Here is a 144,179-nt window from a genome sequence, read left to right as displayed (position 1 = left end):
GGATTGCACTGGTTTCATTACCAGCGGTGCAGCAACTTATTACGGGAGATGGAGAGCTTCTATTATTGTGAAGGTATATTTATTATTTTTATTTAATGTTGTATTTACGCTACTTTAACAAGTATTAATTATCGGCGAGATACTTATGATTCCTCAGACAGACTCAGTGACTTTCACATCGAACGTGTTTAAATTTCCGAACGGCGTGCGGATTTTCGTCTCCCCATAATAAACTTTTTATTAAGGAAAAATGACTAAGATGGAATATAGAAAGACTCTAAAGATAATATCACTTTGAATGAAAAGAGGCCAATTGGAGCCCAGACGCGGAGCGTCCAAATTTTTTATTAATCGTTTGACCGGCGCGGTCGTCGGATATTAATGTGCTCAACTATTTCGTTTGGAGTTATAAAAATTTAGTCGAGCACAGGCGTGGTGATATAGAAGCTGAGGTATGAGAAGAAATTCTCGCATTTTTCAATACTACGACGGAAATGGCGTACCGCGCGATGCGCATTATTGTTCGGAGCTGAATTGTATATAAAAGAACGAGAGGCATCGACTTATTTTGAACAGTTTTTGCATTAAAATATGAGAATATTTTAATGCAAAAACTGTTCAAAATAAGTAGATTAGACTTACTGGGGATACACTTAAAAAAAATGCGCCATGTTATCTACCGCAAGGTGTGTAGAAATGATAGCACTCTAACATTTTCTTGCACAGAAAGAAAAAATAATTATTCTTTGATTCGCAAATTTATGTCGCGATTACTATTTATGCCAATTATTCAATTTTAGTTCTCTTCTTCTAAGTAACGGTTATCTTTACAAGCAATATTTTCTTGATAATAGGCTTAAGATAAATTCATCACTTTACTTAAAACAAATAATATTTATTTAACATTTTTCTACAATGTATATACACGTACAAATTACATACTATAATTTACTTGAATTAAATAAATATTACTTATTTCAAATATTTCATAAATTTATATCCACAAATCTATCATAAGCTCTTATAATATTCTTTGAAGGAGTATAAATTCTTTTTTCGAATACATCATAATAATTTTTTCTAAAATTTATGATAAATACATTTTAAGATTATTATTAAGAAAATATTTTTGTTAAAGATAACCGTTATTTATTAAGAAAAAAAAGTAAATTAGAATAATCGCCTTTTTAAGCAGTAGAATTTATATTATTTTTCTTTGTACATGCATGTATGCACACGTACACACATACGTACATTATATCATAACTCAGATCGAGGTCCAGCGTTACGCGCTGCTCGTGTTAAGTCATTGCCACTTGTAATAAACAACTCCTCGCGCGCCTAGCAACTTCGATCTCTGGGCGGTCGTATCTCGCCGCGCGCTTGGATTTGGCAATAAACCGAGCTAATAATGACGATTTTTAATAATTAATAATTGCAAAAATTGCAAAATGATAGCGGACTTTTCAGTTTAGTCCGCTCTATGTACATATGAGTTTTGTCCCCATTAATCTAGGACATCCTGTAATATATATATATATATATATATATATATATATATATATATATATATATATACATGGTGTAACTAAATAAACGCATATTATTAATACTATCAGATAAAGAACAACAATCCAAATCGAAAAGTTTTGAATCATTTTTTGATCTGAGCTTTCTTTTGTGTTGTTATATAATGTTAAAGTTAGCTAATCAGCGCCTATTTACAGCAGAAAGCCGTCTCGCTACTCCAATCCCCGTTGCCCCTTCTTTGTTTTCCGTTGTAGACAGGCACTAATTGCTAACTTTAACATCATATAACAACGAAAAGAAAACTCAGATCAAAAAATGGTTCAGGACTTTTCGATTTGGATTGTTGTTCTGCATCTGAAAGTATTATTAATATGCATTTATTTAGTCATATCCTGTATACAGGGTATCTGATAATAATCGCCCTACCTGTAATGTGCAAATAGAGCGGATTAAACCAAGCAGGAAAATCCTTCATCATTTTTTTGTATCGTATAGTATAGTAACGCTTAATAAAAGAATTATTATTGAGTAAAGTCTGGCCAGTTATTGCTGATCTTTAACCAGGCGCACATCGGTGAGCCTTGGTGGTGAGCCCTATGCGTGAACGTTCGCTTCACAGCGCGACTCACTGACGTGCACTGAACTGCAAACCATACTGGAACGCGCATGGTCATGCCCTCATCACCACTACCGCGGTCACTAAAGGATGGCTGCAACTTTTCAGACCTCTTTCTTTTACCCGTGAACTACCATGACTGAAAATGTCGCCCTACATATAATAATACGCGATCTTTGATGCCACGTGCCCATTTATTTCTATCGTTGAAAACATTAAGAAGCAGAGAATTAAAATAAATATGAAAAATGGTAAAATGTATTTTAAAAATTACACATCAAGCTGTGCTGTGATAAAAATAGGACTTAGTTTTTACAAGTACAGTACGGATAGTACATCCAGTCACGTCGTCGTAGTTAGATAGACAAGCACAAGTCTGAAAACAACTCTTGCAGTCCCACATTTATGACCGCCAATTAGCAGAGCCGTGTATGTTCCAGTATGGTATATAGTTCAGTGCTGATGTGCGCCAGGCTAAAGATCAGCAATGATTGGCCAGACTTAATTCAATAATAATTTTTTTCTATATTAATTTTATTTGAATCATTTTTAAGATGCCTTTTGTTCTATTCATTATTCGTAAAAAGAATATATTAATGCAATGTGTAGAGAAGTTGGAAAACATAATTACAATGCTATTGTAAATTTATATAATAATCACATAATATTATAAAAAGACCATTTATAAAGCACTTTTTTCACTTGTTATTTTGTCGTACCTGAGCGCGCGAAATCTCAGTCCTCTCATTAGTAAAATATAATCACTTCCCGTTTAAAAACTATTATAGCCTCGACATTTTTGTATTAGGATTTTCGTCTTGAAATGTTCTAAGGAATCTGCCATTAAGAGGAAGCCCGGTAGTTATGGGATACCCTGTATATACATATATAAAGTTAAAAAATAAGTTAATGACTATTTTTTAATTTTTGAGAAGATTGATACACTTATAGCACCTTGACACAAGGAGTCGCTTTGAAGAAAATTTCCTCAGTAAAAATCCGACCTTTGATCCATAAATTACTCTTAAGCAGCATTCATCGCTACATCATCAAGAAGGCATTTTAAAGACTTTTCTTTAGAAAAGCTTAGATAATTTGAAGGCTTTTCTCTAGAGAACCTCTTTCTGCACATCAAACTCAGAAACTTTTATAATTATTTGATTGGAAGCATATGGAGCATGCTCTCTAAACTCGGATCTACCTTTTCGATTTTCATTTGATTAAGTCGCTGAAGAAACATTTTGGAGGAAGATGATTTCCAGATAATGAAGCGGTACAGAATGCTATTTAAGAATGGTTTAAACATTAAAACCTAGTTTAACGGAAAGAAGATCTTCAAACTTGTGTCAAAAGAGATAAATGCATAAATTTTCTCGAAAAAATTATATTAAAAAGTAGTCATTAGCATACATTATCATACAAGAAGTTTAATTTGTGCATAAGTTGTAAAGAAAGTTTTAATAAAATAGAAAATCTTATTTTTTTATCTACCATAATAATTTAAATTTATCTAAAAATTTCTTTATAATAAAAGATTTACTGTTGCTTGTGGTTAAACGAGGTGGCGAATTGTCCGATAGACTTTGTTCGCAGTCAAGGGTTCGAATGTTGGTTAATCCACGCGGAGTGACGCTCAATATCGCTTCGGCAGTGGCGCGGACATCACCATGAAATGAACCGTCTAGTCGTTGCTGACTGATCAGCCAGGTTAACGCTGCGGATCTGTTCCAATTGTCGGCTGGCTCGTTCTCTACCTCCTCAAGTGCCTGCATCACTAATGCGGTAGTGTGCAAATCGCCGAAGCTGCCGTCGTGCCTTTGCTGCTGCGCCAATACTGTGGACGGCTTGCGAATAATGTGATGGATGTTGCGATGTCGGTGGTCCTGGCTGATGCACCGCAACACCAGGATCAACATTGCGATTGTGTCTACAATGATATATTATACATTCATATTATATATTCCATTAAAAATCAAGTGCATTACAAATTGCAAGTGCAATATAAGAATAAAAATACAAATATAGAGCTTACATTTTTTAAAATACAATTTGATAAAAATGCATAAAAGATCAGATTTCATCAATTTTATCACTTCTTAAGTATCACTTCTCTGTTGTAAAGAAGATTGTTTTAAGTAACGTCTCCATAAAATCATGTAAAAGACAACATTAAAAATATAATAAATTGAAATTTGACAATTTTAATGTTTTTAATTAAATGTTTAAACTGATATTAAAAACAGTAACAAGATTGTATATACCATACTAATTCGTTTTTGCTATATATAACTGAACTAGAAAAAACTTTTTTATATTACTTATAGGATACATCCCTCTTCCCTGCTCGCGTGAAAGTCGTAAGCAGCATTTATCCATTTTTATCCAATATTTTTACAAGTTTTTTATTGTAAAACTTTGATCTCTGATTAGAATATATCTAAAAATTATATACTTCAAATATTGAAGATATTTATTTATATAATGATTATTTCATTTATTCTACAAACCCTTTGAGGACGGCAGACATATATTTTTTTTTTCAAATGACAAAAATATAAGAAAAAAAGTATAAGAAAAACAAGTACATAAAAACATTCGAAGAGCCTTTCTAATAATTTCTTTTAATAAATTCTCTTCAATCTAAGCCTGATAAAAAAATAAAACAAAAAATATGTGTCGTTTATAGCCAGTCAGTGAGAAAAGAAAATAGAAGATCAGAGTCAAGATATAAATGTATAATATGAAGAGTGTAATATTGGTCTCTGTGAAACTAATTACTTCAAGGAATATCATACTTCAACTCAAATCAATGTTAGTTTTTATTAAATAAATTTTTTTATAAATTTTGTAAAAGTTTGATTTTTCAAAAAATGAGCCGTTTTTAAAAAGTTAAGAATAGAAAATTTGTAAATTCAAGATATTTAATAACTTATTCTTCAAACTACTATTATAAAATTGAAACTTTTTTTCTTGAAATCTCTTATCTCTATTTATTCGCTTTATCTCCGTCCTATCCTATTTTGATAATATAATGACTCTTAGAGCAATTCACCAATATTATGATTCTGTGGAGCACTTGCGATGTCCAAGAGACGACGCATTTGTCGTTTGCGAACGTGTGCTTGCGCGCTACATGCCGCAAGAGCGGTCAACGTGAATTCATAATCAGTCGGCGGCTCATGATGCTGCAATGTGCCGATCAGATCGTGGCCGTGAAACTGCCGCGGGTCCATGCACATCGCGTTCAGAGCCAGGGTATAGTATGCCAGTCTAACTGGAGAAAACCCGACTTCTCGGTGTCTGTGAATACAATAAAAAGATGATGCATGCTTGACCATTTTATGCAACAAATTTTGTATATCTGATACTTTTTTAGTTTAGAATATCAGCAATCGATTAAAGAACAAACTTAAAACACGAGGAATAAAGCAGAATCTTTTATTTAAAAATATTTAACTTTATTTTACTTATTATTGTTGTTTTATAGAATTTTTGCTACAAAATTATAAAGATAATTTTCTAATTTTCTAGATTTTTGCTATATAAAACAAATATTTGATCATATTCGAGCGATTAATAAAAGAAATGCTTAAGATAATCTGTTATTAGTATTTTTTATTATCTGGATAAAAATATCTAAATTAATATAGAACTAGCATCGAATAAAAAATTGTTTAATATAGTTTAGTTATGCAAATAAATTTATTATTAAAATAAAATTTTTCGCTTTCATTTTGAGCTCATTTCGGCAAATTCGCCAAATGTTAAAAGAGGATATGCATTTTAGACAATTTGGAGAGTATGCAGCTCGTTGGATTCACCTTTTTTCATTCAGCTTCACTTGCTGAATATGAAAATCATAGTCCAAAATAGTCTTAATACCCAAAATAAATTTTAGAATATATTTTAAAAAAGCAACGTTTGATTTTATCATTTTCTCAAGCTATTTCAGCAAATTTCTCTCATTATGTTTTTATTAAAATCATGGCTTTTATTTGCACTAAAGAATAAATAATATTTTATAGTGGAAGTTATTATTATAGATAGTTATGAAATGGAATACTATGGCTTCGGAATCGGAATAATAAGGCTTACAAATGAATGTTTCTTATACTTATGTAACAAAGATTAAGGATCTGATTTTGGAGTCATATAGTCATAGCTAATTACATATTTTTATATGTTTGTTTTTGTTTTGATGTTACCTAAGCCCTTATCTTTTCTCATCAGGATTTGGGACCTGCAATGGTGGAGTTACCTTAGGCTATGTGTATATTTATACTTATTTATATTTATATTTACACTTATTTAAATATTTATATTTCATACGTTTGGTATTTTCACATATTCACTAACTTAATCTTCAACATAGTCTTCGTATTCATTGTCAACATATGTATATACATGATGGAAAGTGATAATTCAAAAATTGCGTTGGCATTTTTGAGTCTCTTGATATCTTCTTGTAAAATTCTCTAAATATCAAATAAATGCAAGGGCAAATGTGTGTAATAAGCGACAGTTCCATTTCCGAAAGACATAAATTAACGCAGACCTATTTCTGATTTAAAATTAAAATTTGTGACCGCAACTTTTTATATACTAATCACCTCCTTAGAGATCAAGATCAATGTCAAGATCAACTTGAATTTATTTGGAATGAGCTGTGTAAAGGTAAATATTTATCAAAGTCTCAAGAAGGATTATAAGAATATACAATATATATATATATATATATATATATATATATATATATATATACAATATATATATATATATATATATATATATATATATATATATATGTATATTCTTATAATCCTTCTTGAGACTTTGATAAATGCTTACCTTTACACAGTTCATTCCAAATAAATTCAAGTTGATCTTGACATTGATCTTGATCTATATATATATATATATATATATATATATATATATATATATATATATATATATATACAGGGTGTCTTGCAAAGATTGTGCCAATGCTCGTGAGCGGCTAGAGGACAGTAAACTTGAACAAAAAAGTCCTTTACCATATTGCAATAATTTTCGCAATAATTATTGAAATATTAATTAAAAAGTATTGGCAAATGAGCATGCGTTTCGCGCGGCTATCGCGCGGTTAGACCAAGAGACGTACGCTCTAGGCGTGCCAGCAGCGAGCTTCGTAGTGTCACACGGCAACGAAAAAGTTTGGTCTCTTTGGTATCCCTCTCGTCGCGAGGCCAAACTTTTCGTTGCCGTGCGACACTAAGACGCTCGGCGCTGTCACGCTTAAAGCGTCGTCCCATGGTTTAGCCGCGCGATAGCCGCACGAAACGCGTGCTTATTCGCCAATACCTTTTAATAAAAGAATATATATATATATATATATATATATATATATATATATATATATACAGGGTGTCCGATAATTCGCGGATTACCTTTTAAGAGAAGGTAGAGGGTGTTATTCTGAATAGAAAAGTCCTGTACCATTTTGTGATTTTCTTAATGTTTAAGAAAATATTAATTTTAAAAGATCAGCCAACGAAGTGCCGCGAAAAGCTCGCGGCGCAAAGATGCCTCCCACTGTCAATTGATATTCGATCTGCGGCGAAGCAATGGAAGGAGCGGTTTGTGAGCGTGCTTCGCTATGGCAACCGAAAGAATTACACACAATGAAAAGATTACATACATAAAACGGAGCGCGCATTTTAAAAAATAAAATTGATTTTAAAATAATTCCTTGGATTTTGATTCAACTGAAGGTCATCAAATGACCCCCTCAATACCGAACAACTTTTGTTCAAGACATTTTTGTCTTTAAATTTAAGGACTCTGAAATATTTCGGTGGATTGACTAAAATGGCCTATCCTGTATACAGTGTTCTAAATCACCCGTACACCCCTTTTCTTTCAAAAACTAAGCATTTTAAAGAAAAACGTTTTGAACAAAAATTGTATGGTTTTGAGGTGAACATAAGATGGTGTCATTGGTTTGTCATTGGTTTGTCCTTGGATGGCATCGTTAAAGTCAAGGACCTTTAATTTCTTAAATGAAAACCCCTATTTTTTATTGAATATTCTTATAGCTTATGTCGAGAGCTTTCCAAAACACTATAATAAAGTTTTTTTCATTAAGAATTTTTTGAGTTATTTTGTATCTTAATCTGACATATTTTAGTATGAAATATAAAATATCTCGAAAAATTATTTAGTGTTCGATAATTCGATAAGTATCGTAATACTTTCATGTAAAGAATAATAAGATGAATCAAATGGTGTACAGAAAATAATTGTTTTTAAAACAAAATATGCAAATATTTGCAATTTTTTTTATAACAATTATTTATTTTTTCATTAGAAAGCGGTTGTCCAGTATCGGCAAGCATGTACGATGAATTACTTGTGTACGTCTCTTAGTAACGAAAGCATTATCTAAGCGAGCGGTGGAGTCACGCAGTCACCTCTTGCTTAGATGATACTTTCGTTACTAAGTTGCATGAAATGCTGATTTTGTACGCTTTGGATTTTTTTAGCTCGTAATTATGTTATTGAATTTCGAGTTATGACATCTCTCCCTCGGAGAAAAGAATAGATAGTGAATAGATAGTTTTCTAATTGTGAGATTCCGTTTACAATTGTTTCTTATTCTATTTGTGATGTATTTTGTTTACAATTTTTTTTGACGCGCCATAATATTATTATTATGATATTTATTATAAGTATTGGAAAGCTGCCTAATATCGGGTATATTACTTGCCTTTATTAGAACGGATTAATATTAGTTTTGTCTAATTCTTTCTCGTTATCTCTTGAAGTTTCGATAAATCTTAAATTTATTTAGAATAAATCTATTAAATTGGTCGGATTTTGGATTATTTTCTTTAATTTTATTACATTAGGTTTTATAGATATGTTACTTAAGTCAAATTTTAAATTCGACATGTTAGATTCCGGCAAATATGTTTACAGATAAGTAATATTTATTATTCCTGAGATTTTTATTATCATATCGGCTGTTACTAATTTACAATTATTTGTTAATTTAATTTGCTCTATTCTATATTCTATTTTCTTCTTGATTTTTTCCACCTCACAATTTGACAATAAATATCACTGGAAACATTACTGCAGTATTTTATTGTACTCGCAAATATTAATTTCCGCACAAGGCATAAAACCTTACAATAAATACGATGATATACTATTATTATTTATGAAAGATACACGTAACATTCAGAAGTCCTCCTTTCTCTCTCTCCTTCTCTCATTACTGCACATTTAAAAATGTTCAACGAGAAAAGATTTGGTCGCTTTATTGAGGGCGGATTTGTCTTTGCGTCATTTTTGTAAAAAAAATGCTTAAAGTGACCTTTATCTGATAGGTAATTAAATTACAAATTAAATTACATTATTTTCATTTGTAATTTTGATAAGACGTTCAAAAGTTTGTTTTTAAAGTTTCTGTTTTTTTCGTTGTTTTGAGCTTATTTTCTTTTGAACGCTTTATCAGAATTAAATAAATAAAAATAATGTAATTTAGCTTGTTATTTAATAATTACCTATCTAACCTATCAGATTTATTTCATTACTTTTTCAAATAAATAAAAGATTATTTTTAAAAATCATCAAATAAACATGATTTTTTGGCGTTTATTATTTATTTTTTGATGTTTATTAGTTATTAATTTTTTATTAGTTTACTAATTATTAGTTATTAGTTTATTAATTATCTTTTTAACAAAATGCTTCCGGACCTATGTTTAGGAACATTTTTGTCCCAAATTCAATTTTCTATAAGATTCTGATGTTTCTCTAACCTGACCTGAAATATCCCGTAAATAATGCGACAGAATCAATATCTACGATAATCATTCTCCGTTTAGTAAGAATGCAAGAAAGAAATGGCATTGTGCACAAAACAAGAGTATTATGATTTGCTGACACTTGATGAGCGCCAAAGACAGTACTATGTGGCTGTAAGTAGATAATCCAAATTGTATCCTAATCAAGCGCGACATCTACCGCCAAACTTGATACCCACCGTAGCTTAGAAATTGTATGAAACCGGCAGCGTCTTAACAAATAAGATTAATACAGGAAGAATACGTGCTGCAAAAAATTTAATGTGGAAACAGTTCGTGCTATCGAACAAGAACTTGAAACTAGAGTAAATATTCAGCTTAGGTTACCCATAACCGATGACCTTGACCTTGACATATGTTGTCAAAGACATGATCCTGAGTAACTTTTCCTTATAAATTTATCGGAGGTCTCTTATAGTTTTTTAAATATTTAATGTTAAATTTTGACAGTTTTAATGTATTTTCAATAATTATTTACTTTTAGAGGAGCACCTTGATGGTCAGAAGGACCTTGAGATTGACATATGTTGACAAAATCATGATTCTGAGTAACATAAAAAAAATTTTAGCCGTTGGTCATTCATCGTTAAAAAGTTATTAACAAAAAAAGTTTGAAATATATCAAAGTACACGCATGAACAGGAAGCACGCGCATGCGACTACACACACACACACACGGGTGGAGGAGGTGCAAGGGGGTCTTCGGCTCCCCTCCCGCATCCGCCCCGCTGGCAGGATGGACCTCGCTTTACAATTTACAAAGTACATGCTACATTGTAAAGCAAGGTCCATCCTACCGTTGGGAGGGGTGCGGGAGGGGGGCCAAAGACACTCCTTGCTCCCTTTTGTGTGTGTGTGTCAGACAATTTAAATGGCGCAAATTATGTAAAATTACAGAATACAATGCCAGAATTTTTGGAAGAAATTTCTCTATTCGAGGGAATAATATAATTTTTCAACAAGATGGTGACAGAACGTCAGAGTTGTGACCAATTATTTAAATCGACAGTTTCCTGAGCACTGGATGAGCCGATATGATCCAATACATTAGTCTGCAAGATCTCCGAACCTCAACACATTAAATTTCTTTTTACTGTAAGGAAATTATTTACAAGAAATATCCTGAAATGATTGATGATTTGGATGCCAAACTCCACAAAGCAATTTGGGCCATCAAAGAAAATATGCTGGAGAATGTCCAAATGAATATGTTAAGAAATTTGCGTTATGATAGTCACTTTGAGCATCTTTTGTAAAAACGATGCAAAGACATATCTGCCCTCATTAAGGCGATCAAATCCTTTCTCGTTAAACATTTTTAGGTGCATAATAATAAGAGAAAAAAGAGAGAGAGAGAGAGAGAGAGAGAGAGAGAGAGAGAGAGAGAGAGAGAGAGTTTCAGTCGTAACGCGTATCTTTTAAAAAAAATAATAATAATAAATCACCATATTGATTGTGAGATTTTATTTCTATAATTTGTATAGAAATTGATATTTGAAAGCGATAATAAAATATTGCACTAAAAACAGTATTGTTTCCCGTGATATTTATCATGAAATGTGAAATGAATCTCGTGATGCGTTGCACCGTTCCTGCCTGTCCGTTGTACCGGACTTGTAAGTAGCCAACTATATTCAATTTATAACTCAAAAATTAAGCTTCGGACAAAATTTTATAAAAGAAAAAATTGTTTCAGAATTCGGTTAAAAATATGACATTTCAAGGACATCAGATTGTTTTGAATCACTCTATATATATAGTGAAGCAATAACTCTGTCCTAGAATATATCTCTGCTATTTTTAGAGATATAAAATTATTGTAATATGAACATTGTATAGTATTAAAAGGGTCATAGTATGCTAGTAATAATTTTTTTGTGAAGTCATTTCGAAGATTTCAAGGTCATTTTCATTTTTTTTTAATGAAACTGCTTTAATTTTTTCATATAAATAATTCCTCGGAATATTTACCGAAAAAATTATAATGATAAAATGGCCAAAATTTATACTTTAATTTGGCATAATTTTTTATAAATAATATACATACAGGTTGTCTTATAACTTTCGTATAATACTTTAGCGTGTTCTAGAAGTAAAATAAAGCCAAAAAAATTCTAATACAAAAATTTGAAAGCCTCAATAGTTTTTGAATTATAAACAATCCAAGTTTGCCAATGTTACCACGTAAAACTCGCTCACCCAAACCCGTAAACTACATTTGCACGCGCATGGATCTGTCATCTGCTATTTTTTCAAGTCAGATGATATTGATTTTATGTTAATTTTATTTTGTTGTTTCCGATGTGTGTATTAGGCCTTTGTATGATTTTAATAAATTATTTTGTCTTTTCCAAAGCGCGAAAAATAATAATAATAATAATAGTAATAATAATAATAATAATAATAATAATAATAATAATAATAATAATAATAATAATAATAATAATAATACTAATAATAATGATAATAATAATGATAATAATAGTGATAATAATAATAAACAAGTGTTTATACGACCAAACTGGCAATTTATTGTTTGATTATTATATCACGACGTTTCGACCATATGGTTTTGGTCCTTATCAAGTGAAACTAAAATTACAATACAATAAATAATGATAGTCATGTTACAAAGAAAAAAATAGGATTAAGCAACTTACATTATAATTAAAAAGTAGAAAGAGAAAAATCGAAATGTCAAACTGACATTGTGTCAACCACTATGTTTGGAATACTGAGATCAACTAAATGACCTTTATTAATTTATCGTATATGTTGTTTAAATTCTCTGTATCTTTTGGGAATTAATAGTGTTGTCAAATTTTTAATAAAAACATTTCAGCTATTTCTCTCTTTCTTACATGTTTTTCGTTATGTAGAATATCAGGCGCTGACCAATCGAAGTCATGATCAAATTTTAATTTGTGTTTGCTAATTACGGATAAATTACTTTCGTGCATTTTTATATTATTACAATGTTCCTTGACTCGGGTGCTTAAGTGTCTTTTGTCTGGCCAATATACGAAGCGCTACAATTCTTACAATTTATTTTGTAAACAACCTCCGTTCTATTGCTAATAGGCAAACTATCCTTGCCGCGTATAATCAGTGAATTTAATTTTTTAGGTATATTGTAAACCACTGTCAGTCCCATATTTTTAAGCAACCGACCAACATCGTCACTCAAGCCTTCGACAAACGGTAGTGCGATGTAGGAGGGTTTGTCTGTATCAATTTCCCCATCACCTAGAATGCTACTGCTCCGGTGTTTCAAAAAATTCAGTCTCTTACAAATATAACGATTTACAATGTGTGTCGGAAAACAATTATTAAGTAAGATCTGCTTCACGACATCAATGTTTTTTCCATGAAACTGGTCGTCAGATAGTAAAATAGCATGGTCAACAAGATTAAAAATGGTGTTCAACTTATATTTAAAAGGATGGCTCGAATAAAAATTTATGTATCTATCGGAACACGTAGCTTTTCTATACCAGTTTGTTAAAATTTTTCCGTTGGAACGGATAACACTGGTGTTTAAAAAATTGATACATGAATCCGACTCTATTTCATGTGTGAATTTTAAACGTGGATGATAACTATTGAAAATCAAATTAATCTCGTCAACATTTGCACGTGGAACAATAGCAAAAATATCATCTACGTATCTATAATATACAGGAACCGCAAACCCAAGTAGACTCAAACAATGTGTCTCCAAATCATCCATCACAATATCTGCTAAATAGGTGATAACGGAGAACCCATAGGGCTGCCAAAGATCTGTTCATAAAACTTTCCATTAAAAGAAAAACTAGTCGAATCTAGAATAACTTCCACTGCATATAAAAATTGAGGCAAATTAAATTTTGTGTTTGGAGCGATGTCATTCCAACGTTTTTCGATAGCGCGCAAAACTAACTCTTTAGGAATGTTTGTAAATAATGCAGTAACGTCTAGTGATATCATTATTTCATCGATATCATTAACCTCTAAACACAACATAGTTTTTAATCCGTTTGACAACATAGACAAATCACGATGGCTGGTAAATATTAGCAATAAAAATATTCCGGAAAGGGTGCTTGAGCTTTTAAGTCTGGGTGATAATTTCGGCTTACCATTACAACAATCCCATAAAAAAGATCGTATTGACATTGTACTTGGGACTGTAAAAAATTTAGAAGCGAACCACCGCCTTATTTCGAATGAATTAATCGAAACAACTAGAATCTCAATTGCAAATTCCCTCGAGAGATTTTTATGTAAAAATAAACATATTAACCATATAGACAGATATATTCTCAAAGGATTCTCGCTTTGTAAGGAATTTTTGCGTAATAACGACGATATTTTTGTCACTAGAGCGGATAAAGGTCACGTTACAGTAGTCATATATATAAAAAAGATTACTTGGAAAAAATGGAATATATGTTGAATGACCGATCTACATACAAAAAATTGAACAAAGATCCAAGTAGACAGTTAACTTGCAGAATTAATTTACTTATCAAATCTTGGCGGGACAATGGCTTAATAGATGAGACCACATACAAACATTTAAACATCACGAACGGGAATTTGCCACGATGTTACGGATTGCCAAAGATCCATAAAACTGGTTTTCCACTACGTATCATAGTATCGTCACTAGGCAGTCCGTTGTATAATATATCGAAGTACATACACGATATTTTACATAATTCAAAATTGCAACCGAAATCTCACATAAAAGACGGTTGGTCTTTTGCTGCTGACATGAAAGAGAAACTTATTAATGATGACGAAATAATGATATCACTAGACGTTACTGCATTATTTACAAACATTCCTAAAGAGTTAGTTTTGCGCGCTATCGAAAAACGTTGGAATGACATCGCTCCAAACACAAAATTTAATTTGCCTCAATTTTTATATGCAGTGGAAGTTATTCTAGATTCGACTAGTTTTTCTTTTAATGGAAAGTTTTATGAACAGATCTTTGGCAGCCCTATGGGTTCTCCGTTATCACCTATTTTAGCAGATATTGTGATGGATGATTTGGAGACACATTATTTGAGTCTACTTGGGTTTGCGGTTCCTGTATATTATAGATACGTAGATGATATTTTTGCTATTGTTCCACGTGCAAATGTTGACGAGATTAATTTGATTTTCAATAGTTATCATCCACGTTTAAAATTCACACATGAAATAGAGTCGGATTCATGTATCAATTTTTAAACACCAGTGTTATCCGTTCCAACGGAAAAATTTTAACAAACTGGTATAGAAAAGCTACGTGTTCCGATAGATACATAAATTTTTATTCGAGCCATCCTTTTAAATATAAGTTGAACACCATTTTTAATCTTGTTGACCATGCTATTTTACTATCTGACGACCAGTTTCATGGAAAAACATTGATGTCGTGAAGCAGATCTTACTTAATAATTGTTTTCCGACACACATTGTAAATCGTTATATTTGTAAGAGACTGAATTTTTGAAACACCGGAGCAGTAGCATTCTAGGTGATGGGGAAATTGATACAGACAAACCCTCCTACATCGCACTACCGTTTGTCGAAGGCTTGAGTGACGATGTTGGTCGGTTGCTTAAAAATATGGGACTGACAGTGGTTTACAATATACCTAAAAAATTAAATTCACTGATTATACGCGGCAAGGATAGTTTGCCTATTAGCAATAGAACGGAGGTTGTTTACAAAATAAATTGTAAGAATTGTAGCGCTTCGTATATTGGCCAGACAAAAAGACACTTAAGCACCCGAGTCAAGGAACATTGTAATAATATAAAAATGCACGAAAGTAATTTATCCGTAATTAGCAAACACAAATTAAAATTTGATCATGACATCGATTGGTCAGCGCCTGATATTCTACATAACGAAAAACATGTAAGAAAGAGAGAAATAGCTGAAATGTTTTTTATTAAAAAATTTGACAACACTATTAATTCCCAAAAAGATACAGAGAATTTAAACAACATATACGATAAATTAATAAAGGTCGTTTAGTTGATCTCAGTATTCCAAACATAGTGGTTGACACAATGTCAGTTTGACATTTCGATTTTTCTCTTTCTACTTTTTAATTATAATGTAAGTTGCTTAATCCTATTTTTTTCTTTGTAACATGACTATCATTATTTATTGTATTGTAATTTTAGTTTCACTTGATAAGGACCAAAACCATATGGTCGAAACGTCGTGATATAATAATCAAACAATAAATTGCCAGTTTGGTCGTATAAACACTTGTTTATTAATTTATTTACTGGCGACATTTTAAAAATTAAACATAATAGATAATAATAATGATAATAATAATGATAATAAAAATGATAATAATAATGATAATAATAATGATGATAATAATAATGATAATAATAATGATAATAACAATAATGATAATAATAATGATAATAATAATGATAATAATAATGATAATAATAATGATAATAATAATAATAATAATGATAATAATGATAATGATAATAATAATGATAATAATAATGATAATATTAATGATAATAATAATAATAATAATAATAGTAATAATAATAATGTTAATAATAATAATAATAATAATAGTAATAATAATAATGTTAATAATAATAATGATAATAATAATGATAATAATATTGATAATAATAATGATTTATTAATATATTTCTCTATGAATCAAGTCAGATACATTGTATTAACATGATAGCGTTAAAATTATTATTTTATCACGTAACTTCTAAAATAATAGGTTTATGTGAAAAATGTATAAAATTTTTTTTAGAAGAGCTTCATTTTTTGCCTATAATTTTTTTCTCTAAAATCAATATTTTAGGAGATATACAGTAAAAATTTTTAGAACTTTGAGAGGCACAGAGAGCAAACGCGGCCTCGTCCGCAGAAAATCTTCAAGGTTGTAAGGCTATAAGGTATAAAGCGTCAGTCAAGGTGTTTTATACTCAAGTAAAGGAAAAGCTTTAGTTACAATTTCAGCTCAATCGGAGGTTTAATCGTTTTCGAAACTTTATTCTTATTTTATTATTATTATTATTATTATTATTATTATTATTATTATTATTATTATTATTATTATTATTATTATTATTATTATTATTATTATTATTATTATCATTATTATTATGATTATTATTATCATCATTATTATCATCGAGACAGACGATTTATCGCTGTTCATCCACCGCGTGCGAATTACGATTACAGTCGTGTGACACGCGTAATCTGTCTTGTGACAAGTGTACATATTATAATCGTTCTAGGATTAATCGCGTTTTGATACTCGCGGATGTGTCTGTCCGTCGTTCGTCTCACTTCGCGCTCAACTTTCCGCAGCACGCTCTCTCGCGCATCCACATCACATTCGCGCACAGCGTGGGACACGAAAGAGCATGGTTGGAGGGATTAGGGCTATACATATATATATGTATATATATATACATATATACATATATATGTATAAATATATGTATATATACAGGGTGTCCGATAATTCGCGGATCACCCTTTAAGGGAAGGTAGAGGGTGTTATTCTGAATAGAAAAGTCCTGTACCATTTTGTGATTTTCTCAATATTTAAGAAAATATTAATTTTAAAAGATCAGCCAACGAAGTGCCGCGAAAAGCTCGTGGCGCGAAAATGCCTCCCACTGTCAATTGATACTCGGTCCGCGGCGAAGCAATGGGAGGAGTAGTTTGCGAGCATACTTCGCTATGGTAACCGAAAAAAATACACACATAATGAAAAAATCACATACATAAAACGGAGCGCGCATTATGTGTGTATTTCTTTTGGTTTCCATAGCGAAGCATGCTCGCAAACTGCTCCTCCCATTGCTTCGCCGCGGACCGAGTATCAATTGACAGTGGGAGGCATTTTCGCGCCACGAGCTTTTCGCGGCACTTCGTTGGCTGATCTTTTAAAATTAATATTTTCTTAAATATTGAGAAAATCACAAAATGGTACAGGACTTTTCTATTCAGAATAACACCTCTACCTTCCCTTAAAGGGTGATCCGCGAATTATCGGACACCCTGTATATACTAGGTGTTCCGGAACAACTTTCCGTCCGTAAAATGACGTATTCCTGATACAATTCTAAGACGATTTTTCCTTTATCAAAATTTGAATTGGAGCGTAATTTTTGAGTTACAAGCAAAAATAGTTAGCAAATCACGCATCGAGTACAGAAGGCAGGCAGTCGCGGCGCGGAGCGCCGCGAGCGCCCGACGCATCTGACCGAATTTTACGGACGGAAGGTTGTTCTGGAATATCCTGTATATGTGTGTTTGTGTGTGTATGCGCGTGTGTGCATGCGTGCGTGTGCGTGCGTGCGTGCGTGCGCGTATGTGTGTGTATGTGTTCTGGAGAAGGGTTCATTTGCAGACCCATGTTCATAGAAAAAGTCTTATTTTGACCTCTAGAATATTCTCCTAAAGTTTAGTGCATCATTTCAGATACACCCTGTATATATATATATATATATATATATACATATATATACATGGTGTCCGATAATTCGCGGATCACCCTTTAAGGAAGGTAGAGGTGTTATTCTGAATAGAAAATCCTGTACCATTTTGTGATTTTCTCAATATTTAAAAAATATTAATTTTAAAGATCAGCCAACGAAGTGCCGCGAAAGCTCGTGGCGCGAAGATGCCTCCACTGTCAATTGATACTCGGTCGCGGCGAAGCAATGGGAGGAGCGGTTTGCGAGCGTGCTTAGCTATGGCAACCGAAAGAATTACACACATAATGAAAAGATCACATACATAAAACGGAGCGCGCATTATGTGTGTATTTCTTTGGTTGCCATAGCGAAGCATGCTCGCAAACTGCTCCTCCCATTGCTTCGCCGCGACCGAGTATCAATTGACAGTGGAAGGCATTTTGCGCCGCGAGCTTTCGCGGCACTTCGTTGGCTGATCTTTAAAATTAATATTTTCTTCAATATTGAGAAAATCACAAAATGGTACAGGACTTTTCTATTCAGAATAACACCCTCTACCTTCCCTTAAAGGGTAATCCGCGAATTATCGGACACCCTGTATATATATATATATATATATATATATATATATATATATATATATTATATCTCTTGATTATGCTCGTCTTCGAGAGATCTCTTAGCGCGTTGCCGGGGAATTTATTGCTAAACAAACAACAAAAACAATAGCGGACATCTTGTGTTTTGAGCCGCCATCTTAGTTTTGTGACGGATGACAATCCACGCGGACGTGTTCGCTATTATTTAAAACTATGTTCTCTGTTCTGAATTCTATGTATTCTTGTAGCTTACCTCAAGGACTTTCCAAAATATTATAACTAAGTTACTTTTCATTAATTATTTTTCAACTTACAAACGCTTAAATTTTATAATACCGCCAGCATTAGCATTACATAAAGTAGTGCTGGAAATTACTTGCATATTTCGGCCGGATTCCGTGGCTCACGCCTATTGCCCCCCACTCCTCGCTCGCGTGTTAGCTATGATCTCTAAATATGCGTAACTAAGAAGCGTTGTCTCAGGAGTGTCCGCATGTAAGAAAGCCTAAATATAATGATAAGATAATATTTTTTTGAAAGCACCATGAAAATTGTCAAAATTAAAATTTTTTCTTTAATGTTTTATGTTTCATTGATATAAAATATTATTACATTTTTATTCTTTTACATTAAATCAATATATTATATTGTATATTCCGTTTATATAATTTAAATATTTTTGTGATACTTTATTTAAAATTTTCTCTTAACCCGCTTTACAATTATAATTATAATATAGAACGATTGCAATACAATTATAATATAATTATAATTGCGTGACAATAGATTTCCATCACCCATGAAGTACTATTGTTAAGAGGTCTGATCACTCTGACTGCCCAAAAAATGGGCTGGTACGTTACATTGTAGCCACATTATTCACGAATAAGCAAAAAACTTTTTTTTTAAGTTTATTATAATTGAGATAAACTTACCGCCAGTTTCGCGCGTGGATCTCCACGACAACAGTTGCAGCGCCGCAATTTTGGAATATTTTTTGTTAAAACTTATAAGAGACTTTCTTAAAACCCTAATTTACTATGTGGCCAAAAATAAATAAATTTTGTCTTACACTTTCGAATTCACAAATTTTTAAAAATAAGCCTACTTGTTGAGGTGGTCAAACCCATTAATGCGTTTTTTTTTAATGGTTTTTCTAGCAGGTCGATTAATAAGTTTATTAATTTAATAATTTAATGTAAAAAAATATAATAACATTTCATATCAATAAAATATAAAACATTAAAAAAATATTTTAATTTTGAGAATTTTCACAATGTTTTCAAAAAAATATTGTCTTATTATATTTAGGCATTTTTACATGCACACGCTCCTGAGACGTAGCGTCGCGCTTTTTAGTTACGCGTATCTGGCAATTCATTGCTAACGCGCATACGAGGAGTGGGGGGCAATAAGCGTAAGCCACGGAATTCGGCCGAAATGTACAAGTAAATCCCAGCACTAATAAAATGTACCGCGTAGAAATTGCACTCGGATTTATACCTCTTGTGTGTGTGTGTGTGTGTGTGTGTGTGTTGCGTGTGCGTGCGGCGTGTGTGTGTGTGCGCGCGCGCGTGTGTGTGTGCGTTTGCGTATGTGTGCGTTTGCGTGTGCGTGCGTGCGTGTGTGTGTGTGTGCGTGCGCGCGCGCGATGTGTGTGCATCAAAGAGGTAAATCCAACCGTGCAACTTCTACGCGATACATGTAATGCTAGTGCCGGCGGTATCATAACATTTAGAAGAGCTTTCACTTGCGCACAGTACAATTGGACACGTTGCAATTGCACACTGTGTTTTTAGACACATAAAGTTGCGCACCGTTCGATTAGACACATTTCATTTGCGCACAGTTCGTTTGGACACATTTCATTTGCGCACTGTTCAATTGCATACCGTTGCTTTTGGACACAATACATATTTTTGTATAATTTAAAATACATACACACGCATGTATATATGTATAATTTTGAAATTTATTGACATTTATTATTAATTTCATTTGGTTAATAAACGTTTCTTACAGTTCGTTTACACACAGTTCTTTTGCGCACATTTCTTTTGCTCACATTTCTTTTACTGCTGATGCGGTCGCTCTGAATAGATAAGGTGTTTCATAATCTCGCGGATTACTTCTTGTGTGTATATAAAGCATGTTAAACTGGATAGGAAAGTCCTTTATCGTTTTACGATTTTCACGATAATTAATAAGAAATTAATTAAATAAATAGACAAGTGTTTATACGACCAAACTGGCATTTTATTATTTGATTGTTCTATCACAATGTTTCGATCATATGGTTTTGGTCCTTGTCAGTGAAACTAAAATAACAATACTATAAATAATGATAGTCACGTTACAAATGAAATAAATAGAATTATGTACCTAGGTTATAATTAACAAGTAGAAAGAGAAAAATCGAAATGTCAAACTGACATTGTGTCAATCACTATGTTTGGAATACTGAGAACGACTAAACAATTAATTTATTAATTTATCGTATATGTTATTTAAATTCTCTGTATCTTTTTGGGAATTAATAGTGTTGTCAAATTTTTTAATAAAAAACATTTCAGCTATTTCTCTCTTTCTTACATGTTTCTCGTTATGCTGAATATCAGACGCTGACCAATCGAAGTCATGATCAAATTCTAATTTATGTTTGCTAATTACGGATAGATTGTTTACGTGCATTTTTATATTATTAAAATGTTCGTTGACCCGGGTGCTTAAGTGTCTTTTTGTCTGGCCAATATACAAAGCGCTACAGTTCTTACAATTATTTTATAAACAACCTCCGTTCTGTTGCTAATAGGCAATCCATCTTTGCCACGTTTAATCAGTGTCTATAACGTGTGTTGGAAAACAATTATTAAGTAAGATCTGCTTGACGACATCAATGTTTTTACCATGAAACTGATCGTCAGATAGTAAAATAACATGGTCAACGAGATTAAAAATGGTGTTCAACTTATATTTAAAAGGATGGTTCGAATAAAAATTTATATATCTAGTGGAACAAGTAGGTTTTCTATACCAGTTTGTTAAAATTTTTCCGTTGTAACAAACACTGGTGTTCAAAAAGTTGATACATGAATCTCTATTTCATGTGTGAATTTTAAACGTTGATGATAACTATTGAAAATCAAATTAATCTCGTCAACCTTTGCACGTGGAACAATAGCAAAAATATCATCTACGTATCTATAATACACAGGAACCGCAAAACTAAGTAAACTCAAACAATGTGTCTCCAAATCATCCATCACAATATCTGCTAAAATAAGTGATAACGGAAACCCTATAGGACTGCCAAAGATCTGTTCATAAAACTTTCCGTTAAAAGAAAAACTAGTCGAATCGAGAATAACTTCCACTACATATAAAAATTGGGGCTAATTAAATTTTGTGTTTGGAGCAATGTCGACTGTCGTTCTCAGTATTCCAAACATAGTGGTTGAACAATGTCAGTTTGACATTTCAATTTTTCTCTTTCTACTTGTTAATTATAACCTAGGTACATAATTCTATTTATTTCATTTGTAACATGACTATCATTATTTATAGTATTGTTATTTTAGTTTCACTTGATAAGGACTAAAACCATATGGTCGAAACGTTGTGATAGAACAATCAAACAATAAATTGCCAATTTGGTCGTATAAACATTTGTCTATTAATTTATTTACTGGCGACATTTTAAAATTAAACATATTAATTAAATAAGATAGGCCAATCCGCGCCTTGCACAAGCACGCGACGAGAAGAGACGTCCTACTGTAATGTGATATAAGGTGCGCGGCAAAGCGGTGAGAGGGACGCTCTATGAAGGCTACGTACGAGCGTGTAAAACACTCCTCTCACCACGTCGCTGCGCGCCAAATATCGCATTGCAGTAGGACGTCTCTTCTCATCGCGCGTTTGTATAAAGCGCGGATTGGCAGATCTTTAACCTTTAACGTACACTATGGGATCAGATTAACCCCAGACAAATTCAATTTACTCTGATTCCTCATTTCGATTCTCAAAGTAAATCCTTTTTTTGGAACGCGCCCTATTGCATTAATCTTTTTCTTAAAGTGTCACATCTTGAGAGTAACAAATTAAATTTTTAGCTTAAAATATCAAAAATAGTATGAGTTCTGATTTTTTGAGTAAAAAAGTCATTTTTCACGTTGTTTTTTGGTGGGACTTTGAGGAATTTTTGTTCATATTTAAAATCAAATTTTATGTAAAAACACAATTCCATCGTGTAGAAGGATGAAAGTTATTATGTAATTTTTTCAAGTCAAAAATTTAAATAGCTTCATTGCAGCAAGTATTTAATAGTGGGGGCTGAAAGGATTCCAATGTGACCGTTATGTAATTCTGTTGAAGTGTGCACGTTAAAGGTTACTGAATATCTCAATAATTATTTGGAAAATCGTAAAATGGTAAAGGACTTTCCCACTCACTTTGACATCCTTATATGCACACGACGGGTAATCAGCAAATTATAGGACATTCTGTGTATATATAATATATATATATGTGTGTGTGTGTGTGTGTGTGTGTGTGTGTGTGTGTGTGTGTGTGTGTGTGCGTGCGGGCGCGGGCGTGGGCGTGGGCGTGGGTGTGGGTGTGGGTGTGGGGGTGTGGGTGTGGGTGTGGGTGCGTGCGTGCGTGCGTGCGTGTATGTATTGTATATAGGGCTGGGCAAAATGCTTTTCGAATTGCATTTAAAATTTCAAATATAAAATACTTTAAAAAATATATTTAAAAAATGTAAAATGAGTTTTTAGAATCTATTTTAAATGGGTAAATAGATATTTTAAATGGTTTTCAAATGCAAAATGATTTTTCTTTTTATATGTAATTTATTGAAATATTCATACATTTTATAGTTTTATTTGATAATTTTGTTCTTGGAAGTTAAAGAACAAGTGATATTCATGAAAGTTAAATTCAATGTAGCTATAAAAGAAATTGTGTTTTGGCCAATCACGGGACTTGGTTCCTCTTATACGCTTAGAAAATCACATTTATCTATTTTAAATAGTTAAATATATAGATATTTTTATTTTAAATGTAAAATGGAAATAGTTTTCCAAAAAGCATTTAAAATACAAAATGGCATTTTCATTTTAAATATATATTTAAAATGGAACTATTTCAAATATTACCCAGCCCTGACTGCATATATATATATATAAGAACTTCTATTTTCGGCAAGAGAGAACGTGAAGAAAAATATGCTCGAAAAAAGTAAAGACGAAAGGAGATGAGATAAATAAGAAAGAGAGAGAGAGAGAGAAAGTGAAAGAGATGAGTGAGAAAAGCAGAATGAGGTGCACAATGTGGAATAAAGAAAGAGATGATGCGCAAAATATCGCAAAAAGGAAGAGTGCAAAGATGAAGTTAAAGATTAAAACAGGGGAGAGAGAGAAAAAGTGAGAAAAAGAGAGTCTCACATGGAAAGCGACGGAAAGGAAATTGGGAATGTAAGAAAAGTCGATCGAATCGGAAGATCTCAGAACTATCGAGTCAGATCATGGCAGGTCAAGTCGGATCAGAATCCGCCAGGATCAGATCCACTCCGTCGAATCGGTCGATAAATCCGCGTCTAATCACGTCGTCCGCGCTCCATCAAAATCTTTGCGTCCGGAAAATGGACGTCCGGCGAATAATCTAGGATCGGATCGAGGAGTCAGATCGAGATCCGGCATCGAATCCGCCGCTTCGAGTCGCGTATCCATCCGACTCAAGATCCGGAACATCATCAAGTCGTCCGCTTGCGTCGCGATAATCGGATCGGCGCATCGTCGATCAGATCGTTCGCAGGCACATCAGCTTCCGCGATCAGACGCGATCAGGCGATCATTGCGCGATCAGCGAGATCGCTTGCGCGGCAGGATCAATGCGAGAAACGCTATCGACGCGGCATTCGGATCAGGATCGATCGTTACTCGCTCCGCAGGATCGGATCAATCGCGTCGATCGACACATCGACGATCATCAGAACAAAGAAATAGTCGAAGTCAGCGCAATGTTAATGGAGAAGGTCCAGCGATCAAGTCGAGGTTGATCCTGGATATGAGAGACGAGTGGAAAGATCAAAACAAGGTCGTTCACTGAATAAGATCGGAAACCTCGCCAGTTTACGTTAATGCCAGTATCGTCAGAGATCACTCGTCGTTCAATGTATATCGCAAAGTTTATTTATAAATCTTATGCGCTGCAACATGAACAAATGGAACATGAGATCAGGATCAAAGAACTATCGTCGAAATAAAGTTAGTCGGCATCATCGGCATAATCGCTCATCATCAAAATAAATGATCAGGAAGGATCGTGCATCGATCGGACAATCGGCGAATCGAAGCATCATCAAGACAAGGAATCTGTTGGACCGAGAATAAAGGCGAGATCAGCGCTCGATCAGATCGGTAAAATATCAGATGAAATGTCGAGATAAATATCGTCAGATCAGGACGTCCAACCGTAACGCGATACTAGGCGCGGCGAAATAATGGAACAGACGCTCTACGACGGCTGTGTACGAACGTATAGAGCCTTTTATCATTTCACTGCGCATATAGTATCGCATTACAGTAGGACATCTGTTCCGCAAATTATGGGATACCCTGTATATATGTATCCATGGTTTTTATTCATTTTTGTATAGGGTTGCAAAGGCGCTTTTTAGGAGTATTCCCGAACTTTTACATACACGTGCCAATCACGTTACAATAAGATGTCTTTTCTTGCGCTTGTGCAAGACGCGGATTGGCCACTTTTTTAAAATTTATTTCTTAATAATTATCGTAATAATCGCAAAACGGCACAGACCTTTCAATTCTGTTTAATATGCTTTATGGACAGAGAGGTTATCCGCAAATTAAGGGACACTCTGCCAATATATATATATATATATATATATATATATATATATATATATATATATATAAATGTGTATACACAGGGTGTCCTAAACTACCCGTACACTACCCGTACACTTTTCTTTCAAAAACTAAGCATTTTAGAGAAAAACTTTTGCACAAAAATTGTATTGTTTTGAGGGGAACATAAGATGGTGTCATTGGTTTGACCTTGGATGGCATCGTTAAGGTTAAGTCAAGGACACCTTTAATTTCTTAAATGGAAATCCCTATTTTTTATTGCACATTCTTATAGCTTATGTCTAGAGCTTTCCAAAATGCTATAATAAAGTAAATTTTTTCATTAAGAATTTTTTTATTTATTTTGTATCTTAATCTGACATATTTTAGTATAAAATATCTCGAAAATTATTTAGTGTTCGATAATTGTAAAAATAGGGAATTCCATTTAAAAAATTAAAGTTGTCCTTGACTTGATTTTAACGATGCCATCCAAGGTCAAACCAATGACATTATCTTATGTTCCCCTCAAAACCATACAATTTTTGTTCAAAACATTTTTCTCTAAAATGCTTAGTTTTTAAAAGAAAAGGAGTGTACTGGTGGTCTAGGACATCCTGTATATATCTTTCTCATAAAATATTTTTCGATTATCTTACCTCAATACTTTGATGCACAAAATAATAAGATAAATCATTTGATGTAAAAACACATTTTTTACAATTGATTTCTCTTATTATTTTGTGACAAAGTTATTAATTTATTCTGTATATATACACATATATTTATCTTCTAAAAAATGTGAGAAAAAATTGACAGCTTAATTTATATTTATTTTTATATGAAAAACCAAAAAAATATGATAAAATAAATTATAATAATTTTAGATTATAAAATGCAAGATATAAAATGCAATTCTTTTTCTTGTTCTTGTTCTTCTTCTCGAGAAAAAGAGAGAGAAGAAAATAAAATAAAAAGATTTTTCTAAGTATAAAAAAATCCTATATCGCGGATTTACCTCCAGAGCAGAAGCACGATTTCCAGTTCCATCTGTTTGGCGGTGAGTTGCAGCTCGAGTGGTGGTGCAGATGGCGTGAGGTTGTCATCATGGGAGAGATTCGCCAGGCGAAGAACCAGAAGCACTCGATGCGTATCGTTACCCCAGCCAGCATCCTTATCCCGTTGGCTCCACAGCCATGTGGCCGCTCGCTCGAGAATAATTTCCGCCTCGGTGTCGGCGAACGTTACCTCGGCGTTGCCGGCTGAGATAATCGATAACATATTCTCCTGTTATTGGCGAGCAGTTACATTTTACATTTTAATATTTAGAATATTAAAGAAAAAGAAACCTACTCTGATCTCTTCATATTATTCTCTTATTTTATTTAAAGTTAAACATATGTATATTTGTATATATGTATCTATGTAATACACACACACCCACACACATACACGCACATGCACACGCGCGCGCGCGCACATGCGCACACACACGCACACACACACACACACACACACACGCACCACACACACACACACTAGCTTAGAGGTCCACGCTTTGCACGGGCTTGTATGCGTGTGTGCGCGCGTGCGTGTGCGTGTGCGTGCGTGTGCGTGCGTGTGCATGCGTATGCGTCACGTGATGCGTGTACGCGCGCGTGCGCGCGCGTGTTGTATGTGTGTGTGTGAGTGTGTTCGGTTGTGTTGAGTGTTTTCGGATATGTCGGGTAGGTTTGGATGTATTCGAATGTATTCGGATGTGTCGGGTGCATATGTGTGTAGTTGCGTGTGTGAATGCGTAAATAGGTGGGAAGTGTAAAACTAAAAGAAACTACATAATAGCCATTGCTGAAAAATTATCAAAATTTTGGTACTAATTTTGAGAAAATAAGTCCGTAAGTATGAAAGTTCGTGTGGGGTAAATGGGTGGAGATGTAATATTAAAAAAACCTTATAGTAGCCATCCCCCAAAAATTAGCAAAATTTTCATACTAATTTTGAGAAAATAGGTTCATAAATATTAAAGTTCGTATGTGGGTACGTTTGGTGTAAAAATGAAAAAACTCACACATTAGCCATCTCTGAAAAATTAGCAAAATTTTGATATCAATTTTGAAAAAATCGGTCCATAAATGTGGAAGTGCGTCGGTGGGTGCGTGGGTGGATGGGTGAGGGTGTAAAACTGAAAATAAACCACATATTACTTCCTTATAAATGAGAAAGTAGTTGCGTGTATGGAGGTCAAAAACTAAAAAAAATTATATATTAATCGTCCCCGATAAATTAGCAAAATTTTGATATCAATTTCAAGAAAATCAGTCCATAAATGTTGAAGCGCATGTGTGGCTGCTTGGATGGTATGTCGTTGCGTAGGTGGACGGGTGGGAATGTAAAACTAAAAAAAAATCACATAGTAACCATCCTCGTAAAATTAACACAATTTTGATACCAATTTCGAGAAAATCGATCCATAACTGTGGGAGTAGTTCGTGTTCCGACAAACAGACAGATGGTACTTATACAGGGTGTCCCGAATCCGATCACTTTGACAGCTAAAATTGAAACATGTCGCAAAATTTTACGTGAAACTTGAAACATTTTTTTACTTTTGTTTCCGGTAGGACATAGAAAGCGTGGAGAAAAGTGTGCTAGTAGAAGGTGAGACAGAAAAGAATATAAGGTGTGTGAGAGAAAGAAAGTGGAATTGAGAGTGAGAAGAGTGGAGTGAGGAGTATATGTATACGAGGGAGTGGAAGCGCAGGCAGCAAGTGAAGGATAAGGAGAGAAGAGAGGCAAAAGCATAAGGAAGTTAGAGATTAAGCAGACAGAAAGAGAAGGAGTCGCGCGGTAAGAGATAGAAAGAGGCCGGGAATATAGGATAGGTAGAGGTGACTAGAGATAAGCACAGAGAGCGAGAAGAGTTAGAATTAGACAGAGGCGAGCGAACAGATAAAAATGGAGAGCGGATAAGGAGTAATGGAAAGACTAACGTATAGAGAGGCGATAAAACAAGAGAAGGAGATGATGGAGGGGAATGATAAAAGGAAAGAGAAGGAGTATGAAAGGAAAGGAAGGAATAAGAGGGGCGGAGAGGAGAGGAAGTACGGGAAATATAAAAGAAATATGGAAACAAAGAATTAATGGAGGGATGGATAGAAAGAGCAGAAAAAGAAAGGGAGTGGGACTAAGAAAGGAAAAGGATCACAATGAAGAGAGAGGAAGGAAGAGATGGAAGAAGATGAAAGATGAATGGAAGAAATGGAGAATAAGGAAATGGAAGGAGATGGAGGAATGGAGTGGACGAGAAGGAAAAGATATGGGAGAAAGAAAGAGAAGAGTTAAAGAAAAAGAAGTTTTTAGAAAGAGACACGTGGACTAGAGACAAGTGGAAATTAAAGGAAGAAAGAAAAAAAGTAGGAAAAGGGAGAGAAATGGAAAGAAAGATAAGAAAGATGGAGAAATGGGGAGAAATCAAAGAAAGGGAGAAGAGAAGAAAGAACGTAATGATTAGAAGAGTCAGAGGGAGGATTAAAGAAGTAGCGAAGAAAAATGAAGGAACTAACACAGGAGTTAACGATAGAGATGGAGATAGAGGCAGAATGAAGGTGGAAATAAGGAGAGAAAGGGATAAGGATAATCAAATGAAGTGGAAGAAAAGAGGATAATGAGAAGAGAGGAATTAAAGAAAGGAAATGAATGAATGGATTGGACTGGAGAGCGAAAGATGAAATGGAAGGATGGGAGACAAAAGGAAAGGGAAAGAAGAGAATGAGTGGAAGAGAAATGAAAGAAGGAAGAATGATAGAGATGGAGAGGAAGAGGGAAAGAAATAGAAGAAGGTGGAAGAAAGGAGATGGAGATGGAAAGAAATAAAGAGGTGGAGAGAAGGAGTGGAAGAAAGGTAGGAATGGATAATGGAAATGGTAAGGGAATGTAATAATCATGTCAGAGACATGGATAAAGGAGAAAGGATGAGGGAAGTTAAAAAATTTCCAAAGGAATTCATGTAGAAAATACAGACAGCGAAGAAAAGAAATAAAAAGGAAAAAGCCAGGAGGGAGAGTGTTAATGGGAATTAAGAAGAACATAAAAAGAGAGACAAAAGGAGAAGAAGAGGAAGAGGGAAGAATGATATGCAATGTAATGAAGGAGGGAATGGAGAACATGGAGGGAATAGGAAGATCATGCAAGGATAGGAGAGGAGAGATGGAAAATGAGAGAGAATGGAATAGTGGATGAAAGAGGGAAGAAGAAGGAAAAAAAAGAAGATCAAAATACAAGAAAATAAATGGAAAGGGAAAAAAGCTGATAGATTACATAAAAAGTAGGGGGTGATCAATATTAAATGGAAGTGTAAAAGAGGTTGAAGGAAGAAGGGGAATTCACATATATCGGGAGAAGGGAAGAAACAGTTATTGATTACATTATAGGAGATGGAAAGGTTAGAGAAAGGATTGAGAGACTAGAAAGAGAAGAAGAGATAGAGTCAGATCACCACCCGGCATGACTAAAGGGAAAAGTAATGGAAGAAACAGGGAGGCACGGGGGAAAACGAAAAGAGAGATATGGGAAAAAGAAAGGAAAGAGTTTAGGGAAAAACTAGAGAATAGAGGGTAGAGAGAAAGAGATTCAGGAAGAAATAGAAGAAATAGGGAAAAGGATAAGGGAAACAATGAAAGGGTGCGAAGAAAAGAAAGGAAGAAGAAGGTGAGGAAGAAGGATAGAAGGAAGAAGGAAGGAGATAAGGAAAGAAAGGAAGAGAACATGAAGGAGAATAGATAGAGAAAGGAGGGGATATAAGGAAATGTACGAAGCAAAGAAAAGAGGAGAGAAATGGAGGAAGAAGAAGAAGAAAGAGGAAAGTCTGGAATGAAGAGGAGAAAGAAAAGGGAAAAAGAGGATAAATGAGAAAATAAAGCTGGAAGAATGGAAAAAATACTTTGTGGAATTACTAGGAGAAATGGAAGGGAGGGTAATGAGAGGAGGAAAGTAGAGGAAAGACTGCGCAGAAGAAACGGAGTTTGAGTGAGGAAAGGTAGAGAAGATGATTACAAGGTTGAGGGACGAACGATGGGACGGGTGAGTATAATGAAGTGAAAGTACAAAGGAAGAGACAAGATGGACAAAGACTATAGGAGAGTAACATTAATGTCATCACTGTACAAAATATACACGGCGGTACTAGGAAAAAAAGTTAAGAGTAGAGATGGAGGAGAAAAGGGTGTTATCAAAAAGTCAGGCGGGATTTAAGAAGGGAATGGGGACAGTGGATCAAGTATATGCACTGAACTATATGATAAATAGACAGTTAGGGAAAAAAGGAGGAAAAATAATATTCGTAGATAATCGTCTAAGGACGATGTGATTCAGTAGATAGAGAAACCTTAGTAGGAACAATGAGACAAAAAGGGGTGAGGGAAACTAGGATTGGTAATCAGAGTAGAGGAAATACTAAGGCAAACTAGGAACAGAGTTAAGGTAGGAGAACGACAAGAAGGAGAGTTCTGGACAGCGAGAGGGGTAAGATAGGGTCCACTACAGGGAAACCCAATGTTGTTTAACATACTATTAGCGGACTTGGACAAAGAGGTGGCGAAAGGTGAATGGGGAAAAATGTATCTGGGGAAGGAGAAAGTATACATCTTGGCATATGGAGACGATATAGCTATGCTAGCAGAGGAGAAACAGGATATGAGAGCAATGCTGAGTAGACTAGAAGGATACCTAGAGGAAAGGCTTAGAATCAAATCCAAAAAAAAACAAAGGTAATGAGGTTCAGAAGGGGAGCAGGTAGAAAAAAAATAGACTGGATATGGAAGGGAAAAAAGCTAGAGGAGGTAAAGGAATTTAAAGATTTGGGATACACGTTACAGAGGAATGGAGAAGTCACACGTGAGAGAAAGAGGAAGAAGAGCGGCAGTAGTGATGAGTGATGTGGAGTAAGAGTACATAGGAAAGAGGTTATGGGAAAGGGACTGGGAAAGAAGGATATGGCTATGGATGCAAGGAAATATGGGGATGGGAAGAAAGAAAAGGGATAGAGAGAATACATGAAAGATATGTGAGATGGAATGGAAACACAGGGATATAAAGATGGAAGATAGAGAAGGGGGAGAGGGAAGAAGGAATGGAATGGAAAGATAGAAGAAGGAAGGGGAATAGTGAGATGCTGGAGGAGATAAAGAAGAGATGAAGAAGGGGGAAGATAATGGAGAACTGAGATCAAGAAATAAAGGAATTTTTAAGAGAAAGAGGAGTACAGGAAGGAGAGGAAAATAGGAAGATGGACATAGGTATAGAAAAAAGGGGGAGGAAAATAAGGGATTCAAGATATGATAGATGGTATAGTAAAGGAGGATGATGGAAGACTGAGTAATTAAAGATGGGGATGTGAAGAAAGGTGGAGAAGGGTAATTAGATTCAAGTTGGGAAATAAAAGAAGATGAAAGAATGAAAGGATGGAAGGATATAGGAAGGAAGACGAAGGAAGGAAGGAATGGATGAAAGAAGAAGAAAGGAGAAGATAGGAGGGAAGGAAAGAAAGAGGGAGTGGAGGAGGGAATGAAGGAAGAATGGAGGAAGAAGTGAGAATGAGAATAGAATGGATGGAAAGGGAATAAAGAGATATACGCCGGAAGCGGAAATTCAATTTAGAAAATAAGAAGTAGAGATAAGTATATGTAAAATAGTTATTAGGGCGAACAGAGAGAAAGACAGATTATAAAAAAGGAATATGTATCTAGGTTAATAAATTAGGTTAAGGAATTTGTAGTAGTATGTAAGGAAACTTGTAACCCCATAGGGGATTAATAAAATTATTATCTATCTATCTATTTTGAAACATTTTTGAGATATCTTTAGTTCTTGCATTCATTATTCGTAAAAAGAATATATTAATGCAATGCGTAGAGAAGGGAAAACATATAATTACAATGCTATTGTAAATTTATACTTTAATCACAATATTGTAAAAAGTTCATCCAATTTATAGAGCACTTTTTTCACTTGTTATTTCACCGTGCCTGAGCGCGTAAAATCTCAGCTCTCTCATGCATAAAATAATTGTTTCCCGTTTAGAAACTATTATAGCCTCAACATTTCTATATTAGAATTTTCTTGAAATGTTCTAAGGAATCTGCCATTAAAAGGAAAGCTTATAATTTTGGGATACCCTGTATATAAGGACTCTATATAAGTTATATATAGATATGTATATAGGGTATTCGTAAAGAATGGGACCCCCAGTAATCTCCAGAAGTACCACTTTCACGGAAAATGACCCAAACAAAAGTTGTAGAGATCATGAAGGACTATCTTTTGGTGACCTTGAAATTGACCTTGAGGGTCAATTGAAAATTAGAACTGATTTTTTAAATGAAAACCTCCTTTTTTGACTCCGGATTTAAAAAGGGCGGAAAATTTTACGTTTAGATATGTTCTTATATCAATGATCAAAGTGACCTAGGTGTCATTTGAAGAGCAAATATTGACAGTTAATCATAATATGCAATGGAGGATGGTATTGAGTGAAATGATCCGAACAAATCGTATCCATTCGACCTCAAGGTCAAGTTCAAGATCATCAAAAGAGAGTCGTTCATGATTACAATTTTTATTTGGGTCATTTTTCATGAAAGTACGTACTTCTGGAGATCAAAAGGAAGTCCCATTCTTTTCGATAGATATATATATTGTGACGTTGCCGTCTCGCGCACGTCCGCCGGATCTCTCTCCGATCGCTGAGCGCGGAAAACGCATCCGCGCCAGTCACAAAACATTAGGGCCGTACCGAAATCTCCAGAGGGGCGTTATTTGTCGGATTTATTTCATCTTTTTAATTGTATTATTATTTCCTTATTTCGATACAACACGGGAGCCTTACCGGAGAAGCGGGAAAACGGCTGCATCAAAAACAACGATCACAACAACTCGGAAGACGACCTTCGGGAGGACGAAAGGAAAAAGCAAAGGAATTAACAACCACCGAATTCGGTAGCGTGGCAAGAAGCGCGAAAGGACGAGGAGGATCCTCGCGCCTCGACGCAAGACCGTGCGGAGACGTGCCCCGAAGGATCCCGAAGGAGCTCCATCGCCGCGAGACACGGCGGGAAAAAGAGGAGGTCGGCGAGGGACACCGTTGCGTTCCTCGCTTCCGAGATCCCGGCGGAACCGCCAAGGCCCTCTCAGAAGGGCCCCGTGGAAAATATATTGATCGCGATCTCGGGGGTGCGCGCGCCCCCGGTACGATCATGAGCATGCCGCCAGGCGGCTGCCTCGCGTGTTATCGCGTGATTGGTCGTGATAACACGCAACCCGGTTGCGCATCCTCGGCTGGCCCGGCGTTACCGATTCTAGATCGCGGTGCTCCCGGGTCAGACTGGCGCGAGCGTGTGAGAGCGATAGACGCGTTTTGGGCGAGAGTAAAGGCCGAGAGCAGATGCGAATAAGCGTGAGTGAGAACGAGGAGGGATCCCGGCAGAGGGCGAAGAGAGTGCGAAGGAGTGCGGCAGGACCTCGAGGGGCCGAACGGAGGGAAGCTGCCGAGCCCCGGATTCCCGAGGAAAGAGCATCGTTGCCGGTGAGGTTATCCCGCTATATAGTAGCCACGCGCGATCGCGATCGGAATCCTTCGTTCTGCCGTCGTGGCCGCGATTTCGTGTTATTTTTGCGTTCGAGCTCGGCTCGAAATTATTGGTGTTTATCGCGTTGGCATTAGCGTAATTGCGATTGTGACACGGCCACGTCGGCAAGCAAATCGAGCCCCGAAGCGTCCGGATCATTGGTTTCGCGGATTCGATTAGTATCGTGCGTTAGATTCAGCGTAAGTCGTCTCTCTGGAGATCGCGGCTCGATAATACGGCGTAATATGATAGTCGCGAAATCTGTCGCCCGTCTAGTGTTTAAGTACGGTATGTGTGAGTAGTCTGCCGTGCAGTGTGAGTGTGTTTCGCGATCCTGTATGTCGTTAGTTCGTCGTCGAGTGTGAGTGTGTTTCGCGTGGAAATAATTCTGCTTATGTGTATCGAATCCCACGCTTGAAGTGGATTAGCGATCAAGTGATTTCGCGGTTGATGCGTAACAGTGTATGGAGCGTTTTGAGCGACGTCTGCGCGGTGCATGTTAGGGGTGTACTGGATGCATGTGGTACTCGTACGGCATGTCAGAACAGCGAGCGAAATATTATCGATCCACGAGGGGTCCGATAATCGACCTGGTATAATTGCGCTCGGGCCCAGGCCCGATCGACTATGATTTAACGGCGTCTTATTTTCGGTGGCGCTAAGCCGTTTCGAACACCCAGACTCGCTTCCGCGAATTTATCGACACCGGGCCTAACACCGTTTATCTTTGTTCATCGTTCGGACGCACCGTTTCTAAATTAATAAAGCTGTTATTTCTTTGTTACGCTTGACGAATTTAATTTCTTTTTCGCGTGTTTGTCGCTCTATCTGTGTCGCCTCTTGCTTCCATATCGCGTAAGTTCAACATCCGCCCTGCCCCTCTACCGTTAGGTGAGCTAGTCCGCCCGTGACGAAATCGGATTCTTTCTTCGCGTCTTTTTCGCACTTATCGCGCGTATTTGATGAAAATTGATACGTGCAAGACCGTATCTGGCGCCCAATTGCAATTCTCGCGAGTTTTATGGTTTCGTCACGGCACGCGCGGAACACCTTCCACCTCGTTCCCTCCCGGCGTGTAACCATTTCTCGATTCTCTGTGTTTTTGTCGATGATCCCCTTTTCCCGTATCTCCCGACCGGCGAATCGTACTCCCGTTCGCCGGCGCAACGGAACATCCGCGCGACGGAGAGATCGCGACGGCGGACGCGCTCCGAGCTCGCGAAAGGAAAAGTCATCGCAATATATATATATATATATATATATATATATATATATATGTATATATATATATAATGTATCTTATTTATTTTATATTTTTTTTGTATGTTGTATTTAATAGAAAAATAATTTTTCCGATATTATTTCAAATTATTCTCTGTGCTAATCTTGTGCGTAAATAAACACGTACCTTCTACGCAAACGAAGACATATAGCCATCCTAGAAGAAGGATTACAGCCGCCATGTATGCTCTCCCCCACATTATCCTTGGAGTAGTCTCAAATTTCGCTTATATTATTCCTATGTTTAAAAAATTGCAATCATCATTATCAACTTTCTAGTCAGCCTCTGTTGTGCGAACGAATGTATGAGTGAGTGCACTCACACATTCGTTCATATTTTCTCTCTCACGCATTCCCTAGCCTATTCTCTTGAACCCTGACCGGCCCAATCAGAAACTGGCATTCGATGGTCGATTGATATTGGTCAATTATGCGTAGGTTTATTCGATCACCCAATTTTTTCCACTTTCTCGGTTGTTCTGCTGATTCGAAAACATTCGGTCTCACACAATAAGTATAACAATACGCACGAGCTTTATCGGACACAGACTACTAGTTTCCTGATATTCGGGATTGTCTCATTTTATGATTATACTTGCGGACATTCTCACAATTAAAGATAAGTACGGTACGGTTGATTGTGACCTTATATGTACATTATTATACATATATATATATATATATATATATATATTAAAACCTATAAATACACTAAAAACAAGTAATCTATGATTGTAATTTCTTTTTTTTACGGATACAACTGATCTTGTATAGAATTCTCTTTTTTTTTCTTAGAATTTTTTTGCGATTCTCAATTTATGTTCTTACTGTAAGAATTAGCTATATGGTTAATAAAGTAAATATGGTAATAAAGTAAAATATTCATGCTTTTTTTGTCTCTAAGATATATTTAAAATTTTTTTGTGTAATCTCGTCGGTTGTGTATTTTGAAATTCTACTCATACTGACAATAAAAATTTCCTCGGTCTCTCTACAAAACATTTTATGGTCTTTCGAACCAAATTGGTGAGTGTAGTGAGATTTCATGCTTTTTTCTTTATCTGTAAAAGACATTTTTTTGTATATGTGGTTACCGCTATTCTAAAACAATACGTTAATTTTCTCTTTCTCTCACTCCGCTTTGGATTGACTCGCGCTGGCGGCTACTCATTCCTTGCACTTTTTAATAGCTTCCCCGCCTGCAATTAAAGTCTCACCAAGTAATACCTCGGCAATTTTCTTCAAGTTCGGATGCTCATTAATTCATTTTGATCGGAACTTACCTTCGTCTCAAAACAACTAGTCAAACATGATCTGCAGATCTCTATACACATGTCTCTATTTCCATTCTTGACATCGGCGTCTCACTCTGGACGAGTCAATCTGATATGAATTGATATTACACACATAGCAATAATCATCTCTCCCTGGAAGGACTTTGTTCTCGAACAGGTAGTGGCAATTCAAGAGCTTGTACCACAATAATGAATTGTTCCCGGCAAGGAAAATCTAGCAGATTGTGCAGCTCTCTATGATCCTTCTTCAATTTAACTCTCTTGGCATCATCTTTGGTGAGACAATCCTTCATAGTTGGTACAATCTTCTCAATATTAATCAAATATGGCTTCTCAATTAAATTCTATGGTGAATCTCAATGCACGGTCAAAACTCTTTTATGGCATCAATAGTGAAACAACAATGCTTCTGGGATCTTCTCTATCGTAATTCTTCATTCATTGCTTTGGATTACAACTTTTTGCCAACAGAGTTGGCACCTGTATTCTCAAAAGGAAAATATATTATTTCTATATCATTTCTGGCTACCCTACTCTCTTCTAGAAATCTGGAATCAGCACGATTATATTAAGTCGGATACTTCTCAGTATCCGCAGCATACTTCTCATCGATAAATTCAAAGAAATGCAAGTTAGCCGTCTTGCCTCGGAAATCTCACTTGTCTTAACTTATCATCTTGGATGCTCATCTGCGGAATTTCGACGGCGGAACTTAACGAAAATTAATCTTGACATATGTCTTCGCAAGACTTACTGGATCAAGTAGATCACTTAGTGATCAAGCATCAATAAGATCTTTCATTCTCCGCTGTGCACAACTCATGAGTCAGCTGCCACTGTCTCGCATTCGCTTTCTCGTCCGTTTTTCAATTTAGGGTTCATTATATAAGGACGAGAGACTAAATGTCACAAGGGCAGATTTGCAATATTTTTTTGTTTCTCAACATCGGCGATTTATCTTGAGGCAGTAACAGACTCAATGGAAGAGTTCATCACAGTATATCAGCGGCTAACGAATCTGTCAAAATCTCTTCAGTAATTGCGATATCAATTTCACTGTGGCAGATGCTACTGTTTGGCGGCTAGTCACTTACAAATTAAAGGAATTTGGAGATCTTTCTCAGCTACTGATCCATGACGGCATGAACTAACTGTTTAATCTTCCAATAGTTTCTCATTTTGGCGATAAAATGACAGATGGTCGTTAAGTCAGTCATCATCTAGGATGGATCATCGGCAAAACCAACATCATCTTTATGCCTATGAAAAACTTTTAATTTTTCTGACAATTACTTATAACTCTTCTGTCTGACAATTACTTATAACTCTTCTGTCTCTCTTTCAGACGATCCGAAAGATCTGATGGCGCTCACATAGGGACACTTTCTCATCGGCGAGGCATCATTTTAGAGTCATTTCTTTCATTTGTGCCCATCTCATAGCTATCTAATTGGCGCAGTTTATCCAGCAACAACTTCAATGCTTCTAGTCACGGTAGTCATCATCATGTCTGCAACGCTAACTTGCAAAATGAAAGTCGCATCACCCATCAATTCAAATCAAAATTCATTAAATATTTATTACAGATGAACGATTTCCATCATCAAAGTGGCTATTCGCGCGAATTTTGGCATTTCACCTCGAGGCAGATGGACATTGCAGAATTTTTACTTTCAAGATAGCTACAACAGAACTCAAGCGGCCAACCATTAAACAGATGGTCCTCTCGATATCGTCAGATCAACTTTTAATTATATCGGATCAACCATCAACTTCCCCGGATTCATCATAAGCATCATCGGATCATCAGTCGGCAATATTGTTGCTGAGGCGGGCGGAATGTTAGAAAAATTTCAATCATCATTATCAACTTCTTAGTTATTCCACTTACCCATTCGTTCGCGCTTTCTCTCTCATGCATCCGTTTCCCTAGCAAGTTCCTATTATGAGAAAATTCTCATTACCTCATTTTTCCCATTTTTTCAGGGATTCTTCTGTGGATTCAAGAACATTCGAGTTCACGTAACAAGTATAACAACACGCATGAGCTTTCTCAGACGGTGATTGCGGGTTTCTTGATTTTGTTTTGTGACTCATTTTGTGACTCATTCCGGATATTATCACAATTAAAAACAAGTAACGATGTGATTTTCTGTGACTGTGAACGTTATTGTCTCATTTTATAAAAGTGAATGCGGACATTATCGATACCTTAAAGACAAATAATCTGTGATTGATTGTTGTTCCTTTTTTTCTTTATGGACATGTAACTGATTTTATAGTCAAGTTTTTCCTTTTTTCTTAATTCTTTTTTTGCATTATTCAATTTGTGCTCTTACTGTAAGGATTCTAACTTACTGTTAGGCTAATCAATTGGTTAATATTAGTCAGTATTATATGGTTAATAGGAAAAAAGTACAATATTCACCCTTTTTTGTCTTTAAAGAAGAAGCGTTTAAAATTTCTTGCCAGTTCTTGTTCTTGCCAGTTGCATATTCTGAAATTCTATATACTCATACTGATAACTAGAATTTTTTCGGACTCTGTACAAAATATTCTACAAATCAAATAACGATTAACATTATTATATGAGAATTATAAGATGTAACAAAATTCTGTTAACTTTGTAATTTTTTATTTTCTGCAGAAATATTTCTACGACATTTTTTCACTTATACGAAGAGAAAAGTGTGTAGTATTTATGACTATAATTAGCACAATAAAATAATTATGTAGAAATTCCTATTTTTATAGTTGTTATTATTATATAGAGTGTCCGGATATTCAACCCATAAACTTTTAAAGATTTTTGGAGACATCTTAAAAATCATTATTTGCAAATGGATTTAGAATTGATAACGTAATGTTACATCATTACGACATGTCAAGAAAATCGGCGGTAAAAACTCTGAGCAAGGCAGCTTACCATGCACCTGATGTCACGAACACATGGCGTGTTGCTTGTTCAACAATTTCTTCAAACTTTTTGGATACTGAACAAAACGAGGAAAAATATATCGAGAGATTAGACATTGCAGAAAGCCCATAAGGATCATATTTCTATCTTCCGACATTGACTTACAGGGTATAATTGATCATTGTCATTTAGTTGCAGTATTTTTCGGACAAGCAACGTGCCATGCGCTGTCTTAAGCGGTTGTGATATCATGGCAGGCTGTCTTGCTCAGAGTTTTGCTAATTTTCTAATGTTGTGGCGATGTAACAATGCATTTTCGATCCTAGCTCCATTTGCAAAAAATGATTCTTAGGCTGCCCCCGACAATCTCTGAAAGTCGGTTGAATACCCGGACAACCTGTAATATAATATTGGTAATAATAAATTTATATGCACATAGTTCTCTGTATATAATATTAATAATAATAACTTTATACGCACATAATTCTTTGCTTCTATGTTAACTGCTATATAAAAATTCTGCTAAAAATTATAATCACAATAAAAAATCTCAAAGGTAAAAAAAGTACGCCAAGTACATAAAAAATATTCCGTGTACACAACAGAAAGTTGAAAAGATACTTATCTCTGAAAAATAACTAATAAAAAAATTTTTCTCTAAAAAATAAAAAAATTAAATTAAATCAATAATTAACTGGCCAAGTATTTATAAGTAATTCAGTTTGTAAAGATTTGTAATTTAAAATAGTAAATATCATAAAATTTTTATAGAAATGTTTTAGACAGATTTTCTCCTTAAAATTAAATTTTTTATTAAATTTAATTTTTATTAACAGAATGATTTCCGAAATAAGTTCAATTTTGAATAGTATTTCACAAATTACATTACTTTAGAGTTTATTAAAGATGTTACGTACTACAATATCAAATAATTTGTTAATGTTAAGTGCAATTAAAATTCTTTTAATTTACAAAATATATCTTACAGGATGTATAATTTGAAAAAAAAAATTTTCATAAACTCTAAGTCGGGGCGCGCGTATAAAACAAACTTACAAAGCAAAATATAAAAACTTGGTGTGCCCGTCGTAAACATGGAACTAGATTTGTGTTGTCTATACAATATTGCATGTGATATGAAAATTATTTGCATATTATATCATATATTTATTTATATAATTATATATATTTTATAAAATATATTTTGCAAATCAAAAGAATTTTAATATAATTATATATTTTTTATAAGATATATTTTGCAAATCAAAGAAATTCTAATATAATTATATATATTTTATTAGATATATTTTGCAAATCAAAGGAATCCTAATTGCACTAATAATGATAAATGATGCAAGTAATTTTTACATAATATGAAATATTGTACAACACGAATTAATTGTATATGTTTTTGACCCGGGCACGCCAAGTGCGTTAAAGTTAAAACTTCAAGCTTTAAAATGCTTTTTTAATTTTGTGTACGATGATTTTTCGTCGAGTTTCAACGATTTGAAAATAGCTCCATTTTTAGGATATAAAAAGTGTTCCTTATGTTTTTAGTAGTATATTCTAATGCAATCTGGGCACGTCAAATTTTTATACTTTGCTTCGGTATAAGTGTTTTATGCGACTTAGAGTTTACGAAAAATTGTTTTTCAAATTATACATCTTATAAGATATACTTTGCAAATTAAAGAAATTCTAAACGCAAAACAATAGCGCTGTATACATCGCATAGTGACATATGATTTTGTTTATATATTTTGCAGTATGTTAGTACGTAGTAGTGAAGTATACATGTACACTCTCCTTCCCCCCCCTCTCTCTCTCCCCCCCTCCTTTCTCCCACTTTTTGTTACAAAATATATCAAAATAAATAAAAAAAAAATTAAAGAATATAAAAATATAATATTAAATATATTGCATATATAAAATATATCAAATCTATTCGGTTGTACATTTAACATTTTTCATATAGAACAGAACTACGGCGTTCAAAAGCCGCGCATCTGATTCATCGATGATTTCTTTTTGATAATAATGGGGAGCATGGCGTGAATTACGCGTACACTTAGCCTGTGCAGCAATCAATAATATCGAACCAAGTGACATCGCGTCATCGTGGCTATTGACGAATCTATCATTTCACTTGATGAAATGGTTTAACAAAGGGACTAGCATGGGCATAGCGCGCACACATGCACGGACACGATACCTCTACTCACGACATAAATCGTGCGTCTGTAGGCGGTTATATTATACCGGAACAAGTGGAATACACGACACACAAGGAACGCCGAGCGTCGGTGCGCTCATATCGGAACACAGTCTCGTAGCACGCGATATTACGTACGATCGATATCACAGCGCCTGCCATCTTCACACACACACAATATATCTCTCCTTCCCCTTTTCCTTTCTTTCCCTCTTACTCCTATTTTTGTCATCCCTTTCCTTCTTTTTCTCTCTATTACTGCTACTCTTTTCTGTTCTGACACTTCTACTTTTTTATCCGCGATGTATTTTCGAAATCGGTATCATCTCGTCTCTATCGAATCACTACGTGCAAAACTTAAGGAATATACAAGATGTCCCATAATTCGCGGATCATCTCTCGTGTGCATATAAAGCATGTTAAACTGGATAGAAATATCATCTACCGTTTTGCGATTTTCACAACAATTAATAAGAAATTAATTAAAAAGGATAGAGCAATGCGCACCTGAAAGATTAATGAGCTTTTTTTTCAAATTACATTTTTTAGGTAATATCTCAGGTAGAGACATTTTTTAATAAAATTTTAATTTGAGGTTTAGTTACAAAGATATATACAGGGTGTCCGGAGTAAATCGCATCACCCGTTATGTGCAGATAGAGTAGGTAAAACTGAGAAGAGAAGTCCTATACCATTTTTTTTATAACGCTTAATAAAAGAATTATTGACTGAAATTTGGTCTATCATCACCGATCTTTAGCCGGGCGCACGTCAGTGAGCCGCGCGCCTGATAGTGTACGTGAGCGCTTAGTTATGCAGTGGCGCACGATTAACAGGCGCGCGACTCACTGACGTGCATTCAGCTAAAAATCGATGATAATAGGCCAGACTTCACTCAATAATAACTCTTTTATTAAGCTTTCATATATATACATATATATATATATATATATATATATATATATATATATATATATATATATATATACAGGATCCGGCGTCAATCGCATCACCTGTCGTGTGCAGGTAGAGCACGCAAAACTGAAGAGAAAAGTTCTGTATCATTTTTTTTCTATAACGCTTAGTAAAAGAGTTGAGTGAATTCTGGCCTATCATCGTCGATCTTCAGGCAGGCGCACGATGAGTCGTCGTAACAACTGAGCGCTCGCACACACTACCAGGCGCGCGGCTCACCGACCGTGCGTCCAGCTAAAGATCGGCGATGATAGGCCAGACTTCATTCAATAATAACTCTTTTATTAAGCGTTATAGAAAAAAATGGTACAGGACTTTTCTCCTCAGTTTTGTTTACTCTACCTGCATACGATGAGTGATGCGATTGACACTGGACATTGTATATACAGATACATATATGTGTATATATATACACACACACACACACACACACACACACACACACACACACACGCATGCACGGCGCACGCACGCACGCTCGCACGCACGCTCGCACGGCGCACGCACGCACGCTCGCACGCACGCTCGCACGCACACACGCACACACACATGCGCACATCCCACACACACACATACGTGTGTGCGTGTATGTAGTGATGCATGTATATATATATATATATATATATATATATATATATATATATATGATAAACAAAAAATGGAAACTTGCAAAAAATACTGATTTTTTTCGATATTAATTTTAACTCGATTTTAACAATTGGTCAAAGAATCTGCTCAAAACAAAAATGACATCTAATAATTTTGGAACACTTTATATATTGTTATTATCGACTATATTCTCTGAAATGCAGTCATTCTAATACAAGGCAGTTAAAATAAAATTACGCGTCAATCCTTTATAACTTTTTCGCACTATGATTACAACATATTATTTTCAAAGTATTGATCGATTTTTATGTAAAAACTATTTTTATGTTGTTTTTGATCAATTTCTCGATATAATTATCCATAATTAATTATGTAGAAAAATTTCACCTGCAAAAAAATTGACGTTTCTCAAAATAAAGTAATGATATTTTGGAATAGTTTTGTTCTTAGAATAGAAAATAGAGAATAATATAGGTAATATGCATAATTCCACAATACACAATAATTAGAAAAAATACCAATGAATAACTGCCAGATTGATGGAGATAATAGTTAATTCGGCAGTTATATTAAAAGCTACAATTATTCTACTATTATTATCTATATTATTATATTTTACTGTTTTTATTTTTACTATTGTTATTATTATTATTATTATTATTATTGTTATTATTGTTGTTGTTATTATTATTGTTGTTATTATTATTGTTGATATTACTATTGTTCTTATTATTATTATTGTTATTGTTGTTGTTGTTATTATTGTTGTTGTTATTCTTATTATTGTTATTATTATTGTTATTATTAGTATTGTTAAAATTAAAATTAAGCTTGTGTTATAAATAATAATAAATAAACCAACAAGGCCTGTAACGAGCGTTGTACAATTAATTTAATAATCGTTCTTTATTTAAATTATAATATTATATTGACTTTCTGTCGGGACGTTTCGGCACTTACTGGTGCTTCCTCAGCCGCTGATGATTTTAAATAAATCGATTTTAAATAATCAGATTTATTTCTATTGCTTGTACAATGGTGTTAATTTAATGCTATTTTGTTTTTTTATCGCATGTTGTTTGAATATGCTGTGATTGTGTGCATCATTATGTCACTCACTTGATAAATGTTGTTGTAGTAGTGGTTTAATGTGTCTTTCGTTTATTCTTAGTATCGCCGAACTATAATAAGTTAATGTTATTGACTAACATCAATAATACAGACGCAATAAAATCCTTTATTATATAATAACCATATTTCACTTACATATTATTCGTTAGCCGCGTTAAAACAACAAATATTTGTTTGTTAACTAAAAATTTGTCACCGTTAAAACGCTTGTATTAATAAATGCTAATAAATAATAACTTGTTAACTGATTTTTGTCACAATTATGTAACGTTCACATCACAATGCTAAGTCAGGAACGAAAATTTATTATCTAGTAAAACGGTTCTTAACAATTAATGACGGTACAATGTGCTTCATCCTTTAAATATAGATAACAGAAAGATCAAAAGAATAACAATAATATTTTGATTATTATTTTATTTTTTACCAAGGGATCCGAGTAACGGAAAGTATGCTTTGTCAAGAAGTTTGATGCCTTCTATCGTAATACATGTTTTTATTGTTTGATACAAATTGTTTCTGCAACTAATTTTTTTGATAATTGGTTTCCCGATCCAAAATTGATACTTTGTTCCAATTTATATTATGATTTTTATCTAATATATGTTGGGTGATTACCGAATGTTTAGATGAGTAATTAGTAAATGAGTAATATATGTTGGGTGATACCGAATGTTTAGATGAGTAATTTAAGAATGTTTAGATGAGTAATTTAAGAATGTTTCTATGTTCTTGTATTCTAGTTTTTAATTGTCTCTTGGTTTATGGCCGATACATAATGCTGTATAATCATTACATTCAATTTTAGATATAACACTATTGTTTTGTTCTGACGGTGTATTGTCTTTTTCTGCTTTGATGAATCTATCTAATCTATTGAAACATTTGTACCCTGTTACAAACTTAGAACCTCGGACATGCACACTTGTTCGGATAAATTTTTATAAGGAACTGCTATAAATTTTCAGTCTTTGTTTTGTGTACTATTTGAAGTTATGTTATTTTTTCGGAATTTCCTATTAATTAGTTTTTTATTCTTTTTTGTACATGTTTGAAAATAAAGGGGAAAATTAATAGGAAATAATTTCCTATTAATTAGTTTTTTATTCTTTTTTGTACATATTTGAAAATAAAGGAGAATGGGTGATCATTTTCTATAAGTGTGTTAATAACTATTGTGACTTGTTTTTGTGTGGAACATGGGGTGAGATAAGAGCATGGCCCTATCAATAAGTACATATAATAATAATGCCAATTTTGTGGCATATGGGGTGATTAGAATAAAACTAAAATAAATACTTGTTCGATTGGATTTGTTTTTAGCGCCAATCAGTTATTATGGTATTGTTTATTATTTTTATTTTTATACTCAGAAAGCTTATTGACCGGTCCATCTCTCACTCATGCGTGAACTGAATTCTTTCGTGATACGAATTAAAAATTGTTGTGATGTTCTGAACGAAATTCTTAGGCATTGCTAATAGTATATCGTCTACGTATCTGTAATAGAATGGGAGTGTAATTTCAAGTTTGTGTAATGCTTTATTCTCGATATCTTGCAACACTATGTTGGGCACGATTGGGGACAATGTTGAACCCATAAGGGTACCAAATGTTTGTTTATAAATAATATTGTCAAATGTAAAATATGTCGATGTCAGTACGAATTTAATAAGATTTAAAAACAAATCTTTCGGTATATTTGTGGATTTTTTTATGTAAGACCATCTGTTATGTATGCTCTAGTGCATATCTATGGGAATATTAATAAACAGTGATACCACGTCTAGAGACATCAATACGATCGATTTAATTTTTGATTTGAAATGATGGTGGAAAATTGAAAGCTATTTTCAATGTGACTGCGTGCACGTGGTAAACTGCTTATTAATATGTCATGTAAGAAATTAGCGAGTGAATATAGAACTGTTCAGAGACGAGACTATGGCACGTAAAAGGAATCCTTGTTTGTAGATTTTAGATACACTATATGCTTTAGGCAATAATTTGTTGCTGGATCTTAATAAGTAGTATTGTTTTTTAGTTATATGGTTGTTGTCTAACAGATGTTTCAGTACATTGTTAAGGTCTGTTTCAATTTTTTTGGAACAATTATTTTTATGACGGAATATATATTAATATCGTTCAATATTGATTGCATATTTGTTACATAATTGTTTTTGTCTAGCGTTACGATTTTTTTTTATCTGCACGTATAAAAATTATTTCTGGATGTTTTTTTTTAAAATTTATTATTGATTTTTGTCTTTCTAATAGGATGTTGTCTATGGGAAATAATTGAAGGGGTTTTTTGTTAAATTTGTAGAGCTGTGGTGTTATTAGATTTCTGATTGTCAATTTTGTGGAGATCAACTTTTAGTAAATTACATTCAATATCTTTGATAAATTCATAGATCCAATTGTTCTTGTTTTTTGTGAACAGGAAGGAAAACCGGCTAATTGTAATAATGTGGAAATCTCATGAGATATATTTTGTTGTGATATATTAATAAATCATTTTTGGTTTGTTTTAGATAATGGATTGGTACTGGTCGAAGAAAACATGGATGGATAGGTGGATATATGTGATATTGTCAGAGTTCCTTATTGTCGGTTTTTTTAAAGAATGTCTTTCGGTTGTATTGTTGAGTTGTGTGTGATAATATTCTATGAGATGTATTTTATTTATTGTACCATTTTCAAATTTTTGTTTTATCAGGAGATTTTTTAGCGTGTGATAAAATTGAATCGGTGAAAGCAATTATTAAAGGAAATGCAATGATAATTTTTTATTGTTTGCCATGTCTACGATGGTAAGATAAAATATAAGTAATTGGAAAATTTTATTAATTCACAATTCATTTTATTAATTCATTTTAAAGTATTGTATTCGTTATTTGAGTTTTCTATTTTTATGATTTTTTGATGATAACTTTCCTCTCTTCTCAACTTTTTGGGAAGAACGTGAGTTAAAAAGATTAATATTTTTAATTCTTTTATTAAATAAATGTTTTGGAATGACATTGTTCTGTAAAATATATACGTGAGTGCAATTTCACGACTTTGTAATTTCTATCTATCCATATTTTTATCTATCTATATTGTTATAATATTGATGCTGTATCTTATTATTATCACAAAAGAAGGTAATAATATATCTCATCCCTAATTTGTTTTTAGACTATAAATCAATAAAATATGATTATTTAAATAATTTATAAAAATATATTATTACAAACTTTATTTTGTCCGTGACAAGATTTTGTATTTAAAAAGGAATAAAATTCCAATTATGATAAAAAAAAATTTATTTGAAACACTTTAAAAATATTAATCATAAGAAATATGTGGATAATATGGCACCCAAGATCGTATTAAATATATGTATAAAAAGAAAAAATGGAAACAAAAATAACATTTAGCTACAAAAATCACATATAATGCTCGTTTTCTATATCAGCACATTCATTTTGTGCCCATATATCACAATTTAGACATCGTATCCAAATCTCACCTCTTCAGTCATTAGAGAAATGTACTTCACAATAATTAATAAGCCATTTGTCTAGCATTCATATGTTTTAGTTATAGTAACTGTGTTTTATAAACAACAAATATTCAAATAATTTTCTAAAAATGGTGATAACACAGGCTTTCTAATAAAGCTTTCCAGTTGTACAAAATGATTTTTGTACAACTAAATTTGATGGAATTTCAGAAAGACAAGCTTTCTTAATGTCGTTCGTGAAACAGAAAATGTTTTACAACTACCTTTTTGAACCCTATAGTTTTACTGCGTAATGCTTCCGCAGTCTTTCATTTGCTTTGTATTCTATGATTTTCGCTTTTTTTTGGCTTTGATGAAATGTTCATTTGAGGCATCTTTAAAATGAAGAAAGTTATTAACACAAAATTGAAATCTGAAAACATTTTTTAAAAATAAAAAGTATAATTTCTACATTTAATATGACCTCCAGGGACCATAATACCTGCAATCAAAGAAGGTCATTTTAAATACATTAGCATATTTTTAACAATATATCAAGAAAAAAAGACAAAAATAAAAAAAATGTATTTACTTTTCGAATGTCGAAGTACACTTGCTACTACTTTCACTTATCATAAGAGATTCATTTTCAACTCACTTAAAAAAAAAATAAAAGAAACTACAGGTCAACGAAAAAATTTAATTTTTCATGTGCACTTAAAGATGTTATATCAAGTTAACAGTGTGCAGTAGCGTCTATCTATTACATAAAATGTTCCATGACTAGTAACCTTTTCAATATATAGCCGGAATATTAGATGACGAATTTTAGACGCTTACAATACATGAAATACACTGAGCTACGGGGGTCAATTTATCTGCAGAGGCCATATCATCTTTTCCTCTATTGTTATTATTGTTATTCTTTATTATTATTAATATTGTTGTTGTTGTTGTTGTTATTATAATCATGTTAAATCAAGTAAAGAATATAATAATAAAATAAATAAAAATAAAAAAGAAAAACAATTTTCTCTCAGATGGCATACTTTGAATTTTATTCTAGCTCTAAATTTTAATCCGACTTTCTTTAACATAAAAAAATACTGCATTAGAAATTAGAATTTTTACATCATCCTTCAATTTCCAAACTAAAGAACATGAGATGTTATGATTCATATAGATCTGTCAATAATGCATACTTGAAAGGATTAAATCCGCGTTATTGAGTTAAAATGACATTAGAGGAGCAACGAAACCTTGGAGCCTAGACGAAGTATATACTTTCGTTGCGCAACTACAACTGCATGTAATAGCATTATACTGAGAAGAAATCGATGCGAAGCGATAACAGCGATAGCAGTACAATATCGCAATGTAATGATTACCTATTCTATATTATTTTTTTATGTTAAAGAAAGTCGGATTAAAATTTAGAGTTAGAATAAAATTCAAAGTATGCCATCTGAGAGAAAATTGTTTTTCTTTTTTATTTTTATTTATTTTATTATTATATTCTTTACTTGATTTAACATGATTATAATAACAACAACAACAACAACAATATTAATAATAATAAAGAATAACAATAATAACAATAGAGGAAAAGATGATATGGCCTCTGCAGATAAATTGACCCCCGTAGCTTTAAGATAGGGGGAGAAAGAGAATGGTCCGATTCGATTTCCTACTATCCGCGGGTTTTTCTACGACTTCTACGTACACACATAGCGTATATTACACACCATTGTTCCCTGAAGAGTCTCGAAATTCGCTTAAAACCGCGGTTAAACTTACAGTCGCTGCTGCCCGTGGACTGTGAAATTGTAAAATGCGATAGCTCTTATTACGGTCGCCACCATGATGATTTAGGATTACACAATTTGGACTTGGCGAAATTCAAGTTTTCTCACTGACCGGAAAAATCTCTTTCTTTTTTAATTTGCGATAAATAGTGGCTACATCGCGCGTGCTGCCTAACAACTGAAAATGTTTCGCGAACACAAAAATGCGTTTCGCGTTTAACGAACTTACGAATGACTAAATGAACGAGAAAGAAATTTCCAATGGCAATAGAAACAATGCCATTATCGTTGGAATAATTGTAAAGTTTTCAAAAAGAAAAAAAAAAAGGAAACAGCCGGAGTTGCGCGAGGTACTTTCGATACAATTGTGAAAAAGTATGTCGATAATTTGCGGCAAACTATGATTTAGAATAATGGTTGTGATAAATACGAGGCCGCAACGATAAATTACCTTCAACATTCAAATACCTTTAAATATACTTTGAATACAAAGAGCTTTTTTATATCTTTTTTTGTAATACTTTTTTTTGTAACTCTCATTATTAAAACAATGTCGGTTACAAATTATGATCTATTAACATGTGCACTTATATATGTGGATATGTTTTGTTATAAAAATAAATGTGATAAATCAACACCAATAATATTCAAATTATGATTTATTACATTCAGCTTTTATGTTTGTAATGCAGATATATTATCCATCAATCAAAAGCATCTTAATTGTATAATAATTACGATCTGTAAAAAATCTACATGTATCAACAAAATTGAATCAGACACACGTAGACGAAAGCCAATAACGACAGCAGATGATCAAAGTTTGGTAGCAACACCGAACGGATTATTGACCGAGTGGTTTTTCAAGTGGTTAAGCTCAACAAAGTGTGCGCCGACGTAATGTATGCGATGTATAATATACATATATCTGTATAAAGAAAGCTTAATGTATCTGAGGAGACGAGAAATTTTTCTCAAAATCAAAATGAGAATAGAATTTTTTTTAGAGATACATTATACTTTAACTTTCTTTGCATGTAACATAATTATAAAAACTAACTATAGCACATAACTATAAAAAATGATACTATAGAAAAAAAAGTGGTGGATATATATTTCGCAATGCACAACATAATATTAGTTATATGCAAAGGAAACCAAAGTATACATACGTAGTATTTATTTTATTATTCTCAAAATTTTTTATTGCAACAAAATATTAATCGCTTTAATTTATTAATCCATTTGTCAGTATATGTAGTATGTATACTCTGGCTTTTTTTGTATATGTATAATTGAAAATACGTTATTTTATCAAAAAAATTAAAAACGAAAAACTTAACTGAATATATATCTCAATATAAATTGTTTGTCAATATACATACTATGTAGTATATATACTTTGGCTTTCTTTCTTCTTGAAAATTATTTTTCAAAGGAAAATTATTTTAAAAATTATTTTTGAAAGAACAATATTAAAATTTTTGTCAGTAATTTTTTGCATACAAGTTAGAATTTTTTTTATGTACTTGGCGTATTTTTTTCAACTTTGGGCCAAGGTTTTTTTTTAGAGGGATAATATTTATTTTTGTATACAAGATATGCTCCAACAGATAAGCTAAATTTTATATAATAAATACAAAAATTAAAAAATATAAAAAAAATGTACATGCCTATACATTAAGATAAGCTCTAACGAGGAAATTTGGAAATTTTGATTTTATTGAAACTGCATACATGCAGAAGGAAGGGAGAGATAAATGGATGAATTCAAAAATTTCGGTTTTCAGAATCTCAGCTTAGAATCGATTGTTTTTAATATATCTTAAAAATTGCTCGAAATTCCAAAAAATATTTTATACAAAAATTTTATTGCGTAGGAACATTTTTCTTTAATCACCGCAATAAAATAAAAAATTAATAAAAATTTTGAAACAACTTTTTTCAATAAATATTTTTTGAAAATTGTATTGATGTGATTAAATAGAGATGTTTTTGAGAAAACTTTTGTATAAAATATTTTTGAATATTTGAAATAATTTTTAACATTTTTGAGACATATCGAGAAAAGCCAACAGCTATTTTACATATAAGAATTGATTTTTTTCTTTAAATTTTTTTGTTTTTAGTATCAACTAAAATTTTTTCAATTTATTTCTATTTTATTTCAATTTATTTATTTATATTTTATATTACTCTCCTTACATGTACATATACAAAGTTTTTTATAAAAATCAGAATTTCTAATTCGCGAAATTATCTTATAAGACGCTCTTTTAAATTAGAATTTTGTCCGCAAATTTGCCAAATACATATATAAAGCGAGTACTAATCAAGACGATAGCTGTTTTTATTATCATCGCATATAATGCTATAATAATATTTACTTTCCCAGAATTTACTCGGAATATTGTAATCAGGCAGTCTGGCATAGTCTTTGTAACTGAACAGTAAAATCCAATCGTTTACAACCTCTCACTCAGTTTTACATTTACACAGTCACAATTGCAGATGACACTTTATAATTGTCCGAATAAATATTCATTTTCTTAGTCACATATATATATATATATATATATATATATATATATATATATATATGTATGTATATATATATATATATATATATATATATGTATATATATATATATATATATATATATATATATGTATATATATGTGCGTGTGCGTGTGCGTGTGCGTGTGCGTGTGCGTGTGCGTCTGTGTATGTGCGTGTGTATATAATTAATTATCAAACATATGTTACATATAATTTTTGTTGATATTATTATTATAATTTCACGCTATTTAAGATTTTAATATTTATGCAATATATTTTCAAAATATATGATGTCAAATTCTTATGATGTTGCCAAAATTGACTGAATATACATATAAAAAATCTAATGTGCTATAAATATTTCAATTTATTTTTAACATAATATACTATACTTTAATATATGAGATAATAAAAAAATATTTGTTTTTACAATTTTTTTGGAATTTATCAAATTGAAAGAAACTGAACAAATCAGCTACACAAAAAGTTAATAAATCTAATACATTTTCAAATTCATGAATTTAACATACATTAATTTAACATACACACAAAGCTTTTTTAGGCTTTTAAAATATAAAATTAATAATTAATTTGTGAGTTAAAGTAAATATTGTTCTGTGAGATTAAAATTTTTATTTTCATGAATTGTATACAATCAATATTTTTATATATAGTCATTATAATTTTTGTGTCACTATAAGCCAATCACCATAAATAAGTTAATTTGATAATATATTTGAAAATAATATTTATGATTCTGAGATTAAATTATATTATACAGAACAAATTTTTACCTTAACTGATAAATTAATTATTAATTTAATATTTTAAAAGATTAAAAATATGGTTTGTGTGTGGACACGCAATGTCAAATTATGAATCGTATTAAATTTATTAACTTTTGAATTGTCTAGGTTCTTCTTAATATTAAAGCGTATTTCTATGATATTGTGTAAAAATTCATGTTAGAAAGCTTTTATCACCTTATCCAAAATACAATCAAGAGACACGGTAGTGTCTCGCGCCAAGTATAGCGAAGCACACTGTGTATCTGTACGCGAGTCGGTCAGTTGCAAATACCTCATAATTACGGTTCTCAGTAACGGCTGGGCCGATCGAGTTTTTAATAGGTTTAATGGATAGCTTGGGTCTTAATTATATAAGAAAAATGTCTTTATTTTTGTTCTACATGATATACGATCAGAGATATTACAATGCAAAGTTCAAAATGTGAAAATTTTGTTTAAGAAACGTCGACGTTATCATCAACCACGGATTTGAAGGACGGAGAATAAATATATATTATAGGCGAGGGGGCTGAAGCCTAAATGAGGAGGGAGATTTTGACTTTCAGCCATTTTGGTCAGCGACATTAGCGCTGCTATCTGTTAGTACTTAACAGAATTAATTGTTTAACTTCTTTGGTAATAAAAACTTTTGAAAATAAAATTGAAAATAATGTTTTATAAATTATTTTTTGCCCCTTAAATAATATTAATTTATTATAAAAATGCCTATAACTATAAATATTTGTATGTTTTTTTCGCAATATAAAAATAACGCGTTTTAAAATTATATTAAAATTATACAAATAATATTTTATAAATTATTTATTGTCCCTTAAATAATATTAATTCATTATAAAAATGTCTATAATTAATATTTGTATCAGTTTTTTTCGCAACATAAAAATAACGCTTTAATAAATTTTAAAATAATACTTTTTACTAAATATATTTTATGACAAGTTAAAAATGTTTGGTCATTCGAATGATTTAATAATTCTATAAATATATTATTCATATTTAAATGGGATAAAACAACGTGCACAACATGATATATATTATATTTATTTGATACAATTTCATTTTTTCCCTTCATATAAAACCTAATAACTTTTTCGGTTTCTTTACATATTTTAATGACGCTTTTAGATGGATATATTAAAGAGCCACGATCTTTTAAATGTATCAATTTTCCTGTTTTATTATTATCAGTTAATGATTGTATGCATATTTCGCAAATTGTAGATTTCATCAAATGTCTGATAATAAAACCTGCTATATAAATTATTATCTCTTGACAATATTCGAACAAATGCATTGTATCATGGATAAATATATAAGAATGATCATGTTCGACTTAATCTTGACTTGTATAAATGTGATAATTAATTTCATAATCAATCATACGACTAGTAGATAATGTGGCGTTTATTACATCTGGCAATTTGAAAGAAATAATACTATTATTATTGACTAGATAGCAGCACTAATGTCGCCGAGCAAGATGGCTGATCTCCCTCTTGCCTTCGCTCTTCGAGTATTATGCTCCGTCCTTCAAGTCTGTGTCATCAACGATGTATATAATATAATTTAAATTAGAACTTTAAGTCAAGTTTTACTACTTTTGACGAAAGATTGTGCTAGTTTTGTTTTGAGTTATATTAGCAACGCTCTGCAGTTAGCGATTGATTGATTGAAAAATTACCATAGTAACCGCATCTAAATTAAAAGCCTACATTTGTGCAAGTCTGAATTGAGTCTGACCATAGTGCGTGTTCCTTTTTATTGGTCGAAAGTTTAGAAAAACATGACAGAACCAATAGAAATTATTAGGGAAAACATAATAATTTAAAAAGAAATAAAATAAAAAAATTACAAACAATTTATATTTATTTAAATAAAAAAATTACGAACAGCTTGTACTTTTTTATAAATTTATATATTTATTTAAATAAGAAAATTACAAACAACTTACGTTTTTTATAAATTCTTAAATTAAAGAATAAAGAAAAATTAACTTAAGTAATAATAATATAACTATATTTAATATAATATTCTAAGATAATAATATACGATATTATAAAAAATATAAACTATATAATAAAAATTAAAACTTTTTAATTTTTTATATTATTTTTTAATATTATTTAATTATAGAATGCATTGCCATTGTATATTGGTTTGGTTATTTGGCTTTTGGTATAGGCAATTTTTATTTTATAATGAAATAAATAGTCTCTAAATAATTTTCAAATCTGATTGATGACAATTGTTAATAACTTGTATAAAAAAATTTTTTTATACAACACAATTGTAATTGCTTTGCACACTCATATATACACTGTTATTATGTTTTTCGAAAACTAATTAAGTGGCCACATTCAATTTTTAAAGATTCTAGTATACAGGAATGAGTGTAATGCAAAGCAATTATAATTGCGTTGTATAAAAAAATATTTCTTATGCAAGTCTCATTAACAATTATCACCAATCAGGTTTGAAAATTATGAGACGATTTATTCGGCGCTGCAAAACTTATGATAATACAAAAATTACTATTATTAATAATATTATTATTTTGATTCCTATTAATAATTTGAAAAACAAAAGTTATAATCTTAATAATTTATTAAATGTTATATTTTCACATTGGTATCAATCACACAATAAATCATGTAAATATTGTACTGGAAATAATTTTATATTGAAAAATGAAATAACGTTAACAAGAAAGATAGTTGTTCTTCATTTACTACTATTTTCATCACAGATAAATTAATGAAAGCACAAAAGTTTAACTTACGATCTGTTTCAACAACTAAAGTATATTACTAGTTGGACAATTTTATAAGACGCTGAATGCTACATTTTATCATGATTCATGTATGATGAAGGTCATTATATAAGTATATGTAGAAAAGGAACATCTAATATTTGGATCAATGTTGATGATGCGCAAATTAAAAAAAGATAGTGATCTAGAGGTGCTAAAGATATATTTATATAATATTTTTACAAAAAATAATTAATAAACAATATATATTGGATATTATTAAATAAAAAATAGTTATATAAAAAATTTTTATTAGAAATAGATTTTTGTAATATCAAACTTGTGATTAATACTTAATAATTGCATTTAATAATTGTATTTCTATAAGTCCCACATAAAAGAATGTCTTGAATGTATCAGCAATTTCGTGAACGCTTCACGATCTGCATTATACATGAACTGTAAAAAATGTACCCTTACGATTCAAAATAGAATTATAGAACTCACATCTTTCTGTCTTATTTATATAATTAATAAAACTACATGAATAACAATTATTCATCAAAAAATTTATAAATATAGATTGTAAATAATAATGTATATTTCTGATACACTATTTGTAATTATTCGTTATTCTTAGATTAAGAATAGATAAGAAATTTGAAAAATCTGGATATTTTTAATAAGCAAAAAGAACTGTCATATTTTGATGAAAAAAAGGAATATCCCGGCATGCCCGGCTCGTAACGCTAAGTTTTTATACCTTACTTTGGTGTAAGTTTGATTAAATTGTTTTTATTTGAATAATAAAAGAAATAAATTTTATAGCATAAATTTTTATTTTTTGGCGCTTTTCTGATATCATTATTTTTGTAGTAAATTTAAATAATTATTTTATATAAAAATATTTTTATTTAAGATGTTTTTATTTAAATATAATATTTTTTCACATAGCGCGTGTATTTGGTGCCTTTTTTATCTTTTTATAAAAAAGTAATTTTTTTAGTGATTATTTTAAACATGAGACATCCATGTTTTATCTCTATTTATTGTCACCCATATGATAATTTATCTAATCCGATTGCCCCGAAGGCAAAACCCGATAATTGAATCGAACACGCAAGGACAAATTACATCGAACGAAGAATTTTCTAGGAGGCTCTCTCCTTTCGAACTCTCTCCTTTTGTGTAAATCCGAGTCTACAGTTTTGATTCTCAAGATTATTTGGAAGTGTCTCACTTACCAAATGTCAATGCCTTGTTTGTAAATCGTCTTTTAGATGAATTTCTTGCTGGATTTCGTGTTACTTGTTCTCTTATCTTCACTATCCCAATAGTGCTGAGCTCCTTATCAAGGCCACTGTCGAAACTGACTCGATGGCGGCGACGACAACAGCGACCACGACGACGACGACAACGATGACAACGGACAACCACCGCCACGATGCGCCTGTCTCGTGAATGCGCAATGCAGACCGAATCCAGGAAACAGCCGCGCCGCGACGTGCGGAGAGAGAGATGTTAGAGAACCGCCCTCTTCTTTATTTTCCACAATGAAAGAGAAACAGCGTTCGGTTACCTCTTGTCAGTCTAACAAACAAAGATATACCCATCAAAAATCCATTTATGCTCACGTAAAGGAATAATATGGTGCAGAGAGAACTCATATTAAATATGTATTAAATTATCATAAAGATATATACAGCGTGTTCGGAATCAATCACATCACTCAAATAGAGCATGTGCAAATAGAGCGAGTTAAAGTGAGTAGGAAAATCTTTTATCATTTTATGATTTTCATAATAATTATTAAAAAATTATAAAAGATCAACCAATTCGCGTGAACATAAGCGCGCAATAAAAAGGGACAACATTGATGTATGGTTGCTAGGAAGCGAAATCTATCGTAACATAATCGTTGCCATTTGTAGAACGGTCCTCTCTAAATTTCGTGGCGCACCAACCGCAAATTTTTAGGTTGTCTTTGGGCCGTTCTTTTTCGCTACACGCTTATACTTACACAAGAATCAATCTTTTTTAATTGATTTCTCAATAATTATTATAAAAATTGCAAAAAGATAAAGGACTTTTTTACTCAGTTTAATTGCTCTATCTGCATACGACAGATAATGCGATTGACTTCAGACACCCTGTATATACAGATATGTATCTCATAATTCGCGGATCAGCTCTCATATAAAGCACGTTAAACTGGATAAGAAAATCCTCTATAGTTTTGTAATTTTTGCGACAATTAATAAGAAATTAATTAAAAAAGATAGACCAATCCCCGTCTTGCACAAGCACGTCTCAAGAAAAGTCGTTCTACGTAACATGATACTAGGCGCGCGGTAAAGTAGTGAGAAAGGTGCTCTACATGTTCGTACATAGCCTTGGTACAGCGTCCCACCCCCCGCTTCGCCGCGTGTCTAGTATCACGTTAAGCCAATCCCACTCACATCGCGAATATTCGCGAGTGCGATTAGGCGTGAGTTTGGCCGATGCCAAATGTAGACTTTCCAGACTACTCGTACTCAGTTACTCTTATACATACTCGTCTTTGTTCGCACTCTGTATTAAGCCGATCCTACGCACATCGTGGTTACTTGTGACAATCGCGAAAAATTCAAAAATTGTCTTAGTTATGAATTCCATTTTAATTTAAATCAGCATTTAAATTCGCGTAGCGGGTTGGTCGGTCATTGCGTCGACGGCTGATCACTCGCAAACATGTATGAATAATCCCGATGATTCCCGAGTAGTCTGGGAGTAACCCCTAGCAGTCCTAAGCAGTCTCAAATTTTCCTTTGACTCGCGACAGTTTACCGACAACCAAGCAGAAAATAGCGAGCACGAGCACGAGTAGCAAAACAGTCCGAGTGCCCAATCCCACACTACTTGCGAATGCCTTCACTCGCGAATATTCGCGATGTGTGTGGGATTGGCTTTACTTAAGACGTCTTTTCTCGTCGCGCGCTTGTGCAAGACGCAGATTGATCTATTTTTTAAAATTATTTTTAAATTTTTTATTAATTGTCGTAAAAATCGCAAAACGATAGAGGCCTTTCCTATCCAATTTAACATGCTTTATATGCACACAAGAGATGATCTGCGAATTATGGGACATGTATATATGTATATGTACACATACAGTGTACATGAATATATACAAGATATCCGGAGTCAATCGCATCACCCGTTGTGTGTAGATAGAGCGAGTTAAACTGATGTGAGTAGAAAAGTCCTTTACGATTGTCGTAATAATTATTGAAAAATTAATTTTAAAAAATTGATAATTTGCGTGGTAAAAATGCGCAATAAAAAGAGACAACCCATTGATGTAGTTGCTAAGACGCAAAAGTTCATCGTTATTTAACTCGTATGTAACCGTTGTCATTTGTAGAGCGCTCCTCTCAAAATTTCGTCACACTTGTAGCGACCGCAAACTTTTGGATTGTCTCTGGGCCATCCTTTCTCACCGCACACTTATATTTACGCGAATTGGTCGATCATTTTTAATTATTTTCTCAATAATTATTACAAAAATCATAAAATGGTAAAGAACTTTCCTATTCAGTTCAGTCAGCTCTATCTGCACACGACGAGTGATACGACCTTGGACATCCTGTATCTGCTGCAATAAATTATAAGAATGCACACGAGCGTTTAATTGTCATCGATATTCACTATCTCTATCCAATATCCCTTAGTTAGTCAGCACTCGGCGTACTTACGCATCCTCTTCGGCGGATATAGTCAATTCTCTCGAGCCATTCTATTTTATCCATTTCCATCCATTTTTCTGATTCATCCTTTCCTTTTTCTTTTTTTTGAAATTGTAATACTAAAAATATACTCTAACCGCTCTTAATCATTTCCCCATTTCTGTGGATTTTCTCTTTACTTACTTGCACCCGTTAAAGTTACAGAATACGCCATTTTTTCTTTTCTATGTTTTGCATTTTTTTTATCTCCCTTTTCTCATCTATTCGCTTTCTGAATCAACTCGGGCATTCCCGATGAATCAACGTTCCTCTCCATTGTCTTGTCAGGATCGTAACTAGCAAGAATCTTTTTTGCGAATGGGAAAGAATTTAAGAATTGATTTCTTTGAAAAATCACGCTTTAAAGTGGCTTACCGGTCGGCATCTTACCTTAATTAAAGGAAATAATGTGGTTTATAGAAAACAATTATTTGATTTACGTTGAATAAAGTTAAAGAGGTCTCGTTACGGGAAAATAGTATTAGTCTTTTCTCCTGCATTTTTAAATAAAAATCTGCTGCCTTTCTTGGATCATTATTCCAACCTAAATTATACAAAACAGGAAAAATCGAAAAAATAATTTTTTAAATATAAACTCGTAAAAATAATTTATTAAATAATTGCAATTGCAGCAACAATTATACAAAGCATTATTTTTAGAGTTTATTGCAGCAATTATATAAAGCATTATTTTTAGAGTTTATACTTAAAAAATTATTTGTGATAATTATATCATAAAATTGTTTTATCACATAATTATACTAAGTCTTTAATAAAAATATTTTGCTACTGCTATTATATTTTTCGTTATTATTTTGTCATCTCTAAAAATGAAATTAACTGCACAGCACTATATAGAATGAATACAAATGAACAACGTTCGTTTTGCGGTGTAAAAATCATTCTACATTAGTCGCAAGCAGTTAATCGCATGAACGCAAGCAGCGCAACTTCCAGTCATATTAAACGTAGCGCTGCTTGCGTTCATTGCGATTAGCTGCTTGCGACTAATGTAGAACGACCTTATAGCGCTGAATTATTAAAATTGAAATTGTATCTACATGCGGCGAAACGCGTTATCGACGATGGATTGCATATTTAACGAGTGAGTGATAATAAATAGTCCATAATAAATCATTTATTTTTCTAAATAATACCTCAATATTTATCAAAATATTTTTTCGAGTTTATATGTTACAAATATAATTATATATATAACAATAATCTAAATATATCTAATAGTAAGCAATATTAAGAAATAAAATTTATCTAACATTACATTATCAGATAACGTTATGATTTTGTGCAGAATTAAATAATTTTTTAATAAGCTTAATTTTTAATAGATACACAAAATTTTTTTAAAGTAATGAAAAATTGATATCTATATACTAAAATAAAAATCAAAAAATTCTAATTTTAATAAAAACTTTGCACACATATAGAAAGAAGGAGTGAATAAATGGATGATTTTTAGTTAGAAATTTTCAGTTAGTGTTTAAAAATGAAGAGATAACTAACCATTATACATATAGAGAATTGGCTCTTTTCTCAAAAATTATATCTTGAAAATTATTCGAGAATTCAAAAAATATTTTATACAAAAGTTTTATCATAGCAATACCTTTATTTTATCGCAGAAATAAAATTTTTTTTCAACCAAAACAACTTTTTTTAACAAATATTTTTTAAAAATTATATTAGTGTGATTAAATAGAGATTTTTACGACAAAATTTTTCTATAAAATATTTTTAATATCTCAAATAGTTTTTGAAATATATCGAGAAAAGCCGAAGGAGTTAAATTATGTATAAGAAGTGATTTTATTCTTTAGAATTGGTTTTAGCATCAATTAAAAATTACAAGTGATATTATATCCATAAATAATATATCTTAATATCATAATTTCAAAATATTTTATATATTGCAAATAAAATTGTCTAATAATATGATATAACTAATAGTAAATAATATAATAATAACAATATATAGACTTAAAATAATAGACTTAACAATAGAGATTTAGAATACTAGAACAATTAAGTGGGAAAACTGACAAATAAAAGCTAACGCGCGGGTATTGATGCGTAAACTTATTATTAAATTTTTGTAATAAATGTATTTTTATAAAATATACGTTTCAAACCATTTTTTTCGTCCATTTTCTGTATAGATATAAATATACAAAGATTACATTTGTGTTTTATAATTTGATATATACAGTATACTTGTTGTTAAATTAAAATTGATAATCAAAAAGGAAGACTCCCAAAAAGCCGCGTAAAATCTGTACAAAATAGTAGGCAACATCTAGACGTCATCTCCATATGTATATCCGTCAATATAGAGTATAATGTGAGTTTTAAAATACCAATGTAATCTTTATATATTTATATTTATGCTAAAGATGAACCAAAAAATAGCCCACAACATTTTTAATACACATTTAATACAAAAATTTAACAAAAATAAGTTTGTGCACCTTATTGGTTATTTGCAAGTTTTCTCATTTAATAGTTAAATAATATCAAGAAAAAAAAATTTGCCAAACTTTATATTGTCGAATAATGTTATAATTTTGTGTATGTAAAAAATTAAATAACTTTTTAAAAAACAAAATATAATACTTTTAGAGTAACCACATGACAAAATGTATATACATCATAGACATAAAAAATATAGAGACCGAGCATAAACTTCTGGGATAGACGAGAGGAGTGAAGTCACTGCGGGAGATAAATTGTGCCTAAATTTGATTGGCGCGTTATATCGCATAAGTTCACGTCAATGATACTCGTGTTGGCGGCTGTCATAATTTCACAGGTATTTGGACATTATTTGTCTATATGTTAAAGAAATTTGTCAAAAATAAAGTATCTAAATAGAAAATATATATTTATATATTTGTAAATATATTTGTAAATATAATTTAACAACTTTAAAATGCATATATAAAATATACATAATAAAATATACTAAAATTAAATATTATATTTGCTATGAATTAAAGATAAAATATAATAATTATATTATAATTACATTATATTATATTATTATTTAATATTTAATAACATTCAATATTTATAATAAATATTAATAATTTTATCGATTTATTTGATACATTATATTAATAAATATTTAACAATACAAAATATAAAACAATAATAGAACATATAATAAAATAAGATACAACACATATAATACAATATATATTCTTCATTCAAACATATGAGTTTATTGAAAAATTGGAGCTGACATTTTTTATCTGTATTATTTAAAGCTATATAATGTAATTTAATTTTTATAATAAGTAATAATAATAATAATAATAACAATAATAATAATAATAAATTTTCTTTAAATAATATAAAATCTAAAAGTCAGCGTCATTTTTAACAAAATTATATTGTTTATATAAGATTAATGAAAAATGTTATATTATATGTATATATTGTATTATATGTGTTGTATTTTATTTTATTATATGTTGTATTAATGAATATTGTATTTATTAATATATTGTGTTATATATGTTGCATTATTAAATTGTATTACATGTATGTGTTGTATTGTTAAATATTATATTTATTAATTTATTAAGTAATATAGTGTATTAAATAAATCAATAAAATTAACGATATTTATTATAAATGTTGAATGTTATTATTAAAATATTAAATAATATACATTAAATATTAAATAATAATATCAAATATTATAATTATATAATTATAATATAATTATTATTATATAATTATAATATAAATATTATTCTATATTTTTAATTCTACATGTTCGGAATGACGCGAGACGTAGAGCGCGTCAATACACGGAACACGCACAAGAAAGACAGAACACGGAAAAAAAATCACGCACGTATAATTACAAAAAATACCTTTAATTATAATAAATAATTATCACAATTAATTTACACAGTTTAATTAGTTAAGCAAAGCATAGTCCGAAAAGAAAAAGCGGTTGTCGTAAGCGGTTTTAGAATAGAGAAAAGCGGTCGTATAATGCGGTGTATGAATTTGCGGTGTAACTATGCGGTGTAACTGCGCGTAAGAAGCGAGTGCGCCCGCTCTTCGAGAGCGGTCCCTTTTATAATATATCTTTTGTCGCCCGCTGCTAATAATTTCAATCGGTTTAAAATCGGTTGAAAAGGAGCCGAATTTTATTGGCTGCCACACGAAGTGCTGGCAAAAATTAGCGCGCACGATAAGCCGGTGGCCTTTACGTCAGTGTATATGTCATGGCATCGCGCGTGCCGTTTGTCTTATTGTGCGACTGTCGAAGTTGTTTGCGCGGTTTGTTATTAAACTTGTTTGCAACATGGAGTTTGTTAGCGGTAGAAGAAGTTAAGAGATAATAATATTTGTCACAATTTGACTATTTTTCGACTTTGAAAAGATATAAGAAATAAATAATACGAGATGTTAATCGAATAAAATATAATTATTTTAAGCTCATGTCGCAAATCTTTCTTATAAATTAAAATGAATTGTTTAATGAATTTGTTTGAGCGTGATCTCAAACACTACACAAATATATTTAATATATTATTTTGTTGTGTACATTTCATATATACATTTTAAAATTGTTTAAAAAAAAATATATTATATATATTTTTTTTTAAATAAATAAATATATATTTTATATTTTGTATACATATTTTTAAAATAAATAAATATATATTTTATATTTTGTATATTATATTATAAATATATAATATATTAATATATTTATATATTTATATATCTTATTTCTAACAAATTTCTTTAATATACAGACAAATACGCGTGATAGTTTGACAGCCACCAACACGAGTATCATTGTCGTGAATTTATGAGATATAACAGCCAATCGAATTTAGGCACAATTTATCTCGTCGCATCGTCCCGCAGTGGCTTCCCCTCCTGCAATGATATGCTCGGTCCCTATATTTCTATGTCTATGATATACATGGATGAAATTAACATAAAAATCAGCAGGCCGATTCTCTTCTGTAACGTACGAAATGCATTAACCTAAATCTAAAGTCTTTACAACAGAATAACGTTGACTTATGGCTGGGAAGGATGTAAGAAAGTCCGAAACCGAAAATGAAGCTGAAGTTGAGTCCGAGACGCGGCAAAGGTTATATTTTCCGTATATAATTTTCGTGCATAAAATTTCTGAAATCTATTACAAATTTCCCTGAAAATAGTTACTGGTTTAACCTATCTCCTTTTTTTTCAGAGATATTTTAATACTTTTATAATAAGATTTTTACAAAATGGTAATTGAATAATAAAAGAGAAAGAGAAAGACATTTTATACAAATAGAAACTTTTTTCCTTTATTTATATACATATCTTGGTTTTTTTTCTAAAGTGAAATGTAAAAAACAATTTTTATATATTTTATTTTAAATTTAATATTTCCGTCAGTATAAGAAAAAGAAGATTAATACATTTAATCAGGAAGAAAATAAAATTTAGATGAAAAAAGCTTTTTAAAACTGTAAGATAGCGTAACTTATTGTTAGTTATGTTCGCAGAATATAATTTTGCACACATTATGAAAAATAATTTAGAAAAATGCTTAAGAACTTATATAATTTTAAATCTACAGAAGAAAGTAACTTTGAGAAATAAAACTTCTGCAGACTTGAAACTCCCTTACTGCAATTAACCTATATGGAACGAACCTGTTTCTTCCTTATGTTATACTGGCGTGTGATTTTCGCTATCTGTTGGGCACTGTTTTGGTTACCTTTCATCGTAATATATAATTATCCGGTAAATATTCTTTTACTTTTTACGTTTTATATATTAAAATCTTTTTTTAACCTTGCTTGCGTTTATAAAAAAAATGTTTTTGAATGCAATTTTAATTAAATATTGCTTTTTTTGAACAGTTTTACAGTTAAATAAGTATATTATTATATTATATTATTATAATTTGAAATAATTAATAATAATAATATTATATAAAGAATATGAGACAGGTGATTAAGAGCTGGGCGCAAAAATAAATGCATAAAAAAAATGTTATTAATTAAACAATTTAATGATTTAAATCGAACGTTTTGGTTTCAATTTAGATCATCTTTAGTAACTAAATATAGAGAGAAAAAAAGATGTCTTATGACATCTTATGATTACATCTTGTTATATTTACATCTTATTAATTTTTTTATAAATTTTTGTTCTTTTCTCTATATATAGTTACTGAAGATGGTCTAAATTCAGATCGAAACGTTCAATTTAAATCATTAAATTGTTTAATTAATAATATTTTTTTTGTCTTTATTTCTGCGCCCGGCTATTAATCGCCTGTCTCATATTCTTTATCATATTTTATATTAGAGCTTTTTTGTTTTATTTAATAATATTATATATAATAATATAGTATTATATTATGTAATATACAGGGTGTAACTGAAAAAAACATATTACATTATATACAATTCAAATCGAAAAATTCTGAACTATTTTTTTATTTAAGCTTTCTTTTTGTTGTTATACTATGTTAAAGTTAATTAATAAGCGCCTGTCTACAGAGGAAAACAGAGAAGATATGGCGGGGATTGCAATAGCGAGATAGCTTTTCGCTATATACATAGATAAGCGCTGATTAGTAACTTTATCATCATATAACAATGAAAAAAAAGCTAGATAAAAAAATGATTTAGGACTTTTCTATTTGGATTGTTATCCTGTATTTAATGGTGTGTTTTATATATATTTTTTTTTCAATTACACTTTGTATATAAATTTTTCATATTAATATCTATTATATGCATATACATATATGATGTATTTTATATTATTATAGTCCAATCTTTTTCAGAAAAAAGTTATATTTAATAATTCAATTCACTTTGATATTAAAATAGTAATTTTATTTTTTATTATTTTAAAATATTTGCGAAAATATTATTATTCTTATTATATTATATTATTATAAATTAAAATAATTAATAATTATATTATTATTATTATATTATATACAATATTGTACTATTATGTTATGGTGTACATATAATTTTTTATATTAATAATAGCTATTATTATTATTATTATTATTATTATATGTATATTAACGTATAAATTGTATTGTTATAATCGAGTTTTTTGCAGTAAAAAGTTATGTTTAATAATTAATTTTATTTTAACATTAAAATAATAATTTTATTTTGTGTTATTCTGAAATATTCAATTATAGATATTATTTTTATCAGAAAAATTATTATATTCTTATCCATGTTTTCATGATATTATTAATAATTAAATAGTATTCTATTTTTCTCTTATATCTTTCATCTACCTGGCAAACACAGGAAGTTAGATGCGCGTACATCATGTTACTAGTGGCCGGCTACTGGGTGACGGAATGCCTACCGATAGGGATTACGTCGCTAATCCCAGTGGTGCTATTTCCGTTGTTCGGCATACTTAGCACCGAGGAAACATGCACCTGCTACATGAACGACACTATTATGGTTTTCATCGGCGGTTTGGTGCTCGCCATCGCCACCGAGCACTGTAATTTACATCTGCGAATCGCCCTGATTGTGATGAGGATGCTCGGTTGCAGCCACGCGAGATTACTCGGCGGTCTTTGCACCGTAACCACTTTCATATCTATGTGGATCGCGAACGCGGCGGCCACTGCCATGATGGTGCCTATCGTCTTTGCCGTTCTTCGTGAATTGGAGAGGGTCAGTTGAATTGAAAAAGCGTCACAATAAATTCCCGTGTTCCATTCCATTATGCCAATTATTGTCAGATGAAAGAGACATTTCAAAGTTAGAACTATTTAGTTTTTATACAAGGTGAGGCATCTAAAACAGGTCATCCGAATAACTCCCACTGTTTTGGAGATAGGAGAAAATGTTTGAAATAAAAGTTGTATGATATCGAGGGGGAAATCTTATAGAGGTGAACATTTTTTTTAGGTAGAGGTGCTTAGGAGATTGAAGGTTATCTTCATTTTTTTTAATGAAACCACACTAATTTTTTTATATAAATCAATTTCTAGCAATTATAATATTTGACACAAAAAATTATAACGGTAAGATGACCAAAAAGTGAATAGTTTACGAAATATTTTGAACTTTATTTTGATATAATTTTACATAAACTATAAAATATTTCTTAGAATATTCACTTTTGGCCATCTTACCCTTATAACTTTTTGTGCCAAATATGAAGAGAAATTCTAATTATTTTGTCCATAAAAGTAATGATAAGTTCATTTTGAAACATGAATATTTTATGAAATATTTTATAGTTTATGTAAAATTATATCAAAATAAAATACAAAATATTTCATAAACTATTCACTTTTTGGCCACCTTACCCTTATAACTTTTTGTGCTAAATATTGCAAGGATTCGATTTGTATAAAAAAAAATTAGGGTGATTCCATTAAAAAAATGAAGATTACCTTTAAATCTCCTCGCACCTCCATTTAAAAAAAAACGTTTACCTTCAAGATTTTCCACTCGATACCATACAACTTTTATTTCAAACATTTTCTCCTATCTCCAAAACTGGGAGTTATTCGAGTGGCCTCACCCTTCTATTCTTACATCTTTCATATCTTTTTTTAGTCATTACAATTCTAAAAATTATATATTTTTCTCGTTCTTCAGTTGTTGATAAAATTATTTTGTATTCCATTTAAATAATGCCAAAAAAGTTACCGCAGATTGTTATTTAATTACATTATACTTTTTTATTTGGTTAAAATCTGGAATTATAATATGTATATATATAGCAAGGGCTTGGAAAAGTGTTTGATATAAAGGAGGATCCGCAAGATCCGGAAGCTGAACCGTGAGTATTAAATATTATAAATTTTATACATTTTTATATATTTTTTATTAGTCATCATATTAGTCATCATACCGTAGGATGGTCCATAATTCATGGTACAACTACACTGAGAAAAAAAGTTGTTGATTTGAGTAAATGTGTTCAACTGATTATTATTTTTTTAATTGAAATATTTAAGTATTCAAGTCAAATACGTCATGTTAAATTTAATATGTTGAACACATTTAGTCCAATTCAACAATTTTTTTTCTCAGTGTGAGAAAAAGTTGATTCACGAAAAAAAGCGAAATCGCAAAATAAAATTTTTTTATATGGGGGAGCTTCAATTTTAATAAAATTGACTTCTAATCGACTTATTGAGTATACTTGATTAAGATGTCGTTGAAACTGATATAGGTCATTATTTACTTATAACTGAAACTCAATATAGGTCATTATTTATTCTTCTACTATTATTTATATCTTTAAACTTTTACCTTATGATGTTATGTCAAAACAATTGTGTATTCCGAAGAAGAAATCAATTTTGTACAATTAAAGAAAAAGCGCTTGAAACTTTAAAAGCCCGAAACACACTGCACTGAAAAAAGTTTTGTTGATATAACCAAAATTTGGTAAATAAAACAAAAAAAATTAATATACCATATTCTATTCATGGTTAGTATACTAAATTTTGGTTATATTAGCAAAACTGTTTTTTCAGTGTGAAAAAACTTTAAATTAATCTAGAGAAGAGCCCAATTTGTATGCTACATTTCTAATCAATTCTTAAACTAATAAAAAGAAATTTTCAAAATAAAATATTGTGTCTTATTTTAATTTATTCTAAGTTAAAATACATATTGGACACTAAAAACAAGAAAAAATAGTGGTCTGTATTGAGATCAGCTTAACGACGTCTTAGTTTAGTCATCAATGCGTGTATGCGTACTCAACTAATATTTAAAGTTGATTTTATCAAAAAACGAAACATCATATGAAAAAATTTTGTTCAACAATTTCGATTTATTTTTTCATGAAAAATGAATCTCTTACCGTACAATTATGAATTACCCTAAATATATAATGTTTTACATAAACTGCTACAAAGTATTGTCTCTGAAACTTAACATCATATAAAAAAAATGTTTTAGAAAAAATTTATAGAGCTTTAAAAAATAAAAAGTTGATAAACTTGAATTTTAATAAATAATTAACAATTTTTTAAATGGTTCTAGAAAACAAATAAAATAGGTAAATAAAATGGCAGTGAGTCTAACGCAGTAGTACGTAAGTACGTAGTAGGGCGCAAAACAATTTCTTTATTGTATCAGAAATTAATTAATTAACATATTGATGTGCAAAGCGGATGTTTTGGTACTTTTTTGAGCCTTAAATTATTATTAATAAATAATAATAAAAGCATTCCAATTTTACATATAGAAATCAATTTTTTGCATCATTTACCGTAAAAATTTATAAGGTAGGATGGTCATAAATTGAATAGTTTATTAGATATTTTATACTATATGTCACATTAAAATATCTTAAACTATTCAATTTTTGATCATACTTAACTTTATAAATTTTTATCCCGAATATTGCAAGGAACTAATTTATAAAAAAAAAATTAGTTTTATATAAAAAAAGTTAATAGTTTTTTACATAATTTTAAAAAATGACCTTGATTAAAATTCAAAATTATCAATTTTCTCTCGCTCAAAATCGTTATAAATTTTGTCTAAAACATTTTTTTTTTTTGTGCAATATTAAGTTTCAAAGAAAAAAACTTTATATGTGAGTAAAATATTAGTATAACTATTTATATATTGAGTGTTCCATTTTTAATAATGCATTTTGATATTTTTTATAATTTGTCATAGACAAAAATTTTTCAAACAAAAGTTGCATGGTTTGGAAGGGAATATATTAAGGAAATGAAAATATGAATTTAATCTTGAGTCAAGTAGCGATGCTCAAAATGTTTCCAACAATTTGTAACTATAGTACTTTTCTTTGAAATTTACAAATTGTTTTGAATAAATGTCTCATTTTAAATGGTGCACTTTGACATCTTTGCATCTAGTTCCTTTTGCTTCATCAAGTAATACTAGAAGTATGTCGATAATCTCATTTGCGTTGTAATCAGGCATGCTGATCAGATATTAGATGACCAGAGTAACGATGAAAACAATCTGAATAAACTTCATAATAAACGAATTGACAAACGATAGATGAACAGATACGCAAATAATACGCAACAGTAAATAAAAAACAAATTTATAAAACAAATTTAAAAAATTCAAAACTTAGCAAAAGTTTGAAACAAAATAGCATTAATACAGGTCACTGGACAAATTTTAAAATTGTCTACAAGTTAGTACAAATGAAGTTGTTTTGAACTTGTTTTCTCTAAAAAAAAAGAAAATCATGATGATTTTTACCTGATATTTAGAAAATATTTAATCTCCACTACTTTTCCCCCTTAATTGCAAACAACTTTTGTCTAAAATGCTTTTCTGAAAAGATGCCAAAATGCATCATTTAAAATGAGACATTCATTCAAAAGAATTTAAAGAAAATAATTTTTAAAGAAAAAGTATTGTTATAGATCGTTAGAAAGGTTTTAAGCACTACAATAATCTATATTCAAAATAAAGAATCTCATTTAAGAAATCGTCGACGATCTTGATCTGATCTTGAAAAAGTTATTCAAGTCCATATTTTCATCATGTATCCCCTTCCAAATCATGCAACTTCTTTAAAAATTTTTTATTTATGACAAATTAGGGGAAAGATATCAACATGTATTATTTAAAATAGGATATCTTGTATACATATACATACATATATTTATATATTTATAATAATTTAATTTATGATTAAATTAAATTTCTAATATATTTTCGATATTATTGTAAAAGAATTTACTTTTTCAGAGATATAAAACCGACAAAAGTGACGAAAGCTTATCTGTTCGCGGCGGCGTACGCTTCATCATTCGGAGGTACTGGAGCGATCGTCGGTACTCCGACGAATCTCGCTTTCAAGGGTATTTACGAATACAGCTTTCCTGATGCTGACCCAATTACTTTCGGCGCTTGGATGGCTGGCTCGATTCCGCAAATGGCCACAAATTCGTTTCTATTGTGGTTGTATTTACGAATAGCTTTTCTGGGGTATCTGAGACCGCGCAGCAAAGATGCCGAAATGGCGAGGATCGGTGCTGAAGGCGAGGCAATTGCAAATCAGGTATGGCAAAAAAAGTTTTAATCTTCTTATTCGATTAATAAAATAAGTAACAAAATAATTACAAATATTGTCTATTTGCGAAAAACTTCTCTCTTTCAAAAAATTTAATATTTTACATAACGTGAGAGAGATAGAATATATAATTAATCTTATTTTAGACTAATTTTCTCTTATTTAGACATTTAAATTATCTGCAAATCGATAAAAAAATATATCATTGTTATAGGTAATAACCCAATCTCTTAAGAATTTAGGACCTTTAACGTTTCATGAGTTCTCTGTCGCAACACTCTTCACGGGATGTATATTCTTGTGGGTGTTCAGAGCTCCTGGATTCGTTCGCGGATGGTCGGAAGTTCTGACAGATGTGTGAGTTCCAACTTTCTTAATGTTATAAAACGAGAATTTTCAATGAAAAAAGACAAATTATTTCACCTATGATAATTCATTATTGCAAACAAATTGAAGATAAAAGATTAAAACATATTTGAATTATATTATATATGTATATACGTATATACATACATACAGAACATTCCAGAATTCATGGAATATATAGTGTGATTGTATCAAAAGAAGCAAAGTTGCGTCTAAACACTACTTTTCAAACAAAAGCAATTTTAAGCTAATAAATGTGCGCTTTAGATTACTTTTGAATCAAGAGCGTACGGCATGCGTGTGCACGTGTACATTATTTTATTATTTCACTACAGATTTTACTTAAGAACACATTATACATGACATTTAAATATCGTTATTTTGTGGCAAACGACTTATTTAATAAAAGATCATTTTCTAATATCACTGAAAAAAATAATTGAAAGTAAAATAAGTAGATTAGATAACACGCAAATAATTTTGATCCAAGTTTATTGTTACAACGTTCTAAAAATGTTGTGGCCCTGAAAAGGGCCATAAAGATAATCTACTTATTTTATTTTTAGTCGTTGCTTCGGTGATCAATGAAAATGTTTTTTTTATTAAGTAAGTTATATTCAAAATAGCGATGTTTAGATATCATGCATAGTTTTTGTAAAATATTTAGTAAAAGTAAAATGTACACGTTCACGCGCCATATGCCATATGTGCACTGTCTCTAATTCATGCGTAATCTAAAGCGCTCATTCGTTAGCTTAAAGTTTTTCTCATTTAAAAAGTAGTATTTGCAATTTTGTCAGAGAAAAAATTTTTTTTGACACGGACAATCACATTGTGCATTCCATGTCTGCGATTCTGGAATCTGTATTTTAATAATTTATGCAAAATTATGTCTCACAACTTCCGTATAAGATTTTAATAACATATCTACAGATGAAATGGAGTAAAAAATCCTAATACAAAAATATCTAGGCTACAGTAGTTTCTCAATTATAAGTGATCAAAGTTTGCCAATAATATTGCGTAGATTCCCACATTCAGGCTCGTAACTGTATTATACATACATATATCGATATATATACATATATCGATCTGTTATTGACTTTTACAAGACATAACAAATCAATTGATTTTCACAAATAATTCTCTTCGCGCAATCAAAACAAAAATAAATTTTTTTCTTAAATATGTGAAATTATTAGGTATATACTTCGATTTAAATATGATAATTAATCAACCATTTAATATATTAATTAAGAAAGGATTAAATATTTTACGTTCAATAGCTCATTAAGCTGACTGCCGTACATAGTACCTACACACATAAAAAATAATAAAATCAATTATGCAGTAAGAATCAAAAACAGATGACAGATAATTAATGATAATTTATGATAGTAGATGCTCGTATATATATAATTATGAATTTAAGCGCACGAGTTCTATGCGATATCATTGGGAAAGTAATAGCTTATAACTCGAAAATTATTGCAGCCTCAACATTTTTATATTAAAATTTTTGACTTTAGTTTATCTCTAGAGTTTATTAAAGTATTGTTGTGGTTGTGAGACACCCTGTAACTTTATAATAATTTATATAAAAAATCTTATATAAAAAAAGAATTATATAAATATCTTATATAAAAAATTATATAAATTATATACAGGATAATAAAAAATTTATCACATTTTTCTCAAAAATGATTAGAATTACAGGAAAATACGTATTATTAAAATTGTAGGACAAGTAGGGAAACATACTGATGTGATTTTGAGTAATCTTGAATGTCCTTAGTTTTTACATTATACACTTTACCTAAAATTTCCTTTTTTTAATAAGAAGAAATACTTTTGAGTCATTCCATTGATAATACTTAATAAGTGTAAAAAATTTTGCATCAAAGCATGTCTTTTTTTTTTAAAATCAACTGCTGTCGGGTATTTGCAAAATTAAAATACAGAATAAAACTTTGAAATAGATTTTGATAAATATACGAAAAAGGAACTCGTCTTGACGTGGACATATATTATGTTTGTAAGGTCATGTTCTTGAGTAACATTATAGACATAGTGTCTAGACTAAGTGTTAAAGAGTAGGGATCATCAAATGTTAGACAGAGATAGCATGCTTTTTATCACCATTCTATCTTCAGTCTCTCTATTTTTCTGTTTCCTAGTAAAACAAAAGCTTCTTTACCCTATCACGCATTATTAGATAAAGAGAGATTAGTGATCGTATTTCTTTCTATTTTTTGACGCGTTCTGACTACGGAAGATGTAGGAAACGCGCGATCTACATATTATACGTTTATGAACAAGAAAAAATTTTAACTATTATTCATAAAACGTTATTAACAAAAAAAAGGACGTACTAATATCAGTTAAATTAATACCAGTTAAAAAATGTAATTTGATATGATACTGATACGTCTGAAGGAATACTGATATGTCTGATACTGATACTGATATGCCTGAAGGAAACAATATAGGATGTTCGATTTTATCTGTCGATATCTCGGAAATTATCAAAGCTAAATAAAAAATTCGAAAAACCCCTTTAATAGGATTACTTTAAGATGATTTCTAGTATGATTAAACTGTACTCTTACGCATTGGATTTTTTTTGGGGGGGGGAGGGGGAAGGGAGGAGATTGTTCCGAGGCAATTTTCAAAAATTCATTACGGGAGTAATATTGAAGATAAACTCTTTATATCGTAGGTCATTGGATTTGTCTTTTGAGCACTATTAATTGATTGTAATTCTTGTAGGGATTTCCCATTTGAAAATTTTGGCTACTCTTTCCTTTTCCAAATTCAGGGGAGAAGGGATTCTGTTCAATTATACTAAAAATCAACTAAAAGTATTCCTAACCCTTGAAGGGGCTTTTTGAATTTTCGTCTAACTTTAATAGTTTCCGAGATATCGGGGTGGACAGATTAAATCGAATATTCTGTATATGGGCGAGGTATGAGTAAGCATCTCGAGTGGTTTGGTAGATCCCGCTTCACGTGAAAGATTGAAAACCTATGTGAAACCTTATAACTCATTTCGCATCTGGAGATAGTAGGGGTGGATTTTGTGTGGAAAATTAGAAACTTATGTGGAACTATATAATAATCCTACATGAAACGCGTGGATAGAGAGTTCCGCTCTTTCCTCTACGTTCTCACCTTGAAAAAATTAACTTAATACAAGGAAATTTAATATGGCTCTATAAAAACACTAAATTTAGAAGACTAAGAAATTTAGCAGTCTATTTAATTGCAGATAATAGTGCGTTAATTTTATAAAAAATATTTTTCTGGAACTGATGACTGCAAAGGGCACGAATCATATTGCCTTTCTTCTTAATTGTCCGTAATTTTTAAAGCTGTGATTCTTACTTGAAAGCCTTAATTTTAACTTAACTTATTAGTTCACGTTGGCTGGAAAAATGGCGTTAACTTTAATATAGATATTTATTTAAACGAATAAGAAATATCGTGGGTGTGAAATCTGAATAGTTCAGTAAGAGGAGGTTCAAACCTCTTTCGCCCGGTAAGCGAAAGACTAGGTTTGATTCTCGATTCAGCGACTTTAATCTTGATATTTTTCTCATCTTTATTTCTTTAGAGGAATAAAGAGAGATTATTATAAATCTTTATTATAAATCTCAAAATTAAGATTTTGAATATTCTTGATATAGGATCAAGGAAAATTTTCCCTGTGCAGTAATTAGGTTAGTAGAAAAATGTTTTGTGTGAAATTGACGCACTAGAATTCGCGTTGGCTTTTAATCTGCAAATTTTTAAATTTGATTTTTATTTGAGAAATTTATTTCTTATTAATTTTAACTTAACTTAATAATTCATTTTATTATGTAAACATAATTATATAATTGCACGAGGATCTACCGTAGAAACTTGGCAGACTCAACGCCCGCGATCTTCGCATGCTTGCTGATGTTCTTCATCCCGAAAGAACCCATTTTCGTACATTTTTGGAGCAAGGACCGTAAGACCCTCTAAAAGCAGCAATTACCGAAGCTAGTATGGACTCGCGACTCGAGTAGCAAGTTTATTAAAATATTTATTAAGATCTTTTCTCTCAAAAAATAAAAATAGTTTGTTACTCGATTCACCTTTCTGCTTAGTTTCGGACATTTCTCGCGACAATGATTGTGAAATCTCGTATGACTGTGTAGTTTCCAGACGGCCGACAAGACCGTCCGAAGGCTTGATTACATGGCAGGTGATTCAAACAAAAATGCCGTGGAAATTGGTGTTTCTGTTGGGCAGTGGCTTTGCTCTCTCGAAGGGCAGCAGCGTCTCTGGACTTGCCATGAAGATAGGATTGGCTCTAGTGCCCCTGAAGGAACTACCTCCCGTGCTGATGTTGAGCATTGTTCTTTTTTTCGTCGGTACCATGACTGAGTTCACTTCGAACGTTGGCACGGCTAACATACTTCTGCCTGTCGTCGCTCACATGGTAAGAGTTCATGCAAATACTAAAGTGAATAAAAATGTACAGTTTTCTGTTTTATTATAATTTTTATTTACAATTTATGAACAATATGAACTTATCGTTTTAAAATAAAAGTTAATGACCACTTTCCAATATAGTTTTCAAAAAGATTGATGTGCCCTTGTTCCATTTTGGCACGAGTTCGAAAATTCCCTCTTGGTAAAAATCCGGCTTGATGTTTAAGCTATTTTTAAACAAGAGCCTATAATATTGCATCACCAAGAAGTCAATTTGAAGAAAAAGGCTTGTATTTTTTCTCTTTAAAGAAGCCAAAGCTTTTTTTGTGAAGTTTATGATAATGCCAGATCTTACTCTGCACATTCAAATACAATCTTCTCGAAGAATATATTGGAAAATAGTCATTAATTCCTATTTTAACATAATTTATAATTATAAATTTAATTTACGCATAAGTGGTAAATAAAAATCGTAATAAAACAAGGAGGTTTGCTTTTTTATTTTCTCTAATATTTATTAACGCAAATAATTTTTTATACGTAAATAATGTTTTATATTTACAATCCAAGTGCGTGGCGATGAGGATACATCCATTATACTTGATGATGCCGGTGACTTTGATGTGTTCGTATGCATTCAGAATGCCGGCCGGCACACCACCAAATGCAATCGTAACCGTCGCAGGCCACATACAAACTCGGATGCTAATAGTGGCCGGATGCATTCCCGCAATGTACAGTCTGATAGTGCAAGTTATTCTGTTCCCCACTTGGGGAGCATTTATCTACGGCATCGGGGAATTTCCGGATTGGGCAAAACAGCATGATATCAATCAAAAGCTATAAATTTTTGCCGCTTGTTTAATGATTTTGCTTATACATAACTGACTGTAAAGAATATACTTTGTCATTTTATCAAGTTATGTTTGTTACCAGAATAGGATTGATTATTCGCAAATAAAATAAAATTTGACTTTTTATTCATCGATAAATGACAATTCTAACAACTAAATTATTAATTAATTATCAATAAATGACAATTCTGCCAACTAAATTATTAATTAATTAATTCATTAATTAACTTCACATGGAATTAATGGAAATATATATATTATATATTACAACTTTTATTAAAGAAAATTTTTTCAAAATTTTTGAAATAACTTTGCCACATACTTGACTTTTTTCTTGAAAGAAAAGATAATTTAGATATGTACACAAAATATTAAATACAAAAAATTTTCTACGATTTTCAACCTCAAATTGATCTCCAAATTTTTAAAGAACAAAAATGTTGTGGTATAAGTTTACAAAAACTTACGCAATACAGATAGATCATTTTCTTTTTAATATATATATTATAGGTGGCACATTCTGAAATAATAAATGCTTTGAATTTTTGTGGCAATCTATTTGGGTTACTAAGATATGTAACATTGCATATCTGATTATGATTTTAAAATATCATAATTCTTGTATTTGTATCATGATTTCATTATATCTTACATGTATGTTTATATTTCTTTGTTTATAATTGCATTATTGTGTCACTGTTACGTTTCAGCGTTACTATTTAGTTTAGCTGCAAAGGACCTACACACTTCATATGGAAAATGGCTTCCAGTGGATTTTGTTTAAACTTTAGGATTTTGTAGTTTAGGATTATGTTATGCTGAGCAAAAATCGCAATGGACTAGGAGTTATAATCTGCAAAGAGCATGTAAAGTTGATAATTTTTAGGATTTTTTCGCAAAAATGATTGTGCAGTTTTCTGCGAGTTTCGACCATAGACGTATAAGTTAGCGCATTTCTATATTTTCCGTGATCAGAATGCGTCAAAAAATAGAAAGAGATAGCTGAGGTGCTGCATGATCATCAATCTGCCTTTTTCTAACGATGCGTGATACGGTAAAGATGCCTTTGTTGACTGGGAAACAAAAAAGGAGAGGGGATAAAAAAGCGAAGATAAAATAGTGATAGAAAGCATGCTATCTTTGTTTAATATTTGAGGATCCTCACTCCTTAACACTCGGTCTAAATATACTATGTCTATGGTTTCGACAAGTGAAATATCCCAAGACTTGCTATGTGAAGGTATCTACAATATAAATCTCATCCAAAATATTACAATTACCCGCGTTCATAGAGTTCAAGTGATTGCCTAATTATTATTAATAATTATAATTCTATTAGCTATTATTTTTCAGTGATAGGCCAAAGCTGCAACACTGCTGCTCTCGGCGTTCAACCGCTAGCGTGTATCATATAATGACATATACATGTACAGGATGTCCTGCAAAGATTGGTGCCAACGCTCGTGAACGGATAGAGCACAATAAAGTAAACAGAAAAATCCTTTACCATTTTGTCTTGTAACGCTTAATAAAAAAGTTATTAAATAAAGTCTGGTCAATCATCGTCGATCTTTAGCCAGGTGGAGAAAAAATTTACGCTGTCAAAATGTCATTTTTACGTCTCACAGTTCAATTTGCTACGTGAGGCGCTATATAAGAATATCTGGCATGTGAGTAACTTGTGGGTAACATGTAACATCACAATATTTACTAACATAGACGTGACTACGTCATCGCATGTCGCACTTACGTATAGCCTAAGTTTGTGCGGGGAAACTACGAACAGTACTGAGCACCGAACTATCAAGAGACGTGGTAGAGTCTCGCGCCAAGTCCGGAGAGAAGCAGAGACGCACCGTGTATCTATACGCGAGTCAGTCAGTTGAAAATATCTCAGATTATCAATTCTCAATAACCGCTGAACGGATCGAATTCTTACTAAGCTTAATCGATAGCTTGAGTTTGAATTATATGAATAAAGTGTCTTTATTTTTGTTCTACATGTTTTACAAACGGAAATATTACGATGCAAAGTTTCAATATGAAAATTTTTATGTAAGAAACGTTCCGTCCAGAAAATGTACTTTTCCAATGTTTGATTAAAATTACGCTAGCGTCGCTCGCAGCCGATGGTAACTCTGTAAAATCCATATACCGATTACATACATCGTTTGACATGTCAAATATTATTATGTACATAGATATGGTTATGTATACATGTTATGCATACTATAATGTATAAATTTTAATGTACAGAGTGTCCGGCGTCAATCGCATCACCCGTCGTGTGCAGGTGAGAGCAGGCAAAACTGAGAAAAAAAGTCCTACCATTTTTTTTGATAACGTTTAATAAAAGAGTTATTATCGAGGGAAGTCTGATAATTCAGCGACAACCTTTAGCTCGACGCATATCAATGAGCCGCGCGCCTAGCATGTGTGTGTGAGCGCTCAGCTGTACAGCGTCTCACTGACGTGCGTCTGGCTAAAGATCGGCGACGATTGGCCAGACTTTACTCAATAATATCTCTCTTATTAAGCGTTATAAAAAAAAATGGTACAGGACTTTTCTCCTCAATTTTATCTGCTTTATCTGCATACGACGGGTGATGCGATTGACGCCGGAAACCCTATATATAGTATTCCTAGAACATGTAGAGTAAAAGATGAGAGAGGACACTTTTCGTGTAAATTTATAACAAAACTATCGACAACAAAATTAACGAATAAATGTATTAAAAACTGTATTAGATTGTTATTGTATTATTTATATAATTTCAACTTTGATCGCGTGTGTACAAATTTATTAATTGATTTTCATTTTTAATTTTTTTTTGTTTCTAGTAAAATCATGCTTTTAGTGTTATATATCTGATTTAAGAATAAGAAAAATTTTAAAAACATTGTACAATGTATACGAACTATTCTTAAACCTAAAAAAATTACTTTTCTAAAAAAAAGGTACAAAAAAAGCGCCAAGTAAAGAAGTTTCGCCATGTAAAAAAGTGTACACAAAAAACTATCATTTTTTTTATTAAAAAAATAGCTTTACAAAATAATGTTATTTAATTCTATACAAAACAGAGTTATTTTAATTGAACGAAATAAATGTTTCAATTTCTTAAAAAAATAAATATGAAAAATTCCAACTGATGATCCAAATTATACTACAAAATTAATCTTTTTATGATTATTTAAATAGAAACATTTTAACCAATAATATTGTTGTACAAATTAATTGTTTAAATTTCCTACAAAAATATTGATATCAAAAAATTGCGCTAAATGAATAAAAAAATTTATGCTATATAAAATTTATTTTTTTTATTATTTTTTAAATAAAAACATTTCACTAAAAAGACTTATCTAAAATAGTTGTTTAATTAGTATTATTAATTTTCAAAAAAACTAATATTACAAAATTTTACCAACTAAATACAAATTTATTATAAATTTTTTTATTTTCGATATTAAGAAAAACTATATTTAATAAATTGCAATATAATTAAAGTAGTAGAGCGTATAGATCTATTATTAAAATAAAGTTATAATTAAGGGTACAATTGTCAATATACACACATTTAACACACGCTTTGGGATATATTTAAATTATAAAAAATTATGTAACAAGAGATTTAAAATAAACAATTATGTATATATACATTTCAATAACCATATATTCTGAAATGTTTAATAAAAAAAAACATAATATAAAACAAAAAACAAAACTGCAACAAATTAATATAAAAATCAAAAATTATAAATTTATAAAAAGATTAAAAATTAAAAACTTATCCAAAAATTAAAAATTAATACAAAATAAAAAAAAATATTTTAATTAACAATTTCATGAGCAAAGCTTCATATTCTGTATTATACTTAAACTTCAAAAAATATTTATATATAAATTTACAATAATTTTTATTTTTACCTTATTATTAAAAATAAAATTATATAACTTACTTTTTTCGCTTTATTTATGTTTTTAATGATGAATTAGATAAGCAGCAATGATTATTTATCAATGAATTTTAAAAAATAGATTGCAAATATATTAATATATATTTTTAATGACACACTGATTTGTAAGCATCCATTATTCTTACAATAATAGTAATAAAGAAGTTTGAAAGATCTATAATAAACAAAGAAGACCGTCATATTTTGATAATATATCGGGAGTGGTGATGGGTTTTTTTGCTTATTTATTTTAAGATATTTTACATATACTACAAAAAAGAATAATATCCTTAAAAAAATTACCTTTCTAAAAAAAGGTACAAAAAGGTACAAAAAAAGCGTCAAGTGAAGAAGTCTCGCCATGTAAAAAAGTGTTACACAAAAACTATCATTTTTTAATTAAAAAATAGCTCTATAAAATAATGTTATTTAATTTTATACAAAACGGTGTTTTTAATTGTACAAAATAAATGTTTTAATTTCTTAAAAAATAAATATAAAAAATTCTGCCAATAGACAATCCAAATTATATTACAAAATTAATTTTTTATGATTATTTATATAGAAACATTTTAACCAATAATATTATTGTACAAATTAATTGTTTAAATTTCTTACAAAATATTGATATCAAAAAATTGCGCCAAATAAATAAAAAATTTATGCTATATAAAATTTATTTTTTTATTATTTTTAAATAAACATTTAAATAAACATTTCACTAAAAAAACTCATATAAAATAGTTGTTTAATTAGTATTATTAATTTTTCAAAAAACTAATATCACAAAATTTTACCAACTAAATACAAATTTGTTATAAAATATTTTTATTTTATTATTTTCAATATTAAGAAAAACTAGATAGAGACCTGGAGAGGGAGCGACGGAGGAGATTGATCATAAGGATGCTCGAGGAAAAAAGGCTTGGAGGGCAGGTGCAAGGGGAAAAACAAGGACTAGAGTAGAGGAGAAGGAAGTGCAGAGTGCAGAGATCTGAGGAGAATGGAGGGAAGTAAGACGGACAGGAGATGAGGAAGTGGAGAGCGAACGATCAAGTGGCGGTTGAGATCGGGATGGAAAAGAAGTTAACAGAGGAAGTTCAGTTCTCGCTATCAGTCAGGACATGCATCCGAGATCGATCGTCAAAAATCGCAATCGTCGAAATCCGACGTCAATCGCTCGACTCTGCGCGTCGATACAATCAAAAGAATATAGTCGACAAGATCAGACTCTCGAATCACTAATCAAAATCAGGCGTCATACAATCAGATCGGATCAAATCAAAAATCGATCAGATCCGATCAAATCCAGATCAAATCATCCGTCATCACGAAATCAAATCGTCAAATCCGTCTCGATCAAAAGTCAAGTCAGAGATCGCGTCGGCATCGTTCGTCGGCTCGTCGAAAAATCGCTCGAAATCCAGAATCACGTCGATAAATCTCCGAAATCTCAAATCAGGCGCTTGCGTCAATCAATCATCCGGCATCATCAGGATCAAGGATCGCGCATCAAGTCAATCGGTCCAATCCGGCATCAAGATCATCACGATCATCCGTCAGAATCAGCATCAGATCGACGATCAAAGATCGCGCATCAAAGATCAGGATCAGCGTCGAAGATCGTCGCAGGATCGCGTCGAGACTCGCTTGCTCAATCAGGCATCAGAATCAATCAACCTGCTTTGCCGTCAAAATCAAATCAGGCGGCAAATCAGAAACCCGCGAATCCGGCGCAGATCAAAATCGGCATTGCGAGATCAAAACGCGGATCTCAGACTCGCGCATCGAAAGTCGGATCATCCGTCGGATGGATCAGATCAAAATCCAATCAGGCAAATCATCAGATCCAGCGCTCATCGACTTTATCGACAGCATCGAGATCGGCACGCATCGCGCACTCGTCGACATCGAATAATCGCGCTTCGATCATTCGAGATCAAAGCATCGATCGAAAAATCTCGGCATCGCGTCAATCGCGATCGTTCAGCATCACAGATCGTCTCCGAGCTATCGCGCGATCCTAATCAAAATCGTCGCGATTCGCTTCGGCGTCAGATCAGAGATCAATCGTTATCAGATCAATCGGCGCAGATCCGTCGGCAGCACGCTTGCGCATCATCGTCGTCAAAATCGATCAGATCGTCACGTCGAAAATCGAGATCAAAGGCTTTGGACGAAGGGAAAGACAAATGCAGCGTAGAAAGGTCGAAAAGTCGCGCGACAAGGAAGGGATTCAGATTGTGAGGCCAAAAGCCAGGTCGGGGTGAGGAAGGAATATAATACAGATGTGTAATTGAAACCCTGAGGGGGTTTAATAAAGATACATACATATTAAGAAAAACTATATTTAATAAATTGCAATATAATTAAAGTAGTAGAGCGTATAAATCTATTATTAAAATAAAGTTATTTTATAATTAAGGTACAATTGTCATATACACACATCTAACGCTTTGGGATATATTTAAATTATAAAAAATTATAATAAATTGTAAAAAATATGTAACAAAAGGTTTAAAATAAATAATTATATATATACATTTCAATAACCATATATTCTGAAATGTTTAATAAAAAAACATAATATAAAACAAAAAACAAAATTGTACAAATTAATATAAAAATCAAAAATTAAAAATTTATACAAAAAATTAAAAATTAAAAACTTATGCAAAAATTAAAAATTCAAAAATCAAAAATACAAAATTAAAAAATAATAAAAATTTTATTTAAAAATCTTGGCGCTGCTAAGTTTCAAAATTAATAACTACAATGTATCTTAAAGTAACAAATAATTAAATTAAATGAAATATTATATCAATAATTACAACGTAAATATACGGAGTAATGGATTTTATATCATTAATATATTGCTCAATTTAGCAGCGCCAAGATTTTTAAATAAAATTTTTTTAATTTTTTAATTTTGTATTTTTTGATTTTTGAATTTTTAATTTTTAATTTTTTGTAAATTTATAATTTTTGATTTTTATATTAATTTGTACAATTTTGGTTTTTGTTTTATATTATGTTTTTTTATTAAACATTTCAGAATATATGGTTATTGAAATGTATATATATAATTGTTTATTTTAAACCTCTTGTTACATAATTTTTTTATAATTTAAATATATCCCAAAGCGTTAGATGTGTGTTTAGGACAATTGTATCTTAATTATAAAATAACTTTATTTTAATAATAGATCTATACGCTCTACTACTTTAATTATATTGCAATTTATTAAATATAGTTTTTCTTAATATCGAAAATAAAAAAAATTTATAATAAATTTGTATTTAGTTGGTAAAATTTTGTAATATTAGTTTTTTTGAAAATTAATAATACTAATTAAACAACTATTTTAGATAAGTTTTTTTAGTGAAATGTTTTTATTTAAAAAATAATAAAAAAAATAAATTTTATATAGCATAAATTTTTTTTATTCATTTAGCGCAATTTTTTGATATCAATATTTTTGTAGGAAATTTAAACAATTAATTTGTACAACAATATTATTGGTTAAAATGTTTCTATATAAATAATCATAAAAAAATTAATTTTGTAATATAATTTGGATTATCTATTGGCAGAATTTTTTTATATTTATTTTTTTAAGAAATTAAAACATTTATTTTGTACAATTAAAAAAACACTATTTTGTGTAGAATCAAATAACGTTATTTTATAGAGCTATTTTTTTATTATAATTAAAAAAATGATAGTTTTTTATGTAATACTTTTTTACATAGCGAGACTTCTTCACTTGGCGCTTTTTTTGTACCTTTTTTTTAGAAAGGCCATTTTTTTAAGGATATATCATATTGGAATGTGCATGGCTCTGCTGATTGGCGGCCAGAAATGTGCGACTGCGAGAGTTGTCGCTTTTCAGACCTATTCTTGTTTATCTAACTACGTCGAACACGTAACTGGATGTACTATTCGTTCTTTACCTGAAAACTAAGTCTTATGTTTTTATCATAGCTTGATGTGTAATTTTTTAAAATACATTTTACCATTTTTCTTATTTATTTTAATTCTCTGCTTCTTAATGTTTTCAATTATAGAAATAAATGATCACGTGGCATCAAAGATCGCGTGTAATTATAGGACGATGTTTTCAGGTAATTCACGGTAAAAAGAGACAGCTCTGAAAAGCGTCAGTTAAAGCCATTGCACGTTAAAAAATTTTAGTCGTAATCATAAAATCGTAAGTAAATCAACCAATCACAGTTCAAACATTCTTATTATGCTATAGAATGTTTGATTGTGATTGGTCAATTTTCTTACAGCCTTATAATTACGACTAAAATTTTTTAACGTGCAATGGCCTTTATCCTTTAGTGGTCGCGGTAGTAGTGGTGGGAGCATGGCCGTGCACATTCCAGTATAATATATAGTTCAGTGGTGCTAAGCGAAAACACTCGCCGCTCGCACATGTTCGGCCGTTGAATTTTCCTATTCGCTTGCAATATATGCATTTTTACGCAATATAACAGAATAAATGTAAATAAGAAAACCAAAAAAGTAGAATAAATATAATTAAAATAAAAATATTTATATTATATACAAGAGAATAAATAAAACTTATCTTTCATTTTTTATATTAGAGAAATAACTTAATAATAAAATAAGAAAAATATATAATTTAACAATAATTATATTTTTATATAATTATATAATAATTATGTTTTAAAAAACGGGGATCATACTTCTATTTAGATATATTACGCATTATTATATATATAGATATATAGATATATTACTAACATGTTAGATTCAATAATTACTCAGCTTTTAATAAGGAATATAAATATATATATATATATATATATATATATATATATATATATATATACTGAGTGTCCAAAATTTGCTGCAACACCCTTTAATGAAAGATAGAAGGTGTTATTCTGAACAGAAAAAGGCCTGTGTCATTTTTTTCTAACGCTTAATAAAAAAGTTATTATTGAGTGAAGTCTGGTCTATCTATCATCGCCGATCTTTAGCCGGACGCACATCGGTGAGCTGTCGTAAACATCTGTGCTCACGCACGTTACCAGGCGCGTGGCTCACCGACCGTGCGTCCAACTAAAGATCGGCGATGATAGGCCAGACTTCATTCAATAATAACTCTTTTATTAAGCATTATAGAAAAAAATGGTACAGGATTTTTCTGTACAGAATAACCCTCGACCTTTCCTTAAAGGGTGTTGCGCGAATTTTCGGACACTTTGTATATATATATATATATAGTTTTATTAATTTATATATATATATATATATATATATATATATATATATATATAATTAATAAAACAATAAATTTAGATAGACACAGTTTATAGCTGAATAAAAAAATCATATTAAAAATATTCAAAAAGACTTAAAAAGCAAATTTTACGGATGTAAGTGCATATATTTAAATTATAGTACAAATCTCGAAAGTTCTTAAGACTAGAATAAAAAATAATAAAAATATTTCGAGAAATTCTTAATATTAAATGCTTTAGTCTGAACTCTCTTTAATAAGAACAAATTGAAAGAAAGAGAAAAGATTTTTCTTTATTGTTGAAACACATTTTAACAGCCAGCGTAAATTAAAAATAAAGAAAAATTCTACAATTATCATTGATTGATGTAATATTATATGTTAATATTATTTTCTTCATCTCTCTTTTATCGTCATGCAATGTTAAGTTGCTTTTTCGCTCAGGTAGTGATTTTTTATACAAATTTTTTGTCACTATAAGAATTAGAAGTTTACATGTCACTGTCATAGTACGAGCATATTTTATATTATTAATTCTCAAAGCGTATTTTATAACTTAATTGAATTTAATGTTTCATGGATATATTACTTTTCTTTTTTCGTTTTTATATTTAAAATTATTGAAAATGTTATGTCAGATGTAAATTTTTACAAATGATTCATGAATGGAAATATATGAAGTCGATCATAGAAGTTTTGACTGGTTAAAATTGTTCTTTAATAATATATAGATGTAAATCGGTTTATATTCTAGACAGCAAAAAAATTTGTTTTCCAAATTTGCAATTATTTTTAAGTTTGTTACAATTTTTCAAATGCTGAAACTAAACGTGCATTTTCAATAATTCTAATGCAAACACGAGAAAAAGAAATAATATATGTCCACAGACAAATTCAATTTATGTTAAAATACACTTTAGGAGCTAATGATAAAATTGCTTGCACTATAGTATTGACATGTGAACTTCTAACTCTCATAATGATAGAATATAAAAAAATCATTATTTGAGCATTATTGATTATTTAAAAAAGCAGCTTAACATTGCATTCACACGACGATGAAGAAGAAATGCAACAATAATATTATCACAATAATATATCACAATAATATATATCACATCAATTGATGATTAATATAGTTTTTTTTCTTTATTTTTAATTTACGCTGGCTGTTAAAATGCATTTCAACAATAATTTTAACAAAAGAACTTTCTTTTCTTCTTTCAATTTCTTCTTATTAAAGACAGTCCAAACCAAAACATTTAATGTCGAGAATTTTTCGAAATTTTCTAACATAGTTTCGATGGTCATGGATATTCAAGGTCGTAAACATAAAAAAAGTTGATAAATGAAAATTTATTTAAAATGTTTCCGAAATAGAATATTCGCGGTTTCATTAATTCAATCAAATCAAAATGTGTTTTTATGTTTCTTGTGTGACTTTGATTTGTGTTACTTTTTTTAACCTACAAAAGTTAATCAATAACCAGATCATTAAATGTAAACAAACTGTAGTGAAACATTTAGGATTCAATAGTCTCAGATAAGAAATGTTTCTTACACCGTTTGTTTACATTTAATGATTTGGTTATTGATTAACTTTTGTAGTTTAAATAAAGTAATACAAATCAAGATCACACGACTTTTTGACTTAGTTTGGCCCAATCTATCTTCACACTTCGGGTGTGTCAAAAATTTCCGGACATCCTGTATATATATATATATATATATATATATATATATATATATATATTTATATACAGAGTGTCCCAGAGCATCTGTGACAACGCTCGTGAGCGGATAGAGCACAGTAATTTGAAAAATCCTTTACCATTTTTTGATCTGATCTTTCTTTTCATTGTTATACGACGTTCAAGTTAGTTAATCAGCTCCTGTCTATACAGCAAAAAGCCGTCTCGTTACACCGACCCCCAACGTCTTTTGTTTTCCGTTGTAGACAGTACATAATTACTTTTATATATACAGGGTGTCCGGCGTCAATCGCATCATCCGTCGTATGCAGATAAAGCAAATAAAACTGAGGAAAAAAGTCCTATACCATTTTTTTACAACGCTTAATAAGAGAGTTATTATTGAGTAAAGTATGGCCAATCATCGCCGAAATTTAGCCGAATGCACGTCAGTGAGACGCTGCAAAGAGCTGAGGGCCTACGCACACATACTAGGCGCGCGGCTCATTAAAGTCCAGCTAAAGGCTGAATTGCCAGACTTCACTCAATAATAACTCTTTTATTAAGCGTTATCGAAAAAAATGGTACAAGACTTTTCTTCTCAGTTTTGCCTGCTCTACTTGCACACAACCGGTGATGCGATTGACGTCGGACACCCTGTATACAGGGTGCCCTGTAAAGATTGTGCCAACGCTCGTGAGCGGGTGGAGGACAGTAAACTGAATAAAAAAGTCGTTTACCATTTTGCAATTCTCGCAATAATTATTAAAATATTAATTAAAAAGTATTGGCAAATGAGCACGCGTTTTGCACGGCTATCGCGTGGCTAGACCATGAGACGTACGCTCTAGGCGTGCCAGCAACGAGCTTCGTAGTGTCGCACGACAACGAAAAAGTTTGGTCTCTCGCGTATTCCTCTTGTCGCGAAGCGACAATATACAAAATACTTTATTATAGTGTTTTGGAAAGCTTTTGACATAAGCTATAAGAATATGCAATAAAAAGTAGAATTACATTTAAGTAATTAAAGGTGCCTTTGACATGACCTTAACGATGCCATCCAAAATCAAACCAATGACACCATCTTATGTTCCCCTCAAAATCATATAATTTTTGTTCAAAACATTTTTCTCTAAAATGCTTAGTTTTTGAAAGAAAAGGGGTATACGGGTGGTCTAGGACACCCTGTATATATATATATATATATATATATATATATATATATATATAATAATTAAAATACATAATTACTTATATATATATATATATATATATATATATATATATATATATATAAGTAATTATGTATTTTAATTTGCAATTTTGGAGATATTAATTGAATATGTATGTAATTAATTAAAAATGACAGATTAACCTGACCTTAACCTGATATTAACCTAATATAACTTATATTTATATATAAATGAATGTCAGAATTTTCTTATAAATGAATGTAATTTCATTTCATTTATTGACGGATTTTGTTTTGATTACGATTGACTAATATCTAGAGGATTTTTAGAATCTTGGAAAATTTTGCTGAAATCTCTAGTAACTTATAACTAAAATATTAATCCATCACGTAAGACAATCTGCACCTGCTGTGAAATCAAAACTAGTAACATTCTTATGATTGGAACACATAGAGCACTTCGCTAAAGAACGCAACAAATCAATTAACAAAACCAATGTAAAAAATCATACCGCGTGCCGCAGGCTTAATAGCATTTTTATGATTGGAATACGTAGAGTATTTCGCTAAACAACACGTAATGAATCAATTGACAAAACTAGTACAAAAAATCGTATAGTATGCTACAGACTTTAGTAACAAAGATGCTAATTGCAGTTGTTTATTTTATCGTTTTATCGTTATACAATTATATATTTTATTTTGCAAAAATATATATTTTATTAACCTTTTTTAATCATTATTATTATCTCTAAAATTATCTTCATCAGCTAGATTAATATTTTAATGCAAATTATTTTAATCTTTTATTTTAAATATCTCTGCAATTATATCTTTCACCATTATTGCAAAATAATCATTACAAGAAAATTGTCTTTTTCTATTAAACAGAGAATTTCGCATTTGCCAGAAAACAATATTTTACAAGTAAATCATTGTAAAAATTATTACCATTGCCAATTTTTATAGCTTGAGGAATGAATAGATTTATTCATAAATAATGCCTCGGCGCGCAATTAATTTGAAGTGCGTATTTAATCACTGCCAAAGTGACCAAGAATGTAAATGAGAGAAGATATGATCTCTTGAACTGTAAAAGCACTTGGACTGTAAAGCCGATTCTGGTGGTAGAGAAAGCAGCGCACGCTGAAATTGCTCGCGTGACAAAAAATCCATTGTATATGGATAAAACGATGGACTAGAAATGCTGAAGGATTAGAATAACATCGTTTCGATGTTCCTTCAGCATTTCTAGTCCATCGTTTTATTTATATACAATGGGTTTTATATACAATGTTTTTTGTCACGCGAGCAATTTCAGCGTGCGCTGCTTTCTCTACCACCAGAATCGGCTTTACAGCCCAAATATTTTTACAGCTCAAGAGATCATATCTTTTTTACGAAATTTTAAAAATTATCTGCAAATTATTTTTTTTAATATTATAAAGTTTTATACTATATGTATATATGTATATTTAAGAGCATAACAAGTATAGTATATATTCGAAAATCTTAAGAAATATAGCCTGATTAAAATCAATAATAAATAATGATCAATTAAATACTAGATTGTCGATTATTATTATCTTGCCAGATGTAAAATATTTTCCAAGCTAAAATTTATGTGACATATAATGTTATTGTACATAATTAAACAATAATTTTATTTTAATTAGCTGTTATATGTATCGATTTGAAATTTTACTGTGATATTAATTATCGATTAGAAACAAATTAACGAAGACTCGAACGAGAAATATTTCGAGATCAAGATACGTCTGTGGATTATAATCAATATTCAGATTGATGTTGTTACATTTTGACGGGATGTTAGATTTAAAACACATCTAATTCTTAAATAACATGGCCGAAAGAAGAGAAGATGAAGACGAAAGGACAATAGAAAGGTTAGCGAAGAATTTAATATCAAATTTTTCAGAATATTTCATTGAGCAGCATTACATTACGAGAGAATTGTAAAATGATTAAACTTCTGCGAGAAGATTTATTAAAGAGTTGCAAGGAATTCAAGCTTAGTAAAAACTAAACTTACGATATAAATTTATGTAATGAAAAATAATTTTGTGATTAGGATCGAGGGAAGAGACCTTGCTGACTATAGAAGAAAATTATTCAGCTGCCTGAGAGATACAGGACGCTTCCTCAAGATCTATTGGAAGATCATCTTTGCACTTTTTTGGGCGGCCCTTCTCTTACCTTTTCTCTTGATTTATGATTGCTCGGTATTCTATTTCTTATTAATCTCTTTAATTTTTAGTTCTATTTTTTTCCAAAATTAATAAAGAAATAATCGAATTCCGTAAATTTAATTTTTTTCTGCGAATTTAATATCAGATTCTATTCTTTTTTTATTGGGCATAAAGTCAAATGATCACATAATTTATGCAGGAAGTCAGATGTGCATATGTGGTGTTGCTGATGGGTGGCTACTGGGTGAGCGATTGTTTCCCGATGGCAGTAACATCGCTGATCCCAGTGGTGATGTTCCCAGCTCTAGGTATACTCAGTACGGCGGATACGTGCACCTGTTACATGAACGACACCATAATGGTATTCATCGGCGGTCTAATCCTTGCCATTGCTATCGAGCACAGCAATTTACATCTCAGGATTGCCCTCGGGGTCATGAAGACAGTTGGATGTAGCCACACAAAACTGCTCGGTGGCCTCACCGCGGTAACGACTTTCATATCCATGTGGGTGTCGAATACCGCGGCCACTGCCATGATGGTGCCCATCATATTCGCTGTTTTACGTGAATTAGAACAGGTTGATATTAAATATATAATAAATATATATGCAAATATAATTAATGACAAAAATAAAATAAATAAGAATATAACAAAACAAATATAATAAAATAAACAATAAAATAAACAAATATAATAAAATAAATAAGATAAAAAATAATGACAAAATTAATTAAAGATAATAATAATAACATAATAAATGATAAAAATTAATAATTATATCATTAATACATATATAGAATGTCCTGCAAAGATTGTGCCAACGCTCGCAGGTAGAGAACAGTAAACTGAACAAAAAAGTCTTTTACTATTTTGCAATTTTTGCAATAATTATTAAAATATTAATTAAAAAATATTGACGAATGAGCCTAGAGCATATGACTCATGGTCTAGCCGCGCGATAGCCGCGCGAAACGCGTGCTCATTCGCCAATACTTTTTAATTAATATTTCAATAATTATTGCAAAAATTGTAAAATGGTATAGAACTTTTCGGTTCAGTTTACTGTCCTCTACCTGCTCACGAGCGATGGCACAATCTTTGCAAGACACTCTGTATATTAATTATATTAATTATACATATACAGGATGTCCGACGTCAATCGCATCATCGGACGCGTGCAGGTAGAGCAAATAAAACTGAAGAGAAAAATCCTGTACTTTGCTATTTTTGCAATAATTTTAGAAAAATTAATTAAAAAAGATTGACCAACTCGCGTGAGTATAAGAGCGCGGCGAGAAAGGACAGCCCAAAGACAACCCAAAAGTTTGTGGTTGCTAGACGCACAACAAAATTTTGGGAGGAGCTCTCTACAAATGATAATAGTTACATACGAACGATATATAATAATGGCTTCTCGCGTCCTAGCAACTACACATCAATGAGTTATACCTTTTTACTGCACGCTTATACTCACGCGAATCGCTCGATCTTTTTTAATTAATTTCTCGAAAATTATTACAAAAATAGCAAAGTGATACAGGACTTTTCTCTTCAGTTTTACCTGCTCTACCTGCACACAACTGGTGATGCGATTGACGCCGGACACCCTGCATATGTATATACTTGTGCACTATGTAATATATAAATAATGTATCTCTCTTTTCTCTCTCTTTTCTCTCTCTCTCTCTCTCTCTCTCTCTCTCGCTCTTTTCCTTTTTTAATATCTCTTATTGATATTGTTATATTTTAAACATATATAATAATATATTCTTACAATTTAGAAAATTTCTATTACACAATAGCAACAATAGTTACTGTTAAAACATTATACGCAAAATAAGTGTAATGAAATTTTTATTTTTTATTTTTATCACATTTAATTATTTTTCTCTTTACAGGCTGGAGTGGGTATGGTGTTCAAGAAAATACCTGATCCAGAAAGACCAGACCTTCCACCGTAAGTAAAGCGATAATTAATTTATATAAATAATATAACATAAATTATAAAAAACATAAATTATTGAAGCTATAAATTCAAATTATTGACATTATTAAAATCGCTAAAAATGAATATAAATTATTAATATTATTAAAATCGATAAAAGTAAATATGGATTATTTTATTATTAAAATATTTATTCTAATTATTTAAATTATTGGAATATCAGTTTTATAATCCTGAAGCCAAATTAGTACTTTTCAATGGAATATAGAACATCCTTTTAATAGACGAACAAATTATTTATCATAAAGAAACAAAATTTTAAGATTTCTTACTTTTTAGGAAATCAGAATTACAAACTTAAATAAGTATTTAAATGATTAAAATTCAGAAAGTATCAGTAATTTGAAATAGTGTATTTCAAATTATAATTATGTATTTTTATTTGAAATGATCACATAAGTGTCGCTGTTGAAGCCAGCACATTCATTGTGCATTCAATATGGCATATCTATGGCTATATCCATAATTCAACTTATCATTACTATTGTAAGAAAACAATGCATCTTGATTATTCGGTTGAAAAATTCCATATGATAATGAATACTCAGAACATATATTACATATATTATATACATTACATTAATATTACAGGTAGTACATAACATTAGGTAGTCTAAATCATTAGATATTAGAAACATACACCATTTTGCGTTAAAAATTCAAATAGAAAAAAAATACATTAATAAATCATAAAAATTAAAGACAATTCTCAAAATTAATCTATACACTAATTAACGTATTAACGTTATAAAAATTACTTAAAACAATAAAGAATTCAAAACTTATTAAAAAAATTTTGATTTTCGGACTTGCACAAACTTGCTCGCCATAAAATAAAGTAGAAAATTAGCACATCTGATGACATTTTTAGACATTTTATTATATGAATTTCTGTCTAATGCCAATATCTGCTGATGAATGGCACTATGAAATTATCAATTTGTTGTGATATTTCAAATTATCTCAACAGTATTTCAAATATACTACACTTTCTTTACATAACTAAAAATTATTAAAATTGAATATAAGTTATGAAATAATTATTATAGACATTAGATTTTTTATTCAGAAATTTATTAAAAAAACAATAATTTAATAAGATTTAGATTATTTACAATATCCAACATATTCAATATTATAACATATGTAATATGCACTTTCTATGCAAAATATATATAAAATAATATGCATTATTATATGCAAAATTATATGCATTTTATATCAAAATATGTTTTTATAAAAAAACTTTTTTATATTAATAATGTATATCTTATTATATAAATATTATTCATTTCTAAAACTAAATAAATACATTTTTAAGTTTTTTTTATTATTTTATTTATATTAATACAATTAATATTTTTTTAAGTTTTTTCATTATTTTATTTGTATTAATACATAATTAATATAATTAATGTTGCTTTGAAAAACTATCTATTAAAAAAAAATTTGCTTTTACAGATTATACAAAATAAAGTGATTTAAGTTATAATATAAATTATAATTTAAATTATAATATAATTAATATTTTTCCAAGACTGTAAATTTGTGACGCTTATCTGAGAAAAAGTCATCTTGTATGCAAAATTTTAATTATAATAATATATATAAATAATTTTAATTATTTTTTATGAATTGTAAAGTTTGATTTCATGGATAGAATTTTTAGTAAGAAAATAACAAATTTTTAAAGTTATACTCTTTTATATTAACGTATATTTTTATGAAATTTTATATGCTGATTCTTTTTGTAGAGAATTAAAACCGACGAAAATAACGAAGGCGTATTTGTTAACCGCATCTTATGCCTCAACATTCGGTGGAACAGGAACGTTAGTGGGAACCGGCACAAATCTAACCTTTAAGGGAATCTACGAGACCATATTTCCCGAGGCCGAGGGAATCAGCTTTACCGAATGGATGGTCGCGTCTTTTCCCCAGATGGTCGTCAATTCCTTCCTCTGTTGGATATACATGCGAATCACATTTCTAGGTTTCTTGAGACCGCGCAGTAAAGATGCTCAAAGGGCTACAATCGGAGTTGAAGGCATGGCTGTCACGAATCAAGTAAAATCATATATAAATATAATGTATAAAATTATTTCGATTCTGCATTAAAAAAAAATTTCATAGAGACTGTTCTCTAATTACAATTTTTTTCCGAAAAACCATATAATTTATATAAGAAAACTATATATGAGCAAATTTTTTTCACTTTTTAAAATTTCACTTTTTTCAAAAAAATTATTTTTTTATTATTTTTCTGCTTTCTTATACATACGGACAGAGATTTTAGAGAAAAAAATGTATAGACATATTTTATATGTATATTTATATTTGATTATACACTCATCTGCAAAAACATAGGCCACCCAATTTTAGCATAATTTTGTAACATCTTTTAATAGTGATAACTCAGCAAAAAACTATCGTACTGGGATGAAAACGGCGCAAATTAAAGCTTAAACATTTCTCTTAACAATAAAAAAAATAAAGTTACACAAAATGTTTTATAAAATGGCGGCTATTGAAGATAGACCTAGAAAAATGGAATCAATTTTTTTTTTTTAAACTATTGCATTGCTAAAAGCAGTCGACTGCCTAGTACAAAAACGTATGCATTTTAAAATTCTTTTATTTCCTAACAAATATTTTTAAAATTTTTCTACAATCTTTTTTAAAAAAGTTAGAATGTTTTGAGAAAAATGTTACGCATGCGTGTCCTGCTCTTGGCGTTAACCAGGATTAACGGCGTGGACGTGGCAGGAATCTGATGACGTGTGTGTAAGTGTGTGTGTATTTAGTAACATGTATTGCCTCCTCTCACATTTAGCAATTCTTATATTTGTTGGGACACACTGTTATTTCAATTTAATTAAATACATCTCCCTGCCTCTAATTATTCCACTCCTCTTGTAAAGCGTTATGGAGTGCTGCTAACGTTTGAGCATTATGCTTTTAGACTCTACGTTTTAATATGTCTTATAAATGTTCTATGGAATATCCAAACTCATAGCGAATCACACCATTCGTTCAATGTTGACTTCGTTAAAAAAATTAATCACTACTCGTGCAACATGTAGTCTCCTCTTAGCTTACATTACTGAAAAGTTGTCTCCAATAAATTCTTTGTATGACGTATGGAATAACAATATTTTCAATATAAATGGGAATCCATATTACGTTAAAAAAAATGGAGATCTGTGTGAGTGCTGCTGATATTTCAGCCCAAATTATAATGGATCCACCATTAAAATTCTTTCTTATTTTCATACAACATATATACAAACCGTTGTCCAGAACGACGATATATTTGTTGATATCCATCGGGCACTTTTAGACATTTTGATTCATGAATAACACTTCAATCGTGCATATCCTAGTTTTGACTATTTTATAACGAAATTAAGTCGAGCTTCACGATGCCAATGTTTTAAACCTGGCACTAAAAGTAATCTTTGACATTAAACACTTTTCTCGCAAGTCTTCGTCAAATTGTGTCGCTACTCATTTCCACTCTAATTTGTTGCAAATTGTTTTTTATTTCTATTGATATTATACGCCGGTTTCTTAGTGCTGACAAACAATATATTGGTCATCTTGTGCTGTGATACATCATGAACGACCAGATCCAGGTTTCCGAGTATAACTATCAGTTTTCAAGTACCTATGTACTGTTGTACACTTACTGTACAGTTATACGAGGAATGTTTAAAAAATTTGCAACATAACGTAGATTCCTTCCATCATTTATCAGCGCTCCAACCTGTGTCACTGTTGCAGCATCTAATGACATTGTCGCAAAAATGATCTGGAATAAATGAAAATCATATATTATTAAACTAACATGAACCATAATGTTGCAAATTTTTTCTCGATGTTCACTCTATAGAAAAGTTCAGGAAATCCGTATTGTTTCGATTTCTCATGACTACTTCTTTAAAATGCATACATTTTTGTATTAGGCAGTCGACTGCTTTCAGCAATGCAATAGTTTATAAAAAAATTTTGTTCCATTTTTCTAGGTCTATCTTCAATGTCCGCCATTTTGTAAAACATTTTATGTAATTTCAATTTCAATCTCATATTTGGTTTTTTTGGCTATTAAGAGGAATATTCAAGCTTTGATTTGCGCTTTTTTTTTTATCCCAATATGATGATTTTTTGCTGAGTTATCGCTATTAAAAGATTAAAAAATTACGCTAAAGTTGGGTGGCCCGTTTTTTTTAGAATGAGTGTACATATATGGATTTTTTCTAGGGTACGTACATTTAAACTTTAGTATTTAAACAATATTGTTTTCTTAATATAATTTTTATAAAATAATTTTAAGGTAAAATTTTACAAATGGGGACTCAGACCCAATGACCGTGACCTTAATATGTTGTCAAGGTCACTGTCCTGAGATACATCCAAGAAGTTTTAGCCGTCGCTCATTGTTTATTAAAAAGGTATTAACATACAAAGATTTGTAAAAATCAAAATTTGTACATAATCTGACAACGAAAAACAATGCAGCTTTACTTTTAAAACTGAAAGGTTTGGGTTAAATTATATTTTCTGAAAGTGGTGGCCTCCGTGGGGACGGGGAGAGAAGAGGCAAACCCTCTGTGTATTTACGCATATACTTTACAAAGCAAAGCGAAGTCCATCCCACAATTGTTCTATGGATAGGAAAATGTATGCGTGGACACGGGGATTCCATCCCCTACGGGAGAGTCCATTTCTAAATGATCCAAACCTATTTCTGATTTAAAATTAAAATTTAGTTATATCAAATCACGTTTTATTTGATGTACATGGTATCCAAAAATTGCAAATAATTAGTAAAAATTCTTTTGTTAATAAGTTTTTAATAAACAATGAGCGACGGCTAAAATCTTTTGAATGTAACTCAGAACAATGACCTTGATATATCAGAATCAAGGTCATTGGAATTCGGTCTCCTTTTGTGAAATTTTACTTTTATGCTGAAAACTAATTTTAACAAATGATAATATACTTCCAGGTTATACAGCAAAGATATCATAATTTGGGGCCCACAACTTTTCACGAATATGCAGTAGCTACATTGTTCTTTATGTGCGTATTTCTTTGGATATTCCGCAAACCCGGTTTCGTCGTTGGATGGTCTGAAGTAATCACTGATGTGTTGGTATTCTGGTTATTTCGTGAGACAATAGTGATATGTTTATAAACAATATAATGAAAAATATAATGCGCAGAGAGCTCAGAGACTCAGTGCCAGTGATATTCGCCGCTATCCTAATGTTCTTCATCCCGAAAGACCCCAGCTTCATCTACAGCTATAGTCGAGATCGTAAGGAGTCATAGAAATCTCATTATCAATATCTAATATATACTCTATAATATAATATATACTCTATAATATAATATATACTCTATAATATAATATATACTCTATATAATAATAATTCTAAAGAAATAAAGAGAAAAACTCCCATAATTAATAGATCTTAACATATGTTTTTTTTTTCTTTCTTTATTCAAATCTATTTAAAGTTTATTTTAAAGCTTATAACTTAAGGCTCCTGAGTAATCGCCGCGAAACTCTGAGTTGACGATGGTGATATAGGAATAAGAATGCTGCGGTAGGAATAAGAACTCTGTCCAACGACTTATCATATAAGTAAAGTGTGTAGAAGCTTAGTAACACAAACATAACGCTACGTCATTACATGTACGTGTAATCAAAATTCGTGCGTGGGGATAGAGAATAGAGATAGACACTGAGCGATCACAAAAACGCTCGCCGCTCGCAAATGTTCGGTCGTCGAATTTTCCTATTCGCTTGCAATATATGAATTTTGCGCAATAAATCCAAATAATAAAACAAATGAGAATAAAAATATTTATATTATACACAATAAAATAAATAAAATTCATCTTCCATTTTTTATATTAGAGAAATAAATTGTTAAGAATAAAATAAGAAAAATTTAAATTTTAACTATAATTATAATTTTAAATAAAAAAAAATTTGGGATCATAATTTTTATTATTTAGATATATTTAATACATTATACAGGGTATAATTGAACATGCATGGAGCACATTAGGTACAAGACAACAATTCAGATCGAAAAGTTCTAAACTATTTTTTTATCTGAGTTTTCTTTTTAATTGTTATATTGGTATTGATACTAAAGTTAATAACTAACCAGTCTCTACAGCAGAAAACAAGAAAAGTATGTCAAAGTATCAAAACGGCTTTCTATATATATGTATATAGGCGCTGATTAGTTAACTTTAACATCGTATGACAACGAAAAGAAAACTGATTGTGAGATTAAAAAATAATTCAGGATTTTTCGATTTGGATTATTGTCTTGCATTTGATGGTGTGCTCCATATTTGTTCAGTTACTCCCAGTATATGACTGACATGTTAAATAATAATTATTCAGCTTCTAAAGAATATATAAATTAATAAAACAATAAATTTAGACAAACATAATTTATGGCTAAATAAAAAAATTATTAAAAATTGATACAAAAAGGTTTAAGGAGCGAATCAGATTTACGTACATATATTTAAATTATAATACAAATCTCTTAAAAATTCTTAAGATTAGACTAAAAAAAAATAAACAAATTTCGAGAAATTCTTAACATTAAATGTTTTGGTCTGGACTGACTTCAATAAGAAATTAAAAGAAAAAAAAAGATTCTTGTTAATATTATTGTTGAAACGTATTTTAAATGTCAGCGTAAATAAAAAATAAAGATAAAAAACTATATTAATCATCGATTGATGTGATAATTTTATATAATATATTATTATGATTAAATTATTGTTGCATTTCTTCTTCATCGTTGTGTGAATTCAATGTTAAGTTGCTTTTTCGCTCAAGTAATGACTTTTTATATTCTATCGTCATGAAAGTTAGAAGTTGGCATATCATTGCTATAGTGCGAGCAATTATAAAATTTATCATTAGCTCCCAAAGAGTATTTTATAACATAAATTAAATTTAATATCTTAATGAACATATATTATTTCTCTTTCTTGTTTTCGCATTTATTGAAAATGCACGTTCAATTTCAGCATTTGAAAAATTTTTACAACTCTTAAAAATGATCGCAAATTTGGAAGAATTTTTTCGCTATTTGTAGAATATAAACTGATTTACTATTGTCTATTATCTATTACTTATGTACTATTATCTATATGTTCGTACATATCGAAGGACAATTTTGAACAATCAAAATTTCGATCTGTAGATAGATCGACTTCATATAAAAATTTCCATTCATGAATCATTTGTAAAAATTCACATCTGACATAACATTTTCAATAATTTTAAATGCGAAAAAGATAAAAGAGAAGTAATATATATCCATTGAGACATTAAATTCAATTTATAAAATACGCTTTGAGAATTAATATTATAATAACTGCTCATACTATGACAGTGACATGTAAGTTTCTAACTTTTATGATGACAAAAATCACTATCTGAGCAAAAAAGCAGCTATCCATTACTTATACACGATGATGAAAAAGAAATGCAAAAATAATATTAACATATAATATTACACATCAATCGATGGATAATATATAAGAGTTTTTATATTTATTTTTAATTTACGCTGGCTGTTAAAATGCGTTTCAACAATAATCTTAAGAAGAATCTTTTCTTTCAATTTGTTCTTATTAAAGAGAGTCCAGACCGAAGCATTTAATATTTAGAATTTAAGAATTTCTCGAAATATTTTTATTATTTTTTATTCTAATTTAAAGAACTTTCAAGATTTGTATTATAATTTAAATATATGAACGCACATCCGCAATTTGCTCCTTTAATTTTTTTTTGTAGAATGCGTGAACGCTCAGCTGACACGCGGCTCACCGACGTACGCCCGGCTAAAGATCGCCGATGATTGACCAGATTTTACTCAATAATAATTCTTTTATTAAGCGTTGTACAAAAAAAATGATAAAGGACTTTTTGACTCGGTTTGGTCCGCTCTATCTGCACACGAGTTTTGTCCCCATTAATCAGACACTCTGCATATTCCTTAAAAGCTGATTAATTATTGAATCTAACATGTCAATAATAATGCGTAATAAATAATAAAAGTTATGATCTCCGTTTTTTTATTTAAAACATAATTATTATATACTTATATAAAAATATAATTATTGTTAAATTTTATTTTCTTATTTTATTATTAAGTTATTTCTCTAATATAAAAAAATAAAAGTTAAATTTTATTTATTTTCTTATATAATATAAATATTTTTATTCTAATTATATATATTCTACTATTTGCATTTATTCTATTATATTGCGTAGAAATATTGCATATATTGCAAGCGAATAGAAAAATTTGACAGCCGAACATGTGTGAGCGACGAGCGTTTTCGTGATCGCTCAGTACTGTTCGTTGCTTCTATATACAAACTTAGACACATACATGCGATGACGTAGCTACGTTTGTGTTAGTAAGTATTGTGATGTTACATATTCCCACAAGTTACCCACATATCAGACATATTCTTATGCAGCGCCTCACGTAGCAAATCGATGAACTATGAAATATGAGGCGTGAAAAATGATATTTTGATAGTCTAAATTATTCTTGCGTGCCCTTTTGTAATTAGTCGCTCTATGCTAGTGCTGTAATGTGTAATGTACTTGTAAAACCTATAAAATTATTCGAAAACTAAGCTTAGCGAGAAAAGTATTATATAGAACATTTTCCCACTTCTTTGGACAGTTGTCAAACCATACGTTTTCCCGTATGACTAGGCTTATTTTGACACTCATTTTACGGCTATTTATTAACTGTCAAAAAAAAGCTTAGTTTTCGGACAATTTTACAAGTGTACTAAAACGATGTGTAGTCTTTGTTAAAATATGCTTTTATTTAGAAATGGCACGCAAGAATTTTCAACGTCATTTCTCGCTTCTGACGTCATCATTTCAACATGGCCGCCGCCACTACTTAGAAGCCTTGAAATATTATAGAGAGATTATAGAATTATGATCTCTTTATAAAATATTGTATTTTAAGTTATATGTTTAAGTTTAAGTTTAAAATAAAAGATTTGAATAAAGAAAAAAAGATATATGTTAAGATCTATTAATTTTGAAACCTTTTTCCAGCAAGAAAAAAAACTGCTAAACACAATATCGCGCAATTGATTGTCGGATATAGAAAATTTTTGAAAAATTTTTTTTATTTGATAGCCAAGCATGTGACATTGTGTGTACGTGTGTTTTTTGCTAGAAAGCACCCTTTATTTGTTTCTGAAATTTATGAAATTAAAAATCTATAGAATTTACATAAAATTTCTCAGGGCGGTGTATGGCTTTTTGCACTTTACATTTGTGATTATATGTATATCGCAGCCGCTAAAAGACCGAAAAAATCATCGGAAGGTTTGATAACATGGAAGGTAATCGAAGCCAAGATGCCATGGAGTTTGATGTTCTTATTGGGCGGTGGTTTCGCAATTTCACGTGGAAGCGTCGCATCCTGTATGGCGAAACGAGTTGGCGAAGCTCTGCTACCGCTTCGACACTTGCCACCTGTAGTAATACTTGCTTTGGTGTGTTTCTTTGAAGGTACCTTAACAGAATTCACCTCGAATGTAGGCATCGCAAATATTACTCTACCGGTGATAGCTCAAATGGTAAGATAACGTTTTTTTTTGTATTTATATGCTTGTGTATTTATGTGTGTATAACATATAAAACACATTATTTATATAAAATATAATTATATTTATTTTATTTTATTTTCTCAAGAAAACATAATTAATCCCAATTAAATTTTTTAATTTGAATTGCTCACATTAATATTAAACAATTACTTATTATTTTGTTCTTTATATAACTTTATGTAGTAAATAAAAAATAGATGACTTTTTTTATAAATTATATTTTTTAATATTCTAAAATTCACTTAAAAAGTTTTTGATTTTTTATCTCTATATAGCTTTCTTCTTTTTTTTAAATATTTTTATTATATCGAATATTTCAGATCATTTATGTGTTTTTCTCAATCCGATTTCATTTTTTGAAATAAACCTGAAGTAAATATAACTATGAAAATTATTTGCACTGCATAACCTTCATCTCAATGATTATTTTGGATGTCCATTAGTAATAAAAAATTTGTTCCTAATTTCTTATGATGTTATATTTTTTAGAAAAACGGGTGGCACAAAGGATCTGAAACACCTCATACATTTAAATATTTTTTTCTTTTGCTTATAACACATTCCATTTAATTTTTTATCATTATTTATAAAAATAATATATATTTTATTATATTTATATTTATATTTTTTTGCGCACGTACAGGATGTTTCCTAAGTAAATACACAAACTTGAAAGGAATATTTCTTGGCTTATTTTGAAAAGAAAAAGTCCTATAAATATATTCCTAAACACATTAATCTTTTTAACATCCTAAACTTCTTCGTTTTCAAAATATAGGGTGTCAAAGTTGTGCAAAGAAAATGAAAATTTCGAAAATCTGGAAAACGTTTAAAGATATTTTATTCTAATTTGACCTGCAAATCAAACGCCTTCTTTGAAATAAATATTATTTTAGTAAACTTGCATAAAAAGGAATTTCCCCTCGTATGATCTTGATCTTGACATATGTTATCAAGGTTATAGTCCTGAGACCTTGAAATAAGTAGCATTGCGATTCGTTAAAAAGTTATAAAGCATTAATATAAGCATAAACAAGGGCATAAATTTTAGTTTTAAATCAAAATAACTTTTGAAAGATATAACGTAATCAAACTAAATTTTAATTTTGAACAAGAAATAGATTAGATTATACCTTTCCACTTCTTCCGGAAGTGAAACATCCCACTTCAGGGGGAGGGGGGGCGGAATCCACTGTATCTACGCATATACTTTACAACACGAAGCGAGGTTCATCTCACAATTGTTGTATGGAAGGAAACATGCAAAAGAAGATTGAACTCAAATCTATGTATCTAGTTTTCTGATAGTCGAGCCATCCTGCAAGGGCGAAACACACTGCCTCCACGCAAACATTTTTTAATGCGAAGTGAGATTTCACATGGGTTTACAACTTTCCACGCAAAGCGAGGTTTCACATGGGTTTACAAATTTCTACACAAAGCGAGGCTCAGTTCAAATCTTTGTATTGATAAATGTTGTCTTATATAATTTTTTGGCATAAATATGCATAAAGTGAAAAGTTGTAAACTGATGTGCAACTTCACTTTGCATTAAAAGGTATATGTATAGAGGCAGTATGCCACATCACCCCCTGCAGGGTGATTCTACTATTAAAAAACTAGATACATAGATTTGCGTTGAACCTCGCTTTGCGTGGAAAGTTATAAACCACCTTGTGGAACCTCCCCAGAGAGAAACATAAAGTCAAGTAGATGTATAGTAAGCGTCTATTCGATAGGTCTAAGATAAATTGATTTTTGCATTTAGATAAACATCGTTATGAAAACTTTTAAACATGTCTACTAGATGTTTTATAAATGTCTAAGACTTCTTGTATCATTACAGACCATTAAAGATTGAAATTAAAAATTGAATTTTGATCAATTAGGACAAAAAAATTTTAGCTTTTTTGTCCTAATTAATCAAATTCCAATCTTTAATCTTTAATACATAATTTGAGATAAATTAATCCATCAGATAATTACATATAATGACAAATCTACAATATGGATATAAGCTTTCAACATTTAGCTCTGTGTTGTAAATATTTGTCATTCTTGAATTTTTCGCACTATAGAAAGAGCATATAATTTGTTATGAAATGTAATATCTATTTTATATCTTAAGTAGACAGTAATGGCCCTATTCCACTTTTTTGGACACTTTATATTCGATCGGACATTTATTTGTCCGATTTTCCAAAAATCAGTTCAATATTTGAGTTTTCCTGAGAAAAAGTCAAAAATTAAACTGACAGAAATAGTTGTTATAATGCTGTTAATCACCTTTTGCAGGCTTTATATACACTCCATGACAAAAACTTGAACTCGAGTATATAAAGTGAATAGTGCATCTCATAGCGGTAAGCAAACGAACTTTAAACCTGAGGCAGTCAATCACTAGCGACTTTTCTGTAAAATAATAATATTCATTGACAAATAATTATTAATCGGTTATTGATATAATTGTACATTTAGCAGGTGCCAAAAGAAAACAGACATATACTATCTCTTTCTCTTCCGTTATAGCCAGAAACGTTGTCAATCTCCAGACTCCTATATGGTATATTAACAGAAATATGTTCTTGACAATACGAAGTCAGTGGTTATACAATCTAGTGTATGGCTACAAATATTTTGAGATTAATTTTCCAACAACAGAATTTCTATTTTTATTTAATGTTTTATTTAACTTAAAGGTTAGGTTAGATGTCTATTAAATATCTATTAGATGTCTATTAGATGTCTATTAGATATCAAGAGATGACTTGTAGCCCGAAAAGTGTTTTATAAATAATATATCTTCTTGTGTGAATATTAAGTTTTAATTGTATCTAAAAAATAATTGCACAAAATTACATAGCATCTAGCTGAGATATTTCTAAATGTTATTCTAGACTAGATGGCTCCGAACATCTAATAGACATATATCCGATCTTGCGTTTCTCTCTGGGTCTCTTCGCATTAAAAAGTATATGCATGGGGGCAGTTCCGCCATCCTGCGAGGGCACTATCAAAAAACTGGATAAGTTTGCGTTGAACCTTGCTTTGCATGAGTAAAGATAAATAGAAATTGTTTTTTTTATTTTTTTCTAAGGTTTTTAGTTTAAAAAAAAATTATTAAAATTAATTAAAGTTAACTTTAATAATCTTTTTTTATTAATAATTTTTTAATGCATTGCGACCATTTTATTTCAACATTAAGGTCACAAGGAGGGTCCTCTTTTATGCAGATACTTTTATTTAATTACATTTATTTATTAACATTTTTTATTAAGAAATTTAATATGATTACCCATACGCATGACTCTAAGGAATCTAAAAATATTTCATCGGTACTATAAAAAAAAAAAAAATTGTATGGATGTTTCATCAGTTCTTAATATCATATTTGTATCATATTATATATGTCATAATAAATGTATGTAATAATAAAAAAAACCACATAATGTATGTAATAATAAAAAAAATATAATTATGTATAATAAAAAGTATATAATATCACATTAATAACAAATTTGAATAAAATATCTTTAAATATTTTCCAGATTTTAGAAATTTTCATTTTCTTTGCATATAACTTTGACTGTATTTTGAAAACAAAGCCTCAATTTTCACATGTTTATAAGATCTTTTCTTCTTAAAATAAGTCAAGGAATATCCCCTCTTCAAGTTTGTGCATTTATTTAGGAAACACTCTATATATTGATATTTTTTAATCTGTATAAAAAATATATTTTAAAAACAATTTAACAAGATATCTTAAATCATAAAACAAGATTACCCAATCAGCCAAGCCTGTTTGAATTATAGATATTATGTGTTTGCTACTAATATAAATATTTGCTACCAATTTTTGTCAGCAAAAAGGGCTATAAATTTAGTTAAACAAGTAACAATTAACAAAATCTGTTAATTTTGATTATGTCAAACAGACTCAACAGAACTATAACAAAGACTGCTGCCAAGTTCTGTGAAAGCGCTTTGCTAGCAGATATTATACAAGCTTACTACGGACATAGTTGATTTGCCAGCAACTTTTAAATAAATCTATTGCTAATTTGTTGGTATATTGCGCTCATTTTGCTTATTGGATATTTCCTTCTGTCTAGTGTGTAGCGATGGAAATCCATCCTATGTATTTGATGATACCAGCCACATTGTGTTGTTCGTTTTCATTCCGTCTTCCTGTCGGAACACCACCAAACGCGATCGTAACTGTTGCTGGAAATATCCCGACCAATGCGTTGATCGCCGCAGGTTGTATACCTTCACTCTACAGTTTGATAGTAGAAGTTATCTTCTTCCCAACATGGGGCGTTTTCGTTTACGGAATTAAGGAATTTCCTGACTGGGCCAGATATGTTGATCCATCGATAAACGATACGGATGCAGTATGTTAATCGATTAAAAACATGCATAATTTGTAAATGTTGCGGAATGTACTTTAATTTTCACCATTTTATTCGTTTCTGTAAAATTCATTGTATGCAGCTTAATATAAAAAATTGGTACATTAAATATTTAAGCAGCCTGTATTATATTTTGTTTTTCTCTTTCTCTCATATATTATGTCACAGTATATACAGGTATGCTATTAACCTTTTAGCATATATACTTTACATACACATATTCCTAAATACATAAAACAAAATAAAAAGATATTATGGATATTTCACACATTATTTTTCAAAAACTAAATAACGTCGAATATTTTACTTAACATTGCAGTTCACGGATAAGAATATATATATATATATATATATATATATATATATATATATATATATATATATAATAACAATGTTATGTTACAGTGAGCAGCAAAATCCAAAATATAAAAGTTGAGTTCATGTAACAGTTATTGATGTAAAAGTAATAATCATACTAAATCTTTTAAAAATATATCTTTTAAAGAAACATTATATGAATACATACAAGATAAAATAAATACATTTGACTTTTTATATTCTACACAATAGAAAATGGTTATATTTTATATTCCATTTCAATATTTGCTTACAATTTTGTAATAAAGCATTTTTATAATAAAACTTCATATAATGTTATTTTCTTATTTCCTTTGGTAGAATATGCTCTTGCAATTTATTGGATAACCTTGGGACACCCTATGCGTATATATATATATATATACATATATATATATATATATATATATATATATATATATACAGGGTATCCGATAATAATCGCCCTACCGCAAAAATGCAGGTAGAGTGAATTAAACTGAGTAGAAAAGTCTTGTACCATTTTGCGATTTTCGCAATAATTATTGAGAAATTAATTAAAAAAGATCGGCCAATGCACGCAAATATTTAGCTACAAGAAAGGACGGCCCTTACAGCATTGCGGTTACTATTTTGCGACGCTCGTATGTAAACGTTGCTATCCGCTCCTCGCCCTTCCTTCACGGCGCGGCTAGTAACCGCGATGCCGAGGGCCGTCCTTTCTCGCAACATGTTAAATATTCGCGTGCATTGGCCGATCTTTATTAATTAATTTCTCAATAATTATTGCGAAAATCGCAAAATGGTACAGGACTTTTCTACTCAGTTTAATTCACTCTACCTGTACATTTCCAGTGGGACGATTATTATCGGACACCCTGTATATACAGGGTGTCCTGCAAAGATTGTGTCAACGCTCGTGAGCAGGTAGAGGATAGTAAACTGAACAGAAAAGTCCTTTACCATTTTTTGATCTGAGCTTTCTTTTCGCTGTTATACGTTGTTATACGAAGTTAACTAATCAGCTCCTGTCTATACAGCAGAAAGCCGTCTCCTTACTCCGACCCCCAACGTCCCTCCTTTGTTTTCCGTTGTAGACAGGCGCTGATTAGCTAACTTTAACATCGTATATCAACGAAAAGCTCAGATCAAAAAATGAACTTTTGTAAACTTTAATAAACTTTTCTATTCAGTTTACTGTACTCTACCCACTCACGAGCGTTGGCACAATCTTTGCAAGACACCCTGTATATATATAATATATATATGTATATATATATATATATATATATATATATATATATATTGTGTGTGTGTGTGTGTGTGTTTGCGTGTGCGTGGCGCGTGTGTATACATGTATGTATGTATGATGTATGTACACACACATATACAGGGTGTCCGAAAATTCGCATAATACCCTTTAAGGAAAAGTAGAGAGTGTTATTCTGAACAGAAAAGTCCTGTACCATTTTTTTCTATAACGCTTAATAAAACAGTTATTATTGAGTGAAGTCAATTTGGCCAATCATCGCCGATATTTAGCCGGACGCACGTCAGTGAGACGCTGTAACAGCTGAGCGCTCACGCGCACATGCCAGGCGCGTGGCTTACGTGGCTTTACCTGCGTCCAGCTAAAGGTCGATGCTGAATTACCAGACTTCACTCAATAATAACTCTTTTATTAATATCTCTCTTTTATAAGTCTCTTATATAAGTGTTACTCTTTTATAAGTGTTGTCGAAAAAAAATGGCACAGAACTTTTCTTCTCAGTTTTATTTGCTCTATCTGCACTCGACGGGTGATGCGATTGATGCCGGACACCCAGTATACACACACACACATACACACGCACGCACGCACGCACACATATATATATATATATATATAAATATATATGTACACATATATATAAATACTAAAAAGAACAATTTTCATAAAACTAAAAGTAATCAGTGAATATTTTATTATAAATTGTATAAATTTATATATAATTATATTATATATTGTAAAATATATTTTTTATTTTTGTCCACACATCAAATTTTGCTTATACACAATGTGTATGTAAAATTTGTTTACATGTTTGTACATTACGTTTATATATATTATATATACGTTTATATCACGAAAAAATATTGTAAATACATCAATGAATATCTATTTACAAATCTTACTATTATAGAGAAAATTTGTAAAAATATATCAATTTTTAGCTAGTAGAAACTTAACATAAATATCCTTATGAAGGGTGAAGACTAACGATATCCATAAGTTAATGTAATATCTCATTCTTTAACACATTATATTACATTTTATTTTCTAATAAAAACTATCTAATAAAAACTATTTCTGATAGTACACAGACTAATAACTGTCTTTATAGCAATCTTATTTCAATATTATAATCTTGTATGTTATGCAGCTTTTGATTTATCACACATGAATCACTTCATAAAATTAAAGACAAACTTTGTGTTTTTAAGTGGAAGAATGTGGCTTTCATGCAGGAGATTCATTTTTTTTTGGACTGGAATTGATTTCTTGTTGCTCCAATCTACGGTGTCTCAACATTGTCGATAATACTCCATTGAAACTGGCAGTTTTTTTCTTGGCGCTACCTTTTGGAGTACTCTCACCAACTCTACGGACGGGTAGTCTTGGCGATGACATTTCATCCATAAAGTCAAAGTCGGACTTTTCTTCGGTTCTACAAAAATAAAAAAATATTGTCAATATAAAGAACTCAATTAAGATAATCAAAAATTTTTACTACAAAGTTACTTGTACTCCTGAGATCCATGCTCCTGCTGTCGATTGTTTGAGGGTATAGGGGATGGTCCTCGTCTACCAGGACACTTCCATTCAAGTTCTAAAACGCGATTGTTAGCTTCTAAACCTTCAATTAATGAGATTATGTTTTCAGCTTTTATATTCCATTCGTGCTATACAAATAAAAAAGAACAATGATGTTTATATAAATGAAAAAAATGAATGGCATAATGTAAAAAGAAAACTTACACATTTACAATATGACACATATGATTGAATATAGTAGAATGAAGCAAAGTAAGGTTCTCTATTTTATTATGATTCTTATTTATAACTTATGCACAAATTGGATTTATTAAAATTCAATATAGTCTCTTTTGAAAAAATTGATGCATTCATTCCATCATATTGTAGATACCAATAAAAGCTTTTAAATTTTTTAATTACTCTTGAATAGCATTTTATATTGTTACATTATCAATGAGGTATTAGAAGAAAGAGGCTTGAGTTTTTTCTAGAGAAGCCCAATCTTTTTTTTATAAATTCTCTTTACGATAATGCCATATCTTATTCTGCATATCAAATTCAGGAATTTTTGTAATCATTTGATTGGAACATTAAGTATCTTCTCTATAGATCAAATTTGGCATCATGATTTTTATTTGTTTGGATCACTGAAAAAATACCTTGAAGGAAATCAATTTCCAGATAATGTAACGATACAAAAAATACTATTCAAGAATGGTTTAAACATAAAAAGTAGGATTTTCTCAAAAGAGAATCTTCAAATTTATGCTAACTATATCAATCTTCTCAGACTATATTAAAAAAAAATCATTAGCTTATAATTTAACACAATAAGTTCAATTGATACATAAGAAGTACATGAGATGAAATGTTATAAAACAGAAAATTTTTTCACATATTTTTTAAATATTTTTAATTTAAGAATTATCCTTGAGATTTTATATTCATATCATATTATATCATATTAAGATATGATGATTATTTCAGAATTTACATATTGTAAATTTAATTATCTTACCATCGCGTCCATTTCATATTTTTCATCATCGGAACATTCCACAGACCAGTCTTCTTCATTGCATTCCATTTTTATTAAATTTGCGATAATATATGACTGTTCAAAAAAACATTTTCATTATATTTCATTCGCATACAATTGATCATTCCCAATTCATTCGCAAATTTGTCTCCTTGCAAAATTTTTTCTCTCTCTCTCTCTCTCTCTCTCTCTCTCTCTTTTTACATCTTTTCTACATTACAGAAATACCAATCTAGCCAATACTATAAATTAATAGTTTCGCTTATACTATTATAATTACAAGCATAAACAAAATAATTGACTAATCGCTATAGCATATAAAATACAATAAACGCAGTGTTACTACAGTGATGAAAACTTATGAGAAGAATCTAGTGATGCGATGAATCGAGTAGACTCGCTGGTAAACCCGTTTCTCGAAGGTACTCAAGTAACTATTGCAGTGGACTCGAGACTCGAGTCAGCGAATAGCAAGTGTTACGTCTCAGCGACGCTCTTTTTCTCTCTATACCTCAGTTAGTGAGAAAAAGATTGCTCTCTACTTTTATAGGGCAACCTGCTTTCACCGACTATACTCCAGGGACGCCGAGAGCTAGGACTAACCTAGGGGAATGATGTAGCGTGGAACTAGTTGGTTACTAGGAAGTTTCACTAGGTATTTTAAGGATATGAACGCAACTAGGTATATGTAATTCGAAGGTTAATCAGGTTTAAGCGGGGAACACACACTTTTCCATAAGCGCATAACAATAAGCATAAGGAAATTGATTGGTTCATTTCGTTAGACATATGTTTGTGGACCAATCAATTTCCTTATACTTATGGTTATGCGCTTATGCAAAAGTGTGTGTTCCTGTTTTAAAGAATAGAATTTTAATATTATAATAAAAGAAAGATATCGATTACGGTTGCGTTTTTACGGCAAGCTCGCTTGTATTGTGGGTTCACCATATGCAAGGGGCTTGTTACTTAAGATATATATATATATATATATATATATATATATATATATATATATATATATATATATATTGTAACGTCCTGCCAATTTTAAAAACTATATTTTAGCTAGTAATTAAGTACCGCTTTTATTCCTGCAAAATACCTATGGAATAATTATGTAATCCATTTGCTTTTATTTTAATTGTTAACTAATTTCATTAATCGCTTATCATTCTAGTTCCATATGGTTATTTAGCCTAAAACCGAATATATTTTAATCCTTTTAGTAATAATAATCGATGGCGCAAGGAATTGAGAATTCCTTAGATCGACGAATCAGGAAGCATTATTTAGAACTAGCTAGCTGTACAGCAGTGACTTTCTAGAACTAATCTGCTGATTTAAGATTTAAGACTTTAAGAACGGACTTGCGAGCGAATTTCACACTCAATAATATCAATACTAATACTTAGCTTTTAAGATTTTAATATTTAATCACACAGACAAATATATATAAAAATAACTCACTCTTAAATTGAGGAGTAAATGCGCCGTACTTTATGGAATCATAAAACGTATATAATAATAATTTGTTGAAAATATTTATAATTATTTTATCCAAAACATCACACACAAAACTTTCAATACTATATTCAATACAATTTAACTTTATAAATAATTAAAATTATATTAATTAAAACAGGTTATTATATAATGCGCGAATGCTTCCATAAAGAAATGATCTTAATAAAATTAATATGCTTTATTGTAGTATCGATCAAGCGACTATAAATATAAATTTAAGAGGCTAATACGGGGAGCACACACTTTGCATAAGCGCATAACAATAAGCATAAGGAAATTGATTGGTTCATTTTCTTATGCATACATTTGTGGACCAATCAATTTCCTTATGCTTATTGTTATGCGCTTATGCAAAAGTGTGTGCTCCCCGCTTTATATTCTATGGAATTATAAATTATATACATTACATATAATATAAGTTATCTAAAATATCTACTTTTTAAACTATAGAATGCCATAACTTTATATAAATTGCCAACTTATTATCAGAACTGAAATAAATAGAACAAATGATTCCATAAATTAATAAGTATAAATATTAACCATATTATTAAGGATTTTATATTATAAAATATTAATTAAGCTGAAAAGATTGCTCATATCAGTGAAACCTGCGAGCGATAAATCGAACGGATTCGCGACGGCTATGACCACGAGCGCCGAAACTTAATAGGCAGATAAACATATCGATCGACAGTTCTCAGAAGAATTGTTGTTAAAAATCTTTCTTCTCGGAAGTCCTCCACTGAATCATCCTAAGAACATTCCAGAGCGCAACGTGTGATCTGCACACGGCCCGAAAACCCTTTGTTTCGACAGTATATAAGCCGGCGATTTCGAATCTTCGAGGCATTCAATTAAAAGGTCTTCAAGCATTCGAATCATTCATTCTTACATTCAAACATTCAATTAAAAGGTCTTCAAGCATTCGAGTCATTCAATTGAAAAGTCTTCAAGCATTTATTCTTAGTCAACATTATTCATTACTATTTCATTACTATTTCGTACAAGTATTCGCCGTATTATTCGTTCATTCATTCACTCACGAACCCATTTTCGAATCATTCATCCGCTCTGCACCTGGTCATTGTTCGCGTACTATTCGCTATACAATTTTGATTAACATATTAATTGTTATTACTGTCTATTCAGTGTTAAGTTGTGTAAAACTAAGGAAATAATAAAAAACTTTGTGCATACTTCTGTGTACTTTTATCCGGCCTACCTCATCCACGACCGAGGTCTTAAAGGACGAGAGAAGGGTCATTTTGGGTATTATGTGATAAAATAATAATTATAACATATCGTGTTAATACATACACCTTCTCGCATACATTTTTTAATGAAGTGAGGTTTCACATAGGTTTACAAGTTTTCATTTAAAGTAAGGTTCAATCCAAACCTGTGTCTAGTTTTTCGGCAATGCAGCTCCCCGTAAGAGGGGGAGGGGATGAAACACACTGTCTCCATACATACATTTTTTAATGTGAAGTGAAGTACCACAAGGGTTTACAAAAAGAAACTGATTTGGAAATCTACAACTGAAGGAAATCTATTAATATATTTTTCTACATTAGATCCGATACATTGTATTAGCGTTAAAATTATTATTTTATCACGTAACTCTCAAAATAATGGATTTATGTAAAAAATGTATAATTTTTTTTGTAAAGTTTTTTTAAAAACTTCATTTTTTGTCTGAAACTTTCTTTTTTAAACAATATTTTCGGAAATATGTAGTAAAAATGTTTGGAACTTTGAGGGAGGATAGGGGACAAACGGGGCCTTGTCCGCAAAAATCCTTTAAGATGATTTATACTCAAGTCAAGGACAAGCTTTGATTAAAATTTCAGCGCAATCGAAAGTTTATGCTTTTTGCAACTGCAGCTATTTATTTATTGTTATCTTCTATATTCAAACTCATTTTCACATTTCTTGCGTGAGAGCGACGTCACTAAAAATTAGGTTTAATCCAACTTTTTAACGGCGTTGTTCGGCGACAAAAACGTTGACAAAATGAAGGAAAATTCAATCATGTGATCACTCATCGCTACGACAAACGACACCATGAAATTGTACATTATATAGGTACATTTGAATCATGGCGCTGATACACCTAATAATATGGTAGCAAACTTCGTGATTTGAGGACGATTACATTAAAGGTGCCGATACTAGCGTTTTCGAATAAACGGGTTAATCTAATTCAGATCAAATAACCATTATATTTTACTATAAATTTAAGTCTTATAAATTAATTATAAATTGATAAATAATTAATTTGTCTTTTATAAATTTAGATGTATAAATATAATATGTATAATATTATAAACAATATTAAATAAATAATTAAAAAATAAATAACTAATAAACTTAAGATATATACAGGCTGCATTCCGCTATTCACTATCAATATTGAAAATCTATAGTGCACGTGATGTAAACTATGTATAGATTTTCAATATTGGTAATGGATATAATGAATGGAAGAAACGCAGCCATGAAACGTTAAATAAAACTCTTATTATAAAGATGATAACGACCTAATTTCTTTTGAAATATTAAATTGTAAATATAACGTAAAATATATTATCACTTATTCATTTCATTCGCTTTCACTACCAGTAACAAACAAAACAATTTTCTATGATTAATTTAATCTTTAGAGTTTTTAATGTATATTTCTTTATCGCATTTTAAACGCATTTTTATATGCAAATAACAAACTTACAAAGCTCTTTTGTGTAATTCTTTTGCAAGAAAGAATAAAATAAAATAATTATTAATAATTTTTAAAAAAGTGTATATAATCGTATTATAATCCGACTGAGACGTCTTAAACATTTAATAGACATCTAATAAATGTTTTTTTCTGTATTTCTCACTGTGGAATATATATTATATATTAACACATATAAAATGCAGAGAGAAAAAGAGGTGGAATTGAGAAATAATGCGTTACTTATAACCAATACAATAACAGTGTTACAAATTTTGTTTGTAATGGAAAGAGTAATTTCGTTATATTTTTCGGTAACGGGAGAATAACGAGAAAACTAAACAGTTATTTTTATCATTATTTTTTTGAGCCAACTCATGAATTTATATACTTCACACTGAAATAAAAAAAATACACAGTCTTTCGTATCTCATACCCTCGCGTAATTACGGACATTTATCGCGGCGCTTGATCGATTGTGCAGAAAATACGAGAGTGATCGAAGTTACAATGTTTACACAAAGGTTTTCTTTTCACAAGTAGTTCTCCTTACGACGACAACAACGACGATGTTCTTTCAGTTCTACGCGTTCAGTTCTTCAATCCAGGTACGTGTAAAGTTGAACAACAAAATCATTTTTCACACTCGCAAGCATATATTAGATAAACTGTGATAAATACTTTTTTTTCAAGTACAGTTTTATATTATTCTTTCTGCCGTATATAATAAGCGGCATACTTAATTGCAATTAAGATTACTTATTTTTGTCTAAATATGTAACCACCGTTTCTTTTTTTTCTTTTGCAGAATGTTGATCACACTTAAGTTCTTGGTATATTTCATATGAAGAATATTTCTCTTAAAAAATAACTACAAATATGTATTGTTGTTATAATTAACAATTTTATGAAAATTGCTAATGTGATATATTATCATATATATGCTATCATAGAAAATAAACACAAAAGAAATTTTGATTACATATTCGGACTAAAGAAAAATATATGTAAAAAACGTTAACAATATAATGAAGATTATGTTTACTGTATATAACCAATAATAGATTGCAAAAATATGATTGACACAAAAGTCAGATATTACTTGTCGTATCGATCAAGCCCTATTATTAATGACTATGAAGTATGTATGTATATGTATATATACACATTTGCACGACGCTAAAAAAAAGTGCATAAGTATACAAACATATATCATATACATGTGTATGTATATGTATAAAATTATGTTTTATAATGTTTGTAAATGCAACCACACTATCGTTGTGCATTTGTGTAAGTGTAATTATAAAAATTTATAATTCTATATATATATATATATATATATATATATATATATATATATATATATGTATATATATATATATATTTTTTTTTCTTTACACCATTTGATTCATCTTATTATTCTGTACATAAAAGTATCATGATACAATTATCGAACACTAAATAATTTTCGAGATATTTTATATTTTATACTAAAATATGTCAGATTAAGATACAAAATAACTTAAAAGATGCTTAATAAAAAAATACTTTATTATAGTGTTTTGGAAAGCTCTCAACATAAGCTATAAGAATATGCAATAAAAAATAGGAGATTCCATTTAAGAAATTAAAGATGTCCTTCACTTGACCTTAACGATGCCATCCAAGGTCAAACCAATGACATCATCTTATATTCCCTTCAAAACTATACAATTTTTGTTCAAAACGTTTTTCTCTAAAATGCTTAGTTTTTGAAAAAAGGGGTTGTACGGGTCTAGAACACCCTGTACACACACACACACACACACACGCATGCACGCACGCACGCACACACGCACACACACACAAGTGAAATCACGCTGTCACTTCTTGCTTAGATGATACTTTCGTTGCTAAGAAACGTACACAAGTAATCCGGACATGCCTACTGATACCGGTCTATCGTTTTCCAACGCGCTCATTAGCTCACATATTTTAATTAATAACGCAAAAACTATTGCAAATTTTGCAAAATGGTATAGAACTTTTCGACTTACTTTGGCCCAATCTACCTTCACACTTCGGGTGTGTCAAAATTTTCAAAACACCTTGTGTATATATATATATATATATATATATATATATATATATATCAACCATATTTATATGTGTTAAATTAAATATAAATATTTTTAAATTATTTTATTTAAAAAATAAATAAAATAATATAGATAAATTATTTTATTTGATTTATTTTTTTTATTTTATTGTATTTATTGCTTTATATAATTTTAATATACACATATATTATTTCCAAAGTATATTTCTAGAATAAAACAATTTAGATTGCTTTGTTTTTATATTATATTTATATTATTATAAATAAAAATTTTAAAAATATTTATGTTTATTTTTTTACATAAATGTGGTATGCGTGTGAGTGTGCGTGTGCGTGGACGTGTAGATGTATGTTTACATGTCGTGCGCATGCGTGCATGTGTCGTGTGTAGAAAGCAAATATATATATATATATATATATATATATATATATATATATATACATAATTATATATATACATAATTATATATTTTGTTACAGTTTACAAAAAAATAGTGAAAAATAATATATAAAATCAACGATTTATCCTTTCTTTTACTTAATTTGAGACAAAGAGAATCTTTCTTCTATAAAAAAATTTTTCGAATATAAAATATCAAAAGCATTGTGCAATATTGCATATTAAAAATACCAAGTATTAAAGGATTGCACATATAAAAACAAAAATAATAATTGTACGGTTTTCATTTAATATTCTCAGCTAATATTTGCCTAATAATATGTTGCACGATAGAAGATAACATGACTAAGAATCGCGCTCTTTTCTATTGATTCAATCACGCGCGAAGAGAATAAGAGACCTTTATCGTCCTATAAAGAATTCTTTTTCTTGTTTTTAATGAGAACTATTACACGAATGAAATCACCTACGTGAGATCATAGAGCTTTTTTTATAGATACCAATGTATATATTTGCACGAGAAAATCTCGTCGCGTGTTCGAGTACACGTGCAGGGATGTAGATAAGTGTTATATGTTTTTCGAAGGATAAGCATCTCTCGCGAGCACTCAATCGTCAACAACAATTATCTATCGACAATCTGACGAGTGGGGATGGGAGGAACGGAATATGCATAAAGTGCATAGAGAGTTGCAAACGTAGCTGCGTCGCATTTTGTTCTGTGATTCGCGCCTCGAATTCTCGTGAATTATCAATAATCTTGCGATAAATCTTCAGCGATCGACGATGCGATTGATAGCAATTCTCGTAAAGTCTATTCTGTGCGAAGCAACAGTATTTTTACGAAAGATCTCGTGATTTTATTTCTTTGTCCCGCCGAATATGAAAAGGTGAAATTTACAGTAAAAGTTACTTTCTTATTTTTTATGCACAATATACACTTTACATTTTATTTTAATAATAAAATGTTATAAAGATTTGAAAAATTATAAATTTAATAAAATTAATTAATTGTTATATATGATCGTAGGAATCCATTCAATGCAATTCGCGAATTATCTTGCGAGCGATATCGGCGAATCTACTCTCATGTCTAAAAAAAATGCATGTAGGATGGAACAATTTTAAAAAGCAAATGGCGAATAATACAAACAGTAAGATATGATATATACATCTTGACATCGTTTTTTGAATAAAATTTAAAGTTGTCTTAATGTTTAAATATATATATTTATAATATTTATACATTTATATTGACTAGATTTGTTTTCCCTCTTTCTTTTCTCTATAATTAAAATTATTTAAAGTTATTAGATATAAGTTTTTTTATATGAAAAAAAACAAAATATTAAAATATAAAAATTACATCAAAAATATTTTTTCAACAAAATAATTATCTTTACAAAATAAATAAATTTCACCGATCTTTTTTCAATAATTTTGAAGTATTTCCTCAAGATCATGATCTTCAAAATGGTGAAATCATACCAATTATTTCATTTGGCATTTCAATATATCTAAATGTTTCTATTACATTTAATCAATTATATTTAAGAAAAATAAAACGAAATCAATATTACAAATCTAATAAATGTTGCACAATTATGTGCAACACAAGAATTTATAGAAATTGCAAAACTGATTCACAAAATTTTAACAATCATATCGCGTAAAAAAATTTGCTATATTTTATTTATTAGATGTGCTGTAATAGTGAATGGGCGATTTGAATCGATAATCTGAAATAAATGTATATAGACAAACCTTTAAACGTAGACGAATACGACATGGCAAATCCCGACGTGACGAGTAATAATAAGTCAGTAAACAGCGATTTATACCAAGCAGTGTTTCCAATCTATCACATCAGCAAACTGTCCGGCGTATTTCCAACGAGATTTGTCCAACAGGCATCTGGCAGGTATCAAGGCCGATTGAGCACCATCGATAGCATTTACAGGTGACATGAACAATCAAACCGATTCACATTTTCACAACTACATATAGATAAAAATCAAATTATTCGAGATTTAAAAGAGGAGAAGTACGTATTTGACAATTATATTAGATCTTATTAAGGACATAATATATCATAATAATATCATAATAAAATATAACATGAATATGGAATACATATGCTAGAATATTAAAAACAAAATTTCCAAAAAGAATATTAAAATGAATCGCAATAATATACTGATAACATCACAATTGTATTATTGTAATATTTATATAATATTGCAAGGAATTAGATATTTTAAAAATATTTTTATATTACAGTTATATATATATATATATATATATATATATATATATATATATACATACATACATACATACAAGATGTTTTATTTTAAAAGTTCCACTCTCATAACTTTTCAGGATCTACGTTTGAAGGAAAACGACTCGGATAAAAGTTGTAGGGACCAAAGGAAGCTATCTAATAGTGATCTTGGATTTTGATATTAAAGGTCATTTTCAAGGTCATTTAAAGGACAATTTCCGTTTTTTAAATAGAAACCTCCATTTTTTATTGCATACTCTTATAGTTTATCTTGAGAGCTTTTCAAAACACTATAATAAAATATTTTTTCATTAAAATTTTTTGAGTTATTTTGTATCTTAATGACATATTTTAGTATAAAATATAAAATATCTCGAAAATTATTTAGTGTTCAATAATTGTATCGTAATACTTTTATGTACAGAATAATAAGATGAATCAAATGGTGTAAAGAAAAAATAAATAATTTTATAAAAAAAATATATTGCAAATAATTGCATACTTTCTTTTAAAAATAATTATTTTCTGTACACCATTTGATTCATCTTTTTATTCTGTACATAAAAGTATTACGATACAATTATCGAACACTAAATAATTTTGAAATATTTTATACGAAAATATGTCAGATTAAGATACAAAATAACTCAAAAAATTCTTAATGAAAAAATATTTTATTATAGTGTTTTGAAAAGCTCTCAAGATAAACTACAAGAATATGCAATAAAAAATGGGGGTTTCTATTTAAAAAACGGAAGTTGACTTTTAAATGACTTTGAAAATTACTTTTAATGTCAAATCCAAGGTCACTATTAGATAGCCCCCTTTGTTCCCTACAACTTTTATCCAAGTCGTTCCTTCAAATGTTGACCCTGAAAAGTTATAAGAATGGAACTTTTAAAATGGGGCACTCTGTATATAACATAATATTTTAAATAATGAAAATTGGAATTATGCAATAAAACAATCATAATATATTTGTAATATAACGATATTATTACTTACTTTCATATCAGCCTAATAAATTAATTTTAATAACATTTTGTTTTGCGAAAATTATACGCACGTATATATGTTGATTTTGTAATTTTATGAATTAATGAATTTTATATTTTTCATTAATATTATTCAAATTTTTGCAGAGTGATATATACAGTTGTATATCAATAAAAAATATATTTATAATATTACAACACACACACAATACATTACCTCTAAAATATTTTATTTATATTCTATAATGCCACATATATCACATCCCAAGTAGTAAGTGACATCATATGACGTCTTAATGACTTCTAATGTTAATAAGACGTTATTAAAATGTCATTTGACATTACTTTGCTTTTTAGAATGTGATATATTGCAACAATATAACTGTAATATTTTAATGTTATTTATAAACGCGTAATATGTCAGTAATATTTTTGTAATATTGTACTCTAACACGTAATGTTGCCAGTATTATTGCAATATTGCTGCAATATTTCTAACATTATGTGCTATAGGATACTAGGATGGATCTCAAAAAGTAAAGTTCCTTATTTTATTATGATATTTAGCTATTATTTATGCACAAATTAGACTTATTGTGACTATTGTTAAAATATAAGTTATAATGATAATTTTTTAATATAAGCTTTGAGAAGATTAATACACTTATTGAGATTAATATACTTATTGATCTATCTTGATACAAATTTTTACCTTCTCAGAAAAAATCCGTCTCTTAGGGAGTTATTCACAAATAGTTACCAATAGTTGTAAATATCGTTCCACATGTTTTTTTGATATATCAAATATTTGATATATCAAATAACATGTGCAATGAGACATGTACAGATTCTAAAGCTATCGGTAATGTGTATAAAATAGTAATCCTAATATTTAAACCATTCTTGGAGGCATACACATACATTCTAAGTGCATAGCATCTATACATTCATCTTCTATATATATATATATATATATATATATATATATATATATATATATATATAGAGGTGTCCGATAATTCGCGGATTACCCTTTAAGGGAAGGTAGAGGGTGTTATTCTGAAGAGAAAAGTCCTGTACCATTTTGTCATTTTCTCAATATTTAAGAAAATATTAATTTTAAAAGATCAGCCAACGAAGTGTCGTGAAAAGCTCGCGGCGCGAAGATGCCTCCCACTGTCAATTGATACTCGGTCCGCGGCGAAGCAATGGGAGGAGCAGTTTGCGAGCATGCTTCGCTATGGCAACCAAAAAAAATACACACATAATGAAAAGATCACATACATAAAACGGAGCACGCATTATGTGTGTATTTTTTTCAGTTGCCATAGCGAAGCATGCTCGCAAACTGCTCCTCTCATTGCTTCGCCGCGGATCGAGTATCAATTGACAGTGGGAGGCATCTTCGCGCCGCGAGCTTTTCGCGGCACTTTGTTGGCTGATCTTTTAAAATTAATATTTTCTTAAATATTGATAAAATCACAAAATGGTACAGGACTTTCTATTCAGAATAACACCTCTATCTTCCCTTAAAGGGTAATCCGCGAATTATCGGACACCCTGTATATATATATATATATATATATATATATATATATATATATATTTGTGTATTGCTGTATCATTTGAAAAGAGGAAGAAAGAGAGATAAATGGTCTTCAGTATATTTCTTCAGCAGCTTAAAAAAATAAAAGTTGGAAAAAGAGGGATCTATAATGTTCCAATTAAATAATTACACAAATTCCTAAGTTTGATATGCAAAGTGAAATCTGCCATTATAGTGAGGATACTTGCAAGAAGCTTAAGATTCTCTAAAAAAATCCAGGCTTCTTTCTTTGAAATGCTTTTTTGATCCATCACACAGGTTTGCATAATTTTATAACTTTTGTGCAGTCTGAAAAAATCAAATAATTTTTTATAGTTTTTTGTGAGCTGAATCCAAATTTGCAAGACAAAATCTATGATCTATCACGTCAAGTTTTTGAAAAAAAATGGGGTTAAAACTTCCAAAAAATGAGTTTTTTAGTATTTTGAAAAATTTATAGCAAGTAAATCCGATGTGCAAGAAACTTCAAACAAACCTCAAATAAAAGCTCAGAACAATATACTTTAATACAAAAATAGCGAATCTTTTATCGCAAGTACCATCAAATTTCAAGCGTGCTTTGTTTTTAGAGATAAATGTAGTTACACTGTACCTCCCCATATTTTGTGTTGGAAAAACCGAAGAATTTTCTATAATTTTTTGTGCATTGAATTTAAATCCGTTTTCGAGAAAAACAGAGTTGAAATACACAAAAAACGCGTTTCTTATTATTTTTGAAAATTTGTATATGCATGTTAAATATGTATATTAAAGTAAATTATTCAAGCTTTTATTTGAGACTTTTAAAATCTCTTGCATATTGCAGGTGCATGCTTTCAAAACAATTTTTAAAAATAGTAACAAACGCATTTCTTGGATGTTTCAATTCCGTTTTTTACGAAAATCTAACGTGATAAATTATTTTGACTTATAGATTTGGATTCAGCGCATAAAAAAAACGATATAAAACTACTCGTTTTTTTCTAGACTGCAAAATCATGCAGATTTGTATTATCACAGAATGCTACAACACTACTACAAAATACTATTCAAAAATAATTTAAATATTAAAAGTCGGATTTTTACCAAGAGACAATTTTCAAACTAGTATCAGATGAAACAGAAATACATCAATCTTTTTCAAGAGATTTGAAAAAGAATGTTGAAAAATCAAGTCATTATAACTTCTATTTTAATACAATAAATCCTAAATTTGTACATAAATAAAAATTCACAATGAAACAGACAGAATCTCACTTTTTGATCCATCCTAATATAAAAAAAATATAAGAAAACTTGAAGATTATTAGATTAATACATAAATAAACAAAATATATAATTGAAACAACACATTTGTATTGCAGCTTGTGCATATTGATGTGCCTGATAGGCGCTGAGATTTGGGGTTTTTGGCGCGATCTCAGACATGGATGGGAAAATAGCACTCGCCTTAAATCGCAAAATGCAGTAATTGTCACCACAAGCGATATATTGGGCGTGATGAGTCTCACGGCCGCCTCTATCATCGGTTCAATTGTGTACTGGCAACAAGTGCAGACCGTCATGGATAAACTAGTTGATGTAAGTCTCGTCTAATTAATTTTATCGCAGAGATTATCGCATTTAAATTTATTGATTTATTCGTCTCAAGTGCGACGAAAAGCTGGGAATTCTTTCGCCGAAAAAACTGCAGCGGTACACCATTTTGCTAACGTTGTGCAGCCTCTCCTATTCCATCATTCTTTCATGTCTCGATATCTACACATGGAACTATGAGGTGAAGTTAAGTAAGAAGCTGGATGACAAAGGCCCGCTGAATTATCTCCCTCTGTACTTTATGTACGTAGTCATCATTATGATGGAAGTCCAGTATGCCATCATTGTGTACAACGTAGGCCAGCGATTCTTCAGAGTCAATAAGAGCCTCGAGAACATCCTCAAAAGCGGCAAAATAACGAATCAATTTAGGAAGGATCTTGGATTAGGTGCATTTTTCTAATAGTTATTAGTCATTCTTTTGTCAACTCTTTAAATTAATTAACTAAGAAAATTGATAGATAAGAGCCAAAGCGTGGATATTGATGCACAAACTTATTATTAAATTTTATTAATGTGTATTAAAAATGTAAATGGACCATCTTTTTGGGTCCATCTTCAACATGGATATCGAAAAGCAGAACAAAAAAATTACAATAATATCAAAATCATGTCAAAATCACATAATAAATCATAATAATTTTTGATATTCACTTATGATGTCATTTATCACATATTATTGTGATTTTCTGTTCTGCTTGGGTATAAATATATTAAGATTAAATTAGAATTTTAAAACTTGACATACACAAAACATTTGCAGTTACAATCAAATTTTAAATTAAAAATAATAACACTATAATTTTATATTTTTTATGCGGTCTAAAAAAATCGAATATTTTTTTATAGTTTTTGTGCACTGAATCCAAATCTGCAAGATAAAAATGGTTTATCACATCAGATTTTGGAGAAAATGGGCTTGAAACTCCTCAAAAATGTGTTTTTAGCATATTTGAAAATTTATAACAAGTGAACCCAATATGTAAGAAACTTCAAACAAGGCTCAAATAAAAGCTTGAATTCTGTATTTTAAAAATTTCAAATTTTTTATTGCAGTTATCAAACCCCAAACACAGATATCGAACACACAGATCGCGCTTTGTTTATAGAGATAAATGTAGTCGTACTATATCTTACGTTTGTTCACGGCATTGTTTACTTATATTTTTTGTGCAGTCTGGAAAAAGTAGTTTTCTATAATTTGCCCTGCAAATTTAAATTCAGCGCATAAAAAACTATAGAAAATTATTCAGTTTTTCCAAACCGCACAAAAAGTAAAAGTAAATGATGCCGTAAATAAACGTGAGACACAGTATAACTATACATTTACCTCCATAAGCAAAGCGCGTTTGAGGTTCGATTTCTGCGCTTGGGATTTGATACTTGTAGTAAAAGATTTGATATTTTTATATTAAAGTACATTCTTCATTTGTGTTTTTCATTTGAGCCTTATTTGAAATCTCTTGCACATCGGATTTGCCTGCTACAATTTTCAAAGATGATAAAAAACACTTTTTTATTATTGGGGATTTCAATCTTATTTTTCACAAAAACCATGTAATAGACCATTTTGATTTGCAAATTTGGATTCAGCGCACAAAAACTATAAGAAATTATTTGTTTTTTTCAGACCGCAAAATCCTGCAGATCTGTATAATCAGAATATGATTATAAAATCAATCAAATTGTATCATTATATTATAATCCATTTTCGATATACATGCAGCAATGGCGTTTGGACGCTATTGTTCTTATTTGTACAGATTCCATCTGATTATTTTAATGAGCCTTCATTCTGATTATTATTTTTAATTTGAAATTTGACTGCAACTGCAAATGCTGTGTATGTCAAATTTTTAAATTCCAATTTCATATCTTTATATATTTACATCCATGCTAATGATAGACTAAAAACAATGCTCTAACAACTCACATGTGCAGACGATATCCAGAAGTCATCCAGAGGATGTTTAACATCCTCGGATGTCTTCCAGATACCTCCCAGATATCCTTCGGACATGGTGTGTTGTTAGCATGATAGCTCAAAACATTTTTAATGAACATTAATTAATAAAATTTGACAATAATAAGTTCGCGTACCAATATGCTTTGGCTCTTATCTATTAATTTTCCCACTTAATTGTTTTTACCCTCTATTGCTGTTATGTTTAAATTAATGTTTTTAAAAAGACACACAAATTTTTTAGCTGGCGATCTTCGAGATCAGGGACAAATTATAACGTATATCCGGCAAGAAATGGTAGGAAATACTAGACTGTTTCGTAAATCGAAGATCATAGATTCCACCGTCGCAAATGGTACGTTTTTAGTTTTAGCCATGCATTCACAAAGAATCTGATAAAAGTGCACAAGCACTAATTCATGTTCGTAATAAATTGCAATAGTAATAATGGTAATAGAAATCTAATTCTTAAATATTAATAACATCAAAAAATAATAAAAAATATATATAATAATATACAGGGTGTCCGATAATTCGCGGATTACCCTTTAAGGGAAGGTAGAGGATGTTATTCTGAATAGAAAAGTCCTGTACCATTTTGTGATTTTCTCAATATTTAAGAAAATATTATTTTAAAGATCAGCTGACAGTGCCGCGAAAGCTGTGGCGCGAAATGCTCCACTGTCGATTGATAGCGGTGAGCATGGGAGGAGCAGTTTGTGAGCATGCTTCGCTATGGCAACCGAAAAAATACACACATAATGAAAAAATCACATACATAAAACGGAGCGCGCATTATGTGTGTATTTCTTTGGTTGCCATAGCGAAGCATGCTCGCAAACTGCTCCTCCCATTGCTTCGCCGCGGACCGAGTATCAATTGACAGTGGAGGCACTTTCGCGCCGCGAGCTTTCGCGACACTTCGTTGGCTGATCTTTAAAATTAATATTTTCTTAAATATTGAGAAAATGACAAAATGGTACAGGACTTTTCTCTTCAGAATAACACCTCTACCTTCCCTTAAAGGGTAATCCGCGAATTATCGGACACCCTGTATATATATATATATATATATATATATATATATATATATATATATGTATGTATGTATATATATAATTTAAAGTAAATTTTTCGATAATAATTAAAACTCTAGCATCGTTTTCCAGATAGCAGAAGTTTTGCGGACAGTATATCTCAATTAATGACAGTACACGCATCACTGTGTGACACAGTGTCGATTATAAATACCGCTTATGGCGTCGTTGTACTCGCAATTACTATTACCTGCTTAATACATCTGATTATCACACCTTACTTTTTAATAATGGAAGCTGATGGAAGACGCGAACCGTTATTCCTTGCAGTACAAGGATTGTGGTGCATTTTCCACATTTGGAGACTGCTCATAATAGTGCAGCCTACATATGCCACTACAATGCAAGTATGTGTAATATGATCTAATCTAAATAATTAATAATATAACATATGCACATATAATTTATTAATATAAAAAGATCAATGTTGAAAAAAGGAGACTCAGATTCTGTTCTTTATAGCTAAACTGCTTGCACTCGTTTGCACAGAGTTTATTTTTTTCTAAAGATTTCTAAATTTTGAACTACCCAAACAACATAAAGACTGTTAGTTGACTATCAGTCAGCAGAAAAAGTCTGAAATCGACTTCAAAGTTAGACTGAATGCCAACTTGTAGTTGAATAATAGGCAACAAATGTCTCGACTATAGTCGACCGTGAATCGATTAATATAGTCGACTTTATGACAACTAAAAAGTCGATCAACCGTCGTCAATCATCTTGGCGATTAGATCAACTTTTAGTCAATATTATAGTGATTATAAGTCGACTTTTTATAAGTTTTAGACTTTTTATAGTGATTATAAGTCGCCGATTTGATATGCACGATATGTCATCTGTATTAATTTACATTTTCATTAGGATAGTGACATTTCTCTAAAACTTGATTAATTCCCATACAACACCGCAAGATTGTAACAACATTGCAACAAAATTTTTCTGTAAGATTACAACATTGCAGAAACATTACAAAATATTGCTATAATGTTATTATGATATTGCAGCAACAGTCTGCTTATAGAAATATTGCAATATAATATTGCAGCAACATAGCAATATAATATATATGCAATAATATTTTATTTATGGATATAATAGCCTTTGAACATATGAAAAAAATAATAAGAAATTAGACCTATAAAAGTCAAGATCTAGTATCCCATACAGCACAAAGTCGTCTAAAAGGATTACTTAAAACTTACCCAGGAAGAAACGGAAGATCGGATATATGTCTATTAGATGTTGTAGCCATCTAATCAGTCTAGAATAACATCTAGAAATATTTGAGCTAGATGTCATGTTATTTTGTGTAATTACATTTTTTGGACACAATTAAAACTTAATATTTACACAAGAACAATATATTATTTATAAAACACTCTTCGGGCTGCAAGTCATTTAATAGACACCTAATAGACCTTTAAGTAAACGTTAATGCAATATGTAGCATCATAATACAAATAGAAATTTTGTTGTTAGAAAATTAATCTCAAAATATATTTGTAGTCATACACTAAAATTTACTTCGTATTATCAAGAACATATTTCTGTCAATATAACATATATGCGTCTGGAGATTGATGATATTTCTGGCTATAACTGAAGAGAGATAGAGATAACATATGTCTGTTTTCTTTTGCCACCTGCTGAATGTACAATTATATGACCGGTTATTAATTGAATGAATATTATTATTTTATGGAAAAGTTGCTAGTGATTGACTGCCTCAGGTTTATAGTTCATTTGCTTATCGCTATGCGGCGCAATATTCACTTTATATACTCAAGATCAAGTTTTTGTCATAAAGTGTATATAAAGCTTGCAAAAGATAATTAATAACATTATAACAACTATTTCTGTCAGTTTAATCTCTGACACTATTTCTTTAGGTAAACTTAGAAATTGAACTGATTTTTGGAAAATCGGAAAGATAAATGTTCAATCGGATATAAAGTGTCCAAAAAAGTAGAAAAGATTCATTACTGTCTACTTAAGATATAAAATAGTATTATAATAAAATAATATTATATTTCATAGCCAAATTACATGCTCTTGCTATAGTGCGAAAAATTCAAGAAAGACAAATATTTATTGCACAGAGCTAAATGTTGAAAGCTTATATCCATATTGTAGATTTGGATTAAGTCATTGTATGTAATTATTTGATGGATTAAGTTTGTCTCAAATTATGCATTGAAGATTAAAGATTGGAATTTGATTAATTAGGACAAAAGAGCTAAAATTTCTTTGTCCTGATTGGTCAAAATTCAATTTTTAATTTTAATTTTTAATGATCTGATACAAGAAATCTTATAGACATTTATAAAACATCTAGAAGACATGTCTAAAAGTGGCCATAACGACGTTTATCTAGATACGAAAATCGATTTATCTTAGACTTATCGAATAGACGCCTACTATACATCTACTCGACTTTATGTTTCTCTCTGGGTTGACATATTTTCGTCAAAGATATCTTTTAATGAAAAGCATTTAATCGAGTTAAAGTTGACTCATGATTTAAATTAAGTCACTTTTAAACCTTATCTATATGATGGCCAAACAGATGACTAATAGTAGACATCTTTTAATAATCTTTAAGGCTTCTCTCAGATATCTTTTTAATCACTTTAAAGAGTTTTTTAGAGTTATCTTTTAGTAGTCTTTAAGTCTTGTCTTGGATATATTTTAGTCATTTTAAAGATTTTTTATAGATATCTTTTAGTTATTAAGATTTCTTTTTAGATATCTCTATATTCATCGTCTTAATAGGTTAGGTTAAAATATAAAAGCAAATATATATTTATAAAATTTATTCAACATAATTTATTTAATATAACACAATAAATTAAGATATATTAATTATATGTACACAACGATACTATATGCACTATGTACACTAATATGATCGCAGAGAAACCTATAACAGAAAGATAATAATAATCCTACAACACGTGTTTTTTGCATTTTACGATGCCAAACATAAATACAATTTAAAAATCTTTTTTAATCTTTTTTAATCTGTTATAAAAAAGTTAATGAAGTTAACATTTTGTGGTAATGTTCCTTTATCTAAAAATTAATAAAAGATATTTGTGCTTGAACACAACCTCAAATTTTAGAATATATTTAATTTTATAAAAAATAAGTTAAGGTTAAGGTTATAAACAAAAAATATATATTATAAATGTATAAACTTTTATTAAAAATGTATAAACTTTCTTTGCTAACTTATTGTTTAAGATTGACTATTATTAAAGTTTAAGAAAAAAATGATTATTTTGGATTATGCTTTCACACGCTTTCTGTAGATCGCTAGACACAAGAGACTGTTCTCGCAGATAAGGAATGATATGTGTATTATTATCTTGCAAGAACGAACGATAAAACAGTCTTTACTCTTCATATATATTGCATTTTAATACATTCAATATATATAAATATAAAATAATTTAAAACAATAACTATTTTTGATTAGCCTGAAAGATATATCTACGTTTTTTCGCTTTACCGAAAAAAACAGCATAAAAAAAATAACAAAACTTATTTTTTTTATTTTGTCTTTTTCTCCAAGAAGAAGATATCTTATAGATATACATTCGTCTTGCTGAAAAAGACAACATAAAAAAGATATCTTTCCGTCATCTTTTTTATGTTTTCTTTATCGGTAAGACGAAAAGATGTCTTAAAAACATCTTTTCGTTTTGTCGAAATTTTAAAAAAACATTTTTTCGTTATCTTTTAGTATTATGTGCTGTCTGAAATGTATATAAATTTAAATAATCTCAAAATTTATTATTAAAATTTGAAATATCTTGCATATAAGAAATTTATTATCAAATTTTTGTTTTATATAAGAATGAAAACTATTAAACAAATTTCAGTTTATTGTCTGAATTCCCTGTGTTGAGGACATACCATACAATTTAAACTTAGTAAAAATAGTTATTATATTTTTGATGTCATAATAGCCGCTCTTTGTAACCTTTATATAATCATCGTAAGAAATTAAATGCGGGATAGAGCAACATGTAGCGCTAAACAAACGAACTAGCGATTACCAAATACTTTTTGTAACGTTTTTGGAATGTTACTAAAATTATATTGTAAAATAATAACTCTGCAATATTTCTGCAAAACTGTTAATGTTATAATGTAAAATAATGTCTATGCAATATTTCTACAACATTATTGCAATATGCAATATTTCTACAACATTACTGCAATATGCAATGATGCAATGTTAGAGAGTAATGTTGCTGCAAACTTCAGTGCTATATGGGATATTTTCTTAAGTAGATCAATGAATTTGATTATTCACGTAAAATATATATTTCCGATTGAACGTATAATAAGAAAGACGGCTATCAATTTCTTGGAAATGTGGTCGCCTCGAGATCATCCCGTTTGCGCACATTACGGATCGGACACAACAAAATTTCCCGATCGGACACAGACTCGACCGGACACAGGCCCGACCGGACACAGGCCCGATCGGACACTGTAGCATGTACATTGTAAGTTGTAAAGCGAGGTCCACCCTGCCTACCGGAGGGTGGGTGCGGGAGGGGGACCGAAAGCCTTCTTTGCGTCCCCGTGCGTGTGTGGTGTGTGTGTGTGTGTGTGTGTGTGTGCGCGTGTGTGTGCGTGCGCGCGCGTGCTTCCTGTCCATACATGTACTTTGGTATAGCGTCTGTGTCCGATCGAGCCTGTGTCCGATCGAACCTATATCCGAGTCGACTTTTTAAAGTCGACTTTAAGTTGACTAAAAAAAGATGACTATCACACTAAAAAAATCTCACAAAGGTAAAAAAAAGTACACCAAGTACATAAAAAATATTCCTTGTACGCAACAAAAAGTTGAAAAGATGTGAAAGTTGAAAAAATATTTACCTCTAAAAAATAACATAAAAAAATTGTTCCCTAAAAAATAAAAATCTCTAAAAAATAAAAACTAAATGGGAAATCAATAATTAAGCCAAGTAGAAGAAATTTAATTTGTAAAGATTTAAAATTTGAAATAACATTTGTCATTTGTAAAATTAATTTTGCATTTATAGAAATATGAATTTTCTCAAAAAAATTAAAACGCATTTTATTTTTATTAAAAAATTACACTTATGTTTCAAATAAATATTTTGTATAATAAATATTTTGTATAATATAGAAAATAGCATTATTATATTACGGTTTTTATTAAAGATAGTAAATCATAATATTACTTACTGCAATAATGTCGATCACATCGATCACCAATTTTGAATTTAAAAGTCCATACCAAATATAGATCGATTTGTTTTAAAATTAATGATAATCTTAGCAGAAACTCGGAACGAAAGAATTAATATTAAAGTGACATATAAAAACTTGGCGTACCCGATCTGAAATATAAATTTGAAAAAGATTATTAAAAACCATTATCAATATTAATAAAAATGTCTGACTTATAATGCAACTCGGGCACGCCAAGTTTTTATATGTCACTTTAATATTAACCCTTTCGTTCCGGTCTCTCTCTCTCTCTCTTTCTCGTGTCACGATACTACTGTCAACTCCTGTCGCTTGATACATATCATATGCACGCACATACATATTGTCTCTCGAGGCATATTTGCACACTCAAACGAATAATAGTATATGAGTGCTGTAAACACGCCTTGAGGGATAAAATTGCTTTGTATGTGTGCATGCGGGCATATGTACGTGAGTCTGAATTTTGAAGAAATTTTTTTCACAATTCTGAACCTAACGATTATCATACCTCAGGATTGACAGCACCAATCTTATTGAAACTGGTTGCAATCGAAAGCTTTTTTTTTCGAAGCTTTTAATCGAAAGTTTATCAAAACCATTATAGACATAAAACTCTGGATAAGCTACTTAGTAGCGCCGTGGCCTCCTACATAGGCAAACTCTTCACATGCTAGAAAATTTTTGTTATGCACTTGGCGATTTTTTTTTATGAACTTGGCGTCGCGACACTACCGCGTTGCTTGACCAACCAACAAACAATCATCTGTGTTGTGTGGGTAATGCAGCCAGTTAAGCTATAAAGAACAGATGACTCTCAATTTCAATGATCATGATCTGTAACACACACACGCACACGACACGCGCAGCAGTGCACATCACACCACCACACATATATATATATATATATATGTGTGTGTGTGTGTGTGTCAGAATCAAGTTCTCTTTTATCAATATTTATTGATAAAATAAAACAAAATTAAAAAAAAAACTCAGAAAGATTATAAATTACTACCATAATAAATTTTTCCTTATTTCTTGAAATTAAAAGGTTAGAACATATTTTTGAATTTTGCTTTCTTACGTTAATAACTATTATTTTATATTTCCTGTATATTATACGATTATCTTCAGGGAAAGAAGACAGCGGTATTGGTAAGCCAATTGCTGTCTGCGAATCATGATAGGGAAGGGACGAAACAACTAGAAATCTTTTCGCTTCAACTTCTTCACCGCCCTTTAGAATTTTCAGCATGTGGACTCTTCACTCTGGATCGTACTCTCGTGACTTCGGTAAGTTTTAACTCTTCTTTTCTGCATATTAACTCTGAAGATAAATAAAAAAATTTACATAAAAAAATATTTTTTAGATTGCTGGCGCAGTCACAACATATCTCGTGATACTAATACAATTTCAAAAAGAAGATGATACAAAGGGTAGTTTCGACAACATATTAAAGAATGCTACGCAAATGTTGAAAAACGCGACGACACTTCACAATATCACAGTGGGAAAGTTGGGTCTATAAATTAAGACAAACTGTGCTTCTCTTTCTTCGTTCCTGTTTTTTATGTTCTTGAATATATAATAATAAAGCTTTTCAAAATTTAATATATGTCGCCCACACACATTTATTCGTAAAATATCCATCGAAAGAATGAAATTGGGATGAATGTTTGATTTTACAATGCACAAAGATGCAGATTTCAGATGCAATTAAAAATGATGAAATCAATAGAGCGCACATGAAATACATAATACATTTGATACAAACCAATTAACTAAGCATAAAATTTACTAATACAAAGGCAAATGGTTTTTTTTTTTCGTCAACAGATAGATCTAATGATAAAAAAAGGATTGCGATATAGGATAAAATATGGATTTTGAATGTGAAACCGATCGATATCAGACGCGTGCGATAATGACATTTAATATTCTCATACATACGGCGGCGGTAAGAAATACAATCTCATTCGTTTCGCCCGACCGCTAATCTTGATCGCTAATTAACGATCGCTCTCGTCGTGATCAAATTGACAATTAATTAGCACTTCGCTCCATAATATAGTCGTCTAACAAAGTTAGATGTCGATCACAGCCTATCCAAAAATTTGCCACTCACCATCCTCCTATCGTGCTAAGCGTGGAGATATTTAGAGAAACGGATAAATTCTTGAAGGATGTCCCTGAATCTCTCAAAGGAATATCTCTCAGAAGAAGCCAGGAATTTTAGCTTGAGATTACTCCTAAGGTATGTACAACATACTAACTTTTTTTCTCTCACTCTGCCCTTTTTTTCTGTGTATTCGCTATACATTCTTGTTCGCGTACAAATTATTAATCTAGCAATAAATATATTAAATCGCTTAGGATACTCTAGATGCGTTAATCCGCATGCTATGTATATATCCGATACAAAGTATGTCCGGCGATGCAATGCGCGCCGCACGGAGTTAGATGATGCTGATCAGCAATTGATGGAGAGGAGAATCGCGCCATCCCCAACAAATTGCTTTTCCTCTGCTTTGTCTCTTTTGCTCGGCTTTTCAGACCTGTCTCCTCAATTTGCTGTAGCTGCTGCGACAGATGGTTGAGTTTTCTGATGCGTCACCTGCAATAGATTATCGCAGCAAATGTCTTTTGTTACAGCGGGCGGCAGCTTTCTCGACCTCTGGCATATTGCTGATTGCGGAGGAGTCACCTCAGAAGAAGCCATTTCGTTCTCTGCTTTAGCACACTGGTGACGGGCGTTGCATGGACAGGAGTTTGTGTGATGATGGTGGTGCAACCGCGTATAACAGTCGCTACACACCCTTACAGGATTATAGAGCTGTTCGCTGGGCAAAGGGGTGGAGTTCTCAGAGCAATCGGCACAGAAAATCTTGCCGCAGCATCTAATCGGATGTAATATAAGATTGTGCTTAAGATTTGTTTCCTCATCGTTGTGTGTGCCTTCTCATCTTTTAGAAAATCTAGCAGTCTATCGTGGTTTCGCCGCGCATAAAAAAATGCATACCTGCAGTGATGCTTACGTCTACCAAGCCAAAACTCCGTGTTACAACCCATACACCGTGTTACAGCATGATCGGGCACCCAAAGAGTGGGCGCGGGACTCAACTCCTCCACAGCTTCCCAGGACATATCCGATGGTAGTGACTCTCCATGTTCACCAGTGCTGCCCACGGAATCCGGTAGTGAACCCTATAAATTTTTCGTTACATCATTTCGTTACATGTTCGTGCAAAAACCAACAGATTAAAAATTCTACTCACAATGTCATCGATACGATCAGTATCGGCATTGTGATTACAAACTTGCTTGATTAGTGCCAACCTCGTTGTGTGTAATTCCTTCCTCAGAGCTTCTTCCTTAAGCTAGACAAATAAATTGGAAGTTATATTAATTATGACGCGATCATCATTTTAAAAGACTTCACAGAGCGGGACATTATCATTTTGTAATATGTCGTCGACTATATTTTCAGAGAAATTTTCGTGAAGAATGCGCTAGAAATATTAACTGCTGCTTCAAGTACCTTATGCTCTACGATAATTTGTTGTACTCGCATTTGGATGTCACAACATATGACAGGAAGACCGTCAACATCGTCCAGCCAGTCAGGATTATCTAGCATAACGTCCTGATGGGTTGGAGAAGCCGGACATATGCTACTGGGAGTTCTTGATATCAATGGGGCACTAGTATCACTCACATCACTACCCTCGTTGTGATTGCGATTACACGATGAGCAAACAGTCCGTCCGGTTGTGGTAGTACCAGTTTCGATCCATGGCGATACAATATCCCGCGATAAATTTGTCTGTGATCTAGAAATTTTAATAAATTATAAAAATTCAAAACATATGCAGACATAAAAATATAAAGTAACAAGTACTTACACTTCTTTCTCTCCATTGATTACTGCAACGGTAGAATCATTAGGTATCAAAGTGTCAGTGGAACTATCTACCGATGGATTAGCGGGTGAATCGTTGGATGTTTGAATAGTATATCGTTTCGTCTTGGTTTCACTCTCCAATAAGTTTTTGTTTGCAGCTTCATTTTTGTTATTGTCCATATTTTTTGCGCTCTTCTGATCTGTTTCAGTCTCAAGTGCCAGAGAATCGAATTTTCTACAATAGAGAAACCCTCGAACATAAATTTAAAAAGAACATGCAAAGACTATTGTCGAGATTACGTACTTCTCCATGGAAATACTCGGATCGCTACGTCTTCGGTGCAAATAAGCCGCGTGATCAGGAGCGTGCATGAGATCACCATACGACCTCGTCTTCGTCATCTGTCCCTGCGGTTCCTCGTTCTCGCCACCTTCGATGTCAATCATCGTCACTCTCTGCTTATCATCTCTCATACCGAGTAATGATTCCATAGAACCTAAATACACTTCGGACCACAAGACAAGATCGCGCACGTTGCAACTTGGCCATAATACCTATGTGACATTATATAAATAATAAAACTAATAAAAATCACTATTTTGCGTGAAGAATCATGTCAAAAGCGCGATATAATTTTAATTGACATAACATACTTGATTCTTTAATGGCGAATATAAATGATTCACAAACGCAGTTGAGTTGAGAAAACGCCAAACAGAAAACGTACGTTCACGTATTCTCAATTGTAGTCTCTCCTGCCTGGTATTACATAGGAATGTACCAAATAATTGTGAGTATGTATGCTGGGCTAATTTCACCTAAAACACGTTGTTGTTGTCAGATTATTTAAAAAAAATTTCTTTCGATAATACATATCTCTGTAATATACATACGTATATATCGATATACAGGGTGTCCCAAAAATTTTGACATACCCGAAATGTGTGAAGGCAGATTGGGCTAAACTGAAAAGAAAAAGTCCTGTACCATTTTTTTCGATAATAAAATAGTTATTGAGTGAAGTTTGGCAATTCAGCGCCGACCTTTAGCTGGATGCACGTCAATGAATCGCGCGCCTGGCATGTGTGCGTGAGTGCTCAGCTGTTTACAGCGCCTCACTGACGTGCGCCCGGCTAAAGATCGGCGATGATTGGCCAGACTTTACTCAATAATAACTTTCTTATTAAGCGTTATAGAAAAAAATGGTACGGAACTTTTCTTCTCAGTTTTATGTGCTCTACCTGCATACGAAGGGTGATGCAATTAATGCCGGACACCGCGCGCGCGCTCGCATGTATGTATGTATGTATGTATGTATATATATATATATATATATATATATATATATATATATATACATATATTGTATATATAGGACTATTTATTATATATTTACAAGATATGCTGACGACATTTGAAAGCTACATTGAAACTGCAAAATCAACTGGTGGACGCAATCGAGCCATTGAAGAAATACAGGACAACGCTCGTTGGGATCGTCGCAACCGATCGTTTGACCGCATCGATCTGCAAACTTGTGTCCAAAGTCTAACCATTCTCTTTCAATCAAAACTTGGAACCCCTAAAATAAAAAGAGAGATGAGAGTAAGCGAATTTGATCTCTAGAAGTTATTGTTTACCTCCATAGTGCGATAATACGGATCAAGTAGTATCTGCGCTAACGTAACAATTTGGGGTGTTCGATCCCAACCATCGCTACAATGCACTAATACTGGTCGACCGTCCCTTTCAATCGCGGAAGCCACGGTGACCGCCGCTCGCAGTAAGCCTGACATGTGTTGCAGCCATCGCGTACCCTCCAACAAACTTAACCAACTGTAAAAAAGAAATTGTTACAATAAAAAAAATACAGTTAATTAAAATGAATTAAGAATGTCTATCAAGATGTATAGCAGAATTTGAGAAAACAACTCACTTTGGTTGATCCGCATCCGACGCGCAAAGCTGTCGCACGGCGTGAAAGCTTTTCCGTATCGAATGAATATTTGGCAAATTCATAAATTGTATGTCACAACTCGGATAATACTCTGGACATTCGCAGCCGCCGCCGCGCGCCCGATTTGCTACAGCTGTTGTGTACGATCTCGCATCGATAATTAAAACTTTCTGCACATAAAAAGCAAGAAAAATTATTTATATAAAATATCCGCAGAAAATAATTCTATTGTACACTAGAATACTATAATAATACTAAATTAAATTATATGTAATCAATACCTAAGAGTCTTATCTTTCTTTTATGAATTTCTCTCTAGTAATTAAATTTTTTGTTCATCAATTGATTAACTATCTAAGATTAACTATCAAGATTCTTACCTTGGCAGCGTTTGGTGTTACAGTATTTTCACCAACATCAGAGTATGTAATAGGCGAATCTACCATTGTAGATTCGCCCTTATCGTAGCTACACGCGTCTGCGAGAGCCTTCAAAAGATCCTCATCCTCAGAACTTCTCCAGCCGAGCCAACCAACTTCCGGTTGACTGCTGCGAGCTATTACAGCACCATTATTCACATGCCTAAAAACCGTAATTGCTTTAATAAAACACAAAAAATGTAATACTCAATTATAAATCACGCGTAAAACAAAAGAGTAATACATACCTCCACACAATAGCTGGAATACGTCTGGAACTTCTAAATTTGGCAACAAACTCGAGAGTTTCGTCGGAAATGCAAGCAGGAACCAAGAGTTGCGGCGGATAAGATGGACACATTCGGTAATCCTTATTTATTTGACTTATACGCCATGTACCATGTAAATTGAACTTCAATCGCTCGACCTGGAAAAATACAAATTTCATGAAAACATTTGTGTCATGGAAAAAATTTTTTGCACTCTCATAATCTGATATATTACATTTTTCTGATATATTACTTTTACATTTTTCTGATATATACCCACCTCTGAATTAAAAGTCGTAATATAAGAATTATTATCTTTTCCAAGTCTAGGATAATCTTTGCCCTCTTCTATAGACCATGCATAATAAGCGAACGCGAATATATCCTCTATACTTTTTCGTGGATAGGTCACTTTGTGTAATCGTTTAAACCACTCTAAACAATGTTCGTTTGTGGTAAATGCACAACTAAAATATTAACGCAATATTCTTGATTAGAACAGCTATAGAATCTGTTGCATATAATCTTCAATAAATCCAAAATTCAAATAAATAAATAAATAATGTAAAAAGTAAGATAAATGTTAAGATAAATGTTAAATCTATTCTAAAAGATGAAAAATAAAAAAATAAATATTGAAGATACCTTAAAGAACGTGCATCTTTGCAACCAATATGTAAATAGAAAATCTCTTTGACTTCTAATTGCTCGATAAGACCTAGAGGTATATTGTAACACGTTTGGCTTAATTGCAAATAAAGTCTATAATTTGAAAGTGCCAAAACACCATCCGTTGTTCGTCCTAGGGCCACAACCGATTCCCCACTCAATGGTGTGAATGGAATTGTCAGTGTCTCATCTTCGCACTCAAAATGTGTGTGCTTGGGGAACAGTTCTGAGGCATGCAGATGGCATATAGATTGCAGACTGGTTGGTTCCTCAGAACTTTCCATCTCTGCGCTTTCTACAATAAAGAATTATGTACTTGAATCAATAATCATTTCTATGCATATATCTCAAGAATAGAGATCAAATATCTCGAAGCAAACAGAAGAATGATGCGTATTGTTTTATCTTTATCATTTTTTATATCAATAAATTAATTCAACTTACTTTAATGAAAACTTTATCAGCGAGTACTCAATATCTCGAGATTATAAGATATTCTGCCTCCTGTAACACAACAACTTATAAAAATATGTATGCTCTGACTTGTATAAACATACGACGCATCAATATTTACACATGTTAAGCTTTCAGCATATCATAATATTAAAGATTAAAAATAATTTTCAACTACAATATTGGAAAGTAAATGAAAGCACAAGAAAAATATTTATATTTACTAGACCATTAATACTGTTGAAATTATTGATATTCTTTCATAAAAAAATCTTTTTTAAATACTTAAACCTAAATAATCCTCTATGAGAATGCTATAAATATTTATATTACAATTATTAATTTCAAATAAGCAAATATCAAAATTTTTTCATTTTTCTCCTGTCCCATACAATACATAGATTTTACATAGCGCTTATATATATATATATATATATATATATATATATATATATATATTATTAATGATATAATTTAATATTATTATTTAGTATGATTGTTTCTCTTTCAATATTTTTGTCCATATTCTTTTCAATTATGTGTATATATTTTCTACCCTTTATTTCTTGCCTCAAATCCAAATGTGTACATCCATTTTTCATTTAAAATGCAGAAGGTGTGAATCAAATAAACAGATTCATAAATATATTACATTTTGAATTATATAATCTTTTTTTATTCAAAATTTTTCTTTTGCACATTATTTTTCATCTCACATTTTCATTCTGTATCTCCGAAAAATTCACGGGCTATTGGAACGCGTTCTCGTATCGCGGTTTAATCGCAGTGTCATCGTGAGCGCGAGGAAAGTGGATCTCGTTTCGGATCGCTCCGGACATCAATGTCGATTATTACCAATTCCAGTCGACCGATTATTTTTTTCCCCTCGTCCAGATTACACATACATACATAAATGGGACCATGCATATAAAAAGGGACAGCGACCGAGAGATCAATTTTAATTCCGACTCCGTCAAAAAGTTCATAGAGACCAATTTCGCATGCGGGATGGAAAGGAGGGACGCATTCAAAAAGCCGAACGCCTTTTTTTTCTCTCTAGAATTTTACAGCGCTGTTAAAATAGATGGATTTTTGACAGAGAAGATAATACCTATTAGTGTTTAAAAAGAACTGTAGGAAGCCAGTAATTTTTTTCAGATTCTTTAGACAAGACGCAGCATCTATCTTATTGCGAAAAGATACGTAATGTATAGCATAGCTGAGAGAGATTGAGAAAGAGAGACAAGCACATACAAATCCATTATTGCGCATCTAATCGTTTGAAATCGCAAACAAAAGTGTGCAATCGCGCGAGTATTTCGTGACATTTTACTTCATTTCGTTCTAACGAATGTAAACAGTTTTTCTTCTTCGCTCTCTATGCGACCAAGCAAGCGACATGTGTCAACCTTGAAACGCGCATCGCATACGGCGCGTAATTACTTACGCGACTACTCACTCTTTCTTTCTCTCCTTTCCTTTTTTCCTTTTTTTGTCTTCATTTTGAAAAAGAAAGAAAGAGAGAAAGAGGACAGAATAATCTTACTAGCAGAGTTTGCTTCTTACTCACTTGGAGGCCTACTCACACTGGTAAGAAAGATTCCAAGCGATGAACGACATGCACGTCGATTTTGTACATCCTCAAGATATCTCTCTCTCTCTCTCTCTCTCTCACACACACACACACACCACTCACTCACTCACTCACACTCTCTCTCTTTATCTCTCTCTCTCTCTCTCACCCTTATACAGGCCGTGCTCTTTCACGCGGAATCCATAAAACGAAAGCGCGAAGAGACACCACGCATTAACGATCTTCCTTCACGACTCGGGGCATCGTCCTCATGGACACTACCGCTACAACAAGACGCCAGAGACACGGACTCGACGCGAGTATAGGACGACGGCGGCGATGACCATCAATTATCATTCCTACAGCTCGACCTCATGGCCGCGTGTCAGTTTCGTCGTGGCTGAGACGGAACGTCCACGATAACGAGATTCAATAAGTTTCGCGTATCACCCTGAGAGCTCCAAAAGTCTCGGCGTCAAAATTGCTCGATCGTACTGACAGTATGTATGCACATACGTACATACACACATACACCGGATATAAAGATGCTTTTCAATGTGATATTGCGTGTCGCATGATGTCAAAACAAGTACAATTTTCGCACACTAGTAAATTACTAGGGCTGCGTTCCGTAATTCACTATTAGTACTGAAAATCTACAGTTTACGTCACGTACACACAAATTTTCAATACTGGCAGTGAATTATGGAACGCAACCTATAAATGTTGCACACTATAAGGCGCGTTTCTAGTAAATTACATAACTATGAAAAAGTCATATTAGTGATTTCTAATTATCCTAAAGTACGTTTTGTTTTAGGGTGATATTATATTTGTCGTACGATAAACTTTTTAAGCGCATTGATTAGCTAATTTCTAGAGACTTATAAATT

At 30.9% G+C, this 144,179-nt stretch overlaps 6 protein-coding genes across 13 annotated transcripts in view; 3 read left to right on the top strand and 3 right to left on the bottom strand.

Moving 5' to 3' along the window:
• Positions 1-57,792, bottom strand: part of LOC126859157 (uncharacterized protein CG3556) — a 61,353-nt gene extending 3,561 nt beyond the window's left edge. Inside the window, exons 1-5 of one of the 3 annotated variants that reach the window (XM_050610190.1) lie at positions 57,646-57,792; positions 35,977-36,087; positions 26,966-27,209; positions 5,199-5,446; positions 3,687-4,073 (exon numbers count right to left, since the gene is read on the bottom strand). In XM_050610190.1, the coding sequence (XP_050466147.1) occupies positions 3,687-4,073; positions 5,199-5,446; positions 26,966-27,209; positions 35,977-36,049 (952 nt within the window). In that variant the 5' untranslated portion in view covers positions 36,050-36,087; positions 57,646-57,792. Of the gene's footprint in view, positions 1-3,686; positions 4,074-5,198; positions 5,447-26,965; positions 27,210-35,976; positions 36,088-36,172; positions 36,463-42,286; positions 42,628-57,645 lie in introns of those variants that run through there. The other 2 variants (XM_050610191.1, XM_050610192.1) reach the window with 2 other exon arrangements.
• Positions 57,793-65,847: 8,055 nt separating this feature from the next.
• On the top strand, positions 65,848-77,910 carry LOC126857038 (protein I'm not dead yet-like). Its single transcript, XM_050606119.1, has 8 exons — positions 65,848-65,949; positions 67,494-67,874; positions 68,936-68,994; positions 71,913-72,225; positions 72,452-72,594; positions 76,503-76,597; positions 76,788-77,071; positions 77,635-77,910. Exons 1-8 carry the CDS (start codon positions 65,848-65,850, stop codon positions 77,908-77,910), a joined length of 1,653 nt encoding a protein of 550 aa, XP_050462076.1.
• A 6,190-nt stretch (positions 77,911-84,100) lies between these two features.
• On the top strand, positions 84,101-108,345 carry LOC126857029 (protein I'm not dead yet-like). Its single transcript, XM_050606109.1, has 10 exons — positions 84,101-84,141; positions 91,759-91,938; positions 92,124-92,274; positions 92,441-92,821; positions 94,143-94,201; positions 96,004-96,316; positions 99,258-99,400; positions 99,475-99,569; positions 103,629-103,912; positions 108,055-108,345. The coding sequence occupies exons 2-10, from the start codon at positions 91,895-91,897 to the stop codon at positions 108,343-108,345; spliced, it is 1,761 nt and encodes a 586-aa protein (XP_050462066.1). The 5' UTR covers positions 84,101-84,141; positions 91,759-91,894.
• Positions 108,346-110,700: 2,355 nt separating this feature from the next.
• On the bottom strand, positions 110,701-112,929 carry LOC126859168 (PAXIP1-associated glutamate-rich protein 1). Its single transcript, XM_050610205.1, has 3 exons — positions 112,506-112,929; positions 111,473-111,633; positions 110,701-111,398 (listed from the first exon to the last, which is right to left on the bottom strand). Exons 1-3 carry the CDS (start codon positions 112,572-112,574, stop codon positions 111,191-111,193), a joined length of 438 nt encoding a protein of 145 aa, XP_050466162.1. The 5' UTR covers positions 112,575-112,929; the 3' UTR covers positions 110,701-111,190.
• Positions 112,930-117,336: 4,407 nt separating this feature from the next.
• On the top strand, positions 117,337-135,655 carry LOC126859152 (gustatory receptor for sugar taste 43a-like). 2 transcript variants are annotated; one of them, XM_050610178.1, is made up of 9 exons: positions 117,337-117,380; positions 120,304-120,427; positions 121,032-121,233; positions 125,502-125,718; positions 125,789-126,122; positions 127,941-128,051; positions 128,866-129,140; positions 135,178-135,336; positions 135,414-135,655. In XM_050610178.1, the coding sequence occupies exons 1-9, from the start codon at positions 117,342-117,344 to the stop codon at positions 135,570-135,572; spliced, it is 1,620 nt and encodes a 539-aa protein (XP_050466135.1). In that variant the 5' UTR covers positions 117,337-117,341; the 3' UTR covers positions 135,573-135,655. The 2 variants fall into 2 exon arrangements, with proteins under 2 accessions (XP_050466135.1, XP_050466136.1); XM_050610179.1 differs by lacking the exon at positions 117,337-117,380 and adding an exon at positions 119,978-120,163.
• Positions 135,590-143,976, bottom strand: LOC126859143 (myotubularin-related protein 3). 5 transcript variants are annotated; one of them, XM_050610163.1, is made up of 16 exons: positions 143,161-143,976; positions 141,705-141,764; positions 141,237-141,555; positions 140,872-141,058; positions 140,571-140,749; positions 140,284-140,485; positions 139,883-140,073; positions 139,587-139,782; positions 139,343-139,528; positions 138,600-138,764; positions 138,250-138,500; positions 137,947-138,180; positions 137,583-137,874; positions 137,320-137,421; positions 137,064-137,248; positions 135,590-136,941 (listed from the first exon to the last, which is right to left on the bottom strand). In XM_050610163.1, the coding sequence occupies exons 3-16, from the start codon at positions 141,542-141,544 to the stop codon at positions 136,608-136,610; spliced, it is 3,012 nt and encodes a 1,003-aa protein (XP_050466120.1). In that variant the 5' UTR covers positions 141,545-141,555; positions 141,705-141,764; positions 143,161-143,976; the 3' UTR covers positions 135,590-136,607. The 5 variants fall into 5 exon arrangements, with proteins under 5 accessions (XP_050466120.1, XP_050466121.1, XP_050466123.1 ...); XM_050610164.1 differs by having other exon boundaries at positions 143,173-143,976; XM_050610166.1 differs by having other exon boundaries at positions 143,284-143,976.
• Positions 143,977-144,179: the final 203 nt, after the last annotated feature.

The sequence above is a fragment of the Cataglyphis hispanica genome, chromosome 2 (genome assembly GCF_021464435.1).
Source record: "Cataglyphis hispanica isolate Lineage 1 chromosome 2, ULB_Chis1_1.0, whole genome shotgun sequence".
Classification (NCBI taxonomy): domain Eukaryota; kingdom Metazoa; phylum Arthropoda; class Insecta; order Hymenoptera; family Formicidae; genus Cataglyphis; species Cataglyphis hispanica.
The sequence above is the reverse complement of the archived record's forward strand: the minus strand, read 5'-3'. Positions and strand labels throughout refer to the sequence as shown.

Excerpts from the sequence above, each read along its gene's own strand:
- LOC126859143 (XM_050610163.1), bottom strand. The coding sequence starts at position 141,544 with ATGGAAAGTTCTGAGGAACCAACCAGTCTGCAATCTATATGCCATCTG. Across the intron at positions 140,750-140,871 it reads TTACGACTTTTAATTCAGAG|GTCGAGCGATTGAAGTTCAA; the intron begins GTGGGTATATAT and ends GTATTTTTCCAG. Across the intron at positions 138,765-139,342 it reads AAATGTCGTCAGCATATCTT|GTGAAATTAGCCCAGCATAC; the intron begins GTAAATATATAA and ends AACGTGTTTTAG.
- LOC126857038 (XM_050606119.1), top strand. The coding sequence starts at position 65,848 with ATGGAACGAACCTGTTTCTTCCTTATGTTATACTGGCGTGTGATTTTC. Across the intron at positions 72,226-72,451 it reads GCGAGGCAATTGCAAATCAG|GTAATAACCCAATCTCTTAA; the intron begins GTATGGCAAAAA and ends TCATTGTTATAG. Across the intron at positions 72,595-76,502 it reads TCGGAAGTTCTGACAGATGT|AAACTTGGCAGACTCAACGC; the intron begins GTGAGTTCCAAC and ends GATCTACCGTAG.
- LOC126859152 (XM_050610178.1), top strand. The coding sequence starts at position 117,342 with ATGTTCTTTCAGTTCTACGCGTTCAGTTCTTCAATCCAG. Across the intron at positions 125,719-125,788 it reads TCATGGATAAACTAGTTGAT|TGCGACGAAAAGCTGGGAAT; the intron begins GTAAGTCTCGTC and ends ATTCGTCTCAAG. Across the intron at positions 126,123-127,940 it reads TAGGAAGGATCTTGGATTAG|CTGGCGATCTTCGAGATCAG; the intron begins GTGCATTTTTCT and ends CAAATTTTTTAG.
- LOC126857029 (XM_050606109.1), top strand. The coding sequence starts at position 91,895 with ATGGCCGAAAGAAGAGAAGATGAAGACGAAAGGACAATAGAAAG. Across the intron at positions 94,202-96,003 it reads GAAAGACCAGACCTTCCACC|AGAATTAAAACCGACGAAAA; the intron begins GTAAGTAAAGCG and ends TTCTTTTTGTAG. Across the intron at positions 99,401-99,474 it reads TCTGAAGTAATCACTGATGT|AGAGCTCAGAGACTCAGTGC; the intron begins GTTGGTATTCTG and ends TATAATGCGCAG.
- LOC126859168 (XM_050610205.1), bottom strand. The coding sequence starts at position 112,574 with ATGGAATGCAATGAAGAAGACTGGTCTGTGGAATGTTCCGATGATGAA. Across the intron at positions 111,634-112,505 it reads AATATGAAATGGACGCGATG|CACGAATGGAATATAAAAGC; the intron begins GTAAGATAATTA and ends TTATTTGTATAG. Across the intron at positions 111,399-111,472 it reads CATGGATCTCAGGAGTACAA|AACCGAAGAAAAGTCCGACT; the intron begins GTAACTTTGTAG and ends TTATTTTTGTAG.